This window comes from Varroa destructor, unplaced genomic scaffold, assembly GCF_002443255.2.
Source record: "Varroa destructor unplaced genomic scaffold, Vdes_3.0 BEIS01000424.1, whole genome shotgun sequence".
NCBI classification, from domain to species: domain Eukaryota; kingdom Metazoa; phylum Arthropoda; class Arachnida; order Mesostigmata; family Varroidae; genus Varroa; species Varroa destructor.
In genome coordinates, this window is record NW_019211877.1 from 1 (window position 1) to 122241 (window position 122241).

General features: G+C 39.2%; 2 protein-coding genes across 6 annotated transcripts; one reads left to right on the forward strand and one right to left on the reverse strand.

Moving 5' to 3' along the window:
* Window positions 1-28287: 28287 nt before the first annotated feature.
* LOC111255090 (uncharacterized) lies at window positions 28288-65131 on the reverse strand. 2 transcript variants are annotated; one of them, XR_002675346.2, is made up of 3 exons: window positions 64264-65131; window positions 42809-42992; window positions 28288-31310 (listed from the first exon to the last, which is right to left on the reverse strand). XR_002675346.2 is itself a non-coding variant. In XM_022816733.2 (3 exons), exons 1-3 carry the CDS (start codon window positions 45761-45763, stop codon window positions 31068-31070), a joined length of 459 nt encoding a protein of 152 aa, XP_022672468.2. In that variant the 5' UTR covers window positions 45764-46112; the 3' UTR covers window positions 28288-31067. The 2 variants fall into 2 exon arrangements, 1 of the variants encoding a protein (XP_022672468.2); XM_022816733.2 differs by lacking the exon at window positions 64264-65131 and adding an exon at window positions 45732-46112.
* Window positions 65132-96108: 30977 nt separating this feature from the next.
* On the forward strand, window positions 96109-113618 carry LOC147754137 (uncharacterized). 4 transcript variants are annotated; one of them, XR_015318143.1, is made up of 4 exons: window positions 106762-107205; window positions 107478-107608; window positions 110883-111200; window positions 113462-113618. XR_015318143.1 is itself a non-coding variant. In XM_086976381.1 (3 exons), exons 1-3 carry the CDS (start codon window positions 107053-107055, stop codon window positions 113514-113516), a joined length of 339 nt encoding a protein of 112 aa, XP_086832507.1. In that variant the 5' UTR covers window positions 106762-107052; the 3' UTR covers window positions 113517-113618. The 4 variants fall into 4 exon arrangements, 2 of the variants coding, with proteins under 2 accessions (XP_086832507.1, XP_086832506.1); XR_015318144.1 differs by lacking the exons at window positions 106762-107205; window positions 107478-107608; window positions 110883-111200 and adding exons at window positions 96109-96414; window positions 99762-99969; XM_086976381.1 differs by lacking the exon at window positions 110883-111200.
* Window positions 113619-122241: the final 8623 nt, after the last annotated feature.

Below are 122241 nucleotides of genomic sequence, written 5' to 3' on the forward strand. Positions count from 1 at the left end.
GATTGTTGAAAAAGTATTGGCCGTTTAAGCTAAAATAGAAACAAATATTTCACACATTTCAAAATGTTATTACCAGATACCGCCTGATTTTCTGTAGATTTTCGCAAGTAGAAATATGATTAAGTAAACTCGTTTGCATATATTTGTATGGCACCTAAACAACGAGTTCGATTTTGTAGCCAGCTCTCTTTAAATCATTTAAAACTGTTTTGCGGTGGAGATTTAGTTCTTCAGCGATGTCATGGCTACTCTTGCAAGAATTTCATCAATATTTTCGGTTATTGGTTAAGCATTATAAGAATCATTGTTTCCCACGAAATTTCCGGGCTGCCTTTTCAGATCACCCATTTTAACCATAGACAGTAATTTTTCACGCCTGTATGTCTTTATTGGAGCAAAATTGGATCATATAGTATTTTCCCAAAAATCTCATTCCCTATTTTAAAAAAGCACCCTATTTTAAATGCGAATAAAAGATGTTGTTAGCACAGTTAATACTGTCAAATATCAGCTTTTTAATGCCATTTCACCAACGCCTATCTCAAGCTACCTGAGACTCGAATATCATCTCTAATAGCTGGAACAACGGAAAATACTTCTTCAACCATTTACGATATTTGGCTTCGCTAAAAAAAATATGACGAGTGCTTTTACTGCATGTGCCAACTAATTTCAATATCAATTTTGTAACGCTACGGTGAATTTTATTAGTTATTATTGTGTGTATTTCTGAAACTTGAATCAGCTAAAAAAAAAAGAGTCAAATATTTTTTCACCTGCTGCTAATCTTACAAAATTAATTTTAGGTAATTCCGTTTGAGTTCACAAACGTGGCCACAATAGTTACCCCTTCCTCGTGAAACGCTAGGTAAATGGATTGTACAGATTTCATGCATATAATTGTTGTATGTATATGATGATATAACGTAAAAACCTATTGGAATATATTGATAGAAATGGCGCTGATTCCTAGCTTTCGTGTTAAAAATGATGCTGCAATTTAGCGATTCGTACGCCCTCTGAAGACAACACGGTTGGTGTTCGTAAAACCCCATTCTCGTTATAAATTCTACTGCAGGATCTTGGTACGTTCCGTATTACTTTTGAAATACAAGGAACTCCGGATATTATCATTAAGTCATTAAGTTGCCCATTTCCCAGCGCATCACAGCAATGTATAGCGAGATTGCATGTATTATCCATGTATACTGTTATTAATAGTTTAATTTACCACCTTTGTGTGACCCCTTACGACCCCCCTGCGAGCAATTACTAGCGTGATCTCTTCTTTGTTCCAGGATTAAGCCTTGCTCCAAGTATTGGCACCGATATCCTATGAACTAAGGCTTACGTATGAGGCCGGTTTTTTCGTTTCGGGACAGGACCTTAAACCACTATGGCTCGTCTCTTTTCGAAAGTTGTGTGGCAGTGTTAATTTTCGATTCGCTCTCCAGTTTGAGTTCGATGAGACGCTGCTTTAATTGTCAAGTTAGTCCTGATAATTGACAACCTTCCCACGGTAAAAATATAAAATAATTAAAATATTAAATAACCAAAGAAACATTGAGGGTGCTCCGTGAACAGCCAAAAAGCGATGGAAGAAGGAGGTGGACAAGGGATAAAGGACCTAGAGGATAATTAAGAAGGGAAATGGAAAACGAGAAAGAATAGGTGGCGGTGCAATCCAATGCGAAGAATGCCTTACAGGAACAAATGCTTAAACCTGATAACAGTAAATGAGAAGGCTCCCTTTAGAAAGAATGTAGAACTCCTAATCTAGAAAAATGGGTGCATAAAGACAAAGATCGTACGCAAAAATCCCTAAAATCCTAAAAAAATACATCGAACGTAGTCTTGTTTGTGAAGGATAATGACAAAAATAACAAATCTCTAAAATAGAGCTACTGGCGTAATCAAACTAGGATCCCCTACAACTCCCCGTAAGAAAAAAGGTAATAGAGATCGTCAGGTGTAATTTAGGAATAGATGGCGCTGAGCTTGATGCCGATTTTGGCATTGTCAGGTTTGCCATTATCATTAAAGTAGTCGAAGGGGAAGATCGATTTCATTAGCTCAGATAAAGAGAATTTTTCGAATCATAAACGAATATTTTCTACTCAAAGTAAGGTTAAAACCAATTACTAAAAGCTGGTCCTAAGGACGCTAGAGTCGAAACAGGCCCACTTGTCCTAATTTGAATAAAAAAAACTGGTTAGAACCGGCACGACTGATAAAATTTAAGATAACCTAGGAATACTTGAAAGATGGATTCAAAAAAATCAAAATGAAAGTGCCTAAGTCAAGAAGAACAGCGGACTAGCCAAAGCTTGGCGATGGTTTTTACATTCAAAGCACCAACAGCCATAATTATAGCACAAAAAACATTAAAGTCGTTTAGTCCACTTGCCAGCTTAGCGAAACGATTGAAATACAGTGCCACTGTAACAGCCTAAGGTGGATAACGGGGTACGCATAATAAACTGGCAACATATTCAAGACAAAAACGTGGATAGAAATTGCGGTCTAGCTACCATTGCATGGAAATCAATGTGCTTCGAGTTAATGTCGATATATTCCGAAGGTATGCAACACTCTGGAGGAGAATATAATTCAGCAAAAGGTCGGCATACACCTGGTCTCTGAGCTAAGCAAGGCTGGGCAAAAATAGCCGGGTCGGCTAGCCAATGACAGATGGATGGCCATTTGTTACAATCATAGAGACGTTGCTGACGGAAAAACTGGGTAAAGTAATGGCTTTGTTTGGAGCGAGCATACGAATGTATAACTGCTGCATATATTCCCACCTCCGGCAGTAAAACTTCTGAAGCTTGAGAAATAACTATTTAGAAGAGAGGCTAGATGAAGACACCAAAGAGGTTATCGCAAAAGATTCCCATGCAGTCATGAATGGATAAGAAAATGGATGGAAACTACAGCAGATTTCTACGGACCTACTAGCAGTTAGGATTAGAAGACGGCATGTCACAGGTGTGTTATAGAACTTTAACAATAACACGAACGTAATTTATAAGGTAAAGCTGCACGGGATAGTGGATTAAGACAATATAGATACCAAGTGGAACCTTGAGAGGTAGACGGACGGGGTGATGGAAGGCGTTATCAGCAGAGGCTATCGCTTACTCCAAATCGCCTATCAAAAGGAAAATGTGGTGTACTGGCAACCGCTTGCAGTGCCGCAAATCCTCTTCATTATAAATAAGTGAAAATATAAATATTAGTAGACAAAAAAAAATTGCATAAGCCAAGAAAGCCTGAAACAGCGCGAGCAGTTCAGCAAAACACAAGAAGCCGGAACCAATATCAGAAAGTGATCGAGCGGAACAACGAGAAGAAATGGCAAGAGCTTATTAAAATAAATAACTGGTGATTCACAGAAAGAAAAGTATGAGGTATGCAAACAGGGTCGTTGCAAGCCCTAAATCAACTGATCAAAAAGGCAGTCAATAAACCGTTTCATGGGCACTAAGAATAGAGATAAGGGGAAGCGATTAAAGCCTAGAACAGCACTAGGTTTACGCGAAAAAAAGTCACGAAAGCAAATGGAAGAATATGGTAGGGAAAACAGCCAGACTGGATCGGACACTACAGGAGTCTTTGAAGCACTAACTGACCAACCACCCAGAAACCCGAAAGATGCACGTTAGACTCCAAAAGAATGGAACAACGTTAGGCCAGCTTCTGTACTAAAACCTGTGTAAGCTTACCGAAAAACCGAGTCCATACGAACCAATCTATATTTTAATGGTCAGTTTTTCGATTCCTTTCCTCGATGTCAGAAACATTTGCAACTCGATGTACTAAAACGTAATCTTGAATACATTGAGGTAAAAGGGCATCTATATATATATATATATAGCTGACGCATATCCAAATGACCGAACTATCCGAGCGTAAAATGGCACTGGAAACGATGTTTAAGCAAGAACGTAACGGCGGTTTTTGTGTTATCACCAATCCCAGGAAATTCGCTTTCGACGGGATGCGCAGGCTATGCTTGCCGAAAAGAGTAAATCCAATAATCTGTTCATATACCCTAACGTCGGTGACCACTGCCAGGACCGGGACTAAACTAAAGAACTATGCGAACACGGTCACAGGTAATGAGGCAGGCAGAATGAATAGACATAAACATAAGTTGGCAGTTGAAAAGGCAGAAACCATAATATTTACCAGTAAAAAGAAGTGTGAGCACGTGGAAATCAGTGTGGGAAAACACCCAGTCTAAGCACACCTGGTTAGGTACCTGAGAAGCACAACTAGAACCCCACACAAAACGCAAACAGTAAGAAATCCGCATAGGGCCTAGGGAAGCTAATGTTAGGGGAACGAGTGAAAAAAGAAAAATCTGCTATTGAGGTAAGTAGCATTTTAGTAGATCCCATAGCTCTCCACGTGGCTCCCGTCTAGGCGAAAACTATGAAATCTTAGGTACATAAAGGATGACCAAAGGAAAGCACAACAAGCTTTTCTTCAGATCTATAGCGCGTTCAAAGTAATCTGGACCTTTGCCTTTATGGTCTTCAGTATGACGCAGCTATAGGGGCATTATGGCTGAGAAACACAAAAGACTGTACTAGGAATAGGTTCTGCACTTAGTCAAACACTGGCTACGGTTCAGTGGCATACGCCTAGAAGTGACGCCGGGTGTCATTAAACGTGATTTACGTACTAACCTCAGTTAAACTAAACAAAGAAATCTCTTCTGATGACACCAACGAAGTAAGCGAAAAATTGCACTATTAAAGTAAATCATACTAGTAGGAAAACTCTGAAAGTATAAGAATTTATTAGACCTCAATGGTCATGTCGAGTTGAAGAACAATCCGAAGTCATGAGTATATAACAACTTGAGTTAGATATGGAGATAATTAGCTAATCTTCAATACGAGATACAAGTTTGTGGGACGATCTGGATATGCCTTGGGGTATATTAGAATATATATGTGATCAGTGTAGAAAAGTTCGAATAGTTTACAATCGCATATCCCTCATATGTACAAACAAGGGCTTTAAACGTCACAGATAACCAGAACAGGTGAGCTCCTATTAGCGTCGACCGATGCTGTATTGGAACAGGTCTATACACTTGAGAGGCGCTCGCCTTAGCTGACAAAACATTTAGGTTGCCTAGAATTAATCCCGGGAAAGTAAAAAACGCTGGTATTTTTCCTTACGCTACAACCGCGATGAATTTAAACACAAGGAAAGACTATGAATTGTGAATTAGGTTTTTGCCTCTCTTATCTACATCTAACAAGTGACTAAATATATACTGTGTCAAACAGTTAAGAGCACCTTCACAATGATGGTAAAAAAATAAAGTTTTAAACAGGATTGGCCGGAGGCAATGTACGCTCTGCAACACGCGTTCCATTTCCCAATGATTGTTTTGTACTTAGAGGTAAGGTTGAATAAAAGCTGAAAAAGAAATCTTTGTTTTCCTGCTTAATTGGGACATAACGATTGACAAAACTTTATTTCAAACGGATATTCTTCATGCTTAACAACACATTAAATATTCTTATAGCAGTTCGACAAGTGACCTCTGCAACGGTACATTTAAAAAAGTGACGTTTACAAGGCTTTCTTGAGTTTATAGAAAAGACTAAATGGTACGTTAGCCTCTTTTCCAACCAGTTTTTATCGTGTAAATCTTCAAGGTAATTCAATAAAATTAAAAACATAGATACGCGTTCCGAGCAGAATACCTGTTGAGGGTCGCTCCTGCAGTAAACAAAACGTATTTGATTGTGAGAATACTTAATTAAGTTGGGGCTAAAGCTAAAGCAATAATCTATGTATCAGGGGCTTTTATATCTGAGAGCCTACTCCTAGTTTCAGTTAGGTTTAATCTTCTAAGCCCATTCTACACCACTATTCGTCGCGACATTGGAAGAACTAAGACTGATAGCACAAGCCCTTCTTTCAACAGTTTAACCGAGCTACAGGGAGCAAGAACTACTATCCTGAAATTTAATGAGTCTCTTTGTTAGTAGTGTGCAGTAAGGTGAGGTTATTTTAGGTTAATTATGTTCATTGGCGTTGGTGTTTGAGACTCTCGTACAACTCGTAAACAGTTCTTCAATATGTGGTGCTTAAATCACGCAACCTTATGGAGCGTGGTCAGTGGCAATGATTACAGTACGTGTAATGAAATGAGTTGTAAATGGTTTATCATTATGATTATCGTTATTAAACCTAAGGATACAATAGTTAATGGGGGAAAAAAAGCGTATGTGCAACCACAAGGAAACTTGCAAGGGCCGGATTAATAGACCCATAAAATACGAAAGTGTCAACGTCATCTACTGGTTTGCGAGGAATTTCTTGAACAGAACCAGACAGACTCTGTGCATTGATGAAGATTTTCTTGCGGTTAGAGGCCGTGCGCATACAGGCAGCTTTAAACATCAGAAAGTAAAGTTTAAATTAATCTAAATCGAAATTTTATTCTTCTTTGCTAGTATTAGCAGAGAAGAATAAAATTTTGATTTTAACAATACAATATTGTAATATTGAAGAGAGTACACAGAACAATGTGAAACATTTTGCATCATATTTGTTATACAAATTCTGTTGAGTTTATAAAACTAATTTGATAGATTTGTCGTATATTCGAAAAAAGGTACCAGGGGCAGCACGATTTTTCTCGTGCCTAAACCGTCTACATGTATCGTGAGGCTCGTTGAAAAATTGGTGAAAACCATGTTCGGCAAAGCAAGTTGAAACATGTTTGCTTAACCGGTTTGTTCTTTTCTATTGATTGTTCCTCATCGCACCCGAGACGACTGAGACGACGCTGCATGTATCGATTAGCGAAAACATCGTTATTGCAGCCATAAAGAGCTTCGCCATCACAACGATCTGACCGTTGAACGAATCTCATTTGTTATCTATAGGGCTATATCTATAGTAACGATTCAATGTTGTTCGATTAATTTTAGAAACAGATGCAATGTTTAAGTTCGAAACCGGGAGTAAACACCTGAGTTCGTCTAGCTCCTTTTACTTTTCATGAAACTTGATAAAAGGAATCGAGGGCAATAAAATATTTTATGGAGGCTTCAAAAGACAAAGGGTTAGTTGACTTTGGCAAGTTAATATCATTTGCACTTTCGTACACCTAAGTTAAAAATCATGCTTTGATAACCGCCATGGACGCCTAAAATTGCTAAATTTTAAAACACTAAGAAGTTAAAAATAACTTTAGCTAATGTTGCTAAAATTATTTTCTTTGCTGATGTATCAATAAGAATAGTTCAAGTTAAGGAGAAAGGTAAATCTGCATATGCAAATGTGTTAGCCTATTTTAAACCTCGAACCACACATCAAAAAATACGTTGCAAAAAAACTAGCACAAGTTTTCAACAATATAAGAATGTGGAGATTCGTGGAAAGCTTAACCCCTATAATCTTGTTTTGGCTATATATATAACATTTTAAAAATAGACAACTTAGATAACTTGCTTTATATCAGATATGCTATTGCAATTTATTGTTTTTATATGTGAGTTACAGTTCAATTGAATCAAGATAACGTTAACTTAGATAGATAACTTAGATGACGTTTTCGCTGAAGGAATTGTAAGTAAACGGGAATTTGATTAACTGTTTTAGTCACTCTAGGTTTGCGAATTCAGTTAATCAATAAAGCCTGTAAACATAACAAAGAAGGCCGGAGAACTCTTCATTGCATATACTTGCGTGGCTGCAGAGCTACTAGTACCTGTGTTGTCGATGGCGAAAGCGATCTCCGCTGTACTCAGCGCTACGACTAACAAACGCTCTGTCTAAGCGATAAACAACGGACACCTGACGCAATCCCCGAATGTACTGATGGCACCATCACGGAACTACTCTACTTGAATAATAAGTTTCGATTAAGAGTTAATTTAAATGAGCTATGACGCATTTTCTGTGTACTGCACGAAAGTAGTTTCAGTTTGCACGATCCTACAAGGCGTAAGAGTCATGAGCGATAGAGCGATCTATCGATTACGACAATTTTAGGACCGAACGAAATAGATGCGTATGTTGTCAGATATCGGCAAAACACAGGCGCCGGGGAGTCGCGGGTGGTCTTAAAGACTCCGCCAAGTTGTAATGTATACGATATACAGATTTATACTTAGGCTACAGACGCTTGACCGAATGAGCAGTATAAACTGACCAATATGTGCATATTTCTACAATAAGCTCGCTATCTTTCAACACACGACACAAATTTAATATTTTTAGTACGAATCAGAAATAATATACTTCATCATTTGCACTCAAATGTAGCGCGTTTGCTATTTTAAGCCACCACACAAAGTCTCACTATCTATTGGTTCCTTGAGCAAATCGATGTTTACACATTTGAAACGATAAATTGTCATAATTGACACATGCAAGCAAGAATTACATTATGGGTTTAACGTGAAAAAACGCGGAGGTAAAGCCTTTGTCTTCGGTAATGTGATCCGTATTATAGGCCAAAATCCCAGTACTTCGATATAAAGCATTATTATCGTATCGCCTTGCATGGGATTATTAGCTCCTTCAATGCGTATCTCCACTTTTTTAGAAAATCACGTTATCGAGCAAAAACAATATTTATTTTCCTGTTCATATTATGAAGTAATAAAATCCTTTAAAACTTATAAAACGAACATGTGGCCCGGACATATATTCAACCTCTCTTCTTCATCTTTAACAGGCAGTATATTTTTATGTATTTTATTCTATTTTTTTTTATTTATATATATATATTTTTTTATGTCGTCTCGTAATTTTTGCGAGTAGACCTACTTGTCTACTTCGGTTGCAACCCTCCAATCTAGAAAATCATACCTTTTCAAGGTTTAATTTGAAATATTTGAAGCTTTTTTTAGTTCGAAAGCTAATTTGGCTGATAGACGAAGATGTCCAAGGAGCATTATTTAGTTGATTGCATAGTCCATGTTCTCTGACTAGTCCTACCTGTGCCGATAGCATTGAGCTTACAAAGTCTTCACTAATGTAATAAGATTCTTTTTTAGGCTCTGACTGTTCCCATCGTAGACAACTAGTTTAAACTTTTTCATCTTCTCTCTTTTTCAAAAGAAAGCTACAGATCTGACCCCAAGCTTTGGCTTGCATTGTTCCTAATGTTTCATGGAGTTACAAGATTGTGTACCTTTACTTTCTTAAGAAAAATACCAGTTTTTGTTCCGCTTCATTAACACGGTCTAAGCTCTTTCTTAGTTTTTTTTTCATTGTCATCATCACTGCACATGCGAGCTGGGCAATCGGTTACCACCTCCTGTGAAGAAGCTGGATACATTATGGCAATATCTGAAAGCATGGCGATTAAAGTAGAAGTGAACTTGTGTCGCTCGATAATTATCGTGTGTCTATAAAACTTGTCGTACATACTTTAAACTGTACAGATAAGTATGAATCGCCAATCATACTTATTGACTATATAAGTGTTGGCGTGGCTAGGATAGCTCTTTATGAGCTACAGTGTTTCACGTAATAGTATGCCGCTGTTGAAGAACACTGCCTCACTCGTTGTATCTGTTTTTGTCTCTTACCTTTGTCTTTTATTTATTTCTGACTTGGATACTGTTAATTGACACCCAGCTACGAATTAAAGGAATGCTAATATAATAAGTTATTTATTACGAAATTGTACTTAATACTAAATCGATAAAACTAACGGTAACTTCGTTGGGGTAGCAATAGCTATTATTGCATATATAATGCCACCAATAGTGGCTACTTTTAGTAGGCTACTTGTAGTAGTAAATTTTCCTTTAGAGATTTAGCAATCGTGGCTGAAGCAATCGTGAATCGTGGATGAAGACTTGTCCTCTATATATACCATACGTATCATCAAAACAATAAAACGCAGTGGTGTTAGCAAACGAACTAAAAGGGAATATCAACATTTACAAACGATTTATCAAATTTTTGCATCTTGCCGCACAAAATATATTTAGAATGCGAATTTCGTTGTTTTAAATACTTTTATTATCACATTTATTCCATTTATGTATTACCTGTATTATATATTACGTTTATGTATTAGGGGAAAATGTAACAGACACTTCATCGAAGCGTCCGCAGTTAAAAGACAACCCTTCTGAGAGACAGCACCGTATATGACACCCCGTACAATAGTTGTCACTTTAGCTAGGTTTGAATGGAATATGGCCCTATAGCTTCTGTGATCATTAAAATAATAGCACTTTAGATGCTCAATTATCTAATAAACAATCACCATGCCCGATTCCTACGGGTACATACCTACAATTTTGTGCCCCTTCGGCTCGATGTACTATAGAAATTTATCTAATTTGAAAGCCATGTGTTTAAGCATTCTAATATAATCGAATTGTGTACGGATACAATCAGATAAAGAAGCGAAAAGGTGTAAAATAAACACAAAGTTTTGTGGTCGTCTTGGTTGTCTGTAATCCTATTTGAGATGTAACTATAAGAAAAAAACAGTCGTTCGTAAGCTATTTTGTTTTAGGCAGGTTGGCGTTCCACAACCTCAAGGCTTCTTTCTAAAAAGTTAATTTTTTTTTTAAATCTTTATCCGGAAGGCCTTATTTCCCCTTCCTTTTAGTGAGTTCGTTTTCTGTTTGCGATTCTGAACAGATTATATACATGTCCGGTTTAGTCCCATCACCAATGAATTAATAACAATGGCAATAATGACTTCTAAAAGCATCGCAGTAATGTTTTCCATTTTTCACACGACCGGAAACATGTTCCGGTAAACCATAGTAAATAACGAATTTGGCCGTCCTTCCGACCGCGCACTTTTGTACCTAATCTTGTTACGTGACGTCACACCCGTCACAGACAGATTCTATGCTCTTGATGATATGCAGCAAAAGTAATCCTAGTTATTGCAGTGTCCTTGCGGATACTAATCCTATTTCCCACTTGCAGTATAGTTCCGTTCTCTCTTCGTCGCGTAAGGTTTCGTAAAGATCCTGCTATTATATTGCACTTATTTCATCACTGCTTTCTAATACAAACTAATACATTTCGAAGTATAGCTTGAGTAGAGATACACAGCTACACTCATTCGTTCATAATTACGCTAAACATTGTTGCACTAGTTCCATTTCCTTGTTGTAGTCGTTACATTAGATTAATATACGAGGATATTGCGGTCAATTTACTATTATATCTTAACGACCTCTTGTCCAATGGTTCGTTGCACTAAACCCAACCTAAGTCAGCTCTAGTGTAGACCTGCCCAGTTTTACTTATCAGTCACCTAGTTAGTAGCCTCTTAACTTCATTGCAGTCAACTTACACGCCTGTCCTAAACATTCTGTCTCCTGATTGCAATGCATTACACCGCCGTACGTACATAGATGCCTCGAAACTTCCACCTTACAGGCGTTATCCGATTTTAATACGTAGCACTAATTTCGATCTTGCATACAGAGCCAACTTTCGTTCGTTGGTTAACAGATTTGCCCCTTTAATTGGACTCCAATTTCGGTGCAGACTTTGTTTTGTTGGAATGATCTCAAAAGCTACTTTTTTGAACCGTTTTTGAAAAAACGATAGCTAATACAGTTATTGCATTTCTCCTTGTATGTAACCCGTCATTCAATATGGGAAAAAAACATATTTCATTAATGTTTGCTTATAATAATTATTAAATACTACTGTGTTAATGGTCGGAAAAATAATAATTTTCGTTTAAATTAGAGCTGTAAGACCTAGATTTTCCTATAAAAAGGTTTCCCAAGCGATATACTAGCAAAGGATCACCATAAAAGCCAAATTTTCCAAGCTAGCAAGAATTTATCTTTTAATTCAAATGTTCAACTAATTTATAAAAGCAAAGGTACAGCTCATGAAGAAAACAAAACAATCACCCCACGCAAGAGAATGAACAAACTTCATTTGTAGATAGATAAATTTAAAATGGTTAGCTTGCACAGCTGAAAGTCTCTATGTGTAAAAGGAAAGTTTGCGTTCACTAACACGATATACAGATTTGAAATGGAATAAAACCTGCACCATGTACGTGTTTATACGTTAGCATATTAGTTATAATATGTATTGGTGTACCTATCAGACATTTGACAAGTTTTTACAGACTAATCCACTACCTCATTTTAATTCAATTGCATTTGAAGTAATTAATGGTTCGAAAACAGGAAATGACTAAAAGATACACAGCAAAAAAGGGGTAAAAAAACACTATACAAAACATAATTTTCTTATTTTTGTTCGAAAAACTGAACTAAACCAAAACGGTATCAATGGCAATATCGAATAATTGGCGATTTACTCTTGAGATTTACTCTGCCATTTTTCCTCTATTTCTTTCTAGTTCTTTTCGGTTTGGTCAGCGGCAATGGATACCGGGTACGGGAATGGCCAAACAGTCATTTACTCTTCTCGTTTCCTCGTTATCGTTTTCTTCCTCATTTCTATTTCGATATCATCCACCCTGTCCGATAAGAACCTCTCTCGATCGACGTAGTTCTCAGCGTACTTTTCCTAGCCGTGAAAGGAGGCTCTCCGAGCGTTAGCTCCAGACCGATCGACTAAACTGTTCTAGCCCAGTTACAAGTTCGCAGTTGCAGCAATAGAAACTTTTATAGCGCCGCCAACGGCAATAGCAGCAGGCAATCCAAGTGGCTTCACGATGTTGCCGATGTTTGGATTTCGACCTGCAGCTCTGGATTTTCAGCCTCTGTCTGCTATATTGTTCCCCCATATGAACCACTAGCCCTCAAACGGTCTTAGTGAGCTTATCGCTGTCGTTACTTGCAAAATCTTATCTTAACTTAGTGTTGCCCACCATTGCGCAAGCTGAATCGATAGATCGTTTTCGATAGAGCATCAGCCATTTCGTCCAGCAAGGTATTCGATTCCGTACAATGGAGATTGCCAATTATGATCAGTTGATAAATGAAGTGCAGAACTTTTTACGCATATTACGAATCATGTGTCGCGGATTGTTGTTGTTTTCATCTTCAAATTACATTATTTATTAATTAATTACATAATTTTAAAAGTAGGAGCTACAATGTCAGTCAGCCATTAAATCAATAGTACTGCTGTCTACAGATTTAGCCATTTCGGCCTCCGAGGTGGCCATGATAAATATACAAGCCAGATTTGGCACTGTGAAAATGTATTTTTGTCTGTTTCTGCGTTTTGAAGTTCGCACCGTCTGCTTCTTTGGATATAATTTTATATATAATAATATGACTAATGGCATACACTCCTAGTTTCATTTGCAGCCGCCTGTAAACACTCGCGATTTCAAGCAATTTTAATGGAAATTTTACAAAAACAAAAGTATGTTTGATGGTGAAGGAAGCAGAATGTTATATATCTATCCAGCATTTTTCTAAACCGCAACAAGTTCTATAAACCGATCGTGTGATCATCAATGTAATAATAACTAGCGCATATGTAGCATTGGTTTGGTGCAAATCTTGAATTTTCAACCTTATCATACATTCGTTGCTTGAGTCTAGTACATAACGGGTAAGCCAAGTAATCCCGTAATGAATATCTCTCACGCTATGTTCATGGCGCGTCATCGGCAGGCCATTCTTGAGTACCGATGTTGTTAACCTCGTAATCAATACGTACGTGGGTGATCTTTTCAGCGCCAGTAAAAGCCGGATTCTTCAAATTCCGTTTTCTTCCGCTCCGGCGCTTTTAGTTCCGTAATGTGCTCGTGAGGATGTACCCAGCTAACGACAGCGGCAGTATACCTTTTAATTAAAAAAGTATCATTTGGTGTCCACATGACCACATACAAAACTGTTGCCGTTGTTCCAGGCAGTATATGGTAGCAAGCAAACGCATCATCTTCTTATATCACACTGTTGGGGTGTATGTATTCTGCGAGATGAAGGTATCATAATTTGAATCCTGTGGCGAGCTTGTCCCCTCGTTTAAATTTCTATTCTGCGGCCGATTCTGCTCGGACTTTTCCTTCCGTCTATAGCGTGCTCTAGATAGGACCGTTCTAAATTCTTTCTCTATCAGTCTAGCAAAATGGCTCTATGTCACGAATTACATTTATAATGTTCTCGCGTTTGACTCACGCTATAGTGGACAAAATATCGCTTTTGAACGCTCACGATTACCTGCTGCTGTTAGTTCTGCTTATTCTCTTCATTAAGCGACCAAAAAAACATCGTGGAACTTGTTGGCTTCGATCTCTAGGTACATCCGATCGTACACTACTACAGCTAAAGTATGCCTTACACAGAAACTTTTGGCGATTTCATTCTATGAAAACAGTATTAACGCAGAATTCGATCTAACAAGCATAGCCACAGCGGCTGTATTCTGTAATAATCTGCTCCTGCTAATAGTAAGTAATCTTTCGGAAGGAAGCCCCGTAGGGTGGCATTATAAAGCTGGAAGTGGAATAATCTTGAGCATTTATGTTTGCGTCAGTGACCCGAATGGATTTGCCAGCTACGATCTCATACATAGCAACAGAAGAATATATCAGCCTGTGGAAAAGATGTCTGTTTTTACTATTCCTTATAACCCATACATTTTTTACTATGCAAGATGGGATTCTTTTACTTTTGGCAAAAAGTAGGAGTACGTCTACGGAGAGGTAAAATTTTTTCCACGTAACAAACTTTCACTTTGTATGCGCATTCAGAGTGAGAAAATGTAAACAAATAAAAAAAATTCGGCACGCCACTCATGTCATTATGATCCGAGGTGCTACTAATGCAGTTAAGCTGGTTTAGATCGAACAGATTTGTGAGAATGACGGGGTCTGTGTGGTTAATGTGCGTCTCTTTATGTGCGTTGTTGTAAACATTTATCGCTGGGTCAGATTTTAGCTTTAGCAAAAAATTACTAACCGACTTATAATTTATGAAGTTAAAAACCCAGTTAAGTCCAGAGAGAAGCGTTTGAAGTAATGATTAATAGGTCATGTACCAGGCGTAAAATTGAATAAATATATACGGATCAATAATAGGGTGTAAATTTATGTAAAATTCCTCTATCTCTACCACGCAAGGCTGCCCAGTTGAAGGTTGCCATTCATTAAAGGGAATTCTAAGCAATGTCCGGCCGGATCGTGCTCAGCCTGTTCAATATCGTGAATGGTTTGTTGTTCATTCTCTGCGATTAAGTGAGTACTTCTAGTCCATAGTGAGTCCATTTCGTACTCACTAGAGAGTTGTCTAATTGGAGTTTTCTAACCATCAAAAAAAATATAACAGAAACATATCACGTATACATTCAAATACGTAAATCTACTATTGCCGGAAGATGCCGTCTTACTATGTACTAAAGTTCTCGAAGCAAACCTGGAAACAAATGGGTGTTATATACTTTTTAGTTACATATGTACTTCTCAGAATAAAAAAACTCGTCATGTCAAGCAGCGGTGCATCGCTTTCTAAATTAAGGAAAAGATCTATTGCCCAATCTCTGTATACTGGACGGTCCACCGGGAATAGAACTTCTCGGCTTACCCCATATCCACACTTGCTAATGTGTATGCGGCTGCACAAATAGCAGAAGTAGACTCCGGCAGAGCGCAACGAAAGCTGTACGACAGCGAAAAAAACAATAAAGGCTGTGAGGTCTATTTTTGCCACCAAAAAATTAATTTCTAATGATCCTTCTGTTTCGTCCAAAGTGTGCGTAAAGGAATTTGACATAAGTGAGCGTATAACTTTTTTTTATAAAGACCTAAGGTATGCGTTAGAAGTTATAAAAGTCACACTGACACTCTATGAGGACTATAAAAAAATATATATATACATATATGTATATTAAAAAAATCTCTTATGCAGAACATCGTTCTTGATTTTTCCTTGACGAAGAGTTGATCTTTGATGCAAAAATGTACCTCAGAAATGGTCACTGACTTGCTCACGATCTTGAGTATGTGCCTGCTATTGATAGAACTAAATTTTGGCCAAATTTACTGCTCTGAGTGCAGCATCCAGTGAGGAAAACGCCATGTCACCATATCTTATTAAAAACGGCGAACGTTTCTGATCTGTATGTTCGACAAACGGTTTGTAACCGTGAATAACTGAGGCGTCTAAAAGAGAACTGCACGTCTTCTAACAAGACAAGGCACCGGCTCATACAGCTGATTAGTGCAGGGTAGATTACTTGAGAATACAAATAAATCCAGGGGTGAACACATTTTTGCGGTACACACCGCCGGACAACCTAGTTTTATATTGTTGGATTATTATATATGGAACGTTATAACGCGCGAATCCAACAAATCTCAACATGACAAGGTCGATTCACTCACTCGTGCTATTAAGAAAACATTGAATTGTGAAATATACATTTAAAACAATACTATGAGCGGTTTAGGACCCAGACTGAAGCTGCAGTCACGGTGAATGGTTGTCATGTTGGAAATGATTGTTAGTAATGATGCTCTTAGCAGATGTAAGCAAGTTCATTGAGATGTCTGTTCTTCTTTAGGCACAGTCATGGAAAAAAAAAAGTAAAAAAAGAACCTGGTATACGTATCAAAGCTGCAAGTTGCATTTTTAGACCAGCAATGTTTCCGCAGTACTATCGCCTGGTTGTTATTATTAAAATGCTCTCCAAAAGAAGCACTGCTTGAGATACTCAAACGGGCAGTGATTATTGAGAAGCAGGTCCTCAAGCATGGAAGGTATTGAAAAATGGAGGATTTTAGATTACTCAACTTGCAAAGATGGCGGTGTGAGCGTTTGTTTTCGTATTACTAGACTTGATATTTCATATTGATCATACCATTCTTTTTTCAGAAAAGGCATCTTGAAGACCACACAATAAAACAACATAGCGAGTTAAATGTTTATTATTTCTCCACGAGCGTCACCATGCATGCTGATCCGACCAAGTACTCCAGGTAGCTATAGTTTGTAGTATAGAAATCGGTGGGCTCTCATCGACTGCTATACAAACTTGTCAATGATGCTTAGCTTTCTCACATATTTCAATAAATTTGTTACAGTTATATGTTTTTAGTAGGACCTCTTTTGATGTACCTTTAATCATCCGTAGATGTTTGCCAGGGACAGCAGAGAGCTGCATTTTTTTTACTTGACTTAGCTTATAGAAAATCCTGCTAATTCAACGCTGCAGAAGACAGCATCTAAGGTACAGCGCTAGCATTTGTTTTGTCATAGACATGCTCCTATTAGCCAAGAGCTTAAATGGCGTTAAAATAGCAATGGCTATTTCACTACTCAACAACTTGTTGGTCTGGAATCGTTGCTGATGCTGTTTTCGACCCTCAAAATCATCCTTTCGGTTTTCCCGATAGAACCCATCGAATTAACACGTGCCTGACAAGTTCATATAGGCCAATTTGCTCTACAAAGCTACGAATAGCAACGTCCTTAGTGAGGTTACTCGCAAAGATATAAAGGTGTATTAAATTGGAAGTTTAGCACAACATCGTGAACAGCAGAACTTAGAATCTAAAAGATGATAATAACGATAGACAAGAGTGAGACAGAGACCGGTAAACACTAGACAAGCTTTAGCCAGGACTGGCTGTGATCCCTATGATAGGTAACGTATTTGTGTTCCTACTAATCTTAGGGACACGTTATGGTTTAGGTTCGAACCCGAACAGACCTCGTTTCGTACTAGTAAGCAGTCGTCTGATGGAATACGTAACGGCGACACCGAAGGTACAGTTTGAAACATAGAGGCTTCAACCAGAGGAAGCTGCAATTTAACCAAAAGAAATTAAAGTGAAAAAATATTGTTTTGATTATTGTGTTTAATAAATGGTTTAAGACCATGCATCCAGCTTGAATCATACGAGTCGCTATAAGTCTTCTCCCTATTAATATAGACCCTAGCGTTACAATAAAGCATCTATCTTGTTATTATATTTGTTGATAATTTTGATATTTGACATTATGATACCTTCCATATCTATATCATGAAACGCTTATGTATACTCTCTGCGAGCAATATAAGGGCTTTTTCTCCCTCGACCGTCCCGCTACGGATAGGAGCTGCGAAAAAACCAACAGCTGCAGCAGTAATAGCAGCAGTGGTGGTGGCCGTGAAGCGATGGTCGCCTGGATGATGTCCTAAAGTGTACGGGTTCCCGATTTTATGTTCCACGTGGATAGGCCGCACTGCTCCGTCGTAATCGAACAGATAAGATCTTGGATTCAGCTAACGTGTTGGTCAGCTGTGTCCATACCGCTATAGCAACGCTGAATTCCTTGAATGTAACAACAGCTACACACGCAACTATAAAAAGCAACAGAAGTAGCCGACTGCCTTTCGGCTACAGGTGCCATATGTATGTGCTTTTTAGACTTTTAAGTAGATTTTTTTTGTTTTTGTTGTATAAAGTTGCATATCTCTATTGCGACATCATCATACAAATACAAGAACTGAAATTGTTATCAAACCAAGTCCGAGCTAACAGAATCGCCTAGTTCATTATATATATATATTGTGTAAACCATAGATCCAGATCAAAATGCAATTTATCCTTTCTTCAAAGTGCAACCTTTCCGCAGAAGTAGACATTTTTATTTGATGACTTGTCGAATTTCTCGTTTTAAATTCAGCTTGGTTGGTCATTCAGTGGCTTATTACTATTATTGTACCTTAATCAAGTATCATTACCTGATCTCTGTCATCTACGTTATCTACTTACTTAACTATATACTAACATCTAAGTTCATTAACTTGTTCATCTATTCCTTCCACATGATCTGCATTAAGTGTAAGGATCAGACGCTGTTTAACGCTATCCTGTCTTTTCGTCTAACCGAAAACAAGGCGTCAGTCTGAACTTGAGTTATGAACTTGAGTCTGCTGCAGTATAACCCTCTTCGTAACCGGAGTACAGTGAGTAGTATAGTCCTGGTCGTCTCATTGCAGTTTTTTTACGTATTTCATTGCACAGGTTATCCTTCTTCAGCAGTTTTATCGCGTTACTTTAGGAGTTTCATTCTCCTGCTTCGATTATTCAGGAATCCGAACTCAAATAATCCGCTACCATACTCCAGTTGTTATGGAGCCATATAGCGGATATTCTGGTCTTTTGACCCCAGAGACAGGAATAATTATGTTATGCTCCCACTACAATTTTGCACTATGCTGTCGTTAACCCATGCTTACTTGCTGTCAGTCTACTATAATAAGATAAAACTGATCTTAATATTAAAAGTGCCATGTAAATACTAAACTTGAGACACGAAGCAAACATCGATATTTTACTAAAAGTTCTCAATCCGTTAATAGGAATATGAGTTCATGTATTTTTTATATCTTTTTTTTATATACCTTTTTTTTCGTTTTGTCTTATGATCGCTTCATGTGCAGTACTTTAAATTATATAGAAAAGCTAATTCTTTGTTAGTGAAGTACATTTTTCTCATAGCTTATCACCCCCCATTCTTGTGTGATCAAGAAATCTCCCTGTTGTGTGGGTACCGTGTTATAAGGCTCGAAATTTTGAGTTTTTTACCAATCGTGTGTTATATATCGATACAGTTTGTTTAATTAACACAGTTTTTTTTTTTGCCGAAACCCAAATATTCACGCGATGAGATAGCCAGTAACTAATCAGTATGTGTCACTGGCTAAAATTTATGTCCCTAAAGGACTCTTCACCACAATCTTTCTTTCTCGATGGAATTTTACTACGCTGCTGATAATTTTGTGGAATAATTTGGTTTTTAATATTTGCAGTGAGCGCATACAGCATAACACAAATATCATACCGTGTTCTATAAGGAGCCCATCTAGACCTTTTTAGGCGAGTTATTGGTGACATTCGTATGCATTCAGTAAGAGTCGCAGATGTTTTTTGGTGGTTTCTTAAATTTTCGACGGTAGCCACATCTAAGAAGAGTGAGAAAAAAAGCTTTTACTAACTGAAATGATGGACCTGTTAATCGTAAACACGACTTGAGTGGCTGATACGTACCTCTTCGAATGCGTCGCCATAGTAATTAGGATTACGCAATCATCGCTAGCTTAGATTGCACTGTTGGCCATTAGTTACTATGTCATATTGGTATTATGCCGTGTTATAGGTTCGTTGAAAAAAATCTAGATAAATCCAGCAAAACCAGTCTGAAGTAATACCTCATGGCTTAATTATTCGACTTAATAATATGTTAACGGTCAACTGAAAATAGTTGGAAGTGACTTAAAAACAGTAGAAGTTTTATGGTCTCCATGATCATCGTTTCACTCCACAAAAATTAATTGTGAGCAATTAATTGCCGTCTGACCGCAATGAAAACATTTCCATCTGATGAACTAACTTAACTACAACGTTTAAATCTTTAATTACTTAACTCTCTCATAACTAGCTCATTTGATTAGGAAGGAATAACTGTACATACGAGTAGAATGTAGCACGAGAATGGTGAAAGTCTGATTTAAATTTTAGTTACTATCGACCAACCAGCACTTCTTCATCGATAATGTCGACGCTAACCCTTTTTACCAAAAGTTTAGACTGGAGTCGTTACCTCCTGATTTTATTTCTGAACAAATAGTGACTCTATAGCAAACAGCAAATGATAAGAAGCTTTCCGTGAATATCTTCAAAGTAGAATTGCACACCTTTTTAATTTACTGTTGTGACGTTTGTTTAATCTAGCTAGTGGTCATTTCTGTGATTGGTTTTTGCACCCACAGTGATTTTTTTTTTCGTTGTTGAAGGTTTGCTACTCCGTGCTTAAGAAAACTAACGAGAAAATGGATCATGAAAGAAATGTGAATTTATGTACAAAAGATGACGGCCACAACTTCGAGACATTAGAAACCTATAGATAAATAGAGAGGCATCTTCCAGGAGAGGAAAAAATGCTAATCGGAAAGATTCATTTGGAGAATGTGGGGATAAGAGACCGAGCGCTCAGAGTCCTAAGAGTCAAGGACGGGGTGTTGAAAGCCGCTCCTTGCTAGGGGTAGGCCAAATCAAAACTTAAAGGCAAGTACCATCGATCACGTTTCTTGTCCTTATCATTCTAAAAAAGTATCTGCCTTACTTGCATTGCATAAAAAATATCTGGTACGGTCTCTGCGACAGCCGCAAACTTATTCTGAATCCAATAATTAGTCGATTTTGGGTAATCCGAGGAGCTTGTAATCTCAATGGCGATTAGTCTGGCGCGAATACGTGGGCACTACTTGGTCTTTGTTCATATTCTGCAGACTAACTTCCAGCCATCGTCATCATAAATATATGGGTTTTTCCAGCTACCTTTTTCCGGACCCAACAATAGGACTAAGTCCGAGGTATATATATAAATGAATTATGCAGATAGTATTGCATCAAATGCGGTTTATTGCAATGACAGCGCGGCTTTGTATAACGATAAGATAGATAAGAGTACTATTCACCTGAAGAATCAGACGTTGATATGGGCCAGTAGGCGACAGCAAATAAAGTCTCCGAATGGAGTATTAATCTATCAGTTATTTTCATATTGATCTCAAATCCTTCAGCATTTCTTTAACCTTTTTTTATCCGATGCTGTCTCATTCGCGTCTTATTGCGAGCATACGCAAGCGGTGTATAGTGTTTACTGTGACTGTGACAGCGGCAGTCGGGCCGTAAAATACTAGCGAACGTCCACGACGGATAATATAGCGGATATAACACACCACGGACCAGAACACCGGAAACAGGCATAGCTACAGAAACATAGGTGTTCAGATAAGAGTGGACGGGAAAAAGATATCTGAGTTAGGGGAAATAGGGAAACTTGTCTCCTGTGCGGTAGCTATCAGCAGCAGTAATAAGCGAATATATTAATCATGCAGGGATCAATAGCATACAGTCTCATTTTATCCCATCGTAGAAAGCCCAGTATTACCTTGTGTCTCTCGAATGTTCCTTACTATTTGATCAGCCTGAATCACCCTGAGAAAAAGCGCAGTACATATTTCTTTTAAACTATGAGCTTGTTTATAGCCTAGCTCGTCAGTATCTCTTTTCACTTTCACTGAAGATCTTGTTTATTGGTTCGAGTGTCGCCGCAATAAAGCGGTGTCAGTAACATTGTCGCTTCTCGCGTATCAATGGGTAGTAGCTTTCAAGCTTCTAGCTTCATCACGTGTGGCGTTACCCCTACTCTGAAAGGAGCGCTAAGTATAAGGACTTTTTCCTCAGCTCATCGCTAGACACAGACGACTACATTTATCAACTAACCAGAAGTCCATAGTCACTTAAGGTCTGACTAGAAGGAAAGAACCGATGGCTCTGCTAATAGTTTTTTCTTTCCTCCGCCCAACCAGGCCGCTTCAATTTGGTCCCCGCGTTCCACACATCAATCGCTGCTAGGACCAGTGACCCTTGGGGTGCAATACTGCAGTTGATGCTGTTTGTACTCTCACACGCAAACTCTTGCTTTGTGCCTCGTGATTTCTGCTTTCCTTAGCTTTCCGTGTAGCATCGCACCATATGTTGTACCACATGATTCTTCACATCTCTGCCGCTCGTTGTCGTCATTTTACCCTCCGCTAAATATATTTACTTCAAACTTATCGCTATCCATTACAATTCATTCTACTCCCGCCATACGTTGCCTGTAAGTGATCCCTTTCACCATCACACGAAAAAAAAACACAGGTCTCCTCAATGTTTCATGTTTCATAGGCATTTAATTGTAATATATTAATTTGTATCAACATTTGGATAGAAGGATTTTATGACGTTTCTAAAGATTGACCGTACCATTGAAAGGTGCGGCCTTTGAACAGCTCATCTAATTCACTGTTGATGGAATCTTCGGCTATATTCCGATAACAGTGTATTGTAAGAAGTTGATCTTGCAAAGCTGAATCCGCATTGGCAAAGATCGTTCTACGTAAACACCGTAACAATGATCACTGTTATTATACACAGAAATTGTAGCTTATCCTTTAGTTCTTCGTTAGAGCAATCTTAGCATTATGATATGTTATTATACATGATATTAGCTCGAATTTGATTAAATAGAAATTGACGCTTTCTGCCTAACCTTCAGCCTTACACGATGCAAATCTTTTGCAAAATTTAGCAATCCTGAAAAATCAAAACAAATTCTTTAAACAAGAAACAGCAGTATTTTTGCAGAATCAAATTTTCATAAACACGATGAATTTTATGTTATATTTGTAAACAGATTTATGACCAATCCGATGGTCCTTTATATGCAATACATAAGTTTCAAAACGCAACGTTTGAAATATACTGACATCGCTACTTCAAGTTAAACAGCTTATCGTAGTGCTCGTTCTAGAGAAAGTGCAGAAGACTCCATTTGCAGCACGTCTATTAATCAATCAATTTATGGAGTCATCTATATGCAGTGCATACAATGTCGCAGAATAAGATGAGAGACAAATAATCTGGAAATTGTTTGAGTTACAGCTAAGTTTACTTAACTATCATCATATATAATGATGCGTCTGCTCTAGTTCACAGTTCAATCAATTTATATGTCAGTGGTTTGCAATGAAGTAGTTACCTCAGTAAAACGAATGACTTTTATTACTACAGATATTACGTGCATGTCGCAAGGTCTCAGGACCTTGGAATATATTAGTCGCGATTACTACATCTGGAGTAATCGGTGCTCAAAACTTGTTGGGTTGCCTACTTAAAAATATTTCTATAACGGTACTGGAGATGCACGGAAGTTTAAGGTAAGTCCTTTAACATAAAAATGACATTAAACTTGGATATCGTGTGATTAGAACATGTTTGAAGGTGCCCCACCTTCCACACCAAAGAGGTCCTAGCATGTTTGTGTTAGGCTTTCTAAAATACAACATGAATATAGGCTTTTTGAGGTTTTTGTTGTTAACTCATCTGTTTAGAAAACTCATTGTTTCCTGATTGTCGGGCGAGATTCCCACCATGTCGTCTGTTTAGCTCGATTTTTCCCACTACATCTATCCAACCTTTAAAAAAGATACAGGCTTAACTTTAAAGTCCGGCGTATACTAATACAATACTTAGCGTATACTAATGCAAATGATAGGGTAACGTGACCAATACTTTGAGGGTCCTATAATTGCATTTGTCCTAAAATCTCAGCCGCTACAGACGACCGGAACAGGCGCTTTTGTGTTAGCGTTAACTGATGCTGCATTAAATTACGACTACACTCTACAAGCGGCTGCCTGAAGCACCACACCTGCCTTACAATTTTCACACTAGTTTCTCTACATTCTTAGCTCCGCTATTCTCAACGCTCTTCAGAGCTTTCTGACACCTCCTTTTAATTCTACATTAGTTCCTCACTCTTTAAGATTCCCTATATCTGATATACCAAAGCAATTAGTGGGATGAAACACTGGAAGTAACCGTAACAAAAGGTAAATTAAATGAAACAGTTTTAGTTGTCCATCGAATTTTCCAAGTATTAGACGGCGCAACTTTGCGTATAAGATTGGAGCCTGGTGAGGCGCTTGGCTCCCACCCCCATTTATTTATAACTTGCTCTTTTGCTACTTCTCTAGTGTTGGATCTTGTTTTCGACAGTCTAATCTTCCTATCCCTGCGCTACTTGACTTAATTACTTGCGTGTCGCGTTAGATTCTCCATTCTACGCCAGCTTTCACTTTTTTCTCGTGCTTCGCGTTTGAAGCCTTTAGAGAAGATTTTCAGCTCTCTGCTCGTTCTGTTTTACTTGCGTGTGGCTCTAGTCTCGCGGTATGCCTCCTATCTCGCGTACCTTAGTCATTTTTCTGAGTTGTTCTGCCTACGCTTTTAACTAAGTTTGACAGGCTTTTTGTTGCACGAGCTGGTGTTAGAGTCAGCGATCATTACGCCTTTATCGAGTAGTTCCGTTATAATCTTAAACAGTTGATCTTCAAGCTTTTTCTTCATAGTGTCTATTTGGTCGTCTACCTGCGAGCCTACTACTTTTAATTTTTCGCAATATATATTTTCGTCAGATCGATCTACTGTCTAGAGTGCCTGACCACCTTTAGTCCTAGAGTCCTTCTAGGTGCTGTAAAGCAAGCCGCAAATTACGCGCATTCAATCCCGTAGCTGCACAATCTCCAGCTTATTCTCATTGTTTTTGTTTTATTGCTTTGTCCCCTTGTGAACGAGTTATCGTCGAATTCTTCCATCCGCTCTGCTGATGCTGTTAGTTTTCCTTTATGTCACTAAAAACACAATGTTACGCTTCAGATAGAAAGTATTTCTGTTGAGCCGTTGGGTGGCTTGTTGTGCTCTTCATTGGATAACCTTGCAGTAGACTATCTTATAGTGTAGAGCCGCCCGTAAGTAGCTGTTCGTTCTCTCGTCGGATCAATACCGTCTTGCGTTCACACAAGTCATTTAAAACCAACTTCTGGAGCAAAGTTTACAAGTAAGGATTTGTAACCGTGCTGGGTCTTCCGAGACCTCCACGTACTCCCCGCCAAGTAAGTTTTCTGGTAATCTACTAAATATGGTACAATTCTTTTTGTTTTACCGCCGGAACGATCAGTTTCGTGACCGAAGAAAAGCAAAATGATGGTGTCCTGTGGGAGCGACAAAGAATTCCTATGGTCAATAATAAGAGGTGACTGACAGAAAATGCTATATTCAGGCTAAAAACATCCAAATTACCGATATTGCTACCAAAAACGTAAAATCTTCAATTGTACCGCGCATACGTTAAGTGACCAGTGCCTTCGCGGTACAATACAGGTGATTCAATGGTAGTACCCAATTCAACACTTGCTATTGTTTAAAGCTCGCCTGTAACTTGTTTACCTCTCTCCATTTAAAATACTATTCCGTTTTACTGTTCCTATAACCCGTATCTTTTTTTCCGCCATTTTTTGGCGCGCTCCTAAGCCACTGGTAGCTGCTCGTTAATACGGGGTTTAGCTAGATTTTCCGGAGCACTCAACCGCAATTAACTATGACTATCATTAGTAATAATAGAATTTTGTCGAACCTTGATTTTTGATCCTGCGAGGTTAAAACCGCTTATTAGCATGATTACAAGGCGTCTATAAAAACGTTCTATAAAAAACGTCTATAAAAAAGATCTATGCTCTGACTATAGTAACACAGTTGTCGTACTAGTACAGATGCAAAGATACAGTAGAACAGCGCAAGCGCCGTATTTGCTATGATGCCATATTTGAGTGTTTCAGCACACCAGTTAGACGGAATCAAATTTATCCGTAAGTTTGTTTAAAGCCGTAGCTATAATATTTATCTGTGCTATTCGATTTCTTTGTAGGCGGACGGAAGTAAGGTTAAATTTGAGTTCAATTTACGGTGAAATTGTCATAGAACGTAATAGGTAAGCTAAGTGTCAACCAAGTTCGAATTATCAGTCACTGTCCACTCTTGGAAATATTATCTAGTAGTTTATTCATACTCAGAAAAGCGTAAGCGTATGCCCAGAAATCCAAGCTATTGATAAAGCCCTCGTAACGGTGCAGTTGTAACGTGCTTTATCTACTAAATTTTCGGATACGTGAGGTGATATATAATGGTTCCAAGCCTATTCAGTTGAGCCTGCGAATCGATGCTTGGCAGGAGCATTAGACTGTTTGGAAGGTTGGGTATTCCTGTAGGACGAGTATCATAAATGCTTGCATTTAATACCCATCTAGGCTGGTCTTCCGCGTCCAGTAGCGTCCAAGCAGGACGCTACGAACTAAGAGTGTGCATCGGCCATGTGATACATTCGTATAGTTTAACAATACGCTTAGTTCAACTTCCTTGAGCATAAATACATATGAACTTAGCCCTTAGTTTATTTACTATACGCAGTTTAAAAGGACGATCCTCTAAACGGTCCTATTTATCTTGATGAACTGTTAAATTGGTAGTTACTGTCAGGGCAATTCTTAAATTGACAACTAACGTCTTTATCGTGCCTTACTAATCATAATGATCGCTGTTAAAATAAGCATTAAACCACGCGACCAGCAGTATCTTGCTAGTTTAGCAGCAAATAGGACCGTTTGCTTAACTATAATAGCGCATGTTGACAATATTGGTGCTTTCTTTTCGTTACTGGCTAGACTTCAGGCCGAATTAATCCCTGTTGTCCCTAATGTGTATTGATCGATGTGTGTCTGAATGTGATCGATCTAACGAAGATTGCTTATGGAAATGAGTATTTTTGTCCAAATTTAGGGAATAATACGTAAAATAAGAAGAAGCATTTGTGCATTGCATAATGATTGCAGCAAAGTATAGTCCCAAATCGAGGCCTAAGTACGGAACAACTGTCAGTTCTTACAACTTTTTTGTTAGCATAAATGAATTACTAAGTCTACAAGTTTAAGTTAAAGCACACGTTGCTGGAAAATAACGCTACATAATTTTAAGCATTGTAATATCACTGTGATCAGACGTAGTATTGTCGACTTCGATGTTTAGCTTCACCTTCACAATCGGTCAAAAGTTATCCCAAACAACAACTAGCTGGTGCTTTCCGCCTATTCCGTTAAGTACAAATAAACTGTTTCGTTGTATATGTTATGTATCAGTAGAATCCTATATTTATTCTCTGCTGGGTAGATCGAGCAACTAACAAGGGTAAACGAATTTATAGTGAATATTTGCGCCAGCTGTTGCGGCCCTTATTCAGTAAAATATGTGCTCCTGTACCTTTTACAGCAGTTTTGTATCGCACATCAGATACACCTTTTCTCAGCAAAAATACGCAGCTCTCACATTCGTAGGATTATTGGTGAAGTCATTAGCCTACCCGAAAAGAAGGCAACAAATATATATATATATATATATATATATATTATTATCTGGCAGCTTAGAATTCGCACAACTTCTGCAGTAGTGAGTCTGGGCCTATCTTAGCGATCTCTTTGTCCGATAAGGTTCGGTAAGCCATTAACGTTAGGAAACGTTGAAAAGAAACATTAAGAATCATACGATAATTTCAGCGATGCGTTTAACTTCATAATTATTTCAAAAATACGATAGAGGTCCATGCATGAGCCATTTATCGGTGTTAGAACGAGCTAATCAGTGAACTGGGGACCTGTCGCCTAACTGAAAAATTCAATTATTTTGGCTTCCAGAATGCAAAACGTAGACGGAAACCAAAACTATTGCAACTCATCATTAAGGAAAACTTACAAATGGGGAATTGTGAAAGGAACTGCAGTATATGTTGGAAAAGTAAATCGAACATGTTTGTCGAGCAAATTATCATCCATCCAATGAAAATGTATCGTGTCTTAATATCAATGTCTAGGTGGTGTAGTACAAATAAACTATAAAGTAGGCATAGTAGATATTACTAAGGGTAGCGTCCCGTGTAATGTCACGGTGGTCTCAACGAAAGGTGTGAGCCTTGCATTAAAAGATATCACTTAATAACATGTTTATTCCGTTTTTGGCTGAAGCTTTCAGAAATTGGTGTCTAAAAAAAGCGCGGGGCAGCTGATTGCCAGGAAAACTATAGTACTGGAATACGCAATTGTTACGCATTATAATTCTATGATAAATTGAATAGATCAAGGGTAGGAATGGATCGAAAGAGATGTGGGTGTATTGGAGGTAACACAAATGCCATAATTTCTAAAGCATTAGTTGTCTGGAAAAATTTAGCGGGTCGGAAAACCAGAACTCTTGCCTTTGAGACACCGATTGTTAGGTTTTAGAACTGAAAGATTTTTACTTTTAAATTCATTATTCTCTGTTGACACTCAGCCAGCTTAAAGCCGTAGGTAGTCAAACACTTGACGTAAATGTTTAACCGTTATTTACTACATCATCAAATGCGAAGTTTAAAAACTACTCAAAATATTCGACCCCCTCAATATCTCTGGATATCTAAATACTTTCCTTATTATTATTATTATTATATAGAGATACAGCATGTCAAGCGGTACACAGTTAAAATTAGAAATAATGTTGCTATTTTATTGCCAAGAGTTTTGCCGGCAGCTCACATGGAGGAACTCATAGAAGATGAGCTGTGCAAACATAAATTATCTCAAATATATCATACGTCTTCCTATTGGTCCAGGTAAGGTACGATGGATCAGTGAAATATATGAACGAGTTATATCATACGAACTCTTACTAATTTAAAGCCTATATATGGACGATTTTTTTAATGCTTTATGAAAAGATTCAACGAATTTGTCTGTGACGTTTTCCTGTTCGGTTCGATAATTTCGCTTGATCAATCAAATTGATAAGTACTCATTTTACTCTGAAGTCTGCTTGAATCTAGCGAGCGTTATACTGCTAATAACGATTTGCGTATACCCTGTTGACACATAGAAGACACGTATTTGTAAACGTATATGCACATTGTCTAAGCAGAGAACAAGGGTGAACTGGGTTTTAGCCAGTAAATAGCCTGCTGATCGTTAGAAGCTGTCGACCAGACGACCCCAGTTAAGACCTCTGACTCTACTTGTGCCACAATAGCGCTGAAAGCATTGTCGCCACTGTGTTTGTGGCTTGTATAGTACAATGGAAGCAACGAGTATTAAAATGTTTTGCGAACTATAATACCACAGTGTTACCACATCAGTAGTACAACAGGTGCTCATCTGCCGTCAACGGCGTTGGCGTAGACACCAGTGGCCTGCTGCCACATTATAGCATTTGGTAACTTTCTGCGTCCTATACACCCAGCCAGTCATTCGTTCGTAGGGTTCTGCGAGCTTGCCACACGTTTTCCCATAACTTGTAACGTCAAGCCTGCCCACTTGGCGGTAACAGCGTCTCTCCTGTTACCATTACGCATGAAATATTTTATCTCTCTAGCAATCGAGTGTTTCGCTAGCAGACGCGGTCATGGCAGAAACAGAAGTATGGTGTTTGGATGCCTTTTGTTGTTGTCTTTAGTGCCGTGATGGCGCTGAGGCTATTGCTGGTGGTGCGCCGGGGTATCGTTAAGCGTTGTTTTGCTGAAATAGACGAATTGTCCTTCCGGGATAACCATTGAAAGGGGGATCGGGGCAGAAGCGTTTGCGAAATTTGACGCAGACGAGACCCGTGCCTTGTAACCTGGCGGTTATATTGTGTTCGTATATCAATGTCGCTGTCTGTAGACGTATAATGTCTCCCGGTCCTTTGACGGCCAAACTGAGCCTACCGCCGTACTTGGATTCGCTTGCAATAGTATTGTTGTCAACGCTACGTGGTCGCTAGGACTCTATAATATGTATTGTATTGCTTATAGGCTGTAGCTGAGCACTGTTTTTCTTTATCAATACATAATAGCAGAAGGGTATGGGACCTACTAGCCTAATATTTTTTTTTAACACTTCGGCATAATTCAGTGACGTCTAATTATAGGGAAATATTTTATTTCTTCTAAATACTTGCTGACAGTATCTGGCTAAATTTAACGAGTTTCAATACAGGTCATTGATATGACTATGGACTGGCTCAATCGATATGGCATATTTATTACCCAAGTTTTCAAAACGTTTTTAAACAACTTATTAGCTCACTAGATAAAGTCAAACACCTTCTGATATGACTATTTGTAGGTTTTACTTTTCTGCTCTTTATTTCTACAAAATAAAGAACAAATAATGCTTTTTTTGAAGAATGTATGACTTATTATGGATCATTTAAGACTTCGTGATTGGTTGGCTTTAAGCGTCAAAATGGAGAACTCAAAATTTGTGTTTGCATTGCCATGTTAAATAACAAATACTGTCATAGGGTTATGTGATTTTTTTTTTTATTAAAAAAATAACGGTCCTTCGTCACGCAGGTTGTACAGAGTTTGTGTTACTACTCTACTATTTTAACGAACCTTCGTGGTTTCCTACGCTATCTCCCCAACGAGAGAAGGTCTTACTTAGAGCAAAGGCATTTGTACGGGTCGCTTGCTTATCTCAAAGCAAAGTAAAGTAAACATAATCGGGTAACAACAATAGTGCGCATCGGTTTTTTTTATGAGCGTCGTTTGCTTAATGACCGTATCGGAGTATTGTTCGTATCAGCTCTCTTGACCTACACCCGGTTAAAATCATTGTGGGCCTATTCATCTTAGATTGCAGGTAAATTTCTATCACTCTTTGCGCTTGTGTAATAGCTTATCATCCTAATAACTGTTCACGGGGACCCGTTCTATACTAACTCAAGGCCCTCGGACGTGGAACAGCGATGCGCAAGCGTAGGTTGTGTTATGTGACCCAGTCAACAAGGATATTATCATCATGAACAGCCACAACTTAACACGCGTAGGGTGACTTTGGATCGGGGCTTCGAGGGTAAACTGCAAATGAGGGCTGTCTTTTGTTACCGACACTGTTACTGCTGAGAAGCGGCGGCAACAACGGGAGCCCGCAAGCATAGATTGAAACGCCGTCACCTGAAAGACCTTCACACAATAATAGGGAACCGTTGGCTGGATGGATGACTGACTGACTGTTCTATTGCCGAGCAAAGTACCAATGTACGTGACGCTATAACTAGTGAGGTAGCACTAGATGTGCGATTGTGGTGAAGATGCTTCAGCGAGAGAAGCACAGAAGCCCAAGAAATCGTCAGCAGTACCGCAGCTGGTGGGTAAACTGATGACGAAGTGTGAAGAATTTAAAGTAGCTCCGCATATACACACGAACACTCGCTGTATCTATTATATTTAATATTACATACAACAGATAGAACTCAACCTGTCGTTGTACCTCACTAAGAAGGAATATGATGCTTCGTACATTTAGGTATTTATGCTTCTTATCACAAATGGTTTGTAATAGAGATGTTCTTAGCGACGATTTTTTCTATAGTTTTACAATCATACCATCTATTTATTATTATTACTTACTCAGTTTAAGCTACCCGAGACTTGAGTTTCTCGGTATCCGTCGAGCTCATTTCAAATAATTTATTTTTCATCTTTTATATTATGTAAATATATTAAGTTAAGACTTAAAATCACTACGCTAATACATACTAAACATTGCGATTTAAATCTGACGTAGGACGTTTTTTTAACACTTTAAAAGCACGCATATTATATTAGTTACGTTACATTAGCATTACATCAGTCATCATCAGAATATAAACAATTTATTCTTCGAAATGTTTTGGGTTGTATTCCTAACTATGATATCCAGGGAAAAGAGCCAAGTACTCTAATTTTAGATATAAATCTATAGTAACATATGTGGTTATAAGATCGATATCTCCTGGTGGGAATGATTAGTAGTTCTTCATAGATTTTACTAACATTTTTAGATAGGAAGGAGTATTTTCGTCGAGCGGTTGTTTGCTCAAATCTCTACGAACAAGTGTTTGCTCGAGGTCGAAAATGTAGTTAAAAGTACTTGCCTCTATTCGTAGAACCTGTAACCCACTTGCCTGTGGACGGAAGTACCATCTGCTCAATAAATAATAAGGCAAAGACAAAGTCGTCAACAACCTGCTTTTGGCCTGCGTAGTGTTAATTAAACAGAAAGAGTTACCTGTTTGTTTCTTAAATTAGTTTTTCCACTGGATTGGCAGACCTCAGTTCGAATTAACACATTCAAAGCTAGATGAATTTTCGTAAAGGATTGCGTTTGCAGAGACAGTTAGGTTTATCATTATAATATATTATATAATAATAATAGCAGTTTCCAACAACTGTGCGATAATAAACACCTCATCTGACAGTGTTAGCAGGTTGATTTTAGACAAGTCGAATATAGAAATCCAGGTCATAGAGGAACGGCTATAAAAAAACGAGCACTTCTGTCGGTCAGCCGAGGTAGGCATAACGGTACCGAAGAACGATGACGACGAGTGACGGCCCGAAATAGAGGAATAGGTAGCTGGCTTAAATGCTGAGCGGATATATGTTGTCTCTGAAGGAAGCCATTTTGATGTATTGAGCAAAAGCAAACAAAAGAAATCTGTATAGCCACCGACAAGAATATGAGGTTACCCTTTAGAATGGTTGCTGGGCAAAGTTTCGCGGCACAGTATACAAGAGAAGTGCAAGAGAGTGATAAGCTGAGATAGACTAGATAAGCGTGAGAGAGAAAGAAAGCAGAAGGATGCACGTCAGGAAAAAAACGAGCAAGTAAACTATTTAAGGGCCGAAGAGTGTTTACTACTGACGAAGCTGTTCGCGCCTTTAACGCTGCGCGACAATAGGGTCTCGTCGAGGAAAGAATGAAGTTTGCTCCAGCTGTCTCAGCTTCTGCTACGGTTTCATTGCTGCTGCTGCTGCTCCAATTTCTACGAAAACAGCTTGGTTTGGCCTTCATGTCGTTAATCATAAAGGCAAGAGGCGGTGCTGCATATCTATTCAAACTAGCGTTGATATTTCTTCCACCCTCCCCAATTTCACTCCTGTGTGTAATTCTTACTTCTTCTACTCCAGTACGAGGCGATGAAAACGGCAACAATAAAAGTAAGTTACAAAGACAGTGACGGCGTCTGTCATAGAAACTGTTGTGGTATCAGTATAAAAGTTCGCATGTGTCTTTGTGTGATTAACTATGTTTGATGTTGTTGGGGACGACCTCTTAAGCAGAACATGTATTACGGAGATATGTATGATGCATGTGAAGTTACCAACTTATATATCTACTATAAGGTTAGAATGCAGGTGCACACAAGGGGACTCCCACACGCGTTCTATCTCGGCACTGCGTCAAAAAATGCCAACTGCGCTCCCTGTGATATAGAAAACTTAAGAGAATGTTTATGCGTGTTCAAAAGTTAAACAGAAGTGTATCTCATTCAGGAAGAGTGTACGTTAACCTTCATAGTATTGAATGTCCACATCCTTAACTTTAAGACTGTACAACGAGCTGATATGATGTGATTTTAGCTAGTAATCTAAGTCAATGCAGTCCTTGAACTCGCTCTCTGTGGCTATATTATGAAAGTATTTCCTGGATTATATCCAAGAATGTCTACATTTCCTGATGTATATATACACACACACACACACATACACAGCATTTTATCTTATACTTACTCCATCTAATGATAATGACGCATATCCAAAATGCAAGCCGTTTATTCCTTCGCGAACCACACAGACATCGAAAAATCGGATTGAACTCTCACGGGTGCTGGTAGCGGAAGAACTTTTCCAGGAAATTCCATGAGTACCTTTAAAACCTGCTTACCTTTTGCTTTTCTAGATGACTTTATACATGTTTTTTGACATTTGTTTTCTTCGAGGTCACGAGATAGTTCTGCGAATCATACACACTTTTCAGGGAGTGATGCAAGGCATACGCTGGCTGGATGGCGATCAAGAAAACACGCTCACAGCTTCCTTGCCACTGTATCCCATTCGGCTGTTTTCATAGCGGTTGGGTTTGCAAAAAAAATCGGCGGCCAGCTGAACCGATATCTGTGTTTCGTTTGTAAGGAGTAAACGTGTATGTGCGCGCGCGGATATTACGCAGCCGAAAAACTTTTCTTCCGTCGGTTGATAGATTCATCCGTCGACCGCTCTGCGAGTTATCGTCTGCATTTCCTCTCATGTCTGTGAGCGCTGTTTATGCTTTGCATTCCCAGAAGGAGATATAATTACTCTCCTCTGGCCGCACATCCCGTAGTTTTTTTTTCTGTTTTCCTATAGTCACTCGTCTTCTTTCGCCGCATCTACCCCCCTAGCTTCGGTGCCTTCTTACGCAGTTTTTTGCCTCCTGGTACCGTCATCGTTCGCTATTCTTCCATCTGCTACCAACTTTCTTTTTGCAGCTGCTGCCGGTCTTTCCCAACCCAACAATACATTCGTGAACCCCACTTCTCCAATTGCAGGCCTAATCCAAGTTCCACTGTCTTATAGTGAAGAGTGTTCACTTCTCTACACCCTTACCAACTGCAAAGAGCATTACATGTGAGGCTAGTACCTGCTTTTACGACAATCGATGCTAGCCCCGAGCTCAAAGCTGTGCCATTTAGTGGAATCACGAAACAAAATCAACGCAAAAATTATCACGTTTCACTAAAACCAAGAAACGTAACGGGTAAATCTCTGAAACCTCTTAGGGCTACATAGCGTGCACTTGTATCAGCTAACCATGTATAATATGTTTCAACGTGAATTCTGTATGGCGTTGTGTTTATTAGGTTACTTGAAACAATAAACATCAAAATTATTTTTATTAATGATTAGCAAGACTGCTATCTTAAGATACACAGAAAGCCTAATTTGCTGTAACATTTCACTGCATGGACGCCAGTGGCATAATCGAATCTTATTATGTGAGAAAATTCTCTGTCTTTTTATCCCTGCTTTCCAAGGTTATATGCTTAGGATACCGTCCTTATGAAAAAGCTCATTTTCATAAAGTCCTACCCATTAATATTACGTCTATAATTAAATGTCACTGTTCCCACAAAAGAAAACGTATTTGAAGTAATTACTAAGCTGAGCTCTCTCTTATTTGGTATATATAACTAGAAAGGGAAAGAGCCTCGTTTGATATTTGTTATAAATTAAATTTTTTAATTGAAATAATACTTATTTTAAACAATAGGATGTATGGTTGCATCCGTCATCTCAAAAAACGCCTTGACCAATTACGAATTGTCACCGATTACGAACGGAAGTAAAAAAGATATCTACATAGCTTATTACCAGCCCTCTTTCTTGTATGGTTTAATGTAAAGCGGTGTGATTCAATATTAGCTTGACGTAGATATTAATTCACGCAACACTATATTTCGATCCCATCATCATTCTCGAAATGTTCCTATATACTGTAATCAGAATCGAAACTTATACACGTAGAAATACATTTTTAAATAAAATTTCTTATAACATTACCAGCCATATCATGCTTTCACAAATTATCATTTCTGTATTTTAGAGGAATCATTGTTTAACTTTTACATGCAATTACATTTATTTGTGTCCTATTGAAGAAACCCAAAGCGCAAAATATTCGGGCATCTCTCAACATTTTCAAAAGCGGCCGTAGGTAGGACACTGGCTCGTAAACGGAAAGCAAATGTTAATGCTATTATTAAAATAACTCAATTCTATAGTTAGGTCAGTATGAATAGAACGTCAATAATAGCAAATAAATCGATCGTTATATTCCCACAAGTGGATTATCTACCATGTTTCTTTCGCTGAGGCATACATTTAGCGTGCTAGCTGCCAGGCCAGATATCAGCTGTAGATGCTGCAAACTACAAAAACAACAGCTTACCGCCATTCACTTACCAGTCAATCTTTATTCCACCGGATCTGCTGCATTTTGCGTGACTTGCACACCTTCACCGGAGAGGGCGGATCGCTTGATGGGCGATTGGAAGGAAGAACGCACTTCTTTGCTATTAACAGGCCAGTCTGTCCACCTAGACAACAGCCGGCTTCAGCCCAATTGGGCCCTTTTCCGCTTTGTTTTAAAGCTTCGTGTACCGTTAACCAAGAAGGCAACTGAATGAAGCCGCAGAATCTCAATCTAGCACCTAGGAGGCCTTGCTTTTCCCGGCATCACAAGTTTCTTTTCCAGGTTTTTCTTAGTGGCACCTATCTGCCGCCACCGTTACGAAGAACCTTGTCGTTTAGTTCGGGAAGTCGTTTCGCTTGAGAAGGTCTTGCCGCCGCAAGGCATCGAATCAAGCACAGACCTTTTTCAAAAGCCACTTCTTACCATCCGGAAGCCTACGCCTAACCATTCCGTTTTACCGAGTGCAAAAACAACAGCGACAGTGGTCTGCTATTATCGGCGGCACGTCTACCTTGTACATCTGCGTCCACCAGGTGGCGCTTTAAAGTCGCACAATGGCTTTATTACGATCGTTATGATACCGATCGTGAAGCTCCAGATATTTATGCGTATCATACAGTTCACAGAATAGAGTGTACATATTTCTGGACATATGTACTCCACAGGACTAACTCCAGATCCAAAAAAAAATAAGTAGACTTTAAAGAATTCGTTATGACGAGTATATCGTAACTTACTGCTGCCTTATTTCTAATGGGTGATCTAGCCAACGGGTGACGACAAATTTCATTGACACTCATGAAAAACTGTTCAACAGTTGACAAAAGCACCTTGTGCCTGAATTATATTGTCAGGATGGGAGTTTGCAATTTACAAGGCCATCAAAAACATACTTCACAACATAATTCGCAGGTTCATACTTTCCGTATGATCATCCAGTCATTAGGAACCGGATACTCATCTTAAGTAAGAAGGATGGCTTCAAATCATCCTTCCGTACTCCAAAGCGTTGTTTCTCCTGTTCCCGAATTCGAGATTTAGTGTATTGTTTTTTTTTAGCTTTTTTTGTATTTAGCGTGAGATAGGGATATTTTTGTCGTTACTCTGAATTCTATAAGCCAAAAAAATGTCACCGCTACTTTTTGTTTCATTGTTCCCTGAAAGAGTGTTTATCTTCCTCTTCTTCTTTGTGAGATTTACAAATGTAGCGCTGCAGATAAAATTCTTCTAATGTAAATAGTAATTCTAATAGTAATAGTAAAAAATAGTAAAAATGTTTACCAATCAAAATACCCCGTTAGGTAATATTTAGCCTCAGTATAAAATTTTTGCCTACAATTTTGACTACATACAATGTTCTCTGTCAAGAAATTTACCTGAAACACGTTTACTAACTTTATGCATCTACCAACCAGATGCTCTCCTCTGATTTGCAGAGGTCCTTCACTTTGCTTAGAATCCTGTCAAGTCTAGTTGGTTAGTTCAGGTTGATTCTTCGTATGTCTGTTCAGGACACCGCGAGTCTTTTTTTTCCCCTGAACTAGCGGGCCAGGCGATCGCAAACGTGGAGCAGCGGAGCAGCAAATGTAGCGCAAACAACCGTAACCAAAACTTATAGGAAAGAAAATTATATAAGACTAAATATAATTGGCAATTGGTGTATATAATCCGCGCGTGAATGGTTTAGTAACAATTAGCTTTTTCGGTTCAAGTCCGCGTAATCAAAATTAGATGCTATTTGATTGCGTATGTCACCTAAGAACCAAGAAGTTGCCAACAGTTATGAGATGCGTAACTTCAAGCGAGTGAGCATCATTTAGTGAATCGTACGGTACATAGCTTGATGTTAACACAGATTCTTAACACATCTACTAACGTATTGTTGTCTAGCAGCGAATGGTAATTACATTCGGCTCTGCTCGTAAAGGCACGAACAGTTTGACATCTAGTACTCGGTTAATTAATTTTGCTTTCTAATGACTTCTATTGCAACATGGATGTACTAGCTCCTTGTTGCATTTAGGACTCTGGTAAGAAATCCGCAAGCTTTGCCTTTTGCTAGACCTCTCCGGTTAAACCGATCCTGCAATACTTTGACAGGACTTTGTTTAGTTCAGGGTGATCCTAGAAAAAATGACATCTGTAGCCTGCGGCGACAGTGCCACTGGGGGTTGACTCTTTGATCTATAGGTCACCTCAGCACAACCGGTTTAAACCTCATAGGTCGCTAAATGCGCTGCTTTAAATATGGACTCCCGAATGACATTTTATATGGCGAATTTTGAATTCTTTCGTCTCTGCCGCTGGCATCACCAGCAATGGTCCGTGACCGCTGCGAGGACGTGAAGTGAATATATAGATGTCTTCTACGCATTACGAGCAACCCACAAGGCGTTGACGTTACAACTATCTTCAACTAATTTTCTCGCTAGAGACTCGTGCTCGTTGCAAAATAGACATTCGTGCTTAGCGGCACCTTTCCCTGAAAATACGAAGCACCTTCTACTTCTGTAGGCTCGCAACTTTAGACACGACGGAAACTGCGACTACCAGTTGGTAAGTGATCGCTTTTCCCTCTACTGTTTTCCATCCACCTTAGTCCTGTGCGCTGTATCCATCGTTTACTCTCTTACATCGTTTCCTACCACAATGGTGAAGTCTATCTTGCTACATTCTTTGTGACCCAACGTTTTTTTCCATCGCTCATATTTTTAACGTAACATTTTTTATAGTCCATATAAAGAAGATTCAGTTTACGTGTAGTGGAGTGAGTAAAGATACAGATGGATACGTTTTTGTAGCTAGGCTTCAACAACTTCAAGCGCTCAGTTGATTCGTAATTGAACTGGCCAGACCTACCGACTTATGTGTCCCTTGTATGAGCCATCCGGCTGGCTATCGCTGTAGCTAGCAGCTAAAAATTAGGGATGTGCTCTTGTGAATCTCTTTTTTACGAGGGTGGCTACCGGTTAAAATAGATAATTACTCATTGGCCGCTTCGTTTTAGCTAGTATGATCGTGTTCGTTAACGGTTTTTGTTTGTTTTGTGGCAGTTTCGCGCATAAGTGCTCCAGACTACGAAGCCAACCATGGAGATTGGCATGGCTCGCAAACAACGAGTTTAATTAAATCTGAGTTCGCGCCACAGACACACCAAAATCTAAAACAAATTATTTCATTATTTGAAGTAGCTACTTAACTTGATTGTACGTATCGAAGCAAAGATATATTGATTGCAACAAGCGACACCCAGGCATGCTTTTCAAGTGTCGCCGTGATGCGAACGTGTGGGAAAAACTATTTTGGAGAAAATACATTTGATGATGAATACATGGTGAGGGTATGATCGTCCTTAGGGGATTTTTTTTTGGATAAAGAGCTAATTCTCTTGAACAGAACCGGTATCTTATAGATTGTATCATATGTTAAGTAATGTAAATATTATTAACTGCGTTCAAGTTCACTGATTTTCACAAATTACCCTCCCGATTTCTCATGTCTCAGGACCTTGAAATTTCTCGCGTTACACTCCACCTTTGCACTAGGTACAAGTACAATGTACTCTCAACCGACCCTTGCATGTTTATTTTAACATGGTCCTTGGTACTTCCATGCAGCATAGCTCTGCTGCCAGGAAACATGTCCTTGCAGTGTTTTAGCCAGAAGTAAAGAAAATGTACCCCAATTCCCATGCGTTATTAGGATAGCTCGTTATGGAATATCTAATTAGTTTCCTTGGAACGGACCTTTGTAACAGCGGAATAATTTAACTGCAGTTACAGGCTTGTAGGTACCGATAATAAGTGAAGAATTTGCTTATGAGAAATGTTTATCGGGTGTTACAAAGGATTCGCATACAAACTTGGCCGACCTCTGCAGTAAAATGAAAATTCCGCATGGCATTCTATATTATATGTCGCCATCTTTGTGTATTTTGTTTTTAAACATATCGCCACTGTTAATATTATAAAAACGAAGTATCCATACGTAGTTGCGGGAAGCGGTTTCGTATTTTAGGAACACTCGGCCGTAAACGAGTCCGGTGGACAGTTCTGGTCACTGACTTACCTAGAAATGTATCGTTCAGGCCGTTCAAAACAACACAGGGAAACCAGCACTAATAACTTGCATACTTTTTTACACATGCGCCTTATACTTTTCTTTGTTTAATTACATATTTTGTGTTGTTCATTGTCTATGACGGTGTTTAGGCCAGTGATTTTTAGCTTTTCAACAGCTTAGCTGTTCGGGCCGCCTTGTTACTACGAAATGCAATGTATTGGACCTAAACTTGGAAAACTTGGAAACCTAAAATTGGAATGATGAAATATGTAAGGCTAAAAGCAAAATTATTGACAATCTCCTGAATTTTGAATGACAGTTAACTACGAAGGGTAGAAATTAGTGACTGCAATTGAACCTCAAGTATTATCGTTTGCGGAGTATATAATAAATACTAACCTGCGTGGATTTTAGCTTTACAATATGTTGTTCTGAGAGCGAATCGCTGTTGCCACTCAAATAAAACACTAAACTCCGTATTCTTCAGTCTTGTTTGAAGTCTGATTATACGACTACTTCAGACCACAGTATTCGCGGTTGTGAGGGGTTCTTAAAGCCATGTAATAGAACTGTTGAAATTAGGCAATGGGATCACGCAGCAAACCTACAAAATGATTTGGCTAACTCAACAACGGGTTTATTGCTGAAACGGGTTTATTACTATTGAAATAACAGAACGAGAACAACTGCAAAGAGACAGCAGGAGTAACGCGTAAGAGAATAGAGGCAACGAGTTGAAATTTAGAACTCCGGTTTAGACTGGAACAAGTCCTTTTAGATTTGTCTCAAGGAAGTAATATAACAGTATTTAGTAGCACTCGATGTATATCTGTGTTATGGAATATATGCGAAAAAAGGGCGAGTAAATGGACCAGCATGAGGGTTTTTGGGTAAAAATTGGGCATGACATATTATATTTGTTAGCATCTAGCCAGAGTAACGATAGCCACTGAGCATTATTATGTATGCACGGTTTCAGATCAGGACGACATATCCGGTACAAAGAGTTTAGGCAAAATATTGTGCCTTTCTCTAACTTGTAAAACTTTGTGTTCCGCACCAGGAAAACTATTTTTTACCACGATCGCAAATAATATTTCAATTTCTAATCAAATAACCAGGTCGGCAAAACGACGACCTCGGGGGGCCTATCTCTGTGCACAAAGTTTGTTTTTCTGCTATGAATCTTAAAACAAACGCTGTAAAACCACGTTTGACATACTTCTGAAAGTTCCTCACTCAGCAATATCACTTAATATTTTTTCGTAAATTGACGTATTATACGTCTCCAAACGTCTGACTGCAAGATGCAGCATTTTGCAGTATACTCTACGGAAGTTGCCGTAGGATAATTATCAGTCGTAAAAATACTGGAAAAGTTCTACTGGGACTATGCACTTCGCCTCATACGTGGTCTTTAGGCCCTTCTGAATTTATTCTAGCGAATTAGAATCTCGGATCCTAAACATTTTCTTTAAGTGATATTAAAAAGTAAACACTGCATATGAATAAATGTATAATTGGCGATAGCACATGGTAAATTTCTTAGATTTTTAAGATGACGCCAGGTGGCTGAGTTGAAGAATGAAAAATCCCTCGAGCGTTTTGGGCCTAAAAATGTCGTGGTATTTGTCTACTCGTTTTACAAAGCCAAGCTGCAAATTACATATCGTTAGAGTCGTTACGAAACGCAGCCTGCGGCAAAGTTACTCAGCGGTTGTTTCGATGGTAGGAAGTTCCTGGTAAATAACTGGTATATGTATTGGCCGGAAATGACCAAAAAGATTCGAGAGCTGAGCTCAGTCTATCGTAAGCAAAAATTGAGAAAAAAAAATGTTGAATTAAAAAATAACCTTATACTAAAATAAATAACGGCATCCTCAGATCTATAATAAAAGCCGACCATTTCAATGTTTGCGAGTGTTACCATTCAGATTTGGTGTATATAAAACGCCAAAATAAAAAAATATCATATTTGTTCAGTTCAGTAATGTTAATATTTACATGATTCGAGCGAAGAGCAAAAACAGACGTAGAGGTATTTAGCTAGCTTTGTTCTTGCGCTATAACAGCAACCCGTTCTTGCATTGGATCATGGCCTGCAATAAAAAATGATCTTTTACGAGGACTAGGGAAGGTTATCGGCGAACAGCAAATGCACGACTGCAACGGCTTACGGTGTATATTTGGTGATTTAGTACAGGTTTTATCCACTACAACTTCATGAGTCCTGGTTTGTGGGCTGCAGCTAAGCTGTACTCTCAACAATTTTAGGAAATGTTGAACAAACGACACATTCAAAAGCCCACATTATAGAACTAAGGGCAACACTCGATCTTACTTTGCAAGGACCACTGGGGCAAAACGGCAAAAGCCATAGCCATTTATAGTACTTATTGCATCCGCAGATTAGCATTTGCTTTAAGATATCGAAAATTCCTTAATAGGAGAGCTGTTTCAGTCTTAATATAATGTCGAAATGACATTTCAAAGCTTTATCGATTCGTGTAGCCCAGCCTTCTACCATTTAAACGGCTTCATACAATATAAAACAGTAATATAAATTTCTACCGAAACTGAAAGAATTATTATTTCCATAAAATATTAATTATTGAATACATACACGCCTGCAGCTACACAAGCGCAGAACGAGTGGCGATGATTCCTGCGAATCCACGACGAACCTAAGCTTGTCCACTTGCGGGTTAACTGGCAATATAAACACGATATTCAATCGCCCTTTTGAGGTTGGTCCAGCGATGTTCGGCTGATGGTTGATGAGGTGCAATCGTACCCGCGGGGGACGTCTGGAATGTAAGAAGGCTCGTAAGCATAAGACGTTATTACATGGGGCGGTTTCAGAGAAGAGCCCCACAAAAGCTGCACCGCGTGCAGCGCCCGTCTGCAACAGTCACAGGCATTAAGGCAGTACTAAGCCCCTGTTATATTGCCACTATGGAGCTCGAAGGCTGTATTGCGTATCCGTCCGAAGTACTACCACCAGCACACAAGTCAGGACAGTTCATCAGTCCTAGACGACTGGCGATAATACGAATTTACTGAAAAGAGTAGAAGATTCATAGTTTTATCCTCAAGAATGAGGACCATTTATACAAAACCAGTTAAGGCCTTGATTTCCGACTTGTCGTAGACAAAACTGCACGCTTGCCGACAGCGTGCTATTCCTGCACAGAGGAATACGGCGGTACATGCATATGTACGTAAGTGTGACGTGTACCGCTTTGCGGGGGAACGCCAAGAAAGTACGTTGCTCTCTAGTCTGTCAGCAAATCTATTGCTGAAATGAAGAGGTATCTACATTGTTAAGTAGTTCGAATACTCGCGATTACTGCGCCTACAGCCCCAATAGCGTGGTATAATAACTGGAAGATCGGTTGTGCTGTTTTGCTGGTTCGCACTCGTGATAAACAGCACTTAAGGTCGATAGTCGTGCCATCTGTAGTCTGCTTTGAGCAAAATGAGTTTTCTTTGATACTCACCCAAAGAAATCCCGGGAAGTACTAGATAGCGCAGGCGTGAAGCCGCACTGTGTTAAAGGATACCGGCCGAAAATTGAGGAGATATGACCGGACAAAGGTGGCCGAGTTGCAATAGTGCAAACAATCCACTAATTAATTAGTTTAGTATCTACATGTCTATGACTATATAAGCGCGGAGCGAATTGCTGCGAAGCCCTTGTTCCTGCCAGTCAGCGACCATATATATTATCAATAGGCCTCGAATCTGAAGCATTGCGCGATTTTGTTACTAGCGCTTTTTCTCGGCAGTGCTCGTTAGCTGGAACTACTCGTGGATTGGACGAAAAGTACATGATGGTTGAGCATGATAACAGGACTAAAGGAAACAACATCACCCTATTTTTTGCACGTTTTTAAGTGTGTAAATATCAACGGGCTCTTCTATCGTAAATCGTGCTTGGTACTTCTGCGCTAGACAAAATGGTCCGAAGTGGAGCACAAAATAATCTCCCGTTGCTTGGAGCCGTTAGTCTTTTCTCCCCAAGCTTTGTGGGTTTCTTTACATCGGTGGGACCATATTGGCGATGCAGCTTGCAACCAGGAAATCAGCCGTTGTCCAAACTGTGCGTTTGATGCGAAGCACAATGGCGTACTATGCAAAAACTGTTTAATACAGGTTTCTCTGTTTTTTTTTTATTGTTTGAAATAATTGATGGCTGTACTGCATTCTTGCAATACGGAACGATCACAGGAGAAGGACTCCAGCTTCAGCATATTTAATTAGCAGAAGCTCTTAAGACAAGACAGGTTGGCAGTTAACTTTCCATAATTTTCATTTGAAATAGTACACAGAATCACTAAACATCTGGACCTTAATTGCGAGCGCTTTGTGGATACCCGCTCAGAAGTTGCTTAAAAAAAGCGTAAGATTGTGCGAACGGCGCGTTATGCGAACTAAGATGTTTGCTTGAATATTGACAGTATCGCTTCATAATTTCATTTTCATTTGTAGCTTTGCAAGTGAAATGAAATCGGGTTACTAGATAGATCGAATCCCGGCATAGTAATCTGCTTTGCTTGGCAAAATCATTGAATATTTGCTAAACAAACGCCTTCTTTATTATTACTTTCAATGCCACATCAGAATGACGTTCGAAACCGTTGCTTCTTTCGGGCGAACGCGCCACTCGCATTTATTGAGGGCAAACGCCATGTCCTGAAAACGGTGCGTTCGAAGACGATAAACGGTCCAACTTTTTTTTTTAAAATCATTGATTGGCATAGAACGCGGGAGCATTCGCATAGCAAGTAAAGCTAATTAAACGCCTTACGTGTATAGTTACAGCTAGTCTATCCAAAGATCACTAACTAACACCACAGGTTCCTTGTTTATAATAGAAAAAAAGTACATTTGAAATGCATGTGCAGCTTTTACGAGCTATACAAAAATCGTCTGCATTGTAGACTAGGCTGTTTCGCATCGCTAGAGAAATACGGTTTTGAGCAGTCTTGAACATTGCTGCTACTATTGATTTTTCAATACGGGTCTGCTCTGGAATACTGTGCCATTTCTAAGCTACACGAACACCGAGAACACGACAATAGTTCTGACTAGGCGCAAATGGTGTAAATATACAATATAAGTATCTAATCTACTAATGGCGGCAACTGAGGGCTAGATGCAGAATGGCCTATGCATAGGGTAGCCCGTCCCGGTCTGATCGTTTCTCTTAGAAACGAATTCGACAAAACCTCGACTTGTTACGAACCGCTCAAAGTCACAGCTTAGCAAACCTCTCCGCGTACATCCGTTCATTTCATGCAAACATTTGTTTGGCACATGGTATGTCCGAGTGTGCGTAAGTGTCTCGGTGGACATCTTGTGTCGGTACCGATCTTCATTTTACGTGCGCCGGTGTCGACGGCGTGCTTCTTTGATTTGCACAGAACTGAGTATATAACGTTGTCTCGTATACCTATATCAAGCTCTACAGCGACCGGTAATTACATACTCCACAATCACTAGCAACTGAACTGGAACAAAAGCTATACCAAATGCTATCATACCTTCCGAAACTTGCTATCGCTTCCACTATCATGGCTACAGACAGACCCCTGATTTTCCACTACCGTTGTATTAACGTAACCGGTAGTAAGAGCCACCGTTGCTGTTAAAGCCGGTGTTGGTGGTTTCAAAAACAACAGCAATATCCGTTTTCGTAAGACGTTTCGTCTTCCGTTATTTGCACGGCTCGCCGGTACGATCACCGGTGCTGGAAGATTCGAACGAAATATCAAATCCGGTCGGACCTTGCTCATTGAATTGTTCAGTAGAACGCTCACGGCTACCGAAGAAGGCGAGACTCGAAATCGTCAGCGAACCCGACCGCATCGACGGCCGAACGAATGAAGAGTGACCGACCGACCGACCGCGCGACCAGCTAGACGACCAACCGGCTACTGACTGATTACGACGACGACGACGACGACGACGACGGCGGCAGCGGAAACAACAATTGGAAATCCACAGCTAACCACCGATTGTCGCCACCGCTAGCGTTACTTTCGTGGATGACTAATGACAGATCACCATACGACGACGATGACGAAGAAAGAACAAGAAGAAAAGGATGACACCGCAAGCGATCTGTGTGTACATGGTGATGGCGGCGGTAATTTTAGTAGCCGCTTCTTTTATCGCAATTTTGCAATGACAGTTCCGTTGAATACATGGCCGATCATTTGGTAAGTAACGCTTCGCCAACTTATTAGAATTATCGTACATGATAGGTTGGATTTTGTCTATCAGCTCTGCTTACGTGCTTAAATGACCGTTAGCTCACCAGCCAATAACAACTGTATAGATCTATCGCTTTGGAGCCGATGAACGGACCCGGAAGGCGATTGGAGCCCCCGTCCGTAACCGGTTACCGCGGGCACAGTTGTCAAGCTCAGTTATCATAAAAGCGAAGAAAAACAACAGTGCGCTGATGCTACTTCTGTCGCATCTGACTGTGCTATGTTACCAATGGCGGTATGATAATGATTATAAAAAGCACCGGTGAAAGTCATGTAGAATGCCGAGTATCGACTGCTGATTACTTCGCCTCTGCTTGGGATTAACTGCCGCTGGCTGCAAACTACTCCATGACCTACCCGTGCCTGAAGCTGTCAATTTCGCCAGTGAGCGGTTCAAACCGATTGGAGTCACAGACGTGTCGACCCGGTGTTTGTACCGCTTGGAGACACAAAATGGCCGCTGTCTTTTACATGCGCTCACACACGAGGAAACATTGCAGGCAATAGCAACACGGCGAAGAGCTAACCATGATGGCCAAGAACCAAGGCTGGCAAGAAACTGGAGAAGGAACCCACAACGAACACAATAGAATCAGGTGAACCACTATGACTACCGAACAGTCAGCTGTTGGCAACGAGAAGAATTGCAGACTTCAATAGTAGCCGGGCGGTGGGAGACGAGGGGAGCGTGAATGGGGGAGAAACGGTGGTAGTCAACGAAGACGACGTCGTCCTGGAGCAAAGTTCGAAACAAGGGTTAGAGCAGGGAGAAAACGAAAATTTTCTCAAAAATAATCGAATTTCTCCTATTCGTGTCAATAGTTCCTAGTATTCGCTCATCCTACTGTTCGATTCTTCGCTTTCTTTTGCTTTTTTATGTGCTCGTTCACTGACTCTGCCTGCGTGACTGGCTGGAGCATGAATCGAAAGACATTTGCTGTCAAATAAAAACACATCACCCTTCGTCTGTCTGTCTGTCTGTCTGTCTGTCTGTCTGCTCTAATGGTCCCGTTCGTTTGTTCGGACGACACTGCGTTTACGTTTTGAATGCTTTAACGCCATAGAGTGTCCCAAGAAGCATGAATTATCGTGTACGATATAAACACAACTTCATACAAAACAGACGAAGCCGCACCTTTCCACTCTGATAGTTACCACTATCTACGGTAACGGATATGTGGTACGAAAGGTAAACGCTGACTCTTAATTTCATACGTGTGGAAAAAATGGCAATGGCAGTAGTTACATCCGGCGTACTTGAGGGAAATATCGATAGTACAATTAGGCTAAAAGCTTACAAACGACGCATGGGATATTACAAGCAATAGCAAATTAACACCCAATCATATCTAATTCGTGGTAGAATTTCTTAAAAGGATTTAATATAAGGCATGTAGAACTTATTTGATGCCTATTCCACAAACTGCGTTCAAACATACCTAAGCCTTATTATCATTTTATAATAGTAGTTTCATGTGTGATACCTCTAATTTGATGGTAGGGGGTTAGTTTAGTTTTATCAGTCAGCAAAAAATCTTTTTTACTTTTCGCTAAACTGCCTATGCCGCTTATCTGTGATTTAGTGCTGAGTTTATTTATTTCTCACATTGGCCGGAGGCCGTGACATCGTAATTCTCTGAGAGCTTCCTAATTTTAAACGAAATTAATTCTGCTCGCATAATAAACTACGATTCTCTCAATTTCCATATGCTATCTTTTAAAAATGCTTCCGCAGCTAGTGCAGAGCAGTAATATAACAGTCATGTGCCATTTGCAAAAGTACTGTTTGCTAAAAATATGTGGGCATCTGGGAAAGCAAAGATGATGAAAATGTCTTTTTGTCATATATTCTTAAATACACTATCTGCATCTAATAATTCGTCCGATCTCCTTTATCTGTTAGAAAAAAAGAGGTCCTACACTCAGGCTACGATATTATATTCACTAACACGGGTCCGTCTATTAACAACTATACAGCAAAAAATAATTTCTAGACATTCTATTTCTATATAAAATTGGTCTCACGGACCGCGCTTGAAGGCAATAATAACAAGAGAGAAACGAGGCTTTCACGATGGTGGCACAAACGCAGACTCTCTAGATAAATACTACCCGAGCCGAAGAAGCGCGAAAGAAACAGAGCTATTGCTGACAGAAACCATCATTGACACATTTTACTGAAATGGTAGTACCCTGTCCAGTGATGGAGGAAATCGCACTATAGTCACAATCGTATACTTATAGGGACATCAATAGGAACTACGAAACCAGTCGTTTGTAGTTCTAAATAGTCTAACCAATATTTATTCGTGTACTTTATATGGATATAGAAACCTTAAATAAGATGGTTCTATATAAAAACTAAAATATTATGGTTGTAGACATGGAAAATAATTTGAATCAAACGTTCCTTATAACAGTTACTATGTGGCGATGTGTTCCAATGCTCCACGTTCTTTTAAATTATCAAATACCGAAATGCAAATGTCTTTGAGACAGTCGTAAGTTCTAGTTCTCTACTTTTATCGAGGTTAGGTCGACAACATTATTCACTGTCGGACGTAGAAAATATAAAAATTTACCATAAAAGTCTAGCGGTGAGGTCGACCTTTCGCAGGTCTCCCATTCTGTGTACGGTTTGTAGAGCGAGAAAGTAAACTAGGCGGCTTGCACATTGGTATTCACCACCCAGTCCCTCAGAGAAATAGTAACGGCCATTTGACTCACCCCAACGGGGTTGTCTGTGAGGAACAGTCGAGCAAAAGCTTTCTCTTTTGCTCTAACGGATACGCTTGTAGATATAGGCTGTTACAAGCGGATCGGGCGGACTTTCGAATTAACTGAATAACTTTCAATCTATACACCATTAGCGGACAAAATTTAGCTAGTGAATACTCCAGTCATCTAAAAATTTATGGCCGAAAACTGAATGAGGTTACTCCAGGAAAAATGGCTCTAAAAGGAAAAATATCTTTACCCTTGAAAATCAACGCTTAGTGGTTGAGCTTTTGCTCACCGAAAGCCGCAGCGCTGTGAAAATTTATCGAAGATTGGTAAAGACATAAGTCGAGGAGGTTTCAAACAAAAGCACAATATGTGAATGATGTAAGCGCTTTGAGAACGAACAGGGATTGGAGTGTTGAGCAGAGATGCTTAGAAATTGGATCCGAAGAACAAGAACGTATTGCATTAAGGAGGCTTTTTATAAAAGCCTGCCTGGAGCATACGAAGCGTGGTCCAATCTTCACCGCAAGCCAAAGAGCGATCAGGTGAGAGAATGGCGCGGCCTTGAAAAAAATCGACTTCGGTGGAAGCGTTAAGTAGGTTCAGACGTAAGATGCTGACAGTACCTGCAACGAACACTTCCACTATGAGATATTAACCAAAAATGAAACAATGAATGCAACCCGCTATCAGAGTTTTTTTTACGGGACTTATGGGCCGTTGGCAGGACAACCTAAAGCATGCAGATTGGGTACTTGATGACGACGCCAGATCTTATCGTTATTATCGCCTCAATTACTTGTTTGATTGAACAAAGGAATATTCAACTTTGGCTCTAACCAGCTTATTTTCTCGATCTAAATTAGTGCGATTATAGGGCTTTTTATGCCCTAAAAAGGGTAACTGGCGAACAAGCATATCTCACCAGAATGTGATCAGAGGTAATTTCAAGAGGCCATACGGAACGCGAATGACAGGTGTATGGCTTAAAGCAGCTGGAACAAGCGTGTAGAAACATGGGGAATACCTCTAACACGCATTAAGACCATCGTTCTAGCCCAAATAGTTCAACCGATATTCAATTTCAAATGTCCGCGGGCTTCGCTTGTAACAGTCTAATATTCGTTATGGACACAGTCCGTTCTCACATCTAGACAAGAGAGACTGTATACTGTGTAATAGATATACGAACCTACGACGCACGGGACCAAATGGCGCCATTTCGAGGCGCAAAATAACTAAGGCAAAATAACTACCTATTTATTACCTAACCTTTTACTATTTACATTTTACCTATTTTACCTAACATATTAATGCCACCATTGTTAACTTCTTCGAATATACTAAATTTCGAGCATCGGATGAGTTAAGTTCATATCTTTCTCTGCTGAACAGGCAGTAAATAGCGTGTCGAGCGAAACGGTGCTTCAAAACGTTATTCGTTTAGTAACGTTGGGTAAGTTGCAAGATCGACCGAATCATCGCTATGCATATCTAGCACTTTCAGTCTGTGACTCGTGTTTCTTCACCGCATGCTCAGCTAGTCTCTTATTTTTATGCTTATTTATTTTATATATATATATATATATATTTACTTATTACTATTACAACTATTACTTTTATTGGCTCGTTTGAGAATTGTTACTCTTATTATTACCCTAAATCTGAGAGTGTCACTCAGCGGTATGTTAGTGGAGTTTAGTCTTCGATTACTAACCTTTGCAATAGTTGTTTACTTGAACAAGTTCACGAACCCTGTGTAAGTAAACTGTGTCATTCATTCTAATAGAATAGAGCTTAATCCACCCATATTCCTTCTTTATTTAGCGATAATCAAATGGTAATCTAATGTATCTTGTCCGAGTCTGATTCCATATTCGTATTTGTTGATTTTTTCAAAATTCTGGAATTATCAAACCGCACCGCATCTTGGCCAACGCTCCCTTCACTCTCAACTCCTTTTACTAGAAAATTACCCTCGCTTTTTTCAACTTCCCTCCTACATCGCCCCTATGGCATACATGTACAGGGGGGAACGTTCGTATTGGGGAAAAACTTTGGCGCGCTGTTTATCGTAATGGATGTGCGTTTGTCCAGTGCTTACGGTACCAGACGAAGTGTCAATTCTTTTTAGGACAAAACAACAATGCGATGTTTTCGAAATTCGAGCGGAGATCAGCATTTCTTTCAAATACACTGCGCACAATACGTTTTCTTTTAGACTGTTAAGCTGTTTAAAGTTCCTGCCTTTTATAGAGGCTTTAATGATCGAAAAAGCTAGCTTTACACTTAATTAGCTTTTGGCGTCCCTTTTCCGCTTTAATAAAATATTGATGGTGTGCTATGCAGCACAGTGTTGATCCAGAGTACGGCCATTACTAATACTTTTGGTAGGGGCTTCGCCTTTTCAAAAAAGGCGTGGTCACATGAGGTACCTTCTCTGGCGCATGACACTTGGAACGCAGCGACACAGGGGCAATTTAGTTTTAACGAACACCGAAAGACGTTTGAACCGGTAAACGAAGCAGTGTCCGACGGAACGCATGAGAGTTTTCAGATGCCTCGGAAGCTACGTGGAGGCCGGCAATGGTATAGATCGCCGATTTTGGATGAAGAAGCGGATTTATAGCTTCAGTATAGGTTCGTTCAGTGTGAATATATGGCGCAAGAACTGACTTTCATATTCTCGTGCTATACTTCAGGGATGAACCTGCTTCTTTTGCCATAACGGGCTTTTTTTCTGTTATAACTGGCTTTACGCTACTGCCAAAAAAAACTATGCCCGCCACAACCCGCCAACATGTTCGAATTGTAGCGGAAAAAACCAATGCATTACGCCTGACTATACTATAACGGAAACTACACTTTGAATACTGCAGTTCTAAAAGAAGGTAATTCCGATGCAATAATACATTCAGAGGGCCTTTCCTTGAATATATTTGCTACCTCATCTTAGGGCGCAGAGCTATAAACATTATTTTCTTGCTAAAATATTAGTAAGCAAACGAAGAAGTTGTACAAAGAGAGTAAGTTACTTTTTTCTACATTGCTCCGTAAATCGAAACTTATCGTTGTGTATGATAAAATTGTTTACTGCACCTGCTTGCTCTTCTCTGACCGATTTTCACCTAACTTTCTTCTTTGGCTTTATTTGCCGAAATGCTCGGCTTCCGATCGGTTCTACAACAAATCAATAGTCGACTACGGCAGCGGTAACAAACACTCTTTATTTAAGTACGGCATATTAGTTGACCAAATCGGACGCTAAATCGATTGACCAGACGTTTCACAAGAGCATCGGCGGCATCCGACCTGATTTTTCGATGGATTTCAAAATGCGTAGTAAGGGCAAGCGGCGTCGACCGTCCAAAAGCGTCTGCAGAATCTGTGTTTGCGTCTGCGTTTGCTCACTCAAATGCCGTTAGATTGCGGTGGTCCTTCTCCTTGCTTCTGCGCTAACACAGATAGATAGGCACACATATTAGTACAGCGGCACATAGGTGCGTCTATATTTTTGCGTCTTTCTATTTCGTTTTTACTTTGACGCCAGATAAAGAAGTGGTGCCAAACTAGCATAGCTATCCACGGCCTAGCTGTTGGTATTATTTAAGCCGAAACGCAGACCTGTACTATCGGTAAACACTAACCCTAGCTCGCTGCGTATTTAATAACTACTGTATCAAACTATACCAGTCATATATTCAAACAAAAATGTTTCTTCATTGAGAACCTATACTCTTCGGACCTCTTCGCTTTTCTCTTCCTCTCCGTTTCGCTTTCGGTACATGGGCCGATTTGACATTGCCCCTATTTGACGGCGTTAGCAAGCGGTGCTCTATGTTAAAGCGGCTCGAAGCAACACTGCAGTCCCATAATTGCTATAAGATCCGTACACTGAAGCGGAACGATGGCAACTGGTTGATTGCCACGTAGCCAGTACGCCACAGACATTATTCCTGATGCGGATCTTTTCTAGCTCTACTAGATCAGTAGACTTTAAATAGACAGGAAAGTGTTTCGCGGCTGATTTTTTTTGTATTGTGCTTTTATATAGATACATCGAATTACCTTATGTTCGAAGGTTGACGCTGAAAAATCTCGTTGCTCTGTTGTAACCTTTATGAGCTTGATCAAACGTCCACCTGGTTGATGGCAGTACCGAATGTCACATTCGAAACAGGTACTGTTTTTTATACGATTCAATAAGTAGAATTCAAAAAAATAATTAATCACTTTGAGGAATTGTAAAGATCTTCACGAATGTTACATTATTATATTACATGCTATTCAAACAAATGGGCTACACAGGCTGCTTTACAAGCTGAGGTCAACCCTTGACAAAGTTTAAAGTAAATAAATCTGCATCTTTCCTAAGAGGGTGTCTATATCATTTAAAGTTGAATTTTGTGCAGAAGTGATATCATCTTATCTTTGGCATCAGCTTAAAAATATACGTGATACCCGCTGCTGTGACTGTGAAGACGCTGCACTTTCGTTTGAGGTTCATTTCAAGTTGATTGGATCACAGTATCAGGCAGAATAATACAAGAATGGTCTTATCAAATTGGCTTATTTAGCATCGAAGTAAAAATATATTATCGTGATAAACCGGTCCTCAGTGACCCTAGTGTTTCTCAATAGGCCATTCCGACGTGCTGGCTCCCCATAGCGCTCCTGAATTACAGAAGAAATATTCAGAATATACAGGCGCCCAGCTGGCACTTAAGAATATGACAAACAATGATAGGCCAACTAGTACACGTTACATAAAGCAATATGTTGTCTATGTGGAAGAAAACTAGATTAGAAAAGTCCGATTGGGATGTGCTCTCCTTAAAAACCAGAAGCCGCAGATGCTCGTTCGTTCTCATAATCTGAGCTGACTGATAACAGATAGCTTTCCCTTGCTGGAACGGTAAAGACACTTGCAGTCTCTGGAAGGCCGGAGACAAGTACCGTTACTGAATAATTTTGTTCCGTAAAATTGCCGAAGTGTATGCTAGAACACAGTATGATTCGGTACGGTTTGTCGAAAAATCTCATCCTAAACTTGTTTCGCATCAGGTAGATAGCAGGCCGTGGAAACATTTGTGCCCCATTGCAAACAAACCTAATTAAATCACTGACATCTCAAAAGATTTGCGTTTCGCTAGAATTTCAGAAGATGCTCGAAATGTCCGCATCATCAAATATCGGCCGCAGTTTCGAGCATTCAGTTTGACAACATCCGGCATCGAAACTCAGAGACCATCTACCTCTCGAACTCAGAAAAAAAAATTTAAAAAAGTATGTTTATAGAGAGAGAACTCCTTTTGATGTTTTGCGAATGTAAATTAACATTTTACTGACACTCATTCAACGAAGGGATTTTATCTTTCAGCAGCAGCTGTCCGGCAAGCAAACATGATGGATATATTCTTTGGATTCTAGAGCCTTCTACTATCAGCATTTGACGTCCTCACCTAACTTCAAATGGTCAAACAAAAAGTCAGCCTCTTTGCATGCGCATGGTTGATTTCCAATTAAAGCAGAGCTTTCAAAGCAATATATTTCGCACACAACTTTACATGGTGCTCGTCGAAATCAACGAAGAGTCGTTTCTACATAAATTTCAACTTTAGGTCAAAAATAAATAATGGCACACTGTGGTCCTAGCAGAAAAAAGCCTTGTTTACTAAGCCCTATCATACAACTGGCTTAACGTTTGAAACACCCTTGACTTGATTTGAAATTACGCCTTTATCGATCAAACGCAAGCACATATATGTGGTCCACAAATGAGCAGATTTTCGAGAGAAGCCCCGAGTGCTGTATGTGTCTTTTTACGTACGGTTTAATGTAGGTATTTACTTTTGATAAACTTGGATGTTTTAGGTGAAAAGCGAGTAGAAACAGTAGCTAGTGGGTTGATTATCAGCTCCAATAAGATAACGTATCAGGTACGAATTATAGGAAGTTGGCAACTATAGGAAGCTTTTCGTGAGTGCAAGTACCCGATTCGGTTAAATAAACGTCCAACTAGCGAGTTCCTTAAACATTATTTTGTTATGTTTTTTAGCGACCAATTCCACGAAGGCAAGCTCGAAGTAAGAAAGGAATATTATGTGCTCAGAAGTGAGGGAGTGATATAACGGGATTTGTTGTTATACGAGACGTACGCGGAGAAAACCTTTGTTACTAGTAAGGAAGGAAATGTCTATGAATATGATTATCAGAAGACTGGTCATGCAGTTTAGCCAGGGGAATTCGCACATTAGCACTATTATACAAGCACACCCCCATTGTCAGCCACGAGGAATAACATGTGACAAAATTAGTGTTCTTATTATACGTATGCATTAATAGTATTTCTTATTATTGCCATCACCGTTGGAAAATTATGAGCTTTTTTTGCCAAAAATGCACGTGTGCTATTCCGCCAGTGTGTAGATTATTGTTACGAAAAATAAAAACTGATCTGGAAAATGAAGTTGTTCCAACTGACAAAAAATTCTGACTTTTGTATTATTTTATTTTTACTTTTACTAGGTACTTCTTGCTATCACCCTTATGTTGATAAGTCTTTTATTATTTCTTTTAAGGTATAACATGATTTTAATTGGAGTGGGTTTTGCTGGCCTTACTTGAGGCTTGCGGTCTTAGAAACTTAGAAGACATTTCATTCGCTCTGTGTGTGCATTTTTGTAATGCCTGTCAATTGTATCGACGTGTTTCCTCAAGTAAGATCACCAAATCTAAGGGAAACTTTTGCTGTTGTTTAACAGCTACTATATAATGTATGACAACAAAAGATCCAAAAATTGTTGAAATTGTTGTTGATATTTAGATGAGGACTACTGTGTAACTCTTAAACACCTAAAGATACTGATTGGTAAATAACAATAGTAAACATATGCGACAAGGTACCTTTACAGAGAAGAAAAAGTAAATAAAATTATTATAACCCAAAAATTTGTTCCATTTTGAAAGCAAGTACAATTAACCTCTCTGAATCTACCTTTAAAATATGTTTTTATTATTTTTGCCCCTCTATGGCAGACTATTTGTTAATGTTAAATTACTACGTTTATCTGGACTTTTTATTAAGCTGCTTTTAACTCAGAGAAAGAGTTTGACTTGCGAACGTTGTCTGTTATCGAAATCTGTCGGTTGATATATATATATATATATATATATATATATATCTGTAATTCCTTCGATAAACCAATGAGGCAGCCCAATAGAGTGTGTTTGACGGGGGTTATTCTTTATCATCTGCATACATGTATCTGTATATGTCGTCGCATTTACTTATGCTAAAGAGGGTCAATAAAGATATGATTCGCTTTAAGTGATGTATAAGCATCTTGCTCATAATAATCATCGATTCTTAATATTTGCATACCGAGATGCCTGTGTGTGTCTGAGCTATCGTTCCTTCAGTTTTCACTACCTTCACACATGCCGCTTGTCAAAGTGTAAGAACTCGACTTCGGGGTGACTTGATGTATTCAATATTAGAATATATAGAAAAAAAATCGTTGCAGCTGATTGCTTACATTTTTAATTCGCATAAATATTATAAGAAAAATACAGTAGAAAGCTTGACAAATGCCTTTTCATGCGTCGGGATTGATTTCGACCGTTGGTGATTTTGGCTGGCATTCAGACATCGCAAACCTTCATCAAAATATCTCGACTACCCCCATAGGTCCTTAAATCTTAAGAAAAATCTAAGGCATTAAAAGGCAGATTTTCACAAAACTATCCATCACAGGTCCACAAATCAAGCCTCAGACCTGCCAAAGGCACAACTTGCGCTTAGAAAACCACAATCCATGTTATTTTTTTTTAATAGATTAATCAACGATAGAATTTACCGGCTGTTTTTATGACACGAATTTTTCCTTCCAGTATCCAGAATGTACAAGACCTAATATGATATATAAAAGACAGGCGTCATAAAGTTGTAATTACAAGGTGCCAAGTTCTGACCAAATTACTGTTACAAGCAATGTTTTTATTTCTCCAGCTAAACGTGTTAGGCTAATTGAGGAGTTTTAATTTGAATCGATTTAAAGAAAGGCAAAAAAAAAACACAAAACCGCATCCACTTACTTTTAGTATATTCAGCATCTTTGTAGAGCCACAGCCACAGATACTAACATGTCGGTCACACATTAAAATATAATTATTTGTCCCCGCATAGATCGTTCAGACAGTACGCTCATATTCGTCTGCTTTTTGTCGTTCAAGCTCTGGATTCTCCACAATTTTTTTTCAAGTATTGAAAATGTGCATCGATAGATATCTTAAAAAGCTTTATATTGATCGGTGCTTCTAATGTTTTGCCTTCTTTTCATATTATTTGATACAATTTTCGCTGACATACCGTTAGCATATTATTAAATAACCGAACCTAGAGGGTTTCCGACGAAGTTTATGATCACTGGCAGTTATCAATTGTACAACACGATTCGACGCTATGGCTTTTCCTCTAAACAGTCTGATTCTCGTCATGCTCATATCGTTTCCTCACAGTAGATCGTTCAAAAGATAACTTGTTATAAGACCTAGTGAATTTTTCATCAGTAGGTTTCATGCCTCTTGATCATAAGCAGGTGCTGGTTTGACAGGCTTATTTTGGCTCAAAAATAAATTTTTAATGAAATCGTCGCGAACTTTACGTAAAATTCCCCTCTCCTGAGTTAAACACGCAGGCTCTACAGCGCTTGCGTGAATATGACAAGTTTAAGTGACTTCAATTGTCTTCGGATCGCTCTTGCCAAATGCAAAAGCATCGATAATCCACAAATGCCAAGGCCCATTAGAGACTAAGGTTTTCCTCTGTACACACATATATCACTTATATGACTATTGGAATATACGATTGCTCAAACACGGCGTAGTTTCCACAGATGTCCTTTATTGGTAAAAGTAACGAAATGCAGTATTTGAATGTCTTTCAAATGGACGCTTTACGTAAGCTCATTTCAGTGAATGCGACGTACAGAAATGAGATTTAGTACGGCATAGTATTGGGTATCTATGCAGTGGTTTGCCAACCAAACTTAAGGACCCGTAACGGTCTGGATCGAAATCGAGCTTAAGCACACTCCACGTTTCACAGCAGCAGGTGTATGAGATATCAACGATCCTGCAAAATACTGCTTTTGATCCGTTCTGATATGAATATCAGAAAAGCAGACATGAATGTCGGAGGATAGCTTAACACACGGCTAACCCTCAACGAATCATGTCTCGAAAACAAGTGGTCTCAGTTTCAAATAGAATTGGCGTCCCTATTTCATAATGTCGGACAGTGACCGACGTCACTTTGTTGTGAAATTTTTTCGTCGCGACGTCGTGCGTTTAGTTTCTACTAGGGGATAGGGCAATTTTTTTATGGGTAGACAGCGGATGATACGACGAATGATGAGGAATCCTTTTTTTTTTTTTTTTTTTTTTGTAAAATCTGTTGCACAGATTTCCAGACAACTATTGCTACTCCTCTATCGCCATTTCTTTCGTAATTATCTAATACATAGATGTAAATATATAAAGAAAAAGATCAAAGTTCGGTTGTATTTAAATATAGGCTAACTATGGGTGTAATCAAATGAAACGGTTTGCGGGCCTCATAATGTATATCAATCTTCTTCGGTTTTTTTATACCACTCCATCAATCCATGTTTATTAGCAGACCAATGCTATTATACATATAATAGTATTGATATTTTAGAAGCTAAAAGAGATGACGCACAACAACGACAGATGTCAGCTAAATAATCGACAATCAAAGAAAAAACAAACAGCTGCGGGAGTTCTTTCAAGCAAAGACAACGGTCACAGTGATAGGAGAGAACATAACAGAACTTAGTACAAAACAGAAAAAAAGGACGAAAAAAACGAAGTCACTTAATTCCACTTCAGTGTCCATTATTGGCCCCTCTCCAGCTCTGTACGTTTTTTAGTAAGACGCCTGAGTTGGAACCGTGCGAATTTGCGCTAGTGCATTTACCGTTTATGTTGATAACGCAGGTAGCTACGCGTGGCTTAGGATGTTGCACTTTAACTCAAACCATTTGCTGAACATCGCGGATACAATGTTACTTCGTCTTAAAATGATGACAAAGCTAAGAGTAATTTATGTCCATAATGTGCAGTATGTGAAAATCAGAAAAAGGGCCCAATTCACGATAGTTTAATAATAATAATAATAATAGCAATCGTCAGTGCACCGGAATGGAGAGTACATGATTATGATCTATAGAGAAACGTTTGAAGTTCTTTCGAAGTAGTGAGTGATTTATTAGAAGGGAGCTCTGCGAAAACTGTAAGACAGACTTTCAATAATGTCCGTTATACGTTTTCTGTGCGTTTTTTTCCTATTTTCTATCGAACGAAAACGTACGTGGCGAGAACCATTAGTGGCACCGCTACAGCCGCCTTCGCTACTGCCGTTCTGAACCGCTCTTATGTTATTTGGTCCGCATGAGCCACTGGAGGCGGACATGGAGCGAGGTCAGCGCGGCCTTTGGATTCAATCCAGTTGATCATGGCAAAACTTTACGCATGTCGTTACTTGCGTGGGTAGTTTGTATACATCAGTCCATACGAGCTGTTACTGTCACGTAAAAATACATATCGCTTATATATGCATACATAAGTGTGGCCTCAAAAATATTTCATCTTTGATTTTTCAGCTTCATTTCAGTGTAAGCCAATGTTTTCACCACCTTTAAATAATAATAAAATAAAAGAATTATACTAGCGACCACAAACAGCATTATTTGTGTGAAAGCGCGCTGTGTTTAAGGTAGCAGAAAATAAAAAAGGCTTACCTAAATTGTATAAATATGGTTAAGGAGCCTCTTAGCATATGCAAAAGGCAAAACGTAGTCTTCCAATCGTTTTCCGCAAACGCCAAACTTCATCCTCAATTCCTTGGGGAGTTAAATTTGTAATAAGCAGGCCTAATGGCTTGCTCTTATTTACTATCTGGAGCAATATACGTTCTCTTTCTACTTTTGAAACTAATTCATCTTGCCGTCGGCAGGTGCATACTTTCTATCATGATACTTTGTAACGATCTACCATGACGCAATGTTCTTTTGAAAAAAGATTAAAAAAAAAAAAATAAGGATTATTTTTCACTACTCTTGGTGTACTTTCGTTCCTTGCTTTCTCTTAAAGTTAGTAGCTGGCATCTATATGTGTAGTCGACTAAAAACCCCACGGCTGGTGTAAATGTTTGGCCTGTAAATAATACGCCATCATTATGACTACAAATAAAAAAGTCCTATAAATAAGTCTTATAAGAACGGACATAGGAACACTGAAGATTTCGATTGAGAGTCGCTGTACTATTTTCGTCCAACTATTTAATACCTTACAGAATAACAAGATAAATATTGTCTGCTAATAAAAGAAATACTCCAAAGTGAAATCTTGTAGCCATAATGATCCTCGGATCTTATTTAGATAACCATCTAGAAGCAACGCTGTCGACTATTGTCAGATACTAGTGTGTTGCTCTATCGGTATGTGGCGTTTCGCTTTACATTATAGGCCTGGCAGCAGAAGCAATAACATTTCGCGCCGCTTTTTATACGAAAAAAACTATTTATTATATATTGTAGTACGATTTTACACGAGCTAGTGCGAAGCTTGTCATGCGTATTCAACAATTCTATTCACTAGGCTGATGCTCGTGGATCGTAGTGCATTTACACTAAAGCGTCACCCTGAATAAGGCTACAGTTGACATAAATTCGTCTCTGTAAAAAAAAAAAAAAGAGCGTCCCACAGTACTGCTTATTTTAAGGATCGAAACGTCGTTTTGAATCCCGCAGTGTTCATTCATGTACTTTAAGTATCTCTTTATAAACCACGATTACTACGTCGATCAGATAATTAGCGATATACATTAGTCTTCGGACTAATGAAGTATATATATGTATATAGAGTCTTGAACGAGGCAAATCAACCTTATCATCAGCAACGTTCTCGTCGTAGGTATTGAACCGCGCTTTGTTTCTAGATCGATACTCGCATGCTAGCTAAGTTTCGTTAAGATTAATTAGGCAAACCTAGTTTTGTGGGTTTTTTGTCATGAAAACGCATCTCTTAGGCTAGCTCTTTTAACAAAAATGAATATAGTACCAGCTTGAATAATCCTAACCAATGCAGTGATTATTCTGATAGCAGGAAAACTGCTTTGTCCTAAACGACTTAACAAATTATTGGCATGGTCCTAATATCCCTTTGCGCACGATTTCTGGAAGCATATACAATGGAATTCATTGGCCTCAGAGGCGTTATTATTTACCTTAATTTGCCCAAGATCCTGTAACAAATTATTTAAATGAACATAGAATATGTAAAGGGTGAACGGTTTAAATGTAGATAACAAGATTATCGGCATTTGACGCTGGATTCGTTCATATAGCAAAATCCTTATCAGATAAGCGCATATTATCGCTGTGGCGAAAATGTCGACAGGTTCCTATATGAACGTTTCACTCCTTATTACTTTTTAATTTCCTAATCTGTTATATTCTAAAACTGATCGTTGTTATAGCTCATCACCGTAAATTCTGCTTTCTTTCATGAAATGATTGATCCTTTACCCATTTTTATTACTAGATAACAATTACACGCTGAGCTTTGTGGAATTTTTGCATATTCTTACACTATTGTATTTTTCATATGCAATAAATGAAATGCCCTAACTATTTCGTTATCTCTATGCACGTTGTTATAATTTTCTATCGTACCTTAGTTATCTGGTGGCCGACGATTGCCAACTGGGGCATAGTTTGTACGTCAAATGCTTTCCTCTTAACTGTTCTGAAACTAACAAACCAGCTGAGAATTGATATTGACTGCGTCCATTAAAATACAACGGCAACCAGTAGTAATAGAAGAAACAGAGAAAACAAGAGCGAACACGTTACAGTAATAATCCTGGTATGAGGTAGACATGGCGATAAAGATAACTCTACTGCGAAAAAAAAAAACGAAGACATCAAGCATCGTGTTGAGGGCACAGCAACACGCACAGCGTAAAAATAGGTCCGTTGGTTTTTTTTTATCGCTACTACTGTGGTATGACTGGACACGTCGTCAGCGTGATCTTCACGGACAATCACAGAGATTTCCACGTTTCCATCTATTAGTGTTACCTCTTTAGTTTCGACCTTTTCCTGTAATGATGTGTTTCTTTGGCGATTGAAAAGTGGTAGATCGATTCCGAGAATAAAGGCCTCGCTAAGAGCGCACGGCGTCAGGCGTACCGGCGCTGGGCATCGTGCCGTGGCGAAGGACTGATTGAAAAAGAAAAGTCAGTCAGAGAAACGCAACACTGACATAGCCCATAGTTGAGCTTCCAAAGAACGCTAAATTATAATTAATATTAGCACAATATCGGAAGAAAACAGGATCCAGTAGTATAATTGATCTAACTTTTCTATTGAACGAAGCATGGTATTATTGCCCTTAAATGAGAGGCGCTCGTAATCGCTGGTAACGATCAAGGGCTCTTTGATTCCTACAGTATAGCTGTCAATATAATGGGTAAAAAAATGCTTTTTCGGTCACCTTATCCCTTTCTTGATAAAAGTTTCCAAATAGCGTAAAGAATACATCTTCAGTAGTCCTTCATCATAGATACGTATTAGGACTTTGTTAGACGTTTAACCAGTGAAGAAGAAAGTCCCTTAAGCTAAACATACTTAAGGAAAATACCGACCTATCAAATGAGCTGAATTCTGGGGTAACTCGTATACCATGCACATGTTTGAGACACGAGCAGTTAAGACGTTCGGATGTTGCAAGGCTTTCGACCCACGCTGGGTCGCTATTCGAGTAACTTGTCGTTGTCATCCCTTTCGGCTTCTATTTCCTCTGCATAATTCCTCATAGTGAATGCGTAATGCCATCAATCATCGAAGGGTCGTCGCTTACAAAAAAAACCCGTTCGGTAGTAAGTGTGGGATACGGTCCACTTCTTGGTTTAAGACTAAACGGAAAAATGCGGCATTATGATCAATTTAGGACTGCCTCAATCGCAGAGCTATAGGGACGCTTTGCGAATAATTTGATTTTTTTATGCAGTTTGTACCCTGCAATGCCGTACTGATTGTGAAATATACCGCTTTTTCCCCCGGTGATATTTTCGGTAACTGCTCTGAGCTCATGGGGTGATGCAATAATAAAAGTACGTTTCAAATTCGTTAAAAACGTCTAAAACATTTCATGGTGAAAGAGAAGTCTTCTTGGCAAATCGTTCAACTCGCCGACTATCATCACCTATCTACGAAGTTTCCGTTTCTCCCATATAGTCTAATATTCTCACTGTGTATAATTATCTCGATATTTATAATGCAGCAATAAAAGAAAAGGATAGTATCAAAAAGTAAGGAGTGATCGCAACGGAGTAATTGGATGACCATAGTAAGGCTACAGAATACGAGCAATTCAAACTTGGGATAGCCTTGATCGGCCGTCAATAAGGATGCATCTAGAACATGAGGCCACACCTACCTATAGCATGATGGGATTAATTAATTAAGCAGAGTATGATTCAACAAACTATAGCGGGATATCTAATATGAGACAATTGTATGTTGCTCCTATATTGATTGATTGTATCGTACGTACCAGTAGTGACTAAATATTAGGTGTGTATTAAATCAATTATGTTTGCTTCCGAGGAGTCGGCGAGGCTTTACCGCTGCACAGGGGCTGCGTAACTTTTTAGATGGACTGAGAAATACATTTAGCGTCTCTGGTAAACATTTTCACGAAATACTAACATTCTTAAGATTCACCTTACTTGAAAATATAGTAATTGTTCCCGCTACTCATAGAATAAATTAACCCATTTATTTAAAATCGAATAAAGTATCTATCCGATAGGCATAAAAGGCTGCCGTTATGCAGTTTCTACGCTGTCATTTCGTTATTCAACTGAATGACATAATGACAATTCACCGAATATTTCATGACAGATTTCTAATACTCATTACGAATACTCATTTAAAGCATCCGAGATCTGACAGTTCAAAGACAAAGCAAATAAGGCAGGACTTACCTTGGCTGTATCTGAAGAACGTATGGTCTAGCGGCTGTACCCCTACTGTATCCTGAAATAGTTTGTTTGGCACTTAACGGTCTTGCAGTATCCAGATACTTAAAAACTTAGTTGCATAACTCACTCAACTTGCCCGTAGCTGTTGCACCAGGACTTTCCTTCAACACCGAAAGCTCACTGCCACATACTGTGTTCGCACTGCCGATCGACTTATATATCGTTTCACCACTGATCACAATAACGTCTGAACTCTTAATCCGTACTTATATCCGCTATGCCACTTTTCTTGGTACTCGTTAGTACAACAGACTACGGGCCAAATGCCTCAATGAAGCACTGTTTCACCAACTGTAAAATACAATACTCAATCCTAACATCACTATCAATCACCAGATAGATCCTGTATTGAGTCAAACACCATTCAAGAGAATCGATCCGGCACCATATAGTAATTGCATAACAATTTCGCTGCTTACCAGCCCAACTTGCGCTGTTTTCTAGCAGGCCTCAGGCGACATCGAACAGCTGCAGCGCTCGGCCATATGGTCGCGATGCTGCACGGGGGAGCCACATGAAGGCAAAAGCGGCAGACTGAAGTGCTTCGACTCGGTGTTCTGTTCCCGTCTTCGCTGCTCCGCACGCCGGTGTTTGTGCGAAGCGAGCGCTGACAGCATTCCTACCTTTTCGACGGTTGAAGCGGTTCTGAAGGCGAGGGTGAAGACCATACCACCGGCCGCAGCAAGAGCTGCAGCGGCGATGGTCCCGTTAGCCAACGGACAGACGGTAAGGGCACGGCTTCATTCTCGTCTTCGTCGGCTCAAGTCTGCCTGTCGGGGGGCCAGTCGGTTGGTCGGCGCCGGCCATCTGACACACATGGGAAAAAGGCGAGGCGCTAGAAGATGGGGGACGGGGGCGGAAACAAAGCAGTAACCATCACCGCCGCTCACCCTCGGTCTAGTTGTCGCTGCCGCCGCCGCCGCCGACACCATGAAACATTCACTGGCGCGCTTTCAGCCACTCTGATGCTCTCTTCCTTTTCTCCTCTTTCCACCATCATGGAGGAGGTCAGGGAGAGTGTTGGCGAAGACTGAAATAGGGATGGTGGGTGTTATTGGGCAGAGATGAAGGAAAGGGTAGCTGCTGGTCCACCAACGAAGGAAGAAATCCAATGGGGAAGAAAAACCGACCATGCCACCCGCCGACGCCGCGTTTGCTACCTCCACTATACTCAACATTCAGCAACAGAAGTTGGGGAACAGATGAACGGAGCGCCACCGGTGGAAGAACTGAGAACTCACAGGCTCTAGCAGATGGCTGCATGGGAAGACGCTATCCCCATTTTTGCCTAGGTTGTGGAACAGGAGATCGTTAGGTCAAACTGTAAATTTTGTAGGAGTTTGAAAACAGTGAGGTTTTTCCGGCGCTAACCTGCGACTAAAGAAGGTGTAGGCAGCAATAGGAGCAACGGCGCTCCAAAATTAGTTGTAGAGCCAATTCAACCATAAGCTACTACATAATGGAAAAGTCATCCTGCCACAAATCATTTCAAAGTGGAATTTTGAAGATGCGATAACTGTTGACGACTTGTTGACGTCACTATAATGAATGGTCCAGAATCGGCAACGTATCTTTAATAGAATATATATCGAGGTCTGCAACTGTCTCTCGGCCGTCACTATTGGTTGCAGAAACGTGTGACTAGGAACACAATAAGATGTTAACGACTAGCACGAAACTAGTACCCTGAAAAATATTGCGACGCTCTGGCATAGCTTATTTTGATCTACTCTAGAAAAAAAGTGATTTTCTCAAGAGAGAAAAAAGTATATATACGTGTGTTCATGATAAACTAGCTAAGATTGGCCTCGTTTATTTATAAACCCCGCCTAATTGAAGACGGACATATTGGCAACGCGACGAAGCGATATTGATACGCCTAGACCTGTCTTTATACTGTAAAGATTCTCCCGCCAGAAATAGCCAATTAGCACCAGGTCTGGAGAACGGGTAAGGCGCGACCTCTTCGCCCAACCTATGTGTTTAGATGATTACATTCTGTAATAAACCCCAAAAACTGCGCCTTCTGCTTACATTTTTCTAAATATTAATAAGTCATTTTTTTAGGATCTTAAATGCGATAAACACTCGATGTACTGATGCCAAGCTCAAGACTTCATTGCCCTCCAGATCATTCATAGGATATTTCACTATAACTTTAGTACGCTTTCTTTGCTGGTAAAGCTCATTGATGTTCTTGGTCTTGCGGAACGCTGTCTATGAATACCTTGGATAGATAAATTGATCTTTTATCAGACCAATTTTGAGTCGCACAGGCCGATCTGCATGCAGTTCTCTGCAATATATTTGCACTTCTGCTAAGTTTTCATACTTCCAGTAGCATCTTAAAATAAATTATCTGTGTCCAACAGGCAATCTTAATCCACTCGTTATTTTGAATTTATTACACCCTGAAAAGAGCGAAAAAAAAAAAAAAAGTTGTGACCCGTTAAACAGTATGTTTTTTAGAAAACCTTATATACATAGGAGGGTCGATATCTGACTATTTTCTACCTATTATATTATTTTTTTCTTAGCGAAAACTGTTTTGTAAGTGAATCTCGAAGCGATATCAAGAGCAGTTGCGGTTTTAGCTGCTTGAGCAACGCTTCCGTTTAATATACTAATTAACAAATGTAGCGTTTTGGTGTATCAGGAAGTGGAGCTTACCAGAACAACCAAAATATACTCACGTAGAATTTCATTAGCTTTTTCATTGGAATTGAGGTCTTCGGTAAATTTTCAAAGGTTGGTTTGCTTTTCTGGTCGATTTCTTCTATTCTCGGTTATTGGCGGGATATCGTTAAAAAGTATGAGCTTTTAAACACTAGTCGCAAGTTGAACTTCTTGGCTTGTTCAGGAAACCTTTTATTTATCTCTCAGAGTACGATAATTATAAACTTCAGTAATTCAAGCTTGTACTTGCTCTCAAATGTTATATGTCCATAAATTTTCAGACAGTCAACAAAATGTTGAAAAAAAATGATTACTTTATTTATAGTTTTGTTCATAGTTTCCACTCTGATTGCCGCAAACATCTTGCAACAGCCTGACTAGGAGTTGAGGCGTTAGAACATAGTTATTTAGAAATCGACTATAGCAAAAAATGGTCGGGTTAAAAAATCGACAATATCAAGACATATGCATATTGAATTCGACGCTCGTACTTGAGATACCCCTTGCTGTGGATTCTGCTGTGGACTTGCGGATATCAATCACTGTTTTTTATCTTATGGCAGATATACTAGCGAAATCTATTTGCGTGTCACTTCAGAAGGTTACAGTTAATTTTTGCCCAATTCATCAATACAGCGAAGTATGTAATAATTTTTATTTGCTATATATATATATATATATATATATTATTAATTTTTCTGAAAGCTCTCAAATCGTTATTTCATCATATGATATATATATATATATATCTTCAGCGGAAAAATATTTTTTTCGCCTTGCCTTCACCAGATCTATGGACCAGAGACGTTAGCGTAAACAAATAGTCACTTGCTCCCGTTTTTCTGTGCGTACAGGTTAGTTAGTATCCAATATAAAGTGATAACGGCTGATAAAAATGCTTTAAACACCTGCAACAATGTCAACTAATTAAGTAGTAACCTTCTCCTCGACTTAATTGTGAAGTGTTTGCTTGCCCGTCGTGCTTGCATGTGTTGACGCGAGTCGCGTAACCCTAATGGTCATTAAGAATCAAATATTTTTTACTTGAGGATTTAAATAGTTTTGTATTGAGGTTGTTGTATCGGTTGATGTTTGTCGGTATAATACAACACGAATTCGTTTTTATGCAATCTTCGTACAACGGAGAGGCTTGCATATAGGTCAGAACATTTTAAATTGCTTATCGTTTGCTCGTATTGTCATATTTACTTGAATTGCCATAGAAACTAATCTGCGGAGCTGCCATCATATTTGTCCGGACATTCTAGACACTTCAGAACAACACGCGGTCAAAAATGTCACAAGATGTCTAAGTACACATATTCATCGGTTTTTTGTTCTTACTTGGTATCATTTTACCCCCGACATCCCGGATTTTCATTTAACAGTGCTGCAGCCTGTCTGGGGAGGTGGTCATCGGGTCATTTTTTTTTTTTTAGTTTTTCAACTTTTTATTTAGAACACAAGTTGAATTTACAAATTGTTTTGGTTGGCCAACATTTAGACCCGATTATTTAATGTTATCACATTTTTCGTCATATTTCTTTTTCTGTTTCTTACCTGTTTTTTAGCAATTCAGTTATTTGGGCGCACACTTTGTATTATGAACGCCGTCCACTACAAATATAAAGCGCTGCCTCATCTGCTGTAAAATAATTCTTTGCATATTTAGTGTACATTATAGATATTTTAATATCAGTAAAGGTTAAAGTGTACAGACAACAACAACAACAACAACAAACAGAACGAAATCTATGCCCAAGTGTCGACTGGACAGTATTTCACAATACCCTTTTGTTTGATACTCTCATCCCTCAACGATTTATACTTAACTTAACATTTAGGCATGTCAAATTCCAACAATCCCTGGAACGGAACGAGTAGGATGAAAGCTGATTTTAAAATGAGCGGGTATGAAAAGTACTGCAGTTATGTTAGCACATTTCGTTAGCAGACGAAATTTGAAAAGTTAATATCATTAAGCTTCCAAACGAGTACACGCAGTCGTACAGCCAAATCAGTAAAATTGTTAATAGACAAATACGCTGGGTGCAACAGTGCCAAGATTTACAGGATTTAGGACTATGAAATTCTTTTTCGTACAAAAATATGCTGGACCTTACTCTTTACCTGCTATGACAGTTCGAATCAAATGTATTTTAAGAAGAAAACGTTACCGCAGACTTTGCAACGGACAAACAGGCTTAGAATTTTCAAAAGCATTTTTGACTAAGGTAACAATTTGCGCTTAAAGCATAGCAGCTTAGATTGCTACACATAATTATTCTTTCTTTGACATCTTGACAGATAAATTTGTATCGAACTTTTAAAATGATGAGACCGTAGTATTTTTATGATTATGTCATGCTTACAAGTTAAGCCAATCAGGCCGTCAAGAAGGTTTCTATCTCATACATTGAATAGGTGTCGCCAGATTTGACATAGTTGCAACTGTTGTTAGGTTCATCAAAGATCAACTTGTGGCCCATGGAAGCCTTTCACCCGTCAGATATGACAATTCGCCGTTCAGGAAATGTCCGCTACCGTACGAGTGATAAAGGAGATTTCAGCAGTCTTTATCTTATAAGTCTCAACAAAGTCCTCACATCCTAGTCTCTTCGAAAAGTTCTTTAATGGCCTTAACTGAAATTGTCGTAGAAGCAAAATGTGTAATTTTTATTCCTGTTAAAGATAGGTAGGCTTAGCTCGGTCCATTTACATCAGCTGCTTTGAATTTCTGTGGCTGCTCACGAATAATAGCCAGTACCGCACTACTGAACATAGCAAAGGCGGTACTAAGCGGTTTACTTGGCCTATGCTTATTGTAGCCACCAAAGCCTTACGAACCTGTCTATTATGTTAAGGATGCTCTTTTCATTGAAGATCACCTCTTAATATCTTAAGAATAGACGAGTCATCTGGCTAGTATTGACAACACAGGTCTGTAACGGCAGCCTTTCTGTGTGGAATACCCTTTTTCCTCTAGGAATCAAAAAGAAACTGCTTTTTTTTTATTGGGTTGGGCTGACATAAGTTTATCTAGTTGAAGAACATAAACATCTCTATCGGTCCTTCTTAGTTTGATAGCAATGAACTACGTTACAATAATGATTACTAAGAAACGTGCCATAAATTGCTTTAGCAGAGATGACGTCTCCCATCATCAGCATACGCAGCTAACATCCAACCTAGAAAATTGTCGTTACCAGAACACCTAAAAAGCGTGTTTTGTTACTGGAACGAGACCCAAGTCTCAACCAACCTCTAGCTTCCACAGGGCGAAATTGGGAGGCAAAGTGAGCTTCTTTTCTAAATGCCTCTACTATTTAAATGAAAAAAATACAACGCGCAACTTTATCAAGGGACTGATACTAGAGAAAGAAAAATATGAAAAAATCTCCTGTAGATTTAGATCCGTTTCTGATTTGGTTCTATTAAAAATTATTAGACCTTAGTGTACAAATAAGACTATACATACAAGTCTGTTTGTTTTTTCATTCTATAATTAGGTTAGGATGTTTTGTTACCAGGCTGATTAGTAAACGGAATATTATGAAAGTCTGACCGCAAAATTTATTCAAGGGAATGTCATAGGTGTTACCCGGAAGCCAAGCGCTTATACTATTCGGTTACTAGGTATGATATGCCATTGACGCAAATCTTTGGAATTACGGTAGTTTAAACGTGACCAACTCTGCTCCGGCACAGATTTTTTGCGATATTCCAGCACATAGATATTTTTATAAAAATGGAACAAATCGTAAGGGTGGTATAATAATATGACTGCCTGAAAGCCTGAGATACATAGGTACATGTAGATAAAAACAGTTTCATGCTGGGTAACTGGCGTTTTGGGTAATGCTTGGCGTCTTTTTCGGGCGTAAAGACTTAAAGCAGATTTACTCTAGTTTGCTATCACCAACTCTTCGAATTTGTGAAACAGGGTAAGCGTTTCCTTTCAGATCGATTCCTTAGTTATGTCACATTTGATCAATATACTTGTTTGATATGCTAATTTCATTCAGGTAACACCTGTACATAATTACCTAGGAAAGTACAACATTGAAACGGTTTTCTTACTTGACGGTAATGAACTGGCCGTTATAACAAATAAGCTTCTTTTAGCGAATGGACACTATACAAAAGAAAGCTCACTATCAAATATCGGTGTATCGTATAATGCCTTGCCCGGAATAAAGGTTTCTGCAGTTATCGCCAACTATCTTCTTTGTCCTAGTACCAGTATGTAATATGGCTTTTCCCATCCCAGGCTTCTCTCTTGCTTTTCGTAACTATCTCATTACAACACCTTTCGTTTCCTCAAATGTCCATGTTCCAGTGTCACAATTTTCTGGATCGTCCTGACTATTTGTGGTCGATTCGATCATGCCAAAGCGGACATATATCCTTCAGGGTGCCACTGTGCAGTTCCCCTGTTCGCTAGGCGACAACGCTTTTCTGGAACGCTATGCGCGAGTACAGCGGTCAATTCAGGGTCTGAAGGGGCTTTGGCATTCTCCTATATGTACCATAGAACGAAATTCAATCGGAAAACCGCACGATATACTGCACAGTATATATGTGTATATAAATATGTATGTATATACACTGTGAGGTAAATCCAACATCGAATAATTCTTGAACTAGATGTGCTAGAATGACGATTTAATACGTGTTAAGAGACTCTCCTTCACGCACATTTGTCACAGCGCTATGCCTGTTTCTGGGTAGACGTTTACTCTCTCATGCGTAATTTCTCAGCTCATGACTTCCGGTAGTACATTGACAGCGGAATATGCCTGTCCACCAGTTGTTTTTTTTTAGGGCATGTAATGATACGGACTTAAATCTGTAAAATAAGCGGGTCGAAGCCAACGTTAAATGTTCCTTTGCTTAGTCTAGGAAACAATTGAGGCATGGCAATGTCTTCCATTGTATGAAATAACCAAACTGCTTGCTTTCGATTACCGCACCGACGGTCCATGAGTCCCTTGAGGAACTCGGGACAGCGTTCATCGTTTCATTTTCGATGAGTACCTTATAGTAGCAGATATCCCTGATGTAAATTGCAAGTAATATCATCACATTATGTTCGAGCTTATTAAGCATTGTCACCGAACCCAGTTTTCCTCTAGGATGACACCATTTTATCATTTCTTTTTGGATAGCAAGAAAGATTGAACTGTGCCTTACCTAACACGACTCTGTGCTCTTCCAAGGTTTTTGTCAGTTTGGGATTCGCAAATTACACGTGCAAATACACCGCGCGCATCTTCCAACTGGTCTGGAGCTAATTTACGGAAGGCCCATTTTTTCACGTACACGTAGGGTGTAAATACGACGACAACAATATATGTTTACAGAAACAGCGCTCATCGGAAATATTTCGTTTTTAAATAAATCGTTTTTGCCGCTGTTTGATACATACTGTCCCTATCGTTTAAATGGTCGCGCAGGAAATACGAGAAAAATCAAATCACAGAATTGAAGCGGCCAGTTGATGTCACCGCCGCGCACAGAGATCTGGAAGCGTGGTTGAAAGCAGATTGTTTATTTCCCACCAAGTTGCTTCGTATTTTTTTTTTTTTTTATTTACACTTCCCTGCTATTCTCTTTGTAAAAACAAGCTATCGAATTCACCCATTCGATGTGGCATAAAGTAGCTGCCCCATTAAAAAAGATAGCCGCCGTGGGTCTCGCTTGGCTTACTTGGGCTCTTTAACAGATTTATGATAAACGGCATGGTAACCATACGTACCGTTTATAACTAAATTTTTGTCTCCTCTGAAGTAATAATTTGTGATAGTTTATTTTCGTATTATTAAATTTCTTGTAGTCATTCTTATTGCTGCACTTTGTTCAAAGGTTGTTTACATACAGTACGCTCGTTGTTTATAAAAAGGTTTACAATATCTCACGAGAACGTTCACCGTTAACTACTGCTGCTGCGTTGAGATGACATTTTGAGAGAGAAATTAAGGCGGATAGATGAAGCTACTCATTCAAAATGCGCTTTAAAATGGAAAACGGACTTTGTATCTTGTAAAAACAGATAAGCGGACTATATTGGATGGGCTTCGTCTCAAGAGACCGCAAAATTTTCGTAGCGTGCTCTGATTGAAATGGGTTTCTGGTTCCAAGCCAACCCTCGGCTGGCATACCCTAAGTAGATCAAGATATTTGAAGACAGACGTATGATGTTCCTAGACTGGAATAATTTCTCTCATGCTTGGAGTAGCACTGGCAAGTATTACGGCAATCTGCTATAAAGTACCGCGCAAAACGGGATGATATTCCAATGGTAGTATGTGACTTCTGCGCATCACTATTTCACACGAACGTCATGCAGTAGTACTGAGTCATGATAGCAATGAACCGGTCTTCGATTTACTTCTTCTGCGTGACTTCATCCGATAAAGGTTTATGACTAAGACGGTTTCGGTAATTTATGGATTTTTACTGAAATTGCATTAGACGGAAATCGACAGGTGCATGTTTTTATATTCCATAGAAAAGGCGCAAACGGTGCGCGAACTTTCCTAAAGATTGTGAGCCACATCTAATTTTTATACATATATTTATATATGTAAGTAAAATGTATGTTTAATCTTTTCGACCGGTAAAGTTTCTCGCAGAGCATAATATTAGGACAAGAATTTTCTCACACAATGCCAGGTTATGTAATAATATTGCAATTCACTCTCCTGCACAGCATACTTTGAACAGCTTTTCTAGAACCGGATGAAAGCGCGAGGGGTTTAGGTAACCCAGCACCACAGTTTACATCAGCCTTGGAAGGGTGAAAAGCCAAGTGAGCTATAGTTATTCATTATACTGCTCTAATGATTTTCAGTGAAGCCCAGCGAAAGCCTGGCAAAACGATTACTCTGTCACTTTCTTTTCACTAGCATAGCGGGTTAAGGCAAAGCCATAGTAATAGCCCTTTCCCTTCCACCCTACATAACACCGTAAGAAACGGAAAGTGTCTATTACATAATAACCAATATTAACAAATACGTAACGAATTATTGAAAGTAGTTAGTCTGTCTCCGAAGAACTAAAAACGAAAACAACTTTAATTATTCCCCAGTCGCCTTTGGTAACGTAGGTACTATTGGTATGCGTGAGAAGCTTGCCGCAGGGCCAGAAATTCGGCTGGCATCTGCTTTCTTTAGAGTTTGCTACCAGATGTCAACTACTACCTGCAGGAGCCACGTCAAGAGTTTATTCTTGAGAAGTGTTTTGCCACAATGCAAACCATAAGGCCGCTAATTGAAGTGGGGCAGATATTTCGAACGAGCATAGGCTCACGGACGTTTAGCAAAGAAGACAGGTGAACAAAAAAATGACTGTTTGATTACATTTATTGAGAGCCGAAACGGAACTGTGAATCTCGACGGAAAAAATTATACGAAATTCAAGTGATACATTTTCAGCAAGCATTATACGCTGAAGCTTTAAAGTCTATCTAATGTAGCGTAAGTGTATGAAAATGTTACTTAGCCAAATGGATGTTGAACGAATAGATGTCCTCTATTTCTAGTTGCACCTCGCCGGCAGTTTAGTATCACTAATCAGGAGTGATTTACTGCGAGACATTCTCTTTCTCTTTTGCTAGTTTATTTGTCCTCGATTTGGCGAGTTTAACAAAATTTATGGATTAATCAGTTATTTAACGAAGCAATACTGTTCAGCGGCATGTTCAATGTCGCAAATAGTGTCTTTACTGTGCGATCGTGCAAAGAGCTCAATGAACGGTACAAGGCGTACCATACATGGGCGCGTTGTCTCGACTAAACCCATCTCAACCTGTCATCAGTATGACGTCGCACCTAATATGGTGAGACCCTAGCAAGGACAATTGAAACACTTAGGACAGCTGAAAATAATTCTCTGAAAGATGGGTTTTTATCTCCTATGAGCCAAGTTGATCCGGCAAAGAAATTGTTTAACCTTTTTTATGATTGCTAACGTTATATGGGTGTGCCAATTAGAAACTATATGCATACATTTCTGTCAACAAAAAGTCACCGGAATGACGCCTGAATAGAAAAAATGTGTGTACGTATAAGGATGACGTTGGTCAGAACACACATCGAACGTCAGCGCACCTCCTCCTCAAAACCTCGCATAGGGAAACCTTTTGCGGAGCATGTCAACTACACATCTTCCGAAAGAATCTTTTTCCGACTTTGTTTGGCCCGCAACCGTGTTACCTATAATACATTGTATTTTAGAAGACTAGAATATTTGCAATGTCAGCGACAAAATAACACTTTACATTCTATACGAGAGTACGTTAACACAGCCAGATAAGACAATGCGGTAAAACAATGGCAACAATATTCTAATCAGGGTAACATCGGCACAGACGCGTGATCCTCTTGATTAAACGACGTATCTCTTGTCGTACATAGTGCTAAATAGTCTCCTATCAACACAGAGCCCTTGGTAGATATCGAGATCTAGGTGCAAATTGTTCCGGCTGCATTTTTAGGACTGCGTGTATATTTAAAAATGTTATCGACCGATATCGTACATTCAATTTTTCAATATAGTTTCTAGGTCTGGATAAGGGCTAGAAAAATAATAATGCACAAACAATGGCGTTCTGCTACATGTCGCCTACATACCCTAATATTTCGCCAATTTTTTAAGTGGCACATTTTTATTAAGGTACGATATTCTAGAGAAATCCAAAGCTAGCGATAGCAGTGTTTACCTAGCAGTCATAATCTGCGAGAGCGATGTTTCACTTTGTAATAGTAAGATTTTTACTAAATCTGCAAAAAACTGCTCCAAATTATCCATACGTATATTTTTAATGTATAGATCTTGATGGACTGCTCCATTCCTCTAGAATCTTGTTTGTTATGCTACACTGACCACTGCTCACATAGCTTCTTTATTATTATGTGTTTAAGACAAAAGTCTTAGACTGCTTGCGGCATGCTTTTTGTCAAATGAGATACAGTCGGATTAATAACTAATCTGGCCCGTCATCATACGAGGAGAATTACTGTGAACAGTTATCGTAACAGAATCCCACCGCCAGGGAACTGAGAGGAAGATCGAAAAATAAAATAATGACGAAGAGCTTCAAAAACATTTGCGCTGCGAACCCATGTGTTGCCAACGTACGAATAATCGACTGTCTTTTTTTGACGAACAGGGGGTGAAAGCAAAGAAACTTGCAGGACTGTTTCGAAACACAAGAAGGACGGAAAAAAAAAGTCACCCCTAAAGCTAAAGTGACTATCCTTACTTAACGATCGGGAAGTAATCATTGAAACGTATTGTGTATTAGCTTTGTGTGAGTACTAAAAATAATAACCTATCTGCAGTTACCTTACCTGGCGATCAGTGAGTAAGTTTAATAGCAACACGCGAAAGATTCGATTGAAGCGAGTGTGGGCACTTCTTAACCTAAGTTAGATATGGGGAGCATTACATTCAAAAGCGGTCGATTAGAACCGGCGGCTAAGGGAAATTTTGTCAAATGGATTAATCAACTATCGTTCTATAATCGTAGGAATGAATAGTCCAACTGGTCTTCGTCAAGCGTAAGATTTTTGACGTCGTATGTAACCTTAACATTGGTCCAAACTTTGAGTAGCGCAGGTAAGAGGTCTGTCAATTACAATTTTGCTATATTGGCTACCTATACGATTAGTTAGGTGAATTCCGCTGAGAGAAAAGGCGCAAGAGGAGAGCGGAAGGGGAAAATATCGATGCTTTGAGTGGTTCGGGGCGTGCAAATCCTGCGCTTTTATATGCCAGCCGGCTTCTTTCTTTTGACCTTTTTGCGAAGAGCATCGTTCTAGATGTTCAGCGTTAGCCACGGCGTAGAGGCGTTATTGCGGATTGATTTGTCGTACTTGCAGATGCGAGTAAATAAGGTTGTAGCTTGGCAAGATGCTTGGCAAAACCTGCGTGCTACTACGGAAGTGGGCCTGGTTGTGGTGCTGAGTATGACCCTAGCGAGAAACATGCTGAGTTACCAAGGAAAATAAAGTCAGGGCTTACCAAGAAGTTCTTGGCAAAGCGGACTGAAATGCACTGCGTGCATTACATGCTTTTCAACTTAGTTGTCATGTGAACTTCAGTCGATTTGTTGATCAGTTCGCTAAAAAATACTGATGCGCACGTGGAACTTCATTCTCACCTCATAGTTGATGATAATCATCTAGTCTGCTTTACTAAGTGATGAAAAAAAGAAATAAAACTTGACCCGTTATAATCAACGCTGGCCCATTCGACAGATGAAGAAAAAAGAACTAAAAAGGTGCCTGAAGCCCTTCATTCACTTTTGAGATAGTCTGGATATAATTATTATCGAAACGGACACCCACATCCTTAGTAATTAAATCCTTGATTAAAAATTCAACGAACGGCATCGGTCGATGCTCATTTTCGTTTAGATATCAACGCAGTGTTTATGAAATTATTTGTAAGTTTATTTACGTATTATTTTACAGTAACAAGCACTAGTTTTGCTCGATTCTACAATGTTATCATCAGCTCCTAGTTATCGTTGTTACAGTTAGTATCTCTACGTAACTGCAATAACCGTATTTCTAGGTGTTTTGTTTTTTATTATTATTGTATAGGAAAAAACGACTACGGGCTTTTCTTCGTTGTATCGACTAGCGGATAGTGAGAGCTACAAAACGCAATCAAGAAGCCGAATTGCGCTTTTAATTAAGTTTATTTGCTGGTACCTAGCGAGATAGCACCGTCTTCAGGTCTTGTGAAGCTCATTAAAAGAATCTAGATTTTCAAATACATATTTGGATAGTATCTGAAGTTTGTAATACACCTAAAATTTGATTACCGAGAGAAGATAGTCAAATTTGTCATTAGATGTTTATATAACTGTTGAATGCTTATACTCTATCGGAGCCATCATTGTTTACATTATTTTATAATTAAGTTTGCACACTCTTTTGTGATTTGCTCAAGTTTGCCTATTTCGTTTTTTTTTTCAATGTACACGAATGTATTTTACTCAAGCTCGGCATATAGTTCCAGGATATTTATGTCGTATTTGGAGATCTCTCGATTCCATTGCGATATATATATATATATATATTTTTTTTTTTTTTTTTTAACTCATCATCAAAACTGTAAAACTTACCGACGACAAAATTGGTAATTTAGATTCAGTTGTCGACAGACTCGCATTTCATGCGCAGATTTTTTGTGTTACATTTATCGTAGGTACAAAACTTTTCGTGATTTCTATAGGTAACTTCGGCCTAGCTCCTTAGCTAATTTTCATAAATCTCGGTCGAAAAATCGGTTTTTTCATACTTGATTATTATTATTATCCCTAGGTGTAAGAACTTATACGACGACTGTAGCTCTTCCCATGCTTCATACGTTGATAAAAATGTTTACAAATCTATTTTTAAATCTGTTGAAGCATTGTTAAAGCTGGTGACTATTTTATATGAGCTGCCTAATGCAGGTATTGCAAAATCGTTGTACACAGAGTTGATAATTCTAAAACATGCTAAGAAGTCCTAAAATAATTTGCAAACTATGTCCGCTGTGGAAACTACCCTGTAATTTTCAAAACCTTTTTTTTACCAGATATTTAATTATCTGGCAAGTAAATAGTTCACACCCCGACGCAGCCGTCATTTGCAATACAATGCTATCTTTAAATCACCGCATTGCGCCGTTATATCTCACTAAATCTTTACTATATTGAGAAGTGGGCTTTTTACATTCCTCTGGTAAGGTCCGAGCTCAACAAATAAGCTTAAGTTGCTAAAATTCAAGGACAAAGAGCACTTTTAGGTTAGCAACAATATCCACGTACTTTTGTCGTCTGGTAGAAGATAATCCTGCTTTTGCCTAAGTACGAGTAGATTGATTTCCTTCGATTTTTGTTTGATAGCATAGTTCACTGGGCTCAATTGAATCCTAAGCGTATATCTCTTCTCTGGCGTTGATTGGCTGGGAAAACGGCAGGCCACACAAACCGTAGTGTGCTACGTCCACATAACTTACGCGATAATGCAACCATTATGTACATCATTTTAGTGCGTATAGAATATAATTATATTTATAAGGTGAGTAAACGTATATTATCTCATTAAAAGATTCATTTTGTAAGAGACATTAAATGTCATCTTGAGCAAAACAACAAAAAATCCCGCCAGCTACTCCCTTGACCACCGATTATGAGAATTTAGACATTGCTAAGCCAATATACAACTTAGCGTAAAAGTGCAGCAGAGTGTCGAAATATATTTTCCATAAATACCACCCGTTAAATGTGCTGTATGGCTAATCTGAGTATCAAGCTCGGAAGATATAGTCCATATTTGGTCTTGGTATTACTGCATTGAACTTGTAAAAATATATTTTGACCTTTATGGTAAGTTATATATAGGTGTTATAAGAAGAAAAAAATTTCAGTGGGATTGGAAATATTGTGTATTGAAGCCGTGTAATGTTTTTGGTTACTCCATTTCACATTTATAATCCACTAACTTTTTTTTTAACTCACACCTAAGGCCCGTTTAGGAAACTAGATCTTCATAAACAGTACGATGAGCCGATGAAAGAGGATCAACTGGCTTAATTAATTTAGGATGCCCCTCCAAGTTCTTTGTCTTTTCTGTCGCGCCACGTCCCATCTGTACCGGTATTAAGTGCATTAAAGCTGAGTGTTCTTCTCTGCTCAAAGCGTTTTTACTCTCTCAATAGGTCTGTTGTTGTCGCTAAACCAATTTTCTAGCCGCGCGATACTGCAATTGAAGTCCAAAGATTGTATGCCCTCTCCGGGGCCACTTGTGGGGCTCTGTTTCTTTAATACTTTTTGCTTGCATCTTCCTTCTTGGCGCGTTTCTGATTTAGCCACCAAGAGGCTAGTAAAGTATGGGATAAATCGTCCTTTGTTAGGTGCTGGCACCTGGACATTTCCTCGCCAGTTTTCAATGCTCCAATCTCCATTCCACTCACGTTTAACGCCTTCTTGCTAAACATTACCAATCTTTGATAAATTTCTGCAGTGCTGTGGCCCTTGAAGAATAGAAATTTGATTACTAAGCTTTGCTTTTCAAGACTAAAAGGTGTGATGCTTCTGAACTACGGAATAAGCTCAAGCAGTTTTTATTCACAAGCTACCAAAAAACGACAGTATTTAAAAATTATTCAATTTTAAAGCCCACTGTATTTGCTTTTAACAACCAAATATAATTAATTTATACGAATAAATACACGCTTACGACTATATACCGGCATTTTCACCGGCAAACGCCAAAACTCAATCAATCCGCTTTCTTTAGGTGGCACTGGTGGGATGGCTGGTAATATAATTGAAGGCATTGGGAGCTGTCGTCGGTAGAGTTTGTCCAGAAAATACCGTGGCGATGGACTAAAGAGTACGAGCAAGTCACGGAAGAAAGGAAATGGCTAACAACCCAGATGGTGACACGAACTCATAGGCATTTGGAACTCTTGGTGGAGGGGAGACGTGGAAAAGCTTTAAAGTAAAGCCGCGTGCACGCATTCTCCTGGAAGAGGAGGAGGACCGTTGAGCCAGTATTGGAATAATTTTGCAAAGCAATCTCTGCTAAACAAGTTGGCTATAATTCTGTTAGACGATTGGATAAATTCATTATGTTTCGGGGAAGCACAAAAGCAGCAAGATCACCGCCCTTTGCTGACTTTTTTTGATCGTGGCGATCAATGATTGCTTGTATATTGAGGTAGTCCGAGTGATTCAAAATTATATGCCGACGAAGTTTTGCACTTGATAGTAACATCCCAAACGAACTCTGCTGGGTTCGCATGTTGCGGATACATTCGGTGCAACGAGGGGAGAGCAACCCCAATCGCTGGATAACCCACCAGCTTGATCAGTACGAACTTAAACAACGATGTCGACTTAAGCAAGGCACCATCCACTGTTCCTGCCCAAAGGAATTATGACCCATAATTCCGCATGCAGTTGAGGCTATCAAAGTTATCGAAATGCAAAGAACTGTTCGTCGTCTAATGGCAGGCACGCTACCTTCCGAACAAAAGGGACACGATCTAGGGTACGTGCGTATGTACGCGGTTACCGCGTATGCTTACTGGCGATGTATACTTTCTACACCGACAACAACTGAAATGAAAATGGACCCTATTGAGCAATGCGAACAGCCGAGATCACTATATACCTATCAAATCATACTACCACGGTAGCAGGATGCGTTTGAGGGCTACAGGAGGCCTAGTTGTGATCGTCTACAGCAGTAGGTGAGATACACTCGACGGCGTCAAGGGTCGGTAGTTGTGCCATCCTCTAGTTGGCTTCAAAAAAAATGGCGTTTTGCCCATCACGCGTACGAAGTGATTATGATGAAGCTTAAACTGTGAAACGTATGTTGAACCACTGGGCGATAAAGGAGAAGGGAAACTGGGGAAAAACGCATCCCACTGGATAAGCGAGGTGGAACTTTTTATTAATGAAATTGAATAACATTAAATAAATAATTAAGTCGAAATATGATTTTATACCTCCGGCTATATAAGCACAGAGCGGCTAAAAAAGCTTCCGCTCCTTCCGGCCGATGACAAAGCTGAGCCAATCTACTTGGATTTATATAACAAGTATCTCGAAAAATATTTCCATGATTCGCACGGTTTTTAGTGTATGGACTTAGTCTGACTAAAACAATTATCGTGAAGACGAAGACTTCTTATTTAAGGACAACTGTTTTTCTGACAGAAACGCGTCGACTTTGATGTACCCTCATTGGTAAGTTGTGCCTATAACGGTTAAATATGTGAAACACCTTAAGTTGTTTATTTTTTTCTAAACATGATTTTTTTATTTTTTACCATGGAATACAGTGTCATTACTTGAAAGTTTAAAAGTTATGATCAGTTTCAATTCAAGGTGTCTAGTGACAAAGTGTAACGGAAAGCCAAGAGGGGAGCAACCATAGCTACATGCAGAACCAAGTGCATTTGGATGTTACAACGACTGCGCCAGATGCAGGCCGACTAGGTCTAAATCTGCCTTAACCTATATCAGAAAAAGAATCAAAATATTGTTGGGTAATGCGCGATTCATGTCCAATACGTAACGCTATAGGTACGTCTGTAAGTGCAGGCGTTTACAAATAAAAATAAGCAGATCTTGTACGTGTTTGGTGTTGTTCGTTGCCCGTAGACTGATTAGCGACAATCATTCGGCGTATATATATACATGTATATGTGTGGCATCTTGCCGGTATGGAGCTAATGTAGTTTCTACTGACATAACCCAATTTAGAGGCACTTATATATGTGCACAACTATTTTTAGTATACCCCTGATGCTGAAGTACTATTCGGTGATTAGGTAACCTTCGAACCTAGAACTGTTAGAATGTCTCGATAAAGCAGCCGCGCAAATCGCGCTTAGTAACAGAAGCGTTCCTTTAGATTTCCCAGATCGAAGTGATAATTCCACCAGTAGCAATATCACAGTGGATTTTTGTTGCTACCAGATACATGATGTATACTACGCGTGTATGTGTGAATCTCTTTGTCAGCACTGCAATGTACAGAATACCTGCCTTTTTTTCCACTAAAGTCATTTGCAGATTACCATCCACATACATATTCGTGATATTTTTTTTTAAATACAAGCCTTCATTTCTATTACACAGTTCTAAAATAGTATACAAGCATATACTATCGAGCAGGAATTACGACCGCTAGCAGGGCACTCAGCATCTCATACCAATTTCACTCTCGCGGAGCAATCAGCTTTCTCGCTATTTCTCATAGCTTATATTGCGCTTAGCGCAGAAAGTAATAAAGTGAGGTCTTTAAATGACTCTCTGATAACAAAATAAAACCTAAACCCGACCTAAAATTCTTAAAACCAAGTGCGCTTCTGTTTACGTGCTTGTTTTTTTTTAGTATGTACAAAAAAATGTACAATAAATATACACTTCCACGAGTAAAAATAGCAAAATCTATGTGCATTGTCCCTACGTGAAGAGTACCTCCAACAACGGTACTTCATTCCCTCAATGAAGCATTTGTAAGCGTTGTTCAATAAAAACCATTTGTAAGCCTAAAGATTAACCTTACGAGTGATCATTTAATAAAATCTACTCTTACTAAAATGGCCATATTAAAAGTAAATTTTCTTTTGACTCTCGTTTTTGGGACGCGTATAATCCGTGAATGATAACGGAAAGCCTACTCCATATAGAGAGGCCAACAGTTGGCTATGCTAGGGTTCGAACGCCTGCTACTGGGAGACCATTTACCCAAGATTGAGGTCCACTCATGAGAATACTATTGATGACTTCATGCCCACCGTTCGAGTAATACGTGAAGTAGCGGAAGGCGATACTGTCGGATCCAAGAGAACACTACGTAGCTGATCTGCTCTGCATGCTTTCTCAAGTATCCGTTAACCTAAAGCACAAACACCTTTTATCTGATGGTGAAAATTATCGGTTGTAGTACATCCATGGACTGGTATCATTACGTTTAATGAAGTCATTTCCTCTTCTGATAGTTTAGCTGTTGAACACGATGTACTTTGGCCGCATCGGATCTTTCTGCACGTCCTTTGGTAGCGCCCGTCGCTGGACCTTAACAAGCGTTAGTAACAGATGTTGATATCTTCAGAGCTGAATAGGTGCTACATACACTACGTATTATTTACCTGACATTTAAATATTATTTAGTAGATATTCTACTATTCCTACGAAGAGTTAGAAATTAATTCTATCAACGAACTTCTTGTTTCCTTACAGGTCGTAAGTTCGATCTAATTGTGACTGGGAAGTCACTTCTCGATTAATTTAAGAACATACTAAGACATTGACAGTTACATGGGTTGGCCAAATGGCTTGAACTTTGTAGAGCTTTTTAAGAAGAACGCATACATACAGTAAACGCATCCATGCCGGCTTTTCCACGAGCAGCCGATCAAGCCCACATGACTTCTAAACTTCTTCCTCTAGAAAGCGCTACTATATGATGGGATTTAGAAATCTAACGGAATAACCGTTCTGGATCGGACTATCTTGCTTGAGTACCAGAAAGGTAGTGGTCTTTTAGCATGTATAATATTCAAATCACGTAAAAGCTCACAGCTATACATGGTAAGCCGCATAGGATTTACTGAATCTTTCTTTGTGATAACCAAAGAGATTATAGGTAATGAATTGGAATTTCAAGCATCTAGCCATATGCCGTCTTTTCCATAACGAAAACACTGAATGATAAAATCGATCACAATTGTAGAATTCCTACAGCTTGGGCTATGCGTCATATTTTTCCACCTTCCTTCGAAGAAAGAGCAGCCCTTGAAGACAATTTGTCAAAAATAATGCAACGCGTTATCAACTAAAACGATGATCACTAAACAGCTGAAAGCCAGTTACGTTCTTCGCGACAGAATCCGTTCATTAGCATCTTCAGCACCAATGTCTCGACGATGTGCTGATTCAGACATAGAGCAAGCATGGCCATCCGAGCTATGTACATTTTATAAAAGCCATTTATAAAATGAAACCCATATGTTACGTGTATCCGTCTAGCGTAATTTCACTAACGATTTTAATCAGTATTTGTGGACAAGCTTAGACTGACCAGGAAACTCTGTAATGTCAAACCCATATTTGTAAAAATGTTGAGAAGTATGTGGTATTGTGAGATAATGGCCGCAATAAAGCAAACGAGTTGCTCCTGTTTTCGATGCGCTCGCTATCCATCGAGAGAGTGTGTACGATGCTAAAAAGTACCAAATAAAGGAAAAGCTTTGCTTTTATAGGCCGGAAACTCAGATTTGCTACTAAAGTCATCTCGTTCCCTCTGAAGTTGTTGAATTTTGTCGTTGCTGTTACCGACCCACGAAATCTGGCCTCTAAAAATATCGTTGCGCAGAGAACTTCCGCCTTTTGTAGGGTGTCAATTTTAAAGGCGCGAGGCTTGGTAAACTTGAAGATGATGGCATTTTCTTTCGACTTGAACAGTTAAAAAATTCGCTGGAAAAACCGCAATGATAATGCCTTTGGCTACTAAGGTTAGGGATGCTTCAGGTGAACTAGGCTCAGAACTGGTTTAATTATACTGGGTTCACAGCTGTTGGGATACAGCGCGTTTGACGAAATGGATACGGTGGGAATCTACGATGTTTGCCGTCGGCCCGCAATACTGTCGGCTGAAACATTTTCCCTTCTGCTGCCAAGCGTCTGAAACAATGCTTAACGGTAGTATCGGACATTTCTTTAAGGGACTGTAGGAGACGCTAAAGTGCATACTTGTCACCCAATGTTAGGCTGCCGCCAAGGCGTGTCAAGCACGCTAGTCTAAACTGCGGGTGGCTAATCAGAATTCACGAGCAGGAAGTGCTGATTAGCGCGCGTCGTCGGTAGCCATGCTTTAGTATTTTGTTACCTGAGAAGCAATTTATTGTTGGAAGTCTTCTGACTTCCAACATCCGAGGTCGGGAAGTACTGGTGGGTTAGGCGAACAGCTAACCTAACTAAGAAGATAAGGTCAAGTGAAACTGAAAAGAAATAAATCATAGGTCAGACTGTCATTGCCATAGTAAATCCGCCTTTTAATCAGCAACCTACTGCGGTTGCCTTTTGCATGTGAGTTAAATGGTAACAGCTACCTATACAACATATTAATTGCCAATAAGGCTACAAGCTAGAACTCAGAATTGAGCTGCAAAAACCCAGAAGTCGTAGCATTAAATCTCTTACCAAACATTGTCATATTCCACATTGACAATTGATTTATAAATCAAGTGTGCAAGAGCTATGTACGTCGTAATCCGCGGATCGTATTTTTTTATTGTATATACCTCTGCGAGCTACCTCCTGGCAACATTTTGCAAAATTCCCCTGTCCTGAAATAAAGTTAAATAGGCAAAATCCATATTTGTATCATATTTTTAGCTATAACGCTTTATTAGTATCTAATTTAGAGTTCGTTACGTGATATTAGGCACATCACCGAAACGCCACGTGAGATCCTGTGAATTGAAGCTTATTACGGCGTTTAATAATACTTCGGACAGATTTTCATGTTAAAGATTGTGTTATTATTTGATATTATCTACAAACGAAAGCCTTAGTTGAGAGTTTTATATCCTAGCAGGTTAATCGTTTAGCGAGGAGAGACTTAACGCATTTGCCTCCTGGTTATGCTGCGTTTGAATCCATACTTGGAGACACTGCTGCGTTCAGGACCAGCGAAACTGCCTGATGTGATCCTTGATGCGATTCTGGATCTAAAGCTCTATCAGTTTACATCGTAATATAGATATTCTAAGAATGCACGTTATTTATATTGTAATATTACAGCTTATAGGTAAATATTATAGGTAAATGGAGGTTGTCTCATGACAAATAAAGCACAATAAACTAGCTACGCCTCTGTCAATTGTAGCACTTGGTGGCATTCAGGCGAATTAAGTCCTGAAGATAAATCAAGACAAGCTAACAACAATGTTCAGCACCAGTTGGGGGGTAGGATAGCACGTCGCACAGCTTGCGGCAGACGTCTAGACATATACGCTAAAGGCATGGCTCGACTGAGGCTCTCGTTACCAGATTTTGTGCAAACATCATCAAAACTATTTTCCCGCCTTCTTTTTAAACTATTTTTAGGAGTCGGATCCCGCTATTCCGACTAGTCGGTATAACTCCTATATTTTTACGGTTTAACATAAGATTTTGTCGTGCAGTGGGAATGGTTTAGCTCTAGTTGCTAATTTTCGCTGCTTAATGTGACGTCTGATGAGTTCCTATTATCGTTCACAGTACACAGCCGCAGCTGACCTTGGAGCCAGTATCTATGAGCCTGTAACGGATAACATCTCATTTAGCTTTATGTTCCATCAATTCAGTCGCATGCACTCGCAGGGGTAAACGCACGCAATAATCGTAGAGAATCCATTTTTTATCAGACGCACAATTCAATGCAAAGATGAATTATTGTTGTGACGCATCTTCTTTGTCGACTCTTGTCCATTTGTCCAATTTTTTCGTCGTATAACCTTTACCAACGTAAATACATTTTATATACATCAAACCTGAGCGTCAATATTCGTACATTTTTAAATGGGTTGATTTTTATCAAAACTACGGTATAATTTTCGCAGGAATATTCGCCAGAGCTCGTGATCAAATTTAAAATGTTTCTTTTAAACCACCGGTCAGTGACGCTTCCAGTAACCAATAATTTAGCGAATGTAAGGTTTACATAGCGGATTCTCTTTGTTGGTACAGTTTCAAGATGGAACTCCTATTCATATTTCTTGACTTTCCAGTAGACTAATCTGCTAAACGTCTGAATGGCATTATCCAAGGTTTGACGGGGTACAAGTGCGTGCTGCGATACATCACACCGCGTCATTTTGAGATTTCTTACCAATCTATAAGTCTTTCGACAGTTTTAAGTTTTTGTGCGTCAAGACGGCAGAATATTCAACTACTATAAAAACGAAAATAAGAAGTTTTTGCTCCATTCTATATGTGTTGCTATATGTTATGCTGCAAAGTAAGTAATGGCCATTTTTTACCTTCAAAAGAGCATACCATTTTACTAAAGTCCTACTAACAAATGAATTTTCTGTGTGTTCTCTATCACTCTCCACGGCATGCTTCGATGTCCTGCCTAACTTGTCTATTCCTCTTCGTCAGAAATGTTTAGATTTGGTGCTGAAGACTTATTCATCCAGGTTTTGAAAGCCTTTTCGCTGTAAAATGTATGATTACTAATTTAATTTGCCAAGGAGTGGAAAAGTTGGTAGACCGCAGACCCGGTCAAGTATTATCGTAAGGAAGGATAATTTTACCTTTCCCATTGGGTGCTTTCTCTTAGATTGCTTCGCTTGGTCATAGACAAATACTTGTTAACCCTTTTGTTCTTCTCAAGCATTTCCAAGTCTACAAGAATTGGTAAATCCCACGGAATGCAACTCATCAACTTTTTAGGATATTGATTTATTCATATTGATTAATTCGGACCTTACGCATATCCTTCAAACCTATTTTTCCTCCTGTTTTAGATAGACGTGGAAAAGCCACTTCTCGTCATACGTAGCAATATTGTATAGAGGCCTGTTATTGTAACTGCGCGTTGCCCGGCTCGGGGCGAGATGTTAAAAGTCAATGAAAAGTCATATTTCCTTCTACGTACCCTGACATACACAAGATCTTTTATTTATAATAAAATAAAATTAAAAAAAAAAGCATAATAATAGTAAAATACCTATTAGTAATGCTCGGCTTACTTTCTGATTAAAGAGTTGTTTGCCATCCCAGGTCCTCACCGATCTTGGCTAACTGATCGGTGTGGGATACATTTCTCGGGCCTAAGATTCCACAATTAGATATAACAAAGCCTTTTGGGCAATTCTCTCACGGGAGTTTTCACTGTATACTGTGCAAAGGTCCCAGGCTGCTTTGAGAGCTTTTCATTTCTGTAAAAAGCGAGACAAAATAGTTGTCAAGAGCTTTTCACCTAGAAATACACTTTTGCAGCCTAAATCGTACACCGTGTGGAAGCAGCGGTTGCCATGATGAAACATAACTTTTTTCTTATCGATTATAGTCAAGAAGTGTTCTTATATATATTGTCTTAATCATTTAGCCGTTTCCAAATGCACTTCATGATCTTCTTTGCATAGGATGTAGCTCTTTTGTAAAGGGTACCGTAATTGGCCTTAAGTAACCTTATTGTAAGTTTTTTCGCTTCCTATTACCCTTTACTGTTTCTGCAAGAAAAGGGTCGCTCAATCTGAGAAAATGTTTAGCCGTGTCATATCCGGTTAATTAGCAGTTTACCTCATAAGGAATCTAGATGTTTTCTTGATTGGCTTGATAGATGTTTTTCAACGGTAAATTTGGACGCTCCTGTATCTTCTGTAGTATGGTGACTGGTTTAATAGAGTACAGTGAGAACCTTAGCGTCCTCATAGCCAACGTATACATAGCTTGTTTTCGATATTAAGCACTTCGAAAACAAGCGAATTTCTTCACTGTGCAATACGCAGTAGTATTGAGTCCGCAGAACTCAGATTTCCCCGCAAGTTTGAGTTAGCTCTTTACTAACTTAGCCCTTTAAAACCAATCTTAAATGTATTTTTGAGGTTTCTATCCTTAGGGATTTGTGCGACTTAACTGAAAACCACCATCACTTGACCATGGCGCCAAAAGAAAGCCGGAGGACGAACCTACAAATATGATGAACAAGCGCTTTTCTCTCTTCATGCAACCTTGATTGTGGCGCTGAAATGTAGACCAAACTTATAGGTCGTTTTAATAAAAGGGCTTAGCATAAAAGTAAACTTGAAAAACTCTACAGAACCTTTTTCACGCTCCCTTTCCTAGTTAGCTATTAACACTGGTTTCCGATATGTATACGGAAATATTTTCCTATTTCTCGCTTTAGTCTTCTGGTATTTTAAAGAGGTAGATATAAATCATTTCAAGCTACCATGTTGTTCTCGGGCCGCGTAAAAACATGCTTGACAGCGCTTAATGGTCAATACCCTCCTTCGGTTAACAAAAACTGAACTTAAATGGAGTTAAATACAGCAGACTTACTGAAATTGTTAGAAAATGCTGTACGTACTTACTACAGGTCGGTCGTGTTTTACTCAATAGAAAGGGCTGCTGGGGACTATTCCTTGCACACAATTGCTACTTGTGATTTATTTACACGATCAATGAACACAAGCAGAAAGGTAACAAACAAAAAGCAAAAAAAACAAAAGCAGAAAGAAAACTGAACTTTTGTAGTTTTCATTCTGACTGTATTGGATAATGGTTGACTTTGTGGGAAATACTGTCTACAGGTGAAGCCATTTTACCGGGCTTAAATCTGAGTAAAGTTATTAGCAAGGATTTGTAATATAACGTGTTAATTAAGTCACTCAGGCAGCTACTATGTTCCAGCTCATAGTAAAACAAGCTAGGTGTCACAAGTTCGTCAACGAAAACACGTCTGAATTTTATAGTGAAAGTAAAATTCAGTCTTAATCAGGAATTTGTCTATAAGGCGGCGCCATATCAAGATAATTACACAGTGCCATGTCTCTGTCTCTGTGCTATCCGGTCTGCGGATTTATTGTGTATTTCAGTATCAGAAAAATTGCTAAGACCAGTTAATGTTTTAAAATATACCTAGGCGGACTGATGTTGTCCATCCTGTTATCTCTGGCGTTGCTGATGCGATCTTATTTAACACGGGAGCATCCGACATGCGACGTTGCTGTGCGTCACAGCGTCTCGAGTCGCGTGGCGTCTTTGATGAAACTTTCCCACACTGTTTTGCATCGAAATGTCACCTAAACAATCGGACTGATACAACGACAACGCGATGATGGCTCCTACCGTCATCTGCTTCCTTCATTTGGATCCGCTTGTCACGAGCTGTTTCGTAAACGATCAATTTGCAATTACGGCGGAACGCGGAAATACTCATTCGAAAATAATAGGTGCTACTACGCCGTTTCGATTGGCGACTCATCTGCTGCTGCTGCCGCCTCTGCAATAGGCAAAACGCCGTACACAAACATGTATATTCACACACGTCTGCCTGTGAGTGTTCCTTTACGTTCCAGTCATTTGAGTATCTGAGTTAGGATGTTTGAGCTAGTGCGTATGTGACACATACATACATGCAGGTTTTACTGCTTACATCAGAAAGATCTGTCTCTATGTTATATGTGTCTATGTGGTAGTTCCAGGACGAGTGAGACTACTGTGATTGTTAAGTACCATTCGATTATGACTTCTATGCGATGCGTCTATCTCATTTCTTTTGATCGGGAGAAGGCAACCGATGTTCTTCAAGGCCAGCATGAAAGAACCCTTCATCTAACAATATTTCCTAGCCAACCGTTATACTATCAGCAAGAACTAACGACAATAACATGCGATAGAAAAATATTACTGATATCGCTAAATTGTCATCGATTTGTTGAAGATGGTAGGAGAGATGAAAAAAAACAATACCAATCTTTTGAATGAAAAATTGAAGCCAGAGAGTTTCGAAATCTTCCAATCGATCTAGCGTTCCTGGCTTTGGCTCATTTGAGTATCTGATTGTTGGCTTCTTGTCTATAAAACAAAGTTTTCCATACAATAACATTGTACAGCACTAGACGTCTTAGATCCAGAAGGTTTGGTGACACAAGGCTAAACAATTAGGTAACCATTGGACGGTGCAATACTATACCTGCACAAATATATTGTTCTAGCAAATTATGATTCCAGCAATTATTAACCAAGAATTATCTCTTATATCAAATATTACATTTGCTTATTGTTGATTGCCCCAGCTTTTACGTGCGTAATTGATGCTAATACATATACGGAACAATTTTTTTTTTGGCTTGAAAACTTAATACCTAATAAAACTTAAATTTTTTTATGGTTACAGATGAATTTTAGTAAACAGGTGCATCAAGTCGAACTATCTACGGCTGTAAGCTGATTAAGTTTCGTCAAAGAATATTGGATTTAGAGGCAATATACCGTCTATCGCTGAAAATCAATGCTCAGCGCTAGGGTTTACTGTTTCTCGAAGATGAGAAAGTTGGTGAAATCTGTTGAAGATTCACGAGACCACTGGACAAGGAGGTCTTCAACGAAACAATTATTCACTGCTACAATCACTTTAAGAACGATCATTCGGCACCTGAAGACCACAGAAGAGGCAGCTGCGCCTCCTCTGCAATAATTCAACAGAAGATAAATTGTCGTGATCACTGAATCTTTTGAGCAAAACAAAGCAAGACGCTCCTTGTTGACGAGATGGAATTTCTTAAAGCGCAATTTTATGAGTTACAAGAAAAAAAAAAAACTAAAGATTGGGTTGTTCACAAACTGTGTCTAGTATAGACAGAAGCACGTGTGGAACTCCTGAGAAAATTTGCCCAACTACTGGCATCAAAGAAGCACACTTCGCCTGTGCCTCCTACCAAACAAGTACCAGATAAGATGATGGATGATATTGAATAATTTTGGATCGCAGTAGCAAATAGATTTGATCGTAAGCCGATGTCTAGAGTTGCAATTTATGTCCGGTGAAGATACGACTCGAAAATGAAGCGACTAGTGCTTCCAGATATCTTAGGTTTCTGAAGACAGAATTGCGATCGATAGCACAGTGTGGTTACTTGGTGACCGCACTTCAACTATGCCTTGGATATACAGAATGACTCTAGCCTTCGTATGGTTTCAACTGATTTTTTGTCTTAAAAGAAGACAACTGGTGAATAACCTATCAATAATAATAATAATACGGCTAAATTTGGTAACCCCAATCACGAGTACGTAACGAGAGAAGTGGCTTCAATGTGTAATAAAAACGGGAATCTAGTTAAGATATACAAGAATACCGTCATTCTGCCTTATGTAGATTTAAAGTTATTCTCATTTGTTGGCCAATTAAATATCTCGGAATAACCTAGTATATATATATATACCAAAAATCTCTGGACAGTATTAAGCAGTTAGTTATTTTGTTTATTGCATATCTTTTAAGGTAGTAGGATATACGTAGATCACTATAACAAAGAGAGAATTTAACTGTCCAACACAAAAATACCCTTATTTTATCATATAGTATAATACTACTTTATAATGCGTACCTTGAAATAGAATACTAACTGGCACCCTATAAGGTATTGACTACAGTGATCATTGAAAACGGTTTTCTCGAGTGACATTTTTATTGTGAAATTAATTATATATTTGTTGTGAACCTTGGAGTAGTAAATATATAGCTATATAAGTACGCATGTGAGATAGTCAAGAGGTACGGTAAGAAATTGCCGCTCATCGAACAGATAGTTTCAATTGCGCTTTCAACATACACCACTATAATACTATACCCTATAATATCCTTCTAGTATAGTATTATAGAAATGAGAGGAGTGGTATTAGCGCGCTCCTATTAAGAATTTATTGCTCTATACTGCGATCATCTGCGTGCGTCATGGTCCTTTAATAGATGTGATATGAGGAGTCTTCGACCAATTCAATACCATATATATATATATATTTGGTACTGTTTTTGACCTGCTATAATTTCTTCTCGCAAAACACGTCATAAGCTTAGCTAGAAAAGTTGAGATAAAATTGTGATTTCTTTATCATATTTTAATAAAACCAAACCTTTAACAATATTAACATAGAATTAAGGGTATTGAATAATAAGACAACAAAATATAGTATTATAAATCAGCAGAATTTCTTGCGTAACATAGATGTTAAGATAAAAAAAAGGATACCATAATGATATCAAATTCTTTTTTGGGTTTCACCATGTCCCCACATTGGGCTGTACCGATGTTTATCGTCTGAGCAGACGATAACACATGTGGAAACAGAAATGCTCGTATCGTCTTATTCACACCATTGAAACACATTTTCTATCGTCATGATGCAAGTCCTTTCTTAAAAGCCAGAAACCGTATAACTTCGACCATCGGCATATAATTTGCATTTTAACAAAAAAGAAATTACGCCTTTGTTATCAAGGGTAGAAGTGGAAAACGAAATTGGCTGTATGGGCAAGCTCCATTTCTAATAAAACTATTATCAACTCTAATACGAAACGATCTGCTATCAAACTAATTACATATCTACAAAACTGAAGGCTTATCTAGGTGAAGGGAAATAAATTTATTTATTAATCTACGATGTCTTACCGTGTCGAATACCTCCAAAAAAAGTAAGGTATCTATAACCAGGCTTGACCTTGTCATTCTTGTGCCACAATTGCTCTTGGGCCATACTCACCAGTTGCGCGGTCGTGAATTTATTTTTGGTGAAGACGCCCCGTAGCTCGTCGTAGTAATGCAGAAATAAAATAATTTAAAGATATTACTATGGATAATCAAAGTTTCCATCTTAAAACATTACTTGGAAACTACCAAAATATTGAACCTTAAATTAAGGATAAAGTAAACAATTGAATTGATTATTTACAGTACCTGTAATGACTACTCCCGTCTAAAAAGTAACAAGACTTCAAGGGTACCAGCCTAAGACCTCGTCATGTAACACGTACAATATATTACTAATTTAAATCGTTAATATACGTTTATTTCTGATAGGGGCGGTGCTTCAGCGTCCACACACGACTCCGGCCGTCACAAAGACAAAGCTCCGCACCTGCGCCGGAACTGCTTTTGCAATTGTTCTTTGGTTTGCTATTGAAATTCTGAAGGTCACGGGCTTTTAATCCTTCTCTAAGATATTTTATGCTGCGTTATCTAGCACTGTGCTTCTAACATCCATTAGTCACTAAGTTAAACATTGTAAGATACACCAACCAGTCGTTTTCGAATTGTATGCATTTTATACAAAATCTCACTGTTGGAATGTTCGTAAAAAAAACTTACTAATTTCTCTATTTTTGATAGATTAACAACTTTCATGTATGCACAGATGCAGGGATCATCATATTATTAGTGCTACGGAGCTTACCGGAAATCATTACTATCGCGGGTTAAAGATTTATGCATCTCGGGCACATTTCGGGCATACGTCCTTAGGCGTATCGCTTTATACTTCTGCTAGGACACGAAACGAATTCCACGCCCTCCGAAGCACAATAAGCCGACAGTGTAGTTAAACAGCAACCTTCTTAGACGAATCGAAGACACTGAGGACTAAAGAATCTTCGTGATATTATTCGCATATTTCGAATGTCTATACGCTCAGATACTAAAATAACCTCATGGATCTGCCCCGGAAGCATAACTTTATTATAATCGGCGCATGCAGCATCCGTAATAAGCCAGAGCGTGCCGAAGGGAGCTGTTACGGGTTAAATCGAGCAGGTGAAGTCGAGCATTGAAATTATCGCCGACGATAAAGGAAGAAATGAAAAATGTCACAGCTTCCATGCCGCCGACCAGTTTCAGAAGCAAAGCGAGCCTCGATTCTGTCTTTTCAGGCCATACGGATGGCGCTATAACTAAGCTGATATGAAGCTATCTTATTGCTATTATGTCGTCCTCCATAAAGAAAGAAAAGTGGTCTCCAGCTTGATCAGAAAAGTGATACCCCTCAACCACCTCGTGTGAATAGGATCGAACAACTAGGATGCTGAACGGATTGAATGCCCAGCTTTTTGTAGGTACTAAGATATCCGAGTCAGTGTTGCGCACGTGAGAAGTTCTGAAGGTGCAGCCGGCTCACGGTTCCGCTAGGTAATACTTGACGCCTCCAACGATCCCGGATCAGTTTCGTACTCCAGTTGTGGTCCGGGAGTTCGTTACAACAGCGAAGGATACTGCAACTGCTAGCAGCCCGCCCGTTCACCGCCGTAGACCATAGTCCTGACCCCATAGAGCTATCAGTGAATCATTTTAGATCTAACCGATTACCGGTTCTTGCTGTGATTGGAGGCGGCGGGTCTTCTTCCTACTCTGTTAATCTCGTTTATTTGATGATGATTTGCCCACTGATTCATTGTTGCGTGACTGCAGAAGGGGCTTAATCTTACCGCTGGTACAGATCTAGTGCCTCTGTGTCGATTGTCACTCAAGCCTCAAGCTTAAAAGTCTATAACTATCATAAATGCGTTATGTCTGATCTTCTCCACCATTTCTGAAATCGGACCGACCAACAATTTAGCATTGCATGATGATGGAGGATGATAGGGTGGAAAAGGCGGCATTTTCGACAGTTAATTTTGAAACCAGAATATTATTCGGCATTATTGAATTCTATTTAAAAGATAAATCATATTTAGCCCTTGATCGGGAACAATGCGGCTTCACCGCCAGCATTTCTAGTGTCGGTACGAGTTTCTTCTATTTGAAAAGCTTCATCTACTCATGTTAACTCTATGCTTATTCAGGTTCGGCTGAATCGCCAGTGTCATCCCTCCACCTCTGCTGTTAGCACCGTTGGCATGATCTTGGGAAGTACTATTTTCAGCTCTGGTCCGGGTGGCTACACGATGCCATCGCTAACACTATTTTCTCGGTTAAGGCTCAGTAGTCGAGCTGTTTTTTTTCTATTCAGCAACTTACTAGAACTCGCTGGTTACCTTTGGGACACTAGGAGATAAAAACAGAATATAATACGTTGATACCACCATTCCGCGAGCTGGACGTAGAGTCTGTTGGATCCGTTTTGGCATCAGTCCTATAAGTAACATGAAAGATATCTAGTACAAGACGTAGTATGAGTATCTGAATGCTTGATTTGCACCTACAGCACACAGTATGAATAGTGACGCATAATGCTTGACAGTGACGACCAGGCTGAGACAGCACAGCATGTGAAGCAGCTTATTAGTTTGGCACGAAGTACAAAATGAGCTTCACTATAATTTCAATAGTTGACCCACGGTAGCCATTTCGTTGGTGTGGACGGGATGATCATTCGCTAACTGCTTTACATCTATACTATGAACGGTGAGCTTTACGGAAAAAGTGTTAACACATCATTTCTAGGCAAGCCCCAAGTCGTATTTAAGCGTAGGCTGATTTTTTTGTTGCTTTTAGCTTTATTGAGAAAGGATCTAGGATCTCCAAATTTTAATTAGACTTTTAAGTAAAAAATCATAGTATCACACCTTTGACTAATTTAAGTTTTCGGCTATTCTTGATCAATGTCGGACTTCAGTCATCTAATAATCTATCCACTATAGAGCTACAACTCTTTCACTATAGCTAGAAAAAATGGCTCTTGCATACCTTACAAAGACGCAACAGCTGTGTGCATTACAACGTTTGCCTATTTCAAATTAGTTTTTTGATAAAAACCCATTTTTGGACCATAAAAGACGAACGCCTTGGTTGGTATACATTGCTATTACTGAAATATTAAAGTCAATTTATTTCGATATAGCTTTTGATTTTGATTAGTAAAAACGTCAGATCAACTGGGACAAGTATAATACTCAAAGCTAAACGCTATTTATTGGCTCCCTTTCTATAGAGAAAAAAAGAGATTGGTTCGCGAAATATTGACCGAGAAAGTATGTTTATATGCGCTTTGTCTCGATACGCATCTACCATAGATCTTTTAGTATCATGAAATAAATCGATTCTATGATCAGCTCGTGTACATATGTACAGGTTTTGCAACCAGCATTTCTAGAATATAACTAAAGCAAATTGATCACGGCTTTATCTCAAGATTTAGTCAGTCTTTTTGGGTCTATTTTAATAAATAACCGTGAATCTACTATGTCCAGACACGTCGCATAGGAAAAATGCGGTAGAGGCGAAGTCCGGGCTCCGAAAATTTAACAGTTGAAAAAGTACGAAATTTTAAGAAAAGCTAACCATTGACGTACATTTGGACTATTGTTTATTCAGAAGTTCGGTTTTTTTTCAACTTTCTCTCATTTGGTCTACGATTGTCTATTAAAGGATGATTGACAAAAATCGGAGATAGATTTCTCATTAAGTGATCAGATCCGAAATTGAAACCGTCTTGCACACCAAATAAAAAATAATTTTATTAGCCAATCTACTTTTACCTAACCGTTGCTTATAAATAAGCATCAAAGCTGTTTAGTTTAGTAGTGGTAAAGCTTGTATATGTGCATACAAAAAAATCAATGTATCCCACGAAGGGCTATCCGCGGAAAGATCTACGGTAGATGCATATATTTAGACGACCTTAGAAGTAACCGATCTCGTTCCAAAAGCAGTGTCTGATTCCGGAATTGTCTAATTTTTCGCAGTCTGCTCGGTACTGCGAATTTTCGACGTTGAAACATGCAATTTTCAGATTTCTTTGAATTTAGTCAGCACAAATATATCACTGGCTTTTCGTTAGCGCATAATAAAATGGGACAAGCTTCCTACGTAGCAAACTAAATCAATATAAATTTTTCACTTATAAATTTAGGGCCCTTGCATTAGCAATGGAGAGCTGCTGGTCCGGTACTAGAAGGACCAGGCCTTTTTAGCATCAAATAGCGGATAAACTTATGCTCATTAAAATTAACTTTCGAAAAAACTACAAGTCTATATATATTTATATCTCCCCATATATATATATATATATATATATATGGGGAAAGAGAAAGGAGAGAAAAAACTCTACGCTGTACAAAGAAACCTTAGGTACGCTTAAACCTGGTTTGAAACGAATTTTTATGAATGTAGCTGGTTCTCCTCTGTAAAACATGACTACTGCCCTAAACTAAAATTAAATAGACACACATCCTGAAAAAGTATGGCGATTTCGATGTTTTAAAATGCATCGCCGAAAACCTCATTCAAGCAAACAGATCATTTCGAAATGAAAAAACAGCGACAGGATATGATTTTGGCAAATTTATCTAAAATAATAATTATTATTATTAAATAACAAGACCTTTCGGAGATAATATAGGATAGTCTATAGAATAAAGCAAAGGAGTTCAATTAGAACGTATTTCTAATTATGTGTTGTTCGTTGCATAGGTTTTAATATAGTTTCTTCGATTGATTTTCTTTAAATCATTACATTGCGTTAGTGTAATGTCTTTGCTTGAAAAAAATTCACTCAAGAAATCCTGGGGTTTCCTGAATCAGTTTTTCCAGATGAACAATCATTTTCTAATCCTTTCACAAGTTTTTTGAGGAAGCAGAAGCTCACACGAAACGCTCTATAATCTACCAAAACCCTTTCCTCCCATAAGACTTACTTTCCCCAAGCGAACATCTAGTGGCAGTCATCTTCCCGATTCCTCGTCTTATACGATGCGCATGAGCCTGGGTTTCTATCAGCGTCATCTATTTGCAGCACACTGCCCTTCATCAAGTGGCCTAAGTGCTATTTGTTTCTAAATTCTCTATTAGTCACTGAAGCTCTGATAGCACATTTATTCCTCGTAGAACAAACGTACCTCAATCAAACCAGTTGGGTCCGGGCCAAATCATCTCCTAACCTCAAATGTGTGAACATTAGAGTGCTGGCTCGCAAATCTACTCACAACTGGAATATTTTATGCGGAGAAATATTAAGGTTAACGTTTTATAATTTGTATGGTGAAAAATCCTAGCTGCACCAAAGGGTAAACCAATGGCAACACTACCACCTGCAACACCTATCTGACCCATACGGTCGAAACGATTGAAAGCACCTTCTGCCTGTTTGCGCCTTCCTTATATCCTAACAAATAACTATTGTACGTGCATCTTGGAAAAGCAGTATCTTTAATTGATAAGCGCCAATATTTTTGCGGTAAAAAATAGCCGTCGCGTTTGTACCGAACAGCGGTGTTACAAGGTTGTACTGTATCACAATAGGACAGCACTTTAAATAGTTATCTGTGCGGATAATGACGAAGTCTATACATTGTACAAGACGGTTGAATGGTGTTTGCCTTTAAACGACGTTAGCAGCGAGAAATTCACAATACAATAAAGATGACATATTTTCATATACAATGCTTTAAAATGGCCCGTGCTAAAAACATAAGATATCTTAATAAAAACATACATTTCCGTTCCATTTCACGGACTGTTTTCATATACCCTTTTAGGTGATGTCAGGTACCCCGATTCTCGCAGTCATTAAAATACAGGATTTAGAATTAGCACGTAGTTGCTTATTAAATAAGTACAAGCTCTTACTCCTCTTCTTTAGTAGATTTATTTCCGAAAAAGGGTCACGTAAACGACGCAGCTGCTAATATTCTTTTTTGCTTTCCCTCTGTTTCGACCTAAGAAACCTACTGTGTATGTTATCTACACCTATTTAAACATTCTACATCCATCGAAGGAAGTTCTGATTCGAGCAAGTCGTTCTGTTTATACAGGTTTGGATAAATGCTGAATTAAAACAAATTCGCATGCACTGACAAGTGTCAATGAGTTGAGGTTATTATAAAAACATAAGGAAAGGGATAGTATACGGCCGTCGGTAACAAATAAGGATGGAGAAGAAGGACGGACAGAAAGACGATCCAGGATCCTGATCTGACCAAACACTCCAGTGTCAAGCCCAAAGCATCCGTTTGGGCTCAGGTAATATCTTAGTAATATGTCGACCCATCCGTACGTATCAAGAGAGGTAAGTTAACACGTTTGCTCTAAAACCGGAGGTTTAGTGAGTTTTTCTCTTTACATTTATTTACAGTCATTCCCACATAGTCCAACCCGCACGCAAAGAACTTTAAACATATACTAGCGATATTCACTTACATCATATTTGCGTTTCCTTATAAAGAGATTTTGCTGGCTCATTCGTTTGTCTGCTGTCGGTTTAGCCTGAGCCGGTCCAAAAAACGGACGTGTTAGTATGCGCCCCCTATCATAGGGAACGTGAAAATACGTGTCATATCGTTAAGAACGAAGAAGTGAAACGTGTTGCATGAAGATTTCAGAAGCGTGTATTGAAATGGCGAATAACTAGGTTAAAACGAATACCTGTTTTTAAGGACCTGAGAGTTGGAAGAGGATCGCTTGAACTTGGAATATGGTTAAGTTCAAGTTGCGCTTAAATCTGCTTTAATTGCAGCAACAATAAAAGAGATAGATATCTCTTAATGTTAAGCCATTTTAAGATACAGAAAATCGCTTTTCCGTTCTAAGTATCTATCGTTTTACTTCAGGCCAACAACCACAAGGTAATTCATATCAAATAAATATACAACCCTTTGTTTATTGAAGAGCAGATGATCCGTTTGTTCCGAATCCATAGCAATCTTTTTATCGCCCCATTTAAGTGGTCTCCTCTAAAGTACCGGATGTAACGCACTTGCTTACGCGTAATATTTTTAAAACTTCTTGACACTGTTCCTTGATGACGTCGAACTGGGCAACATGAAATAAGAAGAAAATGGCGGGTAGCAACTTGGTTTTGGACCTGGATTGTGCGACATTTTCCTTTCGAGCTTCGTTTCTGAACTGATACCCGGAAGATTGCTTCTTGGTCTTCTCGTACGCTTACTTCTGGCCACAAACTTATTTCAACATGATGTAATGACATTTATCTGTGAGCTTTCTGACGCGTAAAATGCTTTGCCGTTGAAATTCGATAACTTCTGTCAGCTCTTTTATGATTATCTGGGTGGCTAGCAGGTATGAGTTGTTTTGCCTTCTGCAAGTTCTCGCCCGTAATCGCTGTCACAAGCCTTTTATGATGAGGGTCAACAACAACAGGCTATTTTTCCTTTGAAATTTTTGAATCCCCTGTTTGAAGTTTACTCAGTGTCTGGTTTCCGCGGGTGTTCTGCAACATCTGAAGAGTGTTTGTGCGATTGATTTTAATTTTCACATCAAACCTAATGCACGCTTGTTGCTACATTTGGGAAGACCTAATTGGAACTCAGATTACCTAAACAATTCAACGTCATTTAGACCCAGGCGGACACTTTCGTGAACGGCCAAGGAACTTTCAAAGTCTTACTAACGACTATACGACAGAAGGCCAAGTCTAGCCTTTTTTATCAAATTTTTCACAGTAGTAAGGGTTGTTCCAATGCGGAGCTGGCCTGTTTAGTCCGAGGCTACTTGCCGAAGGGACCCTATATGTTAAAGGGGCTTCACATTCGGCTTGCAAATCCGTGATACAGTTATCGAAGAAGGGCTATGAGCATCTCAGAACACAATGCCCTCAACAACTGTTTTGTCATATAGCTTTAATGGAAGTCCAGTATCGCGTTATTTTAGTACCAACCAACCGCTAGATGGACGTGTGTATCGTATGTTGGAAGACCAGTCCCGTTTCAATTATGACGAATTCCCGCTAGTCGTCGCTAATAAGCGTGCACAGAGAGAGAGTTGGAAAGTTGACGAAATCAAATTTGCGAGCAACGCGCCTTGTCATTATGGAACGCAAGGATTACGCGGTTGCGACAGGCCATTCACACCTTGGACCACTAATCTGACTTATACCGAAGGATTAGCCAGTATGCGTAGTAAAATAAATTGTTTTCGAATAAAGACAAGGGTATCGCACGGCAGCCGCTGGATGAGGGAATCGGTCTCGGGCGGTCAACGCGTTCCACCTTTTAGTTTATTGATGGTAAAAAATACATGCACTGTCTTTTGGTATTCTACGCGCTGGGCGTCATCCAAAAAAAAATAACAAGTGCTTCGCGAATCAACGAATCTGAAGTCTAGATAGTCAATATTTCGGTACCTCAAAATGCATATAATGTTGTCTTCCAGCAAACTGTTTTGTGGAAATGCGGTGTCTAAATTTCTTGGACAATCGCTGGTGGCCTCTTGGTACTTCGAAGCGTTTTTAATTTTGAAGGTTTGTCACTTTTAACATGCTATGCCCGTTCCGGCTAGTGGAGAAAATGGATTTATTCGCACCCTTAGGAATAAAGTATTTCCCTCGCTAGAGGTAGAAGTTAAAGGAATGACAACGACATGGAACAAACGAATCCGTCAAACCTTGCCATGCTTGGTCCTTTCGTTCCAAGACATCACGCACTAAATACCTGTCTCATACTATCAGACCACATCCTTGTTTTTTCGAACATTTTCTTCTTGTCATTTTCTCTCCCATACCATTAAGTAACTTAGTTTACATTTGTTCTTTAGCCCGGACTATTACTCGATAACGAACTAGTTTATATTTCAGAAAGGAATCACAATTTATTGTGTATTCATTTCAGTCTTCTAAGACTCCCTGAATGTGGATGACATGTACACTAAACTCGTAGATTGTATGCTGCTTCTGAGAACATCATTCACGTTTTAGTTTGGGCCAAACTAACACAGTGATTTAGTTGTACTTAACTTAAACCACGTTAGAAAGCTAAGCTGAACTAAGTTGGTACCCGATCACCAATTTCCAAACAGTCACAATTAGATATTAATAAGCTGAAATTGTCTTTGCAGATGTATAAACGAAAGACTAATAAAATAGGATATACGCGAAACAATGTGCCAACTGTGTGTATAGTATAATCATTTCTGTATCCCAGCATGCCTACTTGTCATATGGTAATGAGCCTTGTGTATACACACTAAACCAAGAAATAATATCAATTGTGAACGCTGTTAGCGAGACGAGCGCTTCGGCGGATTCAAATTTTAACCAGTGGCTAACCAAGGTTGAGAAATCTGCTCTTGAGCTACAAATGTATCAGGAGTTCATGCAAATTTGTTTAAAGGTCCTGTAACACTATACGTAAATATGACCGCTAGAAATGCTGGCTTAGTCTGAAAAAATATATGACGCAATCATGCCGTTCAATCTGAATTTGTTTACAAGGATAAAAACGAATACTTTCTGATTTTGTGGATGATAGGGATCATTTAATCAGCAATAGGAGCTGCGTCCGATTCACAGTTTCTTTTAGTTGAACGATTGAGTAGACGTTCGTGAGTACAATACACAGAAAATACATTCAGCATTCTAGATAGATGGATTGGCAGGCAATACGGTAAATATTAGGGATACTTTACTACCATACAGGAGGCCATCGGGGACTATTCAAGTAAAAATACGGTAGTTATTCTCGTTAGGCAATGATGTGCCTAATATATTATTCTTTGGCGATAATCGCAGTATTTGAAATGCACTGCTTAGCGCAGCGGGACCTAGGTCGGCAGAGGATCAATGATGATTTTTCCACCTAACAAAAAGCGCAGCATTTAGCAATGATCTCTCCCTCACTCCACCGTCAACCAGTTTATTTATTATCTGCTAGAACCCTTCGAGTCTCGTATTGAAGAACTTGTCCAACAAGATTTTGAGGCTTTCTTTACTGCCAAATATAGAATTACGAATCTCATTCGCCAGCTATCAGAAAAACACATAATTTATTGAAAGAATGAGCTTACTTCGTCTACCCGACCTTTTCTGTTGCATAGACTCGTCAAGCGATGTAACTCGATTAAATGCAGATTCCTATCGTTTTTCTCGAACACCAACTGATGTTTGAGATCTTTTCGGCCCCACAAAACACATACCTTGACCCTTATAGGATATAGACCTTTTTTAGACTTATCCCTTGAAGCCAGTTATCCCTACCTTGCTTTGTATTGATATGAAGACACTGCCCCTCACCACCTGTAACAACTATTCATAGAAAGCCCTTATTGTCGCTCTGTGCTGCCCAGTGTCGAGCTAGATGTCAAAGGAAAATAAAAAACTCATCAGAAAAAAATAATCAGAGAAGCATGCACACTTACTTTGCCCTGATGAAATTTTAATATATCTGGTGTTAGTTAAGTGTTTGCAATTCATCTTCCTCGCCAATTAACGAGTTGTTTGCCACCCATGCCGGATAGCCGACCTAGGTGAAGTACGTTTTTTAGATCCAAAACTCCATCTTTGAGCTTAGCAAATCCCTAAAAGCAATCTTCTCATTTATCAAGCCTTAGCTGTATACCGTGCTGCTACGGCAGCTTGTTGACCTCGGCAAAAGGTAGTATAGCAAGTGTCAAAGATACCTTTTTTTTCATTAAGAGCATGCATATTTACGGCCCAAACGAAAAAGATGAGATTACGATGAATTTATGGAGAAAAGGACTTTTCAGTCATACATAACAGTACACAAATAGTAGAGAAGGTATGGGGCAAAGGAACATTGAAGAAGAAAGTATGAAAGTTTTCATGATTTGTTAGTATTTGCGTCATGAATTACGTCAACTTTCCTCCATTCATCTTAATTCAATCGAGAATCATTAGGACGCTATCTCTTGCGACCTAGCGTATTTCTTCGAAGGATCAATTCCCACTGTTAGATATCCATAAATAAGTCTTAAGGCTAGAATGCCTTGTTTTGCGCATAACATTGCATTGCATACGGAGATGTCCAAACTGGAAAGCCAATGAGTATTATCGATTCCGCAACCTACAATGGCAGCTTTTTCTTACTTTTTCTAACACTGATCAAATTCTTATCAATGCACAAATCAAAGGCTGCCGCCCTGAAGCTTGCTGTGAGGCTGCCAAACAGCTAACAACAGCGGATGATTAAAATGCCCATAAAAGCTGCGTTTCTTAGTCGACTTTCGGCCAGGACAGCCTCACATTTTCCTCACAGACTCTTGAGATTCTTAGGACACTGTTATAGGGGCCATAAAACACGCATGCTTGATCCGGTAGTTACACACATTGCGCAGACAAGTCCTTTCAGCTAACATTAAAAGTATTTCTTGTCTCCTAGGAGGCATCTCTTACTTTATTATCATACCACTAACGCCCTGAAATATCTAGTCGTGCTCGTCTAGTTTCGTCTACAAGTTCGTACCCTTTGTATCATTCACACTTGGGCCTTCATTGGGACTCCCTCTTTCTTTTTTTGCCTTGTTCTACTCTGTTAGAACCGTGGGTCAATAGATTTATGACGTTCCAGAAAGCGTTTTGTAAGCTATCAAGGACGGTTAGCGAGGCGGTGCCTGTCTTGGCAAGCATATTTAGTGGGGCTAAAGAGCCCTCAGAGATAGGGCCCGTTATTTACAGACAGTAAGCCCGCTAATGCCAACAAGAAGAAGTTTAAACATGAGGGTATCAACATTTTTCCTATGGCGTATCAGCTTAAAAGGGAGAATTGTTAGACATAAATTATATCATCAGAAATGCAGGAGAAAGGTGCGAGCCATAATCAAGTCTTTGTCCGCACACAAATTAATCATATAGGCACACAGTTAACAGTGGAAAAAATATTACTAGAGTCGGGCTCATATGGAGTAACAACGTTTCTTAGGCAAATACCCCAATATAATTAATGCCGGAAGTAGCCTTGCCTTTATTAGCTCTCCTTTACCAACAGTTTATTTAGATTTGAAAAGCACACACTGGTCGTGAAGGCCAACCAGTTTAATACAAATTTTGGTAAATCACTAGAGAATGAAAAAATTACTGGTGAAGAATGAGAAGGTTTGCAGAAATTATATAGAGGCGCAAATCACATTGCAGAGTCATGCAAACGCATCCCAAAATTCGTAAATTATAAGCATGGGTGTAGTGTCATTTATGCATAGAAAATTACCAAATAAGTAAGTAATAGGTGCATTCAAAAGCGCACTACTGTTTCAGGTACAGCGAAAAATAATAAAGCAGTCATATGGGTAAAAATATAATGCTCGAACACTTAAAAGAGTCCTAAAAATAAAACCTACATATGTGTTCCGGTTCAGATGAGATCATACCTCGTAATGCCTTACCAGCAAAAAATTCTTAGGAAGCGGGAATTCATTTCGCCGCTTCAGGCAATGACCCACTATAATGATCTTCTCCGTTAGTTATATAATACTCTTTAGTCTGTGCAATACATAAGGCCTTAGGCAACGTAGAGTATAATGCCTGGTTCAATGTAGCCACCACAAGCCGGTATACCTCACGTCCGAGTACCAGGTATCCGTAACAGGATAGAAGTCGGAAACCGTAGTGATTTACATAATACTGTGTGACGCTACGAAAACTGTGCGACAGTTGAGAATCAAGAAGTAGCAAAGAAATGATATTATAATCTTAAAATTAATTTATTCACCTCTTGTGGTACTGGGAAAATATTTCAGAAATCAATAACACAGTATCTAAAATCAAAATGAATGTAAAGAACACTTTGCATCAATTAAGTTATACGACTCTTGTTGATTTCATAAAACTACAGATATTTCAAAGGTAGTACCAGAGGGCAGAGACCACTATGATAACTATCACAGTTTTGCCGCAACTAGAGCACGTACATGTATCGTCAGGTGTAGAAAGGCGAGTGCTTATAGAGTTTATAGAGTAATACCCATGTACGATAAAGTGTGTGGCGTCATTTGTGTTTAGCAGGGTTATCCGTTTTTACTCGTTGTTTCTCATCGAAGCCAAAACGAAGAAACCCCCATCAGTCTCCGTCACTTTTTGCTCCAAGTCCCTAAGATTTTTCTTAAAAAGCTCCGTGCCTGCAAGTTCAAAGCGGCGGCATAGGTCCTCCGACAGCAATAGCGACTCGGCTAGGAGACACGCAAGCCGATTTGTGTCGTAATGTATAATTCCAATGCTTCCCAAGGGAAGGAAGCTTGGACACGATCTAACTGTTCGATGTTTTCTTCTGCAAGATTTTGCCAAATGATGCGTATTCTATAGATTTCGATCGGAACTATCTTCACGTCAAACAAGCTGAAAGCGTTTGTGTGGGATAAACGATGAAGCAATTTTATCGCTTATGCAGCCGACACTGCCTTCCTTGTCTTCCTGCAGCGTTCGTTGATGTGCGCGGTAAAGCTTCTAACGTCTGCAGTGAAAGACAACTCCAACTGTGGAAATCGGTTAAGATAGACAGAAGACATCCTAATCAGGTAAAAGTGCCCTCATTGCCTCCGTCTTGACAAGATTTGTGATCTGTCCTTTATTGCTGCTTGGTGCAATTTAAAACTGTTCTACTCGTATATTACTAAATCGCCTGCGTGCAGGTTACTTTGACCGGTTTCTTCGACTTCTTCATCTGATTAAACAGGTTTTTCAGTAAGATGGAAAATAAGAGTGGCTTAGGTCGTCCCACTGAATCAGACCAATTATATGTGTGAAGGGCGACCACTTTATTGTCGATAGTTATTTTGTTCTGTTGTAGAATCGGAGGAACAACGTTAAGCATGCTCACATGGATACTTTCCTCAGCCAGCTTGGGTATACCTTTGTCACCGGGTGTCCAGGTAAAAGCTGTCTTGAAATCGACAAACGCCACTTACAGAGGATTATAAGGTATGACCAGTGCTCGTTTGATGTACGCCATTAGGTTCCTGCACTCCGTTCTTGTAAAGTGTCCTTTCCGAAACTTTTGTTATGTTTGTATGACATTCTAACTAAGCAGCTATTTAATCTCCTAGTTACTAAGCTAGACGACAAATTATAATAATCGCTTTTTTTTTCTTTATTGCCCGCTATAATGGCAGCACGATTAGGTTGGCGTTCCTTTAGCATTTCTCATTTAGACTAGGCGTGTATTAGTATATAAACATTCATCAGTGCCATACGGTACGGTGCCAGAACGATAGCGTATTTAAGATGCTCATTGCAGGCTATCTGGACCGGCGGCTTCTTTATTCATAAAGTCCCCGATACCTTATATGGGTTTCTGCATAGTAAAGTCTTATTAAACTTTTTTTCTTTTCTTCCTACGCTGCGGCAAAAAAGAGGTTGCACATTATAACTTATTATTTATGAAAGAGAAATTATTTATGAATGCCGCGCAATTAACAGGAAAGGCTGGCAAGCTGCCGTGGTACAGTTGACGTTCTGTATTGACGCTCAAACAGATCTCCACTGTGACGGATACGGTTTTTCAATAGATCGTTTTAAAAACGTAGGTTAAATGGTGGAACTCAGGCTGTAACTCGGCCACAAGCCTGAAGGTTACCTGCGCCCTTCGATCAAGGCTGCAGATATAGCAATTACGGTTTATGCTGCCGGGGCAGACGGAGGGGATGTATTGTAGACTAAAGTATTTCAATCGGGTCCAAGACAAGCTTCATGAGTGAATATCAGAGCTTGTATACATCTGGGCATTGCTACTAATCTCGGAGTTTAACAGTTCAAGCGGGTTCAACTTAGACAGTAAGGTTTATCGCCATGGATATGTGAATACGAACGCTTGAGTTTTCTGACGGTAAATGCTTCTAATCCTGAAGTGATTACGTTTGTCGCAAATATGTCGATACTCGAATATGCTGTATGCCCTAGAAAAATCGGTGTCGAGGCGAGGTTGACTATAAAAGTACAATAGTGCATAAGCGTGTACTGAAAAGTCGTAGTGCGATTCGAATTCAGCTGGTCAAGACGGGTGTTGAAGTTGTCGGCAATAACCAAAGATCTAGTATGAACGTACATCGCTTCCGGCCCACTGACGAGTTTCTTCATCAGTACGTATATTGATTGCGTGGTGCTACTTTTCTCCTCGGTAGTTCTTTAACATTAGCTTTGTTTGGCGGTGGCTCGTATGTTTAAGCCTGCTGAAACACTCAGCTGTGGGAGCGCGATTGAGCTGGCTGGGTTCGCCGTTCGAGACTTCTTGTGCCGTTGGCATTTACGGCCCGTGGGTAAACATCTTCTAACTCCTGCCACACTCTGACGCCTAAAAAAAGGTCTTATTTTCCTAGCAATGGCAATCTTCTAGACCACTTCTCTTTCGTAGGTGTACCGTCCACTCTCGACAACTGACCACTGTGATACGGAAAGCGGAAGATCTGAGCATTTTGCATTTTTCTACCTGTTTTTTTTTGCAATAGTATCCTTTCCCGCTTTTCAGTTCTAGTCGAAGAAGGGAAAGGAGAGCTCATGTGTATCTGACCCCCGTCGCGTGGTGATTAACATCTCCGAAAAATTCTCCGCCTTGTATATATATCTGTCCTTTTCAAATGCACGGTTATCATGCATTCATGAAGATCAGCCTATGAAAATACGATAACTAGTTCATTGGTGCTCTTGATATATTCCTCTGCCTCACACAAGACGCTGTGGATACGTATTTTTGGCGCCACATAAACAGTCACGTGCGTTTTCTAAGCAAGAGTGCCAGCGCAGGGCCGAAGGGATACACGATGCTGTCGCTATCGCCGGTAACTGTCCAAAGGTCTTTCAGAGATGACTCACATTCTATGGTCAGCCGCTGTCACGGGTACCTTTTACCTTTGTTTCGCTTGTAAGTTTGCGAGTTATCCTTCCAGCATCGCCACTGGATGAAGTAGGAACTTTACGAGACCCATCGATTCATTGCCCAGAGTAGACATACTCAAGCACTTCCTAGTTCAGTTCTGCTGCCCAGACTCACGTTACCTTTGAGTATACCTTATAACGCTATTTGCCTGGCGACTCAATTGTCGAATCAGCCTTATTGCTAATCTTACAGACGACATGTATTACTTTTTTACATCTACTCGTTGCATCACACTGTCCAGTCGCTATTCTGTCGGGTACCGTGATCGCTATGGGGAATGCAGTGGTTTATGAATCTTGCTTCGTGAACGTTTACTGTATATCATCTATTGCTATTGCCGTCTTTAAATTCAATAGAATACCTGCACAGCTGGTTTGTGTTTTTAATTTGTTCTGCTGATGTTGCGTTTGGGCTCACATGAGCCACGCCATTCCGTTGTATAAAATGTATCTATGGTGGTTCTAGTACCACAACATTGCCGTTCACTTTTCTAATTTGAGGGAAAGGTGCTTAAGTACTCTCGCAGGATTGATAAACAGATTCTCCGGAGGAACGGGATTTTCTCTCATGACCCCCTATAAATACAGGATATGTTCGATATCTTAAAGTGCACGGCATGAAGGCACTTCAGTGGTGTCTAACATGCCTAGAAGGCTCGGCAGGAAGAGCACACGACCGCACCAATTAGCGGTCAAGAGCAATCAACCTGCAGCGAAGAAGCTGAGGTAATTAGTACCACATTTAAGCATAGCCGCCAAGATACTGGCTTTTCATTCAACACCAGAAACATGGAATCAGGCTTATTTGCTAAACATTTACCGCAATGGGTTTTCAAGTACTCTCGTGCGGGAGGCCTGGCTGAACTGGCTAAAAAATTGTAAGCAGTCAATTACCGGCTTTTCACGAGATTGAAAGGCCTGCCATTTGCTGAGTGCCAAAACCATGACTATGCAGTCCATGCCAAAGCATGGAGATGCTGTGGGAACGCCGAAAAGTCTAGCAGAAATAATACCACGAGAGGATGAAAAGCTCTATGTCCTTTAACCGTGATGTGCAATTCTTACGGAACTAAAAGAGAAACACCTATTTGAACCAGCCTCTACTCCGTCAGGCCATGTGGAAGGTGTCCACAGCAGTAGAGAAATGCAAGCATCGTGCTTCTTTTTAAGTACTTAATAGTGTCTGGTATCTTTAACCAGCATTTTATAATAATAAACCGTTTATAATAATAAATATTGTATGTCCTTAATAGGCGGGCTAGTTTCCTTTTAACCTCTGTTTCCTTCACCTCGAAAATAAACAATGTGCCCGTGTGAGTTACAGTGGCGCATACTCCGCTGCCGTGAAGGTAGCATTCAAAACGACCGTGACCGGTGGGGATCTGCGAGTGGTAGTACGTCACTCCTCCGAAGTTCGTTTTCTTCCGCTCCATTAGCGTCCTACACCTGGCAAAAGATTTTGTGAGGCTTGCCTACAGCTTTCTAAGAGTTTCATGGCTGTTGCTCGTAATATCTTATGGCACTGTATCTTACGCAGAACAATGGAACGTATCTAGGGTAACTTCCTTAAAAGATGCTTCTTGAATCTCATAGTGTTTTTTAGACGGAAGCCGCACGGATATCTAAGAGGTCCACCATCTAGGTGAGTAGACTTTTCCTTCTTTTTCCGGGATTGCCGATTTTCGACATTGGCTTGCTTATAGTCTGTACGGCCAACTATTGGCTGTTTGCTTATTGCCCTTGATCAGGCCTAGTGTCCAGGAATCTGACTGCCTTAACTGATTGGGCTTAATGGCCTCTTAAATTTATGTGGACGTCCCTGCATTTATTTTTTCCAATGACTACAAGCCAGGTTTTATCGAATGCTTTTTTAGGTTGATGTCCGATCATTGTCATCGATGTCCTACCAAGTTATTTGCTTATTTGACATTATGGCTAAAAAATCGAACAGAAAAGGGAAACATTAGAAAAAGCTAGATACCTATTTACATTGGTGATTTTGGGTGTACACGACGCATTCAACAGTCTGCCATGGACAGTCATCTTCGATGTCTTTAGAGGTGAAACGGATCGGTATAGTTAGTATAAATTGTATCAAAATTTCTAACAACCGAGTTACTAGAAATTAGGGCATGTCATTTTTTATCCTGCGAGGCCCTGCTTTAAAACAGCTGTTCTGGAACCAAATGTATGATATAGCTTACACTGAAACTACATGTTATTGAAAGTGAATCTAACAGCGTAAAGCATAGCCCTACGATCACCTTAAGAACAAGAAAACTATGAAAGCTTGAGCGGCATCTAAGTGAAGCACCTATGGGACTGCCATGTTGATAGAAAAGAACTGATGTAAACTGGCTCGGGTCATATCAAAGCTTAACACCTTATTGATAAAAGGTCCCGCCCAAACCTTTCTTTAAAGGCTGCAGAAGAGGCTATAAAATAGTGGAAACAGCTAGGTACCCAAAATTACATCTTGAGAAGCTTATCAGAAAAAGCCTCGATGTCATACAAGCTGCGGCAAAAACTACAAAAGCAGCTGTTGAATTTAGTAGGCTAATATATAATATTCATGAGTCACGAGAAAGAAGGAGAAGACCATTAATGGTTATAGTTCAACTAATACGAGTCGAAAGCTTTGTCTGAACGACACCTGAAGCAGCTGCATTGGCGACGAAAACTAATTTTTGGAGTGCTCAGCGCAGATTCACAGAGCCAGTAAATCAAGTCTATAGCACCGTTAGCATCTAAGCAGTCCTAATACGGGTTAGTTCAATACTATAAGAAGTGAAGGTAGACGAATCGTGCAGCACGTGGAGCTATAGCAGATGTACGAGCGGTATCTATGCGCACCTGAAACGATGGATTGTACACTATCCCAAGGGGATGGTTTAGCCTCCCGAATTACATTTTCCGCATAAGGGAAGCCTCGCCTAACATATGTGCTCATGGAGTTCCGGCTTAAATGATGATGCCTTACATACACCGGTGATATGCCACACGCTTACGTTAACAAGGAGATCGACCAAACTACGGCTTAGAAAGTCACAGAAAAAGGGAAACTTGGACAGTATTTTCTGCATATGCGCAGATAAAGACAAATGGTAACAGAGGGATCCCTAACAAGAGCAGTTTTGCTAGAAAAAGAGAGTGAAAAGCTCTTTGGCATTGGTAACCAAGTGAAAGGAGCGGAAATGACGGAGAGGTTTTCTCGTAAAAGGGAAGCATCTGGGCCGGTGGCGAACTTTTCCAGTGTGACTCCCGTTAACTGATTCGGGAGAAATTACCCCACGCTAGTTCGGGGTCTTATACTAATCCGGTAGCGTGCTATAATATATTTGGAACTTCTCTCCGTAAAAGAATCCGCCATATGTTGGAAAACTACATTTGTTTTAGTTTCAACAGTATTGACCAATGTTACTTCCTCTGGATGGGCTACCATGCTTGGTCTGGCGTAGTTTAAACACAGTGGCCTAGACAGAATTTAGTTAAACTGGTTCCATTACAAGTCACTGTGGCATCTCTGCCGTGTCTTTAAACCCAGTGCAATCCTCTGTTCAAAGGTTTCGATAATTTAAGGAGCAATAAATAATTCGTTGAATATACGCGATCCTGCGCTTCTCGTATATTGAAGATCACGTCCCCGACAGGTGAAGGCATTTTTTGCGTCAAAAAGAACAGCCAAATAAAGTCTCTGGATTTCAATGTTTTTGTTGTTTACGTCTAGCGCACAAAGGTAAAATATTTGCTATGACAAGATTTGCAAGGAACGAAACGCTTACGAACGGTCCCATGCGGCGATAAATTTAGACATTGGAAGTAAAATTAATAAATGCTAGATGCGAAAATTTGTCTATATTCGCTGACAGAAACTTTTCACGCGTTTATTGTTGGTTTCGTTAGGTGGTCCGGGTTGATCCACATGGAACTTACTGATGAAACCAGGCAAAAAAACTAACGGCGATCGCTGTAATAAGAGAACGGCAAGGCTCTAGACACTTCAAGGGCTAGAGGAGGGCGAAGATATTTTTATCTATAAAACATCAATAAAATTTCTTATTCCAACTGTTTTCGTTCTTAAAGGCATGTACGGTCTTTTTATTTATTGTAAATTAGTCGAATAAGACGCTTGTTTGTTCTTTATTTGCATTGCTCTGAATATAGTGGCCTCTTCCTTGTTTAATTGCTTCTTTGCTATGGCTAAATACATATGACTTCACTGATAATACATAATGTGGAAGATTAAAAAATGAAGGTAATAGTTTAATGTATTATTTATAATATCTTTTAAGTGTATGAGTACGCTCTGAAAGCACTTCATAATTTTCACACTAACAGGGTATCAACAACCGCTTTTTTTTACCAAGTAGATATTTGCCTAGGCAACCACAGTTTCTTTCATAGTAATCATATTTTCACGTATTTGCTAATTTTATAACAATAACTTGGTTATCCAGATTCACATCTCTTGTTTGTTTTTTCGGATCAATCTATTTTTGGTATCTCTTCATATATAGGCTGTGGCCAAGATAAACAGACAGCTCGAGAAAAGTCTCCTGAAGTAACGAGAAATACGTAAAAAGCGGACTGAATTGGAAAACATATTGGTGACAGAAACATCCTAACACTGTTTATATATTTCTATAATACCCTGTTATAGAGTTGGCGTATTTCTAAAATGCAATAGTTACAAAAACAATTACATGATAACTACGCATATTAGTGGTCAAGTTACTAACGATTCAGATATGAGTCAATAAATGTTTTTACTGGCTAATATCGGAACAAAACAATTTAGGTTTGGTGGAATAGCTGACAACTGTGTCTTCATTGTAATAACATGTTCGATAGAGAGTTTTACTTCGAGCTGTTAGCGTCAAATCTGGAAGGAACGAAGATATTCGACTACAGAGACGCGTAAATACAGATCTGAAAAAGATAAAGCAGGGATGAAGAAAAGATAAAGCAGGGAATCGTGGATTAATTGGGTAATATAATCACACAACGGTAGGATTGCATCTGTAGTATGTTTATAACATAATATAATGGGAATATAAAAATGGGTGCAAATGTGGGGCACAGCTAATCCGCTCCGATTATAAAAACAGGGCTATTTTCTGCCACTTTTACACGTATTTCCACTGCTGAGAGACTTCTGCCACTCCCTTTATATATAACCTTTACTGTTTGGCACTCAGTACATATGGAATGGATAGGCCTTCCTCATAGAGCTCATTACATAAAATAACATAAATGATAAATGATTATCAGCGTGACAAATCACTGGGAAAAAGTTATTGTTTTTCTTATGTTTCTTTGGCATTTGTCTAAGTTAGTACTTTCTCGCTCAGGCGGTCTGATTACTTCATATGGCATTGGGAGGCAGAAAGTGTGTTCTTTCTACGTTATAGTTATAAAGAATATAACTGCAGTCATTCTAAGTTATGCATTAAGTGTAATTATGTGTAACTATGTACCATTAGTTAGTTGGTTGATTACCATGGCGGCTAAATGCTCTACATCAAGTTCGCAATCAGACATTGTTCCTAAGCCATTATAAGTTTAAGCTAGCTACCTTGTAACAATTTACTTTTTCATAAACATCGTCAAATGGGTACCCATTATGCGAGTTGATCACTCACAAGACGCGGGCAAAACTACGTTTAAGCAGGTAGGGAAGCTTTCGTCCCGATATTTGCCTCGTCAATGATCCAGGAAGCAAATTTACAGTAAAAAAAATGTATTCCACGCATTGATCACAAACCTACATTAACAATATCTTGCAATAAAAGGGGACATCCTTTGTAACTTTTGTGTTCTGAAGCGAACAGCTGAACTCTGATGTGCTTTCATGACTCAGGAACATGGCCCCTACAGCAACTGATCAGAAACGACATCCTGTATGCCAGTAACAGAGCGGCAAGGGAAAGCGCGCCGACAGATACTACACTTAGATAGTGGGCCACGTAAAAACCGATCGCCACTTTGATGAGTGAACATTTTCACCAAGTGTCAAAAATCTCTCAATACGTAAAGGATGTCAATTAAACGAAAACGATATCATCATTCCAGAAGTTCTGCATGAAAAAGTATTGCATAAAGTACTTAAGTCACTAAGACAAAGCAATTAGCTCGTGTATGTATTTAGTTGCTTAAGGGATTAAGAATTACGCACGATTGAAGTTGCTAAATAAGCGAGGAATCCTATGAAAAGTACTCTTTGAACTATGCCCAAAGGTTACATAGGATTTTAGTGAAATAGATTTATTTTGTGGGGTCGACAGACCGTAAGATGTCCTTGCTGCAGGTACATATTCCCGATGGTGATACGTGTATATCACGCAGTTTCTTCACACAACAATGGATGCGCTTCAGAGTATCTTTTACCATTAAGATAACTCATTTACCGTTGCTTTTATCAAAATAACTCTTAATATAAGTAATAAATTTTGATCAACATCTTCGTTTTATCTATCTGTTGATATATTTAAGAGAGACTACCGTAAATCAAGATAGACACATAACTTCTTAACTTTACAGTACAGCAGATTCAACCCGACCATAACTTGTGGATCTACAGATTTACGTTTGAAAAGGCAAGTCCATACTCAGTCGGATGTTTTTCCTCTAAAATATGATATACTGACGCGATAGATTTGATTCTGGGAAATTACGAGATAAATACGATTTTATTCATTGCTATGATCTTAGAAAAAAATCGTCTTCAGAAAAGGAAAAGTAGGGTCAAAGGGCTTTAGCCAATATGAGCAAAAAGTGGAAATCTTACATTTTAGAGACGATTAATTTAAATTGATATGTTGCGCTAATCGAGTTATCAAGCAATCAAGCTAATCCTCAAGTTGAATTATTACCGCCTTCCTTCACTTTTAGATGTCCTACCAACATCAGGATAACGCCCGATAAATTAGTAATAACAGGGACTGGGACTAAAAACGCTGTGGAGCCACACAAAGACGTTTTTTGCAAAGCAAGGAAAGGGACGTTGTGGATACTATATCAACCCGAATATCTGAAATAAAGATTAGATAGTAATGGTCTTGATGATAAGATAACGAGTCTTTCCTGTATACCTTGCCACTCAATATTAAAAGACACCTTCAGCTACGTGAACGTTGCTCCTACAAATGACTCTGCTGACAGGTCTCGACCTGGCGCCCAATGAGTCGATCGACCTTAATAAGCTGCCTCGTTGCTGTGTTTGGATCGAATGCTTCGATACCACAAAATTTCCTCATGATCTTGACAACCAGGGAGTAGACGATCAGTGAAAAGACAGACATCGAGGCTGACTTGATGACGCAAATCGTTTAGGCCGTTTTAGATCGGCACCCCAAGACCGGATCGAATAAGTAACGAGCGCTCTAAGATTGCCTTTATACCAGCGCTGTTTAATGAGTTTCTTCGAAAAGGCGTCTTTTCTACTCTTTTTACGGGTAAGGAAATTGGCAATTTTGTGGTGAGGTATTGCAAAGAAGGGTATGTCCTACCAACAGCTGGTCGTCTTGGTAATGACGCTTGAGGCTATGCCTTTTTTTGAAGACCGCTGGTGTACCCCCGGAGTTTACTTCCGCCTTATACGAAAGCTTTGCAACTTGCGAAAACAGACGTAAGGTTTCACGAATTTCGAGCTATGATCAACAACGTATTGATAGCACTGAACCGCTCAAATAGCCATGTGATAACGTGATCCTTAAGCTGGTTACACTAAGCCGCATTCCGCAAAAGTCGTGAAAATTATCTTGAAAGAATTAAAATAGCGGTTGCCTCAATGTCTTTTTTATTATTCGGATTTTGAGCTGTTTCCGCTTTTGATTGAACCACATTAGAGGCGCAGCTTGTGAAAGTGATGACCTCAAGACTTGCTTAAAAAACTCAAGCTCACGAATACCTTCTTAAACGGATTTAAACGGTAAATGAAATAATCCCGCTGCAGTAATCATACAGCCCCTTTTGCGCGGGACAGTACATTATAGTTATCCTGATGTCTTCGTACAATTCTTTTAATTTGCTCTTTTGCTATTGCACACAAAGCGTTGTAGACTTATTAAAATGAATTAATGTAAAAATAATAGTAAATAAAATAAAACACATGCATTTCTATGTGACCATAGGCTAGACCATTAATTGGTCCAAAACCGAAAGCGCCCACGCATGTTCCAAAAAGTTGCTGGACAACCGATTCGGCGGTTTGATGCCCTTTTTCGGGAGTTAGCCAGGCAATGTTGTTGTCTGCTGAAGCACTGCCTTATATCTAGTACCTATACCGCGTATCTGGGTTTTCTGTGAGACAAAAATTGTGTTGTTGTGATCGCCCTATTTAAATAGCACAATGGCAACTACGACATATGCATCCTCCAAGCTCAGCAAAATTAAAGACATTCAAAAATCTAAATTTCTCGGGTTTAACAGTAACTTCCTGACAACTTCATACCAACCATGATTTTAAGAATCACAAGAAAAAATATATATACGAACGCATATACGTACACAACGGGAGAGACATGGAGGCTTTCCCCCAGCAATGGTCATGAGTGTCATTCAGCACTTGATGACGACCCAACTTGTACGCTAAATTAGTTACTGTACCTCGTACAGACAAGTATATAGCACAAACAGAAACGAAATTAAGAACAGCGTTAGTCGGGACATATTTAGGAGAAAAAACTATTGCGTTGAAAGGCTGAAAAGGAGATGAAACGGCTAAAATGGGTTTCTGACGCCGGCGTCCCTCACAGCTGCTGAAATTTTCGCACGCCTGCAACCTGGATTCGCTGTTCTCCCGCTGGCGCTGACTGAAATATCCAGCTGATCGCCTGTTCACTGAAAGCTATAGCAGTATTGAACTGCTGTTTTAGTTATTCCAGTGGCAAGAAGAGAGTGTAAGTGGTCACGTCGGAGACCGTCGCATCGTCATTTGCTGGGATAGCAGCTGTGCTCCCTTCGGCTAGTACTTGACATCTAACGCTGAGACCTAGTTATCTGTATAGAAAAATTTGTTATAAACAGCTGACTCCTAACTTCAATCTTGCACAGTCCAATGGTGCTAGTTGTAACGAAGACTATAGTATCGACATTATTGCAAGAACAACTTATTGAAAGATAACATGACGTCATTGTCACCGGTCGTTTTAACAGGCCGAATCACTTAAACGAACTAAGTTTTCGAATCTTCTAAATCCTGCTTTGAAAAAAATCAAGGTTCTCTCGATTTTGCTTGCGCTGGAACATGCTTTTTGTATTTTAACGAAGTATCAAGACAGACTGCACGACATTTTTCTACAAGGGAAAGTTAGTCAATCTGGGTCATACCGCGCAACCCCGAAAACATTATTGACAACTTTTGGAATAAACATTTCCTTATCCATCGTAGTGGATACATACATAAGCAATCGTGAATTTTAGCCAAGCGCCGCCAAGAGTAATTTGCGCGTCTAACTAACTCGCTCAAACTTTAATCTGAGCTGTCTTCAAAAAACTTAATCCAAAAAGGGTCTTTCACTTATAAATCTAGCTCTCTGATATGTAAGTAGTGATAAAAACTTGAAAACTGTTGTTGTTGCATGGCGTTCATCCAAGTACAAATTCTTAGTGGTAAGATAGACTTTCTGATGCGCCGCGATAGCGAAACTCCTGGATATATTCGAATATGTGACGAAAGATAAAAAGGAAAAGTATATTAATACGTAGATGTCACCTTGTACTCGGACCTATTTATAGTTGTCTGCCCCTTTTTGACAGCATTCGTCGAAACCATTCAATTGTCAACCCCATAATATAGCAGGCTCATGTTGAAGTTGCATCTACTTTCAGCGCTCACATCTCGTTGAAAAATAATTGCTAGTAATATTAGATTTAAAGCTTGTCTAGGGAATTTTCTGCATGCAATACATAAAAATTATACTGCCATATCTACAAGATTGCTCAATACAGCCTGCGGCTATCGATTTCAAGTTGGAGAAGCAAAATTAATTACCTACCAAAATGTCCACTTCGCATTTTGAATAAGTTTGCGACTGTTTGGCTCCACATGTCAGCTACAACCATATATTTCAGGTAGCGAACCGGTCTCATAGGGCTTTATGTGGGAGCAAAAAGCCTCTCAATATAAAAAAAAAAAATGTGCTTAAGTGACACTGAGCCGTGAAGGTAAAAAAAAAACATCCAGGAAAGGGATCATTGAGGATAGCACAGAAAAGCTTGTTACTTTTCCCAATCTCAGTAAGAGTATCGTTTTGACATATTCGCATACGTCTGCTGATTTTTTCATAGCACTGAAAATATTCCCCTTCGACAGGAGCGGTAAAAAAATGATAACCAGCAGAATCCGAATAACGTAAGTTAGCCAATATAATAACTATTAGGAATAAGATCCGGAAGGCTATCTATTAGGAAACCTTTCTGATATTGACATACCTTCGTTTCACGTTATTTCTCTACGAAGGTTTATCCGTTAGCACTTGGGGGTTCGTTTCTGGCCAACTTCTGCTCCCCCCGAGTCCGACCAGCCAGATTGCCGACCACATGTAAATGTAAATACGCCGCCATCGCTACTGAGAGTGATACGGAGGTGTGCCACCGACTGTAATCTGACGCTATCGCTCTTCAACGGCACCTTTTGGGCCTTCTGCGACGCTCTGATGGGAAGCATCAATTGGTGAGAGTTAGGAGTTGGTTTCCGAGAAAGCGCGAGAAACGATCCCATGAATTAAAGATTGAAAAGCTATTAGCTAAATTTATTTGCTAAAAAGTTGAATTGCGTATATATTCATTTATATATGGCCTATCAAACAACCCTTTACATACGACCCCATGACATATCTTCTTTTTACTGGAACTAAAGTACTCTATTACGTTAAATTCGTTGGACTTCAGCAAGCATTTCTTAGTGTCAATTAAATGATGCCAAGTCGATCCTAATTTCTTTTGATGATTATGGGGGAGCAGCTAGCCTCTGTTAGGAGGCTCTATCTCTCTGGTTTACCATGGCCTTTCTCGATTGAATAAAAAACATTACTCGACGAATCAGGGAGGTATACATAGAGGAAATTCATTCATAAATCGACTTTGTATATACTTACGAAACTTGTTTCGAACAGTATGTTCCCCAGGTCGTAGTCAAATGACGTAAAAGATGAATTCTACTCTGGAATGGCGAAAGAACTCTAGCACGAGACCTGCTACAGTTTTCGGGCTTGCCGAAGCTACACGAAGTAAACTATGTAATACGGTTTTGCACGGAATGTCCTTCAAATTCCACTAAATCCTCAGAAAAATCATTGTTAAAGGCTTTTTAGCTTTTAATTATCTATTCTTACGTCGTAAAGCATTCTTTTCCTATTCCCGATATTGTTACTGTACAGAAACGACTGTTTTTTTTTACCGTGGGAGCAATTACGTGCATCTGTCTACTTTATTAAGTGCATATGAGATTTCTCGTCTTTTTTTTTTAAATCTCTTCTAAAGCATCGACGCTATTGAAGACGGGACGAAGATTCATTCTTAGAGGCGCAAAAAGCTCGGTGATGTTTGGACCAGAATTTAACGCTATCGAGTTTGTAGTCCATTATCATCCGATCGATCAATCTAACAGAATGCAACAGTGGTTCGGGTTTAACGTAATCAACATAATAGATAAAACGTACAACCAGATGTAATATAATGCTAGTAATATTTCTAGGACGCGAATGACGTACGCATGCGAGTAAGGCTAGAATTTAACTTCTTCGTTATTTTCTACCATTTAGCGATCGATTCTATATTGTCGGTCATGAGGCGAGCATAAATACGAAGTCTTGAATACTAAAACAATTGTATATACAAGTTAGGTAGACCTAAATGATAGGTATATCTCCACTTGATGTAATATGAGGTGAAGATCTACTACGATGGTATATATAATAAATAATATATTATTTCGTGTTGCCGAAAACAGTACTACTAAAGTCCATCTTATAGATCCTGTCCCATACATTTTGTAAGTCTTTTTGTTTCTCATATATTTAACTTTTTTTTTTTTATCTATTTTAAGCACATCCAGAACTCTGAAGTTGAGCAAAACTGCAATGATCTGTGCAATCTAAAAACATCAGGCTATGACACAGATATCAAGCACACACGAGCAACTACTGAACCAGTGCCACTGTATATTATGTTATAAGTAAGTTTAGAGATATCTTATTCACAGTCAAAAATGGATTTCATATTTCTTAGAAAAATATATGCTGATCTGTGCAACGTTATAAATCGTGTTATAATAAAGCATCCATTAATTTTTTAAATTAAAATACACGGTTATCACTATATTTGCCTTGCTATTATCTTTGACATTTGTTACTGGATCGAAAAATGCTATAAACTTGTTTTAAAAAAAAAATAAAATAAAAATAACTCATGTTTAAACAAGCTGATTTTAGATTGACGTTTGTTTTGTCAGGTGACCATCGAAGGTTCGTAGGCCTGCCGGTAATCGCTACGACATTGACCACGACCAATGAGAGTTTTTGAGATGCCTTCTATCACGGCCCCATCTTTCTTCCCCTCTAGTTCTCAAGAGTAAAACGGTATTAGGTGCAAAAAATTATGAGTGGCGAGAAAAGTAAAAATCTGATACGATCAAAACATAAGCATTCGATAATAATAAATCACGCAGATATGTGGAATAT

Coding starts and splice junctions, on each gene's coding strand:
- LOC147754137 (XM_086976380.1), top strand. CDS start 107,053: ATGAAGCAATTTTATCGCTTATGCAGCCGACACTGCCTTCCTTGTCTT. Junction 107,206..107,477: donor ACAGAAGACATCCTAATCAG/GTAAAAGTGCCC, acceptor GTTCTGTTGTAG/AATCGGAGGAACAACGTTAA. Junction 107,609..110,882: donor CACTTACAGAGGATTATAAG/GTATGACCAGTG, acceptor TGTGAGTTACAG/TGGCGCATACTCCGCTGCCG.
- LOC111255090 (XM_022816733.2), bottom strand. CDS start 45,763: ATGATAGTGGAAGCGATAGCAAGTTTCGGAAG. Junction 42,993..45,731: donor GCGATAGCAAGTTTCGGAAG/GTATGATAGCAT, acceptor CTTACATTCCAG/ACGTCCCCCGCGGGTACGAT. Junction 31,311..42,808: donor GCTTGTGTAGCTGCAGGCGT/GTATGTATTCAA, acceptor TATTGTGTGAAG/GTCTTTCAGGTGACGGCGTT.